At 49.3% G+C, this 111,731-nt stretch overlaps 1 protein-coding gene across 5 annotated transcripts; it reads right to left on the bottom strand.

Annotated features, from left to right (window-relative positions):
- Window positions 1-542: 542 nt before the first annotated feature.
- PLEKHG3 (pleckstrin homology and RhoGEF domain containing G3) lies at window positions 543-44,791 on the bottom strand. 5 transcript variants are annotated; one of them, XM_056133156.1, is made up of 19 exons: window positions 44,704-44,791; window positions 14,651-15,037; window positions 13,682-13,779; window positions 12,542-12,611; window positions 11,897-11,943; window positions 11,657-11,807; window positions 11,424-11,555; window positions 11,056-11,238; window positions 10,814-10,906; window positions 10,506-10,592; window positions 10,286-10,319; window positions 9,944-10,042; window positions 7,038-7,130; window positions 6,617-6,655; window positions 6,237-6,259; window positions 5,377-5,748; window positions 4,816-4,929; window positions 3,075-4,494; window positions 543-1,900 (listed from the first exon to the last, which is right to left on the bottom strand). In XM_056133156.1, exons 2-19 carry the CDS (start codon window positions 14,996-14,998, stop codon window positions 1,221-1,223), a joined length of 4,083 nt encoding a protein of 1,360 aa, XP_055989131.1. In that variant the 5' UTR covers window positions 14,999-15,037; window positions 44,704-44,791; the 3' UTR covers window positions 543-1,220. The 5 variants fall into 5 exon arrangements, with proteins under 5 accessions (XP_055989131.1, XP_055989130.1, XP_055989132.1 ...); XM_056133155.1 differs by lacking the exon at window positions 44,704-44,791 and adding an exon at window positions 43,441-43,668; XM_056133157.1 differs by lacking the exon at window positions 44,704-44,791 and adding an exon at window positions 42,417-42,437.
- Window positions 44,792-111,731: the final 66,940 nt, after the last annotated feature.

A 111,731-nucleotide genomic window follows, 5' to 3' on the forward strand; every position in this document is an offset into this window, starting at 1 on the left:
GGACACACGTGCACTCTGACCCCTGTACCATCCTCCAGCCCCTGAGACAGAAACTCTCACCGTGGGATGAAAAATGAGGATCCAGCACTGCAAGTGGCCTGAAGGCATTCTCGGGCTCTGAGTTTAGAATTTTTGCCCCTAGGATGTCTCCAGGGAGAGAAAGGAGAAGGGCACTAGATAGAGAGTAGGAACTTGGGGTTACTTGGAAAATGTTCCATTTGCTCCCTCCACCCCAGCCCCTCTTCAGTCCAACTTTGGGAGAAATGAGCTAATGGTTGCTCGTAATGACCCCCGCCTGCAACAGCACACCGGGCTGCATGGAGAGGGATCCCCAGGGATCTGCATGGAGAGGGAAGCAGCAGTCAGAGGTCACATTCCCTGACCCCGCCGCGCCCTGTGCCTTGGCTAACACTCGAGGGGCACAGACGATGACAACTGTGTGACTGGTGGCTGGATGAGTGTCAGCCCCATGTCCCACCTCCCCGGAGGAATCAGCTCTCCCCGCCAGCCGGGTCCCAGAAAGGAGGCTGCACACAGCTCTGTCCTCAGTGGTTATTGCACTGTTGGCAGATAATGAAATGTGTGTACATGAGTGACCACCACAGGGCCAGCCAGACCACCCACAGCAGTACCTGAATGGGGAAGACCTTTACACTCTTCACAGGGAGGAGAGTCCACACGGGCGCGGACACTCAGAACACGCACCACACAGACACACGCCGCAGAATGGAAAGCAATAAATTAGGGGCTTCGATCCCACCTGGAGCCTTCACAAAAGAAAGGCCCGAGAGGAAGGCCTGCCCCCACCGCTTCCTGGCACCTCCCTGGCCGGGTGTGCCCGCTCCGATGGCTGGCAGTGGCTGGCCCACGCTGGGGGCCTGAGCAGGCCGCGTTCTCTCTGGGAAGAGGTGAGCTTAAATATTTGGCTTCTCACCAGAGAGAACTATGTACAAGGACAGTGGCCACCCTGGCCTCAGAAAGGAGAGGGTCTCGTCTGAGGCTCTGGAAAGTCACTGAGAGCCCGAGGGGAACACTCGCATGAGCATCCCCGCATTCGTCTTTTCATCGTCTTTTGGGGGAGGGTGGCCTTTCTTCTTTCTTGTTTTGGCAGGCATGGCCTTTCTGGGGGCCATGGGGTGAAACTTCCATGAGTAGGGCCAGCACAGTCTGAGCATATGTGCCAGGGCTCCCCAGGCAGCTCCTCTCCTGCTGGGTCAGCGTCAGCCTATGGAGTTCAAGGCCTGGAACTTCTCCCTCAGGTTCCGCACTCTGCCCTGCTGGCTTGGGTCAGCTGCATCCCGGGGACCCTCTTCCTTCAGTCCACACCCCTGGAAATCCTGGCCCTGCCACAGCAAGGCTGTGGGCTCCTCCGACACAGGGCCTGGTGGGGGTTCCTTCTCCATGATGATCACCCTCCGGTTGTTGTCCAAGGTGACATGGGCGGTGACGTACAAGGCCTCATCTCTATCCAGCTCTTGCTGGGGTGAGTTCCCCGGCGCCCTGGGGCCTGCCCGGCCCCTCTTGGTACTGAGGCTGCAGCAGCGGCCCACTCTGGCTGACCTAGGAGGCTCCACCATGTTCTCTGGCACCGAGCGGCTCCGGTTGACAGGCGGGGCCCGGGCCCGGCTGCCCTCAGCCAGGACTGCCTCATCATGGGAGGCATACTTGGAGCGGAGCTCTCGGACGTCGGGCCAGCTGAAGGTCTCAGTGTCCAAGGGGCTGAGGGGGTTTCGGGTGGAGGCCCGGGCTCCGGGCGAAGTGGTCCTGGGGCTGGTTGCAGAGGGACTAAAGGAGAAATGCTGCGGCGATGTCTCTCCCGCAGAGCAGGACTTCAGGGGGCTGTGCTCGGGGGTCATCAGCGGCTCAGGGTGGAAAAGGGACAGCACTGGCCTTCTCTTACCTGTGGTGGGGGACAGAGAGAGAGAGAGATGCCTGAATCCTGGGCAGGAGCAGAGACAGGGGGAGAAGGAGTAGGATGGAGAACCCTCCATTGCTTCTAGGTCCCTCTGAGGCCATGCTGGCCATCGAGGGATTGGGCCTTGTCGAGCAGAAATCTCAGCACAAAGCATGGCCCCTTTATTGTATACAAGAGGCAGAAAGGGGGGGGGGGGCGGAGTGATAGCACAGTGAATAGGGCATTTACCTTTAATGTGACCAACATGAATTTGATCCCTAGCATCCCATATGGTCCACCCGTACACTGCCAGGAGTAATTCCTGAGTGCAGAGCTATGAGTAACCCCAGAGCATTGCCGGGTGTGACCCAAGAAGTAAAAAAAAAAAAAAAAAAAAAAAAAAAAGGCAGACAGGCGGTGAGCAGGTCCTGGAATTAACAGAAGGGGCATGTCTCATAAGCTGGGGGAGAAGGCAGCTGGAATAGAGAAGGGATCACTAAGACAATGATGGTTGGAGGAATAATTCGGGATGGGAAATGTGTGATGAAAACAGATACGGGACCAAACACGATAATCTCTCGCTATCTGTATCGCAAACCATAATGCCCCAAAGTAGCGAGAGAGTATGGGGGAAACTGTCTGCCATGGAGGCAGGGAGAAGAGTTGGAAAGGGGGGGGGGGTGGGTATACTGGGGACATTGGTGGTGGAGAATGTGCACTGATGGTGGGATGGGTGTTTGATCATTGTAACTCAAATATGAAAGATTTGTAACTGTATTTCATGGTGATTCAATTAAAAAAAAAAAAGAGTTCCTGCTTTTTGGAAAACTGGCCTTGATCACAGGGTCTCTCCTGGGCAGAAGAGCCAGGAAGGCAGTGAAAGGGCCTACCTGGGGCTGGAGGCTCAAGCTCTGGGGCTTGGCCAGGCCGCCGCTCACCCAGCCTCCCTTTACTTACTCGTTTGCGGCCCCGGAGAATCCCACCCTGGGTCTCACATGGGCAAGACAAGTGTTCCACCACTGAACTCCACCCCCAGCAACCATGAGAAGACACGAAGGGATCCCCTTCCCCCAGAGGCTCCTAAAAGGCTCTCCCGCCCCCAGATTGGCAGCTAGGGCCCTCCCTGCCGCCCCCCCACAATCCCCCCCCCCGCCGCCCAAATTCCCTCCTGTCCTTGTACCTTTGCCACCTGAAATCTCTCTAGCCGCCTCCTGCAGGTCCCTCTCCGAAGTCGCTGCCTTCTCCCAGGGCAGCGGTGGCCTGGCCGCCACCGACTTGCCTTTGATGCGGAGGCTGTACTGGCGGGCCAGCTGGTAGACCTTGGTCTTGACGCGCTCACTCATGGGGCCGTCCATGAGGTGGGAGAGCTGCACGATGCGGGGGTGCAGCGGCGTCACCAGCTCGCCCTGGGCGCCCCCACTCAGCTCCTTCACCAGCTCCTTGAGCTCCCGGGCCAGATGGGCAGGGCTGGGCCGCTCGGTGGGGGAGGCGCTCTCGGGAGAGGCTGTGGCCGACTCCTCGGTGATGGCCCCCAGCTCGTGCTCCTCCAGGATGAAGAGCGGCTCATGCAGGTCAAAGCCATTGGCGTGGCCAGAGCCCGGGCCCTTCCGAGGACTCCCCGCAGAGGACTCCATCCCCTCCCACAGCTTCACGATCTCGGAAGACGGGCGGAACTCAGCGTCGGTGATCGGGGCTGGCTCCCCTGCGCCGGCCTGGCTTGGTCCCGGGAACTCAAACAGAGCCCACGAGGCGGGCCGGGAGCCTGACTGTCTCTTGGGCCCCGGGGGAGCCAAGGGCTCGGGGTCGGGCCGGGGAAGGCTGTTGAACCTGGACACAGAGTTTCTCACCAGCCCTTTGGGAATGTAGGAGAGGCTCTCCCGGCGCCGGATGCTGAAGCCGGCGTCATGGTGCTCCGCGTTTTCATAGTAGGTCTTGATTCTGTCCAGCAGCAGCCGGTCACGGGTAGAGAGCATCGATTCCTTTTTCTTGAAAGATGACCTCTCAGGCTCTGCGGTAGGGCAGCTGTGGCCGGGGGCCTCCTTCCCGTTGACAGAGGAGCCGTTCTCGGTGGGGGCCCCCCCACCACTGTCCACTTCCTGTGAGCCAAGGAAGTCTGAGAGGCTGCCGCGCCGGGCTAGGCCCTTCTCGCTGCCCTCGAGGCTGAGCACGCTGCTGCTCCGGCTGGTCAGCCGTGGCGTCCCAAAGCCACTGGACTTGCCGTCCTCCAGGGCCAGGCTGTTGCGCCGGGAAATGCTGCTGACGAACCGCTCAGCAATGACACTGGCCTGGTCCAGCACTGAGGGCGGCAGGAGGCTCTCAGGCTCCTGGGTGGCCCCTAGCTCCTCCTCCTCCTCCTCCTCCTCCTCCTCCTCATCCTCCGCCTCTTCCTCTTCCTCCTCACTGCTCAGAGGCTTAAGGTCCTCGCTGCTCTCAACATCAACGATGTCACCAGGGTTGTCCATCCCCGGCAACCCCTGGGGCACGTCCAGCTGCTTCTCCAGGGCTTCTGGAGACTCTGTGTCCGAGGGTATCTCCTCCGGGCCGGGGCCTTCCGCACCAAACACCTCCTGTTCCATCCCGGACACAGGCTCGGGCTCCACCTGGTACGGCATGGACAACTCTCGTGAGACAGACTCCCACCCAGAGAGAGGGGTGGTGGTTCAGAACCCAGGCAATGAGGGTGAGCATGAACCAGGGAGGGGCTAGGAGCTCAGAGTCCCCTCCTCTGGTTCATACAGGGGTTGTCTGGCCCCTGAGTCATAAGCCTCGGCCCAGACCACCCCAAGGGAAGAGCCCCGGTCAACAAGGAACCCTCTTCCCCTGAGTCCCACAGGACAGTTGCGCCTGAATGCTCAAACTGAAGGCCTAGGGAGCAGCCCCAGGCCCCGTGCACTGCCCCCTTCCGCCCTCAGGCAGCTCACCTCAGGCAGGGAAGAGATGGACTCAGTGCTCAAGCGCTTCTCAGTGTTGGTTGGAGATTGGCCACTGGGCCTCTGGCAGCCCTTGGAGCCCTCTGACTCCCGGCGGCCCTTCCCCTGCAAGCAGCCAGGGGGACGTCATTAGTTCCCAGGCAGTAGGCAGTGGAGGCCTCCCAACCTGGGCAGTGCCTCATTCCGGAGCCCTAAGAGAACGACGGCTACCAGCCAGCCTCAAGCCGGGGCCACGCTCAGGTCCGTGTAGGAGGCAGGCAGCCTTGGACCACCCAAGCCCCTCAATCCCTCCCTGGTGCACTAGCTCCTCCCCATCCCGCTGCCCACACCCCTTCGTCATGCTCTGTGGGTAGCAGTTAGTGCCCAGCACCGGGACAGTACATGCCAGGGGCTCACCGGGGCATGACAAGTGAGTGCTGGGTTAAGAAGTGCTGATGGCTGGAGGAAAGGAACAGGACAGGGGGACTGGGGAGGAGTGGGAGGGCACTCGTGGTCAACATGCACGTGCCGGGGAACATGCAAGGAGGAGGGGAGATCAGAGAGACACCTCACCATAGCGCCCCGGGAGAAAAGTAAAGCGTTGGCCCGATAGTGCCAGCAGTGGAGGGCGGCCAGCAGGGAGCTGGCAAAGTCGGCTACCTGCTCCGCCACTGCCAGGCTCTCCTCCTCCTCCTCCTCATCCTCCTCCTCCTCCTCCGAGCCTGGGGGCTCCGGCCCAGCCCCCTTCTTGCTGTTGTCAGGCCCAACCAGGGCCTCCAAAGAGACCTGAAAGGCCTGTTCCTGCTCCTGCTCCTCCTCCTCCTCCTCCTCCTCCTCCACCTCTTCCTCCTCCTGCGCCTCAGGGGCAACCCCTGCCTCCGTCCGCGGGCCCCGAGGATGGGGGTGCTGCCCGAAGTCCAGGAGAGTGCCAGCGCTGCCGGCGTGCTGTTCGGAGCACAAGACCCCCTAGTAACGGCCACAGGGCCACCTCCCGTCCTCCTGCCAGCAGGGGCTGGGGAGGCCTCCCAGAGACCTCCCCAGGGTCACCCCAGCCCCATCTCCAGGGGCTGGTGAGAAAGGGGGCGAGGGAGAAGGTATAGGTTTGGGGGCGAGGGAGAAGGTCCAGGGCGAGGGGGAAGCGGATGGGACCTGAGCAGGGACTCGAGGCCCAGAGAGGCCCAGAGTGAGGGGCAGCGGGACAGCGCTGGGCCAGTCTCCTGTCAGCGGGTGCTGGGGCAGGAAAGGGGGCGGTTCCAAGAAGGGTTCCGGAGACAAGGGTATCTGAAACCCTTGTGACCCAGAGCCCAGTGCACAGCGAGTGCCTGAGAAGACTTTGTGACTGAATGAAAACAACAGCGGTGAAGGGGAGGGAAGGGGGGTGGGAAGCCCCCACCCCCCTTCCCTCTGTCCAGCTCCCCCACCTCTGGCCTTACCTTCATTCCTGTTGCTCTGGCTGCTGCCACCGCCACGAGGTCCCAGAACATGGGTGAGGAGAAGGGGACGGGGAGGGAGAATGATGAGCAGGAGAAAGAGCCCAGAGAGCCCTGGGACCTCATTGGCGCTCTGACGGCCAGAACCCTCACTCGGTTTCTGGGGCTTTCCAGGAAGTGACCAAGACAGAGATCAGGGTACATGTGTGTTACCCCAGGACAGAGCACGGGGCAGAGGGCTCAGACCCAGGCGCATGTGGGCTTCCTTCAAGGAAGGAATCGAGGAAGAGACCCCTCTGAAACTGTCCTTCCGCCCCTACCCAGGTGATTACCGGAGGCACCTCAGACCCCACCAGTGCCTGGCCCACCCAGCCCACACTCACCTTTCTCACTCAGCTGCCTTAGCAGGTGTCTGGTGGGTTCTGAGGAAGCAAGTGAGTAGAGTCAGCACAGGCCTGGAAACAGCTGGGACTGGCCGGGTCCCCCTCACAGCGCTACCGCCTGTCACCAGCTCAAAGTCCAGTCCTGCCTGGCTGCCCACAGCCTGAAGGCCTGAGGCAAGGCTGCCCTCAGCAGCGCCCCACCCAACCTGGGAGCCTCAGCCATGGGGGGGAGGAGCATCTCCCAGCATCAGCACCTGCGCCTCACCTCCCCCGCCCCTATTCCTAAGCCACGGCTCCAGCATCGGGCCCTGGGCACACCGCAAGCAAGGTCACACCGCACCCCCAGGATCACACAGCGCATGTGCAGTCCCCAGCACCCAGCCCCTTGTGGCATCCCCCATCTGGAAAGCAGAGGTCGCACCCGACTTTCTACGGCCTAACTTAAGGCCTGGCACCATGAAGCCTCGCTGCCCGCTGGGGAGTGTTGCCCGGCTGTGCGGGGGCTGAGCAGGCTCTGGGGACAGGATACAAAACACATTCATTAGGCTGCTGATGTCCCCACTGGGTCCCCTATCAGGGACAGGCCTGATGGGCAGGTGGGGGGAAGGGGACATGGCCCTCTCTAAGGAGTCTTGCTCGTTTCAACCTGCCCATGCCCAACCAGCGTAGGACACCCACAGCTACTGTGGAACTAGGAGATGACACTACAAAGGTCCCTTAAGCTGTTCCTGACCAGGAAATAATACAAAGTCACTTGTTTCCCCAGAGATGTTCACCCAACACACAGAAGTATGAACATGTGCATGTACACATGTACACACACAACATACAACATGCATACATTCTATACAATCTAAGAAAAAGCCTAGTCACTCTAAAGTAATATATAAAATGATATAAGATGTTCTATTCTTTCATTTCCAAAAATAATTTTTTGAAGTTCAATTAAGGGGAATAGAGAGAGAGTACAGTGAGTAGGGTGTTTGCCTTGCATGTGGGTGACCTAGTTTCGCTCTCTGGTATTGCATATGGTCCCCCAAAGCCCCAGCAGGAGTCATCCTGAGCACCTCCGGGTGTGACCCCAAAACAAAAATAAAAACAAATTATAAGTTCCATAAGTGAGGCTGGGGTGATAGCACAGCGGGTAGGACATTTGCCTTACACGCGGCCAACCCAAGTTCAATTCCTAGCATCCCATATGGTCCCCTGAGTACTGTCGGGAGTAATTCCTGAGTGTAGAGCCAGGAGTAACCCCGTGCATTGCCAGGTGTGACCCAAAAAGAAAAAAAAAGTTTCATAAGGCCAGGAAGTAGCTCAAAGGGCTGCAGGCTTTGCATGCAGGATGCCCAGGTTTCATCCACAACACCACGCGGTCCCCCGAGCATTACCAGGCATGCTCCAAGCCCCTGATTAAAAACTCACTTAGTGGGAGGTGATGGCAATAGACCTGACTTATCCCCAGAGTGAACTTCTCTGCCCACCTCAGCTCCGGGGAAGCAGAAAAACTGTGGAGGTGGGGGCCGTCAGCATGGTGGCCTAAGACAGGCCTTCCCACTTAGGATGCTGTCCTCCCACTCAGGGGTCCCTGATCTGCATTGACACACACTTCTCACACCTGATGGACTGGCTTCTAAGAGAAGAGAAGAGTTGCTACAACAGAGAAGCTTGCTGAGACAGATGAGACAGGACACTCACTGCCCTGGAGAGATGAACACCTCTGACAGAGGCTGTCTCCATGGCAACCACAATCCCCCACGCCCCAGGGGCCCTGGAGTGTCTAGCAAGTCTCACTTCTCCATGAGGCTGTTGTACCAAACATTAAAAAAGGAAAAAATTCAACTGTGGTTGGTATCCCCTGTATTAAAAAACTTGAGTCTGTGGTATGTTTAATCTCTTTCATGATGGTTCAAACAAACAAAAAGAAAGCAACACATAAAGTCCAATATTTTGAGTTTTTGCAGGCTAAACTGCCAGCCACATGTAGCTCTAAACAACTCCCCAGTGCCTTGGTGACTAATTTGGATACTGACATGAGACAGAATCTTCCTGAAGCTGTGACCACCAGTCCTTACTGGACTGACACTTCAGCTCACAATACAAAGCTCTAACCTGTCCATGGAACACAGAGGGATAGGAGGCAGACCATAGGAGAGACTGGAAATTAGGGGAGGGAAGGTGCGAGACCCCCAACATGGGGCTTTTAACACAGGGGCCCATAGAAACTTCTCTGCAACCTCAGCAAATCTGCCTCAGAGTCCAGATCCAGGATCAAACAAAACACAGCCCTGAGAGCTTCCCAGAGCCCAGATGGCTCTTCTTCTAGAAGGTCAAAGCCCAAAGAGCTATTTAGGTTTGTGGCCAATCAATGTCCAATGCACGGCTCCCACTCACTCCTGACCCTCTCCACGTTGGTTCTCACCCCATGGGTGAGCGTGGTGCAGTCTCATGGGTAACTTTGGCAGACAGTCCGCCGCCACCAATCCGTCCCTGGGCCTCACACGGAAAAAAACCCACACACTCGTCACCAAAGGAGCTAAGGAGAAAAACAAGGCTTTCTCTTTTGAAACAGATGCTTCGTTCTACCAAGTTGCTGCCCACAGTAGCAACAAGGCCAGACCTGGAAGAAAACGCAGGAGAGGAAAATGGAACTTTTCCCTGAGACCTAAAGTCAATATTTCCTGTCTGGATTTGGTGCCATGGGAAATCTAACTTGTTTTCCCCACTCCTGCTGTTCCAGAACGAGGCAGGGGCCATCAGCAGGGACCGAGATTTATTTTTGGCTGACTCACACACGACATGGCAGCGAGAGGCACCACAGGTCAAGTGAAGCAGCAACCCAGGCACCCCGGGAAAGAAAACTTGCCCACACCTGGCAGGCAAAAGCACAAGCACCCCATGGGAGATGTGTGCCAGCGCCAGGGCCCACTGGAGATTAGAGGTTTCTGAATTTATCTGTCCACTGTCCCCTCTTCAGAAAAACACCACTCGGGGCTGAAGTATAGGAGGTAGCGTGCTCGCCTTACACCCCATATGGTCCCCCAAACCCGGCTAGGAGTAATCCCTGAGCACACATCCAGGCATAAGCCCTGAGCATTGTACAAGAAAGAAAGAAAGAAAGAAAGAAAGAAAGAAAGAAAGAAAGAAAGAAAGAAAAGCACTGCCCAGCACTCCCTGGAGATCAACCTCTTTTGAGCCAACACAGAAAGCATCTCTTGATTGTACCCGACACCATTCAGATCATGAATCACTCCAGTGCTCATTGGGTGAGAGGGGGAATACCCACCCTGGGAAGAAGCCCCCTGCACCCCACCCTGGCCCTGCCCATACCCGACTGCCGGCGGCCCTGGCGTGCGTGGGAGGACACCTCGTCCTGGGAGGCCCATGCCTTCTTCAGCCGCTCCGGGCTATAGCGGTACCGGCTGGGATCTGCACCAGGAGAGACGCAGTCCAGCCTCAGAGACCATCACTTTGGCTGATCAGCCAGCCCCAACCTCCCTCCCCACTCCCTTTCTCAGCTTCCACCCTCTACAATCCGGGAGCCTGCAGCCCTGCACCCCCCACCCCCCTTATCCCCCATCCCCGCTCAGTAGAAGCAAAGTGTCTACAAAAGCATGTCCACCCGGAAGAGAAGCAGAGTGAGGGGCAAGAGCAGCGGAGGGGGACACTTACAATAGGAATCCATTTCCAGGATGGCTTCCTTGGCCTGGAAGGGAGGAAACCCACCCACTTACTCTGTGTCCAGGCTCCCTCGCCTGCCTCGAAGATGGGTTCCCCACACACACAAGGTGAGCTCAGCCTACGGCACCTACGGGGTGGACTCTGCTGCCCAGCAGAGCCGATACCAATAGGTAGGGGCCCCCATCCCCCTCCCCCACCCCAGGCCAGTCACCTTCTGCGGGATGGTGGTGTGGTGATTCTCCAAGATGAGCCTCTTGATGTGGTGAGTCCAGTTCCGCTTCTCCTCCACCGTTTTGGCCTGGGAGAATGCACAGGACAGGGAGCTCAGGGGCGCTCACCACAGGTTTGGAGCTGAGTGGGGAAGCGGGGAGGGGAGAGGGGTGGGGGGGAGGGGAGCTGGGGTGCGGGGGGGTGGGGAAACGGCACTTCCACGAGGAAAAAGGGGTCTGTGATGGGGCATCGGTGGCTTCTTTCATCTGCATCGGCAGCCGCGGTCCCCACCCTGCACAGCCCCCTCACCTGGAGGCTGTACTGCTGTTTGCTGTGCTTGTAGTGGGTGACGGTGAAGCACAGCGAGTCCCGGGTGCTCTCGATCAGCATCAGGGAGGAGCACTGGGAGGCAGAGGGAGAGAGGGGCCATTCAGGGACTCCGCGGTGGGAAGGCAGAGGCAGTCGTCAGCAGTGAAGAGTTGCACAGGCAACTCCGCAGGTGGGAAAGGAAACGGATGAGGAGGGCTGGGGGTGGGGAGGGGGCGCGTTACCGGGATGTGCCCCTTGTAGACGAAGTGGTCACCCCGTTTCTTGGTGATGAGCAGCGCCTTGTCGAAGAGAAAAAAGGTCCTCTCGTTGCGCACGCGGTGTACCCGGAACGTGCCCTCCAGGACCAGCTCCCCGTAGATGGTGAGGTCCGGCCCCTTCCAGTTGATGAGCAGTGACTGGATCTCCTGAAGACGGGATGCCCCCCGCACGCCTGGGTCAGGCTGCCCATGACACCCACAGCGGAGCCCTCCAGAGAAGCCCAGTCTGGGAGTCGCCGCCAGCCTCGGTTCCACCCAGTTGCCTCTCTCTTCCCACACTCCACCAGGCCCTGCCTGTGCCCCCCACCCGGGCCCTGAGCGCCATGGGGCACCTGCAGCCGGACCGCATGCTCGTGCCGCCGTTTCATGTCGTTGATGTACCAGGCCACACAGGTCATGGTGTCGATGGCATCCTCGACCACCTCGAAGCCATCCTCCTCTTCATCAAAGTGTTTGGCAATCTCCTGCGAGGGAGCCAGGGGGCCTTAGGCGGTCCCAGGAGTCTCTCCCCTCCCAGCACCCCCCCCCACCCCAGCCAGCTGGCTGGGAGGCCCCAGGGGTTTACCTGGAGCAGCAGGTGGTACTTGAGGATGCGCTGCACGGGCTTCAGCAGGTAGGAGCCCAGGGGCAGGGAGTGCTGCAGCAGCTCCTGGCGGTCACGGAAGAACTTGGCCTGCTGCTTGTCCCGCATGCACTCTGTCAGCGCAGCCACCGAGCTGCGAGGGACAGGCCGTCACCACTTCGGGCCCACAGTGGGCCCCTGGGCTGGGCCCCCTCCTCTGCTCCCCGCCGCCCAATTACTCACTTGGGGTAGTTGTTGCAATACTGGGTGTAGATATCAAACTCTTGGCTCTAAGGAAACAAAACTTGTCATTTCAGGGTGACTCCCATTTGGAGATAGGCATATAAAAGAGTTTTAGGTTTTCTTTTTTGGGGTTTGTTTGAGGGCCACACCTGGCTGTGCTCAGGCCTCACTTCCAGCCCTGAGCTCAGGGATCACACCTGGTGGGGCTCGAGAACACACGTGATGCTGGGGATTGATTGAACTAGGGTTGGCCACGTGCAAAGCAAGCAACCCACCCCCGTATTATCTCTCCGGCCCATACCAATGGGTTTGGGGAACAGGTCTGGCCATGCTCAGGGGCTGCTCCCAGCACTGCTCAAGGGCCTATGAGATGCTGAGGAACAAGCCCAAGCCTCCCACGTGCTCTAGTCCTCTGAGTCATCCCCGAGGCCCTAGACTAGAATCTGGCTGTACCTGGTCTCCAGAGCCCACTGTGGCCCCCTTCCCTAGGGCCTGCAGATATTTCTTGCTACCCAACTGTACAGGGCATCACTTGGCAGTTCCTGGCTCTTCCTGCTGTCCCCGAAGAGAGACCCCAGGGCTCTTGAGCTGAGGGATTCCCTCTGAAGTCCCAGGCAGGCTGGACAAGGATCCTGTTCTTCTTACCCTTTCCACGAAGCAGCTGGCCACTGCCACGGGGTCACTATTGCAGCTGTCCAGGTCTCTGAGGAGCTGGCTGAGGGTCGGGGAAGTGATGGTCATCAGGCCTGGGGTGGTGGAGACTCAGCCTCTCCAGCCACCAACATGCCACACCCTCTCCTCCCCCCAGCCCCAAACTCCTGGTGTCATGCCAGAGGGTCGGGCACCCCCTCAGAGCAAGTCCTGCCTGGGGCAGCCACCCCAGAAGGAAGGGGCAGAGACCCACGTGCTCAGCAAGCAGGAGAGGCAGAGGGGGCACACATACCCACCTCAGTGGGGGAGGCAGCTCCTCTGTGGGCAGGAGTTAAACACACAAAAGCAGGAATTAAAGGAGGAAGCACAGAAGGGCACCGGGAAGGGGCAGGCACGGGGAAAGAGGGCAGCTGAGTCTCAGTATCCTCTGGGATTAGGTGGGGTAGGATGGGGGGGACACAGGAAACCTAGGAAGAGTTCCCCCTGCTCCTCCCTGATCCCAATCCCACCATCTGACTCAGTTTTGTCTGTCCTGGTCCTTCGAGAAGTCTCCTGATCATAACTGCAGGAACAGGAAGTTCCTCTGGCTAGAGTAAGGGGTCTATGGCAACTTCTTCCTGTCCAAGCAATGCCAGCCCACCAGTATCCTTCCCAGCGGTCTGTAAGCCCAGGGGGCACACTCTGATCCCCAAGGGGCTACTGTCCCAAGGCAGTTCCTGGCTGAGCCCTGCTCCACCCCCATCTCATCTTGCCTGGTCCTTGGCTCCCCTAGTGGGTCATCTCACCAACAGGAGGCTTGGCATTCTTCAAGTTTAGCATAAAAGTGGGGAGGTGGAGAGGGGTAGAAGTGAAGAAGGAAGATGAGGAGGGCAAAAGGGTTACTCAGAGGGTGAGCATCAAGCACATGGAAGGGCCCAGCATCCACCCAGGGCACTGCCCAAGCTGGACCAGCACACACCATCTCCCGGGTGCCATGCAGGGCTTGGCATGGGCTTCAGAGTCCCTCTTCTGGGTAGCTCTTGGTACCCATGAGCAGGGATGGACAAGGTGCCAGAGCTCTGTCACTGGGTGTTAGTCCTAGCCCTCAGGACGGGCCGTGTGGGCAGTGTGTGGTGTGAGGTAGCCAGTGCCTACCTGTTCAGAGCGTAGATGCTCTCTATGTTCCCAAACAGGGCACTGACTTGTTCAGGAGTCAGGAGCCCGGGTGTATCAATGATCTTCAATAGGTAGTCCTGTAGGGGAGAGAAGTGCTCAGAGCCCGGTGAACCCCGAAACCGTCCTGCCCCCAGCACCCCCCAAGTACTCCTCCACAAAGAGCTGGGGGCATCCTCAGGCTGGATACCAAGTGCCCTGCCCAGCCAAATCCCCTCACCTGTGTGGCCTAGGTGGCTCTACCTTCAACTTTTAGATGAGGAACCCAAGACTCGGGGGCGGGGAGGGTAACGGGGGGTGGCAACAAGTGTGCCCACGACCCCACAGGAAACAACTGAGTGGGCATCCAGGGCCCATTTCTTCTCGGTGTTCAAACACCACTGAACTCGGGGCCAGAGGAGTGACAGTACAGTGGGGAGGGCATTTGCCTTGCACACGGTCAACCCAAGTTCCATCCTCGGCTTCCCATATGGTGCCCCAAGCACTGCCAGGAGTGATCCCTGAGTGCAGAACCAGGAGCGACCCCTGAGCATTGCCGAGTGTGGTCCAAAAAACAAACAAACAAAAAACCAAAAAAACTGAGCAGAGGGCCAGAGTGATAATATAGCAGGGAGGGCATTTGCCTTGCACACAGCCGACCTGGGTTCACTCTCCGGCATCCCATATGGTCCCCTGAGCACCGCCAAGAGTGATTCCTGAGTGCAGAGCCAGGAGTAACCCCTGAGCATCACTGGGTGTGACCCAAAAGAAAAAAAGAAAAAAACCAAAAAACTAAGCAGAGCCCAGACCACAGCGCAGAGTCTGCGGGAACCTGAAGATCCCACAGCCCCAGCTCCTGACCACGGTCCACAGGCCTCCCATGTCCTCTCAGGGCAGAAGCCAGGGGAGTGTCAGGGTATCTGTCCTTCTGGGCATGAGCAGGCTAACCCCAAGAGCAGGCACCGGCCTCACCTCCACGATGCTGCGAAGGTCCTGCACGTACATGCGCTCCGTCTCCACGATTTCCCGCACCACGCGGCCCAGGTAGCTGAGCTTGTGCACGGGCCCGGCCGCTGCCCGGCCATTGAAGGGGGACAGGGGCCCCCTCATGTTCAGCCAGCTGCTGGAGTTGTTGTTGCTATTGGGGGCATGCCGGCCTCGCGGGGAGCCAGCCCCGTTCTCCGTGGACGCCTCGGGGCCGCTGGGCTCCTCCATGGTGCTGCGGCTGTCGCGGGAGGAGCCAGACGATGAGGTGGTAGAGGTCAGACTCAGCGGCCGCTCCTGGCTGCCATCCTGGCAAGGGGAGGCAGAGACGGGCATCCTGGCATCGCTGCCTGGCAGGGGCACCCCAGGGAGATTCTGCGGCAGAACAGATGAAGGGTCAAGACTCCCGAATGCTCACAAGGGACAGAAAGCTAAAGGACAGCTCCCAGGCCAGGGAGAGGAAGGATGGGGGAGTCACTGTCTCATGGGAACACAGAGCGAGTTCTGGGGCTGGAGAGAGGTGACGAGTGTACAATGTGAACAAACTCACCGCTGTCAACCCACAAACATAATATGGTTAAAATGGGTCCGGGGAGATGCACAAAAGTCCATAGCACATGCCTGGCATATAAGAAGGTTCCTGGTTCTGTCCCTGGCACTGCATGCCTCTTACCTGCTGCCAAAGGCCAGAGTGTGGGCCCGGTGGCCCCTGAGAACCTCTGTGGAGATACCACACAAAACAGGCTAAAATGAGGGTGGAGAGACCGTGCAGGGGCGAGGCATTTGCCTTGCACAGAGCTGAATCTGGCTCAATCACTGGCACCCCAGATGGTTCTCTAAGCACTGCCAGGAGTAGTCCCTGAGTGCAGAGCCAAGAGTAACCCCTGAATACAGCAAAAGGTATACCCCCAAAATATTATCTAAACAATAATAATAAGTAATAATAATAATAATAGCAACAAGTCTGGGAGTGGAGGGGCTAAAGTGGTTGCCTTACGATGTCTACCCAGGCAATCCATGTGATCAACGAGCACTGCCAGGGGGTCACTCCTTAGCACAGAACCAATATTACAGCCTGAGCACTGCCAGGTGTGGCCCAAAAATCTAAAAACAAACAGCTCCGGACACCAAGGAGGCGCCTGCTGTAGGCTCTAGGATGCTGGCAGAGTTCCTTCCCCGCGCCCTCTCCCACAGTGGAAAGAACGCTTCTGCCAGCACTGCCGTCATGCCCTCTCCTGAAGGAACCCAAGCCAGTCCTGCTGGCCAGCCAGATGCTCAGCCGCCCACAGGCAGACCTGGGGCAGCGCTGTTCAGATGGCGGTTCAGATGGCGGAGGTGGCCAAGTGCAGGGCTCAAGCCAGGATGCTAACGGTCCCAGCAAGCTCCTGCTCTTCCTCTCACAAAAGCCAGGGGGAGCTCTTCTCCCCAAGACTGCAGAATCCCCAGGCACTGATTCCCCAGGACCCAGAAACCTCCTGACTGTCAGGACCAGCAGAGAAGACAGGGCCAAAGTTGAAGCCATGTGAAATTCAAACCCTACACCCCCCCCACACACACACTTGGTACAAGCCCACCCACCCCCACTCCCCCACCCGCATCCAGCGGCTGAGGACACAGGAAATTCCCCAGCGCTGAGCCAGCCCTGCTCCCGAGCTCAGCAAACAGGAAACTGCTCCCAGGTGAGGCACACACCCTGGGGTGCTCTTTCTCTCTGAGAGCAGAAGGCAGGGCACAGGAGGGCCCCGAGCTGCAGGCCTGGAGGGGAGAGGCCTTCAGGAAGGCCAGGGACACTCCTAGCCTCCCCAGAAGACAGAACTCCCAGGCATGACTTCACAGAGACACACCATCTGGCTATGACCACGGGGAAAAGCACCCTCTCACCTCCACCCCTGCTGTCCGGCCTCAGAAGCTACTAGAGCACAGGCTAGGGTCACTAGAAGGAACCAGAAGGTGCCCTGAAGTCGCTCCCAGATGAGCCAGAGCCAGCACCCCAGGCTCAGCCATTCACCAGCATTCTCCTGCAGGAGCATTTTTTTCTTCCTTTTCCCCAGACCTTTTTTTTTTTTTTTCCTTTTTGGGTCACACCCAGCGATGTTCAGGAGTTATTCCTGGTTCATGCACTCAGGAATTACTCCTGGCAGTGCTCGAGGGACCATATGGGATGCTGGGAATCGAACCCGGGTTGGCCGAGTGCAAGGCGCTGTGCTATTGCTCCAGCCCCTCTATACACCTTTCATCTGGGTAACTTCTACCCAATTCTTGGGTCTCCAAGCAGACACCACCCACACCCTAGAAAGCTGCCCTAGGACCCCTCCTTCTTTCCCAGCACCCCAGCAGCCAACTGCAGACTTGCAAGGGAGCATATGACTAGCTGGGGATGCCCTGCCCCGGGCTTCAGGACCACCTGGCACATGGTTCACCATGGTGACCCAGCCTGGGTCCTAAGACCTACTGATCAAGCAAGCTGGCCCAGCAGAACAACTCAAGGATGGCGCTGTCTCACCAGTCCCATCTCATGCTTGCCATTAATCTCTCATGCTGCAGAGGAGGGCCCAAGGGGGAAACTCCCTTCCGGCACACCCCAACCCCCAAGCATCACCAGTTGGGTTACTGCATCTGGGCAGCCTCAGAGAGAGGTGGCTCTGTGGCTTTCTCCTCCCTCTCCAATAGGGCTTTTGGGATTCAGCAACCGGCCTCCCACAGGCACAGGCTGGCAGGGCGGGAGCAAGCTACCACGCAGCGCAGGAAAGAAGACCCAGCCCACGCCCGCCTCAGCACCCCGGCCCCCAGTCTCCCCACCCCGACGTGGGGCAGCCAGCCTCGGCCCTTCGGTTGGGGAAGCATGATGGAAAAGGGCCACGGTCTCCAGGGGGCAGTCTTGCCCCTGCACACTCACACACCAGCACCGACGGGTCTCCAAAGGGGAAGCTCTGGAGGGGGATGCCGCAGCCTTCAGACCCAGGTACCAAAGTCCTGCTCTCGAATGCAACGGTCCGTCCGCACACCATGCACGCAAGTTTTCAAAGCAGTACCCACACCCGAATGCTCTTGGAACCGAAACAAAGCCCCAGAGTCAACAGCTCAAAAGTTTTAAATGCAAGACGTAGTAAGAAGCCACATATTTCCCACAGCCACTGTGGTTATTATCAGAGTAGGCTACTCCAGGTGCTGCTCTGATCAGAACCTCCAGGCCCAGAAGAACCCGAGCTGGAGCCCTGATGGAATGTTTTCCTCCTGCCTGCTGTGTGAAGGATTTCTAAGCAGGCCAGGGCCACAGGCTAGGGATTAGTCACAGCACTCAGCCTTCACCTCAGTGAAGCTGTGGGGGAGAAATTAAGGCTTAAAAGATCAAGGATTTTAAACATGATACTTTGTTTACCCTCACAAAGGCAGAACAGAGGTGAAGGGTGAGAGTTAAGACCCCTTATGCTCCAGTCGGAGAGATGGCAGCAGGCTTAAGGTGAGCATCATGTATATGGTGGACTCTGGTTTGAGCCCTAGCACCCACTGGTCCTCTGAGCATGCCCAGGTGCACTCCTAGGCCCCCCCGCCCCCAGCACCCCTGAAGCGACCTTGCACTGCAGGGCTGAGCAGCATGAGGTCCTTGGACCCTCGCACTGAACCACTAGCCCAGTTGGCTTGTGGTTGGGGATGGGGTCTTAGGCCACCTTAGCATCACTTGGGAGATCACCCAAGATATAAAAGAAATAATGAAATTACTAAAATAAATACCTTTTAAAGTCCCTAACCTCTGCCGAATGGCCTCTGTCTGACTGGAGCAACCAACACAGGCTCCAAATCACAGGGCCACAGCCCATGGAGGACAGGGCAGGTGTCCACAGAGACAGCCTGTGAGTCCGGGTGATGAGAGACGCCAGAGGACAGCGGGTACAGAAGCACAGGCTCTCCTGGGCAGGGGTCCCACTGGGAAAGAACCTGGACACCCAGGAAGAGAAAGCCCCTGTGCAAAGGAGGCCGGGCAGTGGCAGGACCACCCGGGGTCTAAAGACATGGCGACTCACTCTTGGCACCTTCTGGGCTCAGAGGGCTCATTTCATCCCCGGCACTGCAAGGTCCCCTAAGAAGTCCAGGGAGCACCCCCTGAGCTCTGCCAGCTGTGTCCTCCCCACCCCCTCCATAGAACAGATCAGAATCCAGCTCTCCCTTCTCCCCTAGAGAAACAGTGCATACTGGGGCAGAGAGAGGGACAGGGAAGGGGGCTGAGAGCAGGTGACAGGCGGCCCCTCCATCCAGCTGCCCACATCCACCCATCCTAATGCGCCCCATCTCCAGTGCCCCAGCACCCAGCATGCCTCGACACTCTGCACGTGAAGCAATCTGGTCCACCATCAGTTCGAGAGTCAATCTTCCAGGAAACCCCATTTTTCTGTACCACCCGGAGAAGCCCTCGCTGTGTGGAGGGCCCAAGAAACACCTCAGACATAGACATTTAGGAGTCCAGGGGCAGAAGAGAGACTGTTCTCTTTTACCTTCCTCTGCAAGTTGGAACATCATCCACACCTTTCATCCGGTCCCAGCCCACACCTCCCTGGGTCACTCCCTGGGACCTTCCCTCCAGCCCCACAGGGAGGGAGGCAGGCAGGCCGCAGCAGGCCCCAACGGTTCCCAGCACCCCGGCACTGCTGGCTGGGTGGCACCCCACATGTTCAGCACCGGCCTCCCTGCCTGAACCTCACCTGCCCGCAGCATAAGTGACCCCAGCTTCCTGTCCCTCCTACTTGCAACAGCCCCGCGTCCTGTCAGGCCTCATTGGTCCCCCATACTCACCCGCTCGAGCAAGAAGGGTCCCCTTGGGGGACCAGTCGGAACCATCTGGAGAACCTCTGCCTCAGCCCCCCTCCCTTCAGGTCTTCTTCCCGGCCAGTGGGCTGAGAGGACAGCAGAGGGCATGTAGACATAGAGGCACGAGTCCTGCCATGGGCCAGCACTCTGTAGACCCGCCCGAGTGGTGAGATGGCTGATGTCACCCTGTCACCTCCCACCCTTCAGCCCGCACCTGAGAAGCGGGAACCCCACACCACACCTGCCGAGCAGGGGCAGAAGGAGGGCCAGGGTGTCTCCACAGCGTCAGATCCTGCACAGAGTAGGACTCACCCGGCGCCCACACCCTCAGCTCGGGGCCAGAGTCCTGCCCTCCCTCATGACGTCAGTGAGTCACCTCTGCACTATGAATTCCTTGGAGATGGTCCACCAGCTCGCCACGCCTGCCTCTCATACGTGCAGGGCCCTGGGGGGGTTCAATCCCTGCCCCTCACCCAGCAAAACCCCCAAAACCCCAGGGAAGCCAGAGAGACTTTAACCTGTGCTGCCAGAACAATCGCTACAACCGCATCTTCAGGATCTCCTCAGAGAGGGCGGCAGAGAGGAGGCATAGAGAAAAGCAGCTACTTCTCCACATAGAGAGGAGGGACCATGGAAACCTCCAGAGAGAGAGATCCTGAGTTCAGTCAGGATCCCCTGCATCCCCTCTGTTTCCTGCCAAAACCCAGCAGAGGCCAGCTTCCTCCTTCGCCCCAGCCCCCCAGGAAGGACAAACCCCCAGACGGTCTGGCTCTTAGCCCTTTTCCTGAGCACTTTCTTCCCTCTGACCCTCGCAGCCCTCCCCAGAGACTTCAGGCCCTCTGCCACCTCAGCAGGGACCATACACGCCTCCCTGGGGGGAGACGGTTCCATGGGATCACCACGATGGCCACTGAGGCCGTATGAATTGTAGGGCCACTTCTCTGGGCCACCCAAACCCAGGCCGGTTGGTTCAAATTCACTTTCCCTCATGAACTCATTTTCCCACCAGCCAGCAACAGTAGGAGGCCACCAAGTGTGGTCAGGGCACCAAACAGGGCCACAGCTGCTGGGAAGGAAGGACTATGGGTGTCCATGGAAAGAAAGTCTGGGCTGCAGTGTGAGGATGAGAAAAACTCCCTCGAGCTGATTGGAAGGAATGGAAAGCCCCTGGCACCTTATTTTGGGGGGAGGACGGCTCACCCACACCCACTTCTTCCCACCATCCACCACCCCAATATGTGCTCATGTTGTTTCCCAAACCTGGAATGTGTCCCAGACTCTCTCTCTCTTGACAAAAATGTAGCCAAATTACCTCCTTCTGAAAGGCTTCCTCTACTAGGTTCCAACCCCTTCAGAAACTCACACTTTTGGAGGCTTAATAATGCTCCCCCCTCAAAATGTCCACATCCTGATCTATAAATAGAAGAGACCTATGAATGTCACCCGAAATGGCAAGGGAGACTGAAGACGCAATCAAATTAAAAATTTTGTGAAGATGGTTGTAGCAATTGTTCTGGCAGCACAGGTTAAAGTCTCTCTGGCTTCCCTGGGGTTTTGGGGGTTTTGCTGGGTGAGGGGCAGGGATTGAACCCCCCAGAGCCCTGCACAAAATCCTGCTTTCAGGGTCAGCCTGATGCCATATGAAAGGTCCTTATAAGGGGGATATGGCAGGAGTGAGGCAGGAGTTGTGGCTGTGGAATGGAGGGGCAGTGCAGGAGACTGACTGGTGCCGGGCTGCTGGCTTTGCAGTGAGGAGCAGGGCATAGCCTGTGATTTGGACCAACACTGACTGCAGAGGTGTAAGAACGGGTGTTATTTTAAGTCACTGAGTTTGTGGTGGTGTTACAGCAGCCACTGGACTGCAATACACACACGCTTCTTTGAACTTTAATATCCCGGGGTACCATATAAAATCACGTAGACTCATGGGGGCTCCTGTGTGCAAGAGTTTCTTCCAGAACTGACAGTGAACCCCAGGGCCTCTTATGCACACTCTCCTACATGGCCCCAAGAACGGTGTGCACTAGCTGCTCACCAACCTCCACAGGAAGGTCGTGGGCTGTGCCTGGAGCACCTCTCCCCACTCTGGCAGCCAGGCACAGAGCAAACAATGCTCAAAGTCAAGGCTGGAGCTCATTCCTCCTATACAGACCAGTGAGTTTCCATATTCATCACTGCTACAGAATTTCTAATCAGCAGAGAGGCCACCGGGAGAGGGGACTGCTCTGTTATCCCAGTATCCCCCAAATATTTGGCCCCAAGAAGGGGCCCAATTGGGAGCCCACTGGCCTGCCAGGCCACATGCTCAATAACAAGCACCCCACACACACACTAAAAAAAAAAAAAAAAAAAAAAAAACTGGAGGAGGACAGGAAAAGGAGGCCATGAACCATTTGGGGGTTTGCACGTTCTACAAATATCTCAGGAAAATTAGTCTACCAAGAGTTTCACAGAAACACATTTTCAAGGAAAAGGAGATCAATTACTGCCTAGGATAAATTGCTACTGTATAAAAGCAAAGCCTGATGCTAGGCAAGGTAATGAAACAATGTCTCTAAAAAGTTGCACCAGCCAAAGAGAGTACTAGAAACCAGTCCAAATCTCCCAGAAAACGCACACCCCTCGTTCATCTCTAGGTCCACATGGATCCCTGGAACATGGTTTCTTATCAGGAGAACATAAGGAACCCAAGCCTGCAAACAAGCTAGCAATCTTGTGGGGCCTGTTCCAGTGCAAAGCCCACAGGTTTTAGGCCTCAAAGCCAGGGTTGGTGGGAAGCAAACAGAAATGGCACCTGCAGGAACCGCAGAATTTACAGTGCATCAAATTCAAAGGCACTGGAGAAACTCAGCCGACTCCAGGAAGGCAGACAGGGGCTCCATCAGTCCCTCTGTTCTCAGCGAGGAGAGACCAACAGTTTTGTGTGAAAAGGGGTCCACAAAGCACAAAGATCAAGCACACCAAGTGTATTCACAGGGTCTGCATCTGGCAGACCTAGTTGGAATCCCAGCTCCCCACCTGATTGGTTGTCAGGTTGTCTTGGGCAAGTCACCTGACCTCAGCCACCTTCACATTCCTCATCTCACAAACCAAGCACAGCAAGAGCGAGACTAAGTCCACCGCTAAAGACTGCAGTGATAAGGGTTAAATTATTATTCAAGCATCACAGCACCTCTGCGCAAGGTATTTTTCTGACTGGCAGCTAACATTTTGACCCATATCTCAAATTAATTTCAATGAGACGTTACGCATGACTCCGCCTCCCCCACCAACCTGTTTATCCACTATCAGTGGCCTGAACGCTGATGTGGGCTATGATCATACAAGGCAAATACAAAACAATTCGGCTGGAAAGGAAAAACAATCTGATATCCATACCCAACCGAAGGTCAACCAGAAAATGAGGTATAAGTGAGTCAGAGTCTTCGCTGTAGCAAGCCGGGCACATTCCTCAGCCTTCCACAAGCAGAGACAGCGTGTACTGCTAGAGGTTGGAGGGGAAGTGAGCCATAAGGAAAAATAGGCTTGAGCAGGAAGAGAATTCAAGGCAACACAAGGGAGCAAAAGTACAAATAGGTGACCAATAAAACCAACACTGGGTTTTTTGTTTGTTTGTTTTTTAATTTTTATTAGTGAAACACCATGGGGTACAGTTGTAGACTTACAGAAAACAATGTCCAGATTCAGGGCAGACATGGGCAAACCAAGACAGAGGTGCACGGTGCTGGGGAAAGTGGCCAAATGTGCATTATCAAAAGCCCAGAGACCCTGCAGCCCTCGCTCTGCCCCTAACCAGCTGCAGAAGGAGTGAGGCAGTGCGCAATTTGCACCACACTCTCCATTTGGGAATTATCACTACTTGCACTTTCTAAATTGTGGGTGTGGGAATGCCCTGGTCTGGGTGGAGGTGTAGCTCAGCAGGAGCTGGGGAGAAACGTTTGCTCATAAGGCCTTGCGTACATGAGGCACCGCAACGAAAACAACCAGAATTCACTGACCAAGTAGTTTTAAGTATCCACTTTGGGCCAAGACATTGTGGGAGACACAAAGATGAATCACACACACAGCCCACTCCCGGACAACTGATACTTTCACAGGAGGAACAAGATGAGGGCCTGATAACAGGAGGACAGAGAGGGTGTGCTGTTCAAATCGCCTCCAGTGTGGGAATTCATTCAACACTTCTGAGCAGGGTGTGAGGCCCTGGGGATACTGGACTGAATAAGGCATTGTCCCGGTCTCGGAGGATCTGAGTTCTAGAAGGAAAAACCTGTGCAGTAAACAGATCATCCACCAAGCAGTCTTGGGTGCTGGTACTGAAGCAGGAATAAATACAGTCACAGAAAAGGGAGGGGCTTGTGCCACCTGGGGGATCAGGAGAGCTTTGAGGGAGAAGGCAGCAATTTCGCTGAGTCTTTTGTTGTTTGTGTTTTGGGGGCACAACCCAAAGTGTTCAGGGATCACTGATCCCTGGCAGGGCTCAGGGAAACGTATTGGGTGCCAGGGATTGAATCTAGAGAAACTGCCTGCAAGGCAAGTCTGCTGTACTATTACTCTGGCCCCATTCTTTAGCTGAGTCTGGAGTGAGGAGTTCACTGTGCCAGGTGGAGAGAGATCTGAGAGCATTTGGTACAAAAGCAGCAGCAGGTGAGATCCCAAAGGGCTGGACCACCTGAGCACCTGGCCACCACAGGTCAGGCTGGCAGGCACAGAAAACACTGGCAATAGCTTTGTGGGCAGCCCAGCACCAAGTGCAGCTGAGATGGGTGGAGATGGAGCACCCTGAACACGTGCCCTAGGAAAACACGCATCTTCCGTGGAGAACTGCGGTGGTTGTTCCCTGAACTAAAGGGAGGTGAAGGCGACAGAATGCTCGTGAAGCAGCTTCTAGGAGGAGCCCCCCCCTTATCCCCCTTCACCTCATCCCCTTCATGCTAGAACACTAAGGGAGCAGGTAAGACCTAGAAGGGAATCTCCCATTGGGATGACAACTGGACAGGTTCAGGGTTCAGTGGAATTTAGAATTATGGGGCAAGGCTGCCAACAAGGCAGCTCCCCCAAAACACAGCCCCCCACACCACCAATTCTAAGGGGAAAAATGCAGATCCAGGGGAGTGTGCACACTTGACCGGTGCTTCAGTGAGCAGCTGCCACCGGGCCAGATCACCCAGGACTTCCGCACCCCTCAGGCAGCACAGAAGAGACAGCTCCATGGGACCTCCACCAGCACCCTGACCTACAGTCTAGTGCCCGCCCCACACACGTTAGGGCAGCAGGTTTCCCAAGGCAAACCTTCTAGATTCACAGTCACACAGCATCAGTCCTCAGAGGCTCAGCACTCCCCCACCCTTGCCCTGGAGAAGTCCCTCCCCGATAGCGCACCCCCCACCCCTCCACCCCCCACCCCCCACCCCCAGCCTTCTCCTCTAAGGGGCCTCAATCCAGGAAGCCGGAGAAACTCATCCAACAGGTGGGAGGAGAATGTTTTCTCCTGCAGCAGGAGAGGTTCCTACACAGCCCAGGAGCCCAAAGAGGGGCTGAGAGCACACAAGGCCGAGGAACAGAACAGTACACAGAATGTCACCTTGCAAGGGAATACTCAGTTCAAATCCCTGGAGTCCCACACGCACCCAGCACCATGTGGGCAGCTCTGCTGTCTGGGATGCCCATGGCATCACAGTTACTTCCGGCCATACCACAGAGGCAGGTGTGTATAAGCCCACAAAAAGTGTTGCAGCCCCTCCAAAACCACTCCCTGCCCCGCAAACACAACTAAAAAGCTGTGTGAGCACCATGACCAGGAAGCACCTCAGACAGGCACGTGTGTGAGCACAAGACACACACCCACACACACATACACACACATGTATACACACACACCGCGTGGCAGTACAACCATAACCACACACACACATACACACACACACACTCTGCATGGCAGCACAACCATAACCCCATAACACACACACACACACACACACACACACACACACACACACACACACACCGTGCAGCAGCACGACCATAACGAGCCACGCCACTGAACAGTGCAAAACTGCATGAGCACAGCGGCCGGGCACTGGCACCAGCTCACAGGCGGCCTCCAGGGAGCACCACTGCAGGCATATGTGCCTCCCCCGGGACAGGGCAACAATGACAAAGGCAGGGAGGGGGAAGGGAGAATTAAAAAAAAAAAAAAAGAGTTCATTTGAAGAAAGAAATGTGGGCCAGAGAGACGGCTCAAAGGGCTGGAATGTATGCCTGGCATGAACAGGGCTCTGGGTTCAGTCCCGGGCACTGCGTGGCCTCCTAGGCCCTGGTGGTCCCAATAATGCTAGGGAGGGTCCCCCCAATGCTGAACGCTGTCACCAAACCCCAGATTTGGGGGCCAGAGGGTACACAGAGCATGGAGTACTCTGGTCCGGTATCAGAGTTCTGCTCCTGGAAACGCTAGCCTTGATCCAGGCCTGACGTATCAAGTGAAGCCAACAGGGAGCAAACAGGACCCCCAGCCTTCCTGCCCTGCAGCCCACAGATCCCAAATGGGGGTGGGGTGGGCACTGCCCCCGGCCCAGCTGAGGAGGACTTCCTTTCACCTGTTCCACCCACCACGACTTGATTTTCATCCAAAATAACCACCCTCTGTGGATTCTGGGAAGAAGAAACCAGGAAGAACAGATTAACTCTGCTTTCCCCAGCACGCTTGTGTATGTGGACATGTGAGAGTATGTGTATATCTGTGAGTGTGTGTGAAAGACCAAGTGTGTGTGTGAAAGACCAAGTGTGTGTGTGTGTGTGTGTGTGTGTGTGTGTGTGAGAGAGAGAGAGAGAGAGAGATTAGCGATCAGAAGACCTTCTGAGGCCTCTGGCAGAACCCCTGGAGTCACCCCCGAAGAAAACAGTCCTGAGCTCACAGCCACTCCTTCCACTAGAAGCAACCTGGACACTATGATTCCTGTGGCGCGCACAGTCCCGGACCCCGAGGGAGACACTTATGATGGATCAAGTTTCAAAAGAGTTTGGCAAAGTTTAAAAACACAAAGCTGAGACCAGAACTGGTCACCGCACCCCTCACCAACCCCTGTGCTGGCCCCACCTGGGTACCTACCGCTTTCCTCAAAAGGGCTCCCATCTGGGCAACGATAGGGCTGTGTGGGGCTGGGGTGCTGCATTTCTCCCAGAGCCCTGGCGACTGAGCAGTTAAAGGGTTTGGAGCCAGCAACAAGCTGCCACCAACAGCCTTGGGAATTAAAGCGTCCACCGCCTCCTGCAAAACCTCTCCAATAAATGTCCTATTCAGAACTGGTTCCGCGTGTGGGGCATACTTGCTGCATTTCTGTCATTCCTGATTCCTGGGGAGCTCCTGAGAGAGGAAATGCAGCTTCCCACCCCAAATCAGCAGGAGCCCTGCAGGGGAAGACCAGGTGAGGGACACAGTGCTGAGCCATCTGAAGACCTCCAGCAACTAACAGGGGACACGAACTGCAGGAAACCAACCACTGAAGACCCAGGAACAAAGCCAGACCATTCAACCGCACAACAATGCTCCATTCATGTGGGCCCCCATCCCACCCCGGCCCAGGCCTTCGAAGCCGATGAACGTTAACCCCTGGTTCCTACAACAGTGCGGGCAGACACTGGGGAGCAACAGGTAAACCTCAAGTTTTATAGGTCAAGAAATGGAGGCATGGGGCCATAGCGATAGGACAGCAGGTAGATAGCAGGTAGGTCGCTTGCCTGGTGAGTGGCCAACCAGAGTTCAATCCTCGGCACTGAAATCCAGTTGACATATGGTAGAACGGCATTATGGTCCCACCCAGCTCTGCCCAAGCACAGAGCCAGGAGAAAGCCCTGGGCACCACCAGGTATAGCCCAAAAACCAAAAAGAAAAAAGAAACACAGACACAAGTAGCCCAAACAGATGCTGAACTTCAATACTAATCAGCATTTCATGAGGGTATTCTAGGCACCGCGCTAAATGCATTCTCTAAGTACCTCACAACAACCCCTTGATTCAGGATTTACTTGGCAAGGAAGCGACAGACAGGCAGGTAGGAAAAGCCAAGATAAGCTGGAACTCAGCTTCTCCTGCTCCTGGGCATTCTCCACTGCCCCCTTACAGAGGCCCATGAGATATAGCCCAGGGTGGCTTGAACTGTGGGCACCTCAGTCCACGGTGGGAATATAGCCTTAGCACCTTTGCCCCTTTCATTGCTCAAAACAAATTCACAGAACCACTGTTGTGAACAAAACACTCCCCAGGGGAGTCACCTGAGAATTTCTGTCCTGCCCATAGATGGCTCCAGAGTCCCTTCTGTGACAGCAATGTTGAGGGGGTCAGCACATCAGCAGCCCGGCACTTCCCACAGCCAGGGACACTGAGCAGCTCTGAGTGGTCTTCTGAGTGCTGAAGGGAAGTGCCCTTCCCTCCCAGAGCTTCCTTCAGTCAGAGGCCTCCTGCTGAAGCACACCGGGTGGGTGGCGTTTTCAGGACCTGCTGACGGGAGAAAAGGTCAAAAGGTCCAGAAAAAAGATCTGGGAACGGAAAGCCCAGCTGTTCACCTCTCCTCTCTCTCCTCTGTTGCCCACTCAGAGCCAGCCTGGCTGAAAGCTGCCAAATTGGAGCTCAGTGACTTCCTGTAAAACCTGCTAGTACTTACTGAGAATATAAACTAAATGCCAATGAGGCATAGGGCAATATAAGACAAATCTTTACTGTCATGGAACTCCTGTTCTTGTAGGGAAGAAAGCCACACAAAGCTAAGGCTAGAATCACAGTACAGCATGTAGGACACTTGCCTTGCACAAAGATGACCCAGGTTTGATTCCCAAGCAACCCAAATGGTCACCCAAGCACTATCAGGAGTAATTCCTGAATGTAAGCCCAGGAGTAAATCCTGAGTATCACCAGGTATGACTCTGAAACAATAAACAACACCCCTGGGGGGGGGGGGGGGGAACTGGCCAATATATTTCTTGTTAATTGTTATAAAGAAGATAAAGCATGAAAAAATATGACTGGGGAATATGGACATTGTTGGGTATGGAAGGCTTGAAAATGTAAAGGCTTGGATATGCTAAGCAGCAGCTAGACATTAAACAGTGAAAAAAAAATTCCAAAAAAACAATCTTTTCCTCTACACACACACACACACACACACACACACACACACGATCATCATCACCAATAACTGTACTTTGAAAATATTTTGCTTTTAAGATTTTACATTAGGAAGCAGCAGGGTCCAAGAGCAGGTTCTACGTGGGGCCTCCTAGGGATGGAGAGGGACTGCCAGGGGATGAGGGACCAAAGAACAGGACACAGCAGGGGTAAAGGAGTATACAACGGGCAAGGTGTTTGCCTTACACACAACTTACCTGGGTTCAATCCCCAGCATCCCATACAGTCTCCCAAACAATCAGGAGTAATTCCTGAGTGCAGAGCCAGAAGTAACCCCTGCACATCTCCATGTGTGATCCCCAAAGGCAATAAATAAATTAAATGTTTTTTTAAAAAAAAAAAAGAACAGGACGTACATGGAGTGAAACTGAAATGGGGCCAAGTCCAGGAGGAGAGGTAGTGATTACTAGAGTCAGTGTTAGAGACGCGGGAACAAGTTGCTGTCCAAACATGGGTGTAATCTTACCTTTGCTCCCCCAAATAATAATTTTTTAGAATAAACTGATCTGCATATCATTGTATGGAGTAGGTTAAATCAAATTTTTTTAAAAAGATGCAAAGATGGATAAGGTATTTCACTGCAATCACTATAAAATCGAAGGAAGGGAGAGAAGGTGAGAGGGAGGGAGGGAGGGAGGGAGGGAGGAAGGAAGGAAGGAAGGAAGGAAGGAAGGAAGGAAGGAAGGAAAGGATGGAGAGAAAGACAATATGTGAATGAATTAGAAAACTAAAGTGAAATAGATTTAGTTCCTGCAACAGTACAAACCAATGACTAATTTAGAAAGAAACAAATCAGAAGAGACCTATAAACAAGAGATTGAACTAATAATTCAAGATTTCCAATTGAGAAACAAGTACTGGACTAGATGGTTTTCCTGTGATTTCTGCCAGACATTTAAAAAAGGACTCATATAAATTCTTTATACTTTGCCAAAGCAAAAGAGAATACTTCCCAAAGCATTCTATAACATTATCTCCATATCAAAACTTGGCATCACAAGAAAAGAAAGTTCAATCCACAATCTCTTATAGATACTAAGTTACTAATAAACTGGGGCCAGAGAGATAATATAACACCTTGCATACAGCCAACCTAGGTTTGATGCCCGGCACCACCTAAGGTCTATCAAGCCCTCCAGATGTGATCCCTGAGCATCCCCAGGGGTGGCCCAAACAACAAACCAAAATCCAACTAATTGAATCTGGCAACAAATTAAAAAATAATGATAATGAGTACACTCTCTGACCATGTGGATTTGTCCTGAAAATACAAGTTAAGGTTAACGTTCCCCTAAAAGCAATGAAAATGATTCATAAAAGTACAAAATTCCAGAAAAAAAAATTGGCAAAATCTAACATCTTTCCATGATAAAATTGCTACAAAAACTAAGAATAGAAGGAACGTTCCTAACCAGTTAAATAATAGCTTTTAAAACCCACAGGGGGCCAGAGCAATAGCACAGCACACTTGCCTTGCATGCGGACAACCTGATTTTGATACCCAGCACCATATATGGTTCTCTGACTCCCAACAGGAGTGATCCCCAAGCACGGAGCCAGGAGTAAGCCCTAAGCACCAGAGGTGTGGCCCAACAAATAAGCAAAAAAACACAGGCCCTCATACTCGATGAAGACTGCTTTCCTCCTTAGATCAAGAACAAAACAAGAGGAGGGCTGAAGCAATAGTACTGCGGGTTGGGTGTTTGTCTTACACGTGGCCGACCCTGGTTCGATTCCCAGCATCCCATGTGGTCCCCTGAGCACCGCCAGAAGTAATTTCTGAGTGCAAAGCCAGGAGTATCCCCTCTGCATCGCTGGGTGTGACCCAAAAAGCACTGCAGTGCACTGTAGCACTGTCCTCCCGTTGTTCATCGATTTGCTCAAATACATCACGGGACCCAAAAAGCGAAAAAAGAAAAAAACAAGAATACCACTTATACTCAACATTATGCTAGAGTTCTAACCAAAGCAGTAAGGCAAGATAAATAATAAGACACCCAAGCTGTAGAGGAAGAAAAACTCTCTTTACAGGTGACATGATCTTATCTGTAGAAAATCCTATAGATATCCACAAAACTGAGTTCAGCAGCAAGACAAACTAAAACATCAGGGGCCAGAGAGATAGTACAGTGAACAGGGTATTTACCTTGCATTCAATTCAGCCAATCAGGGTTCAATCTCTGGCATCCTTCATGATCCCCTGAGCACTGCCAGGAGTAATTCCTGAGTACAGACCCAGGAGTAACACCTGAGTATCGCTGGCTGTGGCCCCAAAAGAAAAACAAACATACAAAAAAACCCCAAGTATAACATCAATGCATAAAAATAACACAATTGCCTTCTTAGTATAGTAGCAGTGAACTATCCAAAAATCCATCTAAAAGTAAAAAAAAAAATAAAAAATAAATGAAAGTCAGAGATAGTTCTGCAAGGAGGGCAACAGCCTTTCAATGCAGGTAACCTAGGTTTAATCCAAGGCACCACATAAGGTTCCCTGAATCCCACCAGCAGTGCGATCCCTAAGCACAGAGCCAAGAATACACTTTGAGCACCACTGGGTGTGCCCCCACCCCAAAAAAGAAAAAAAAAATCAAAAAGCAGAGCAACACCATTTTATAATAGCAGCAAAACGCACAATACACTTCAGAATCACTGTCACTATCCTCCCGTTGTTCATCAATTTGCTCAAGCGGGTCCAGTAAGGTCTCCATCGTGAGACTTGTTGTTACTGTGTTTGGCATATTGAATACGTCACAGGTAGTTTGCCAGGCTTTGCCATGCGGGCGAGATACTCTCGGTAGCTTGCCGGGCATTTAGCAAAAAGCATGTGATACTTATGTACTGAAAAGTACAAAACACTGTTGAAAGAAATAAAAATAACTGAATTAATGGAAAAAATCCAACATTCATAGATCAGAACACTTATCAGTGCTCAATAACAATAACTGCCAAACCAATCTCATGACTCTGCCCAAAGTCCCAAGGGATTTTTTTTATTTGCAGAAATAAACAAGTTTATCCTAAAATTCATGTGGAAAAATAAGGAATCCTGCAAAGAACAAATTTGAAAGACACAATTCCCAATTTACAAATGATGACAGAGTTACAGTTACCAAGACTGGTTGGCATGTATTAATGGAACAACTCAAAAGATACTCACCATTACTAATCATTAGGGAACAGCAAATCAAAACCACAATTAATACCACTTCATACCCACCAGGAAGGTTAAAATTAAAGTGATGGTCATTAACATGTTCATGAAAATGTACAGAAACTAGAATTTTTATACTGCTAAGAATTTAAAATAATTACATCTGTGTGGAAAACAATTTGGCAGTTTCTCAGAAAGTTCCACATATCTATGTTATGTCATATGACCTGGAAATTCTAATATTAGGTATAAAACTATGAGACCATCCACACAAAAAGTTGTAATTGTCCATAAGGGTTTTACTCTTAGTTGCCAAAGTGTAGAGCCAGCTCAAATGCCCATCAGCTGAAATTGGATAAATAAAATGGAGAGTACCCACTCAATCCAATATTATTTGGCAGTAGAAAAAGTTAAGAAAGTGAAATGGACACCATGAAACCACATGAAGACTCTTGGAAGTACTCGCATATGTTCATATATTTGAAACAGAACAGGCAAATTTACAGAAATCACAAGTAGATAAATGTGGCGTGGGAATGGGGAAATGACTGCAGGGTTTCTGTTTTAAGATTAGTGAGAGGTGAGGCTGGAGCAACAGTACAGAGGGTTTGCCTCATACATAGCTGACCTGGGTTCGATTTCTCCCTGGCATCCCATGTGATCATCACTGCTCATCATCACCGCTAGGAGTAATTTCTGAGTGTCAATGTAGAGTCATGAGTAACCCCTGAGCATTGCTGGGTGTGGCCCAAATACCACAAAAAAATTAAAAAATGATCAGTGGCAAAGTTTGCCCAATTCTGTGACTCTATGAAAAACCACTTGACTATATATACACTTCATATGAGTAAATTTTAAGATGCATTAAATATCACAATGAAATTATGTCAATTGAATCTTTTAGGGGGGTGCCAAACAAAAATGATTTAAAAATGAATCAAATCATGGGCTGGAGAGATAGAACAAGGGCACTTGCTTTGGCACACAACCAACCTGGGTTCAACCCCCCTGCACTGCAAATGGTTCCCTGTGCACCCCCAGAAGTGATGCCTAAGCACAGAGCCAGGAGTAAGCCCTGAGTATTGCTGGGAGTGGCCCCAAAACACAAACAAAATCCATCAAAAGTCTTAAACACAAAATGTCAGCAGGGAAAAAAGTATAGACTATTCGATAACCAGTCCTGGAAACTTGGCTATTTCTCTGGAAAAAAATAAAATCGGCTCCATCTTATAAGGCTGAGAGGTTCTCAGCATGGCTGCACATGAAGGACCAGAACAGGGCTTGCACATGTCAGCCTAAGACTGCAGATAGAGGGGCTGGAGCGATAGCAGAGCAGGTAGGACGTTTGCCTTGCAAGCAGCCGACCCAGGTTCAATTCCCAGCATCCCATATGGTCCCCCGAGCACCACCAGGAGTAATTCCTGAGTGCAGAGTGAGGAGTAACCCCTGTGCATTGCCCGGTGTGACCCAACAAGCAAAAAAAGAAAAAAAAAAAAGACTGCAGTTAGATACCTGTAACTGCATGTGGTCCTCTGAGCCCTGTCAGGAATGGTTCCCGAACAGAGTCAGGTAGGAACAAGCCCTGATCATGCTGGGGTATGGCCCCAAACTGATCCCACCAGCCCCACCCCAAAAGACACTGTAGCACTGTAGCACTGTCCTCACCTTGTTCACCAATTTGCTCAAGCGGGCCCAGTAATGTCTTCATTGTGAGACTTGCTGTTACTGTTTTTGGCATATCGAATACGTCACAGGTAGCTTGCCAGGCTTTGCAGTGTGGGTGAGATACTCTCGGTAGCTTGCTGGGCTCTCTGAGAGGGGCAGAGGAATCGAACCCGAGTCTGCAGAGTCGGCCGCGTGCAAGGCAAATGCCCGACCAGCTGTGCTATTGCTCCAGCCCAAAAGACACAGCAACTAAAATTCTGTGGAAAAAGTCCTCAAGAATTGCCAACAGATTGCAGAGTAGGGATCAGACAACCTCGAGGTCAGAGGTGGCAGACATCACCATCATTCCTTTTTGAAATGAGTGATATGGACATATATATTACCTGGTTTTAAATTTTTGAACACAGGGGGCTGGAGCAATAGTACAGCATGCAGGGCACTTGCCTTGCACATGGCTGACCAGGGTTCAATTCCTGATACCCCATAATGTCCCCCAAGCCTCACAAGGAGTAATTCCTGAATGCAGAGTCAGAGTAACCCCTGAGCATCACCAGATGTGGCCCCAAACCCAAAAATAAATAAATAATGATAATTATAAAAATGTTAACATACAGGACAAAGACTTAGAGTAATGAACACAAATGGCCAATAAGCATGAAAAGTGCACATCCCTGCCAGTAACCAAAGTGCTATTTTTCAAAAAAGACAAATTTCCCCTTTTCTTCCCTTGTGCCATTACAATGTCTAGGGATCACAGACTTGTTTGTGATGTAGACACATATTTGTTTGCAGTGCACCCGAGGTCACATTTGTGGTGCCAGGGTTCATGATGGTAGTGCCAGGGATCAAACTAGGCATGAGGAATGGTGCCAGGAATCAAGCCATAGATCATGCCTATAAGGCAGATACTCTAGCACCAAGCCACATTTCAGGTCTATTTTAATTCTTAAATATCATTTTAGGGGCTGGAGCAATAGCACAGTGGGTAGGGCGTTTGCCTTGCAACGGCCAGCCCAGGTTCCATTCCCAGCATCCCATATGGTCCCCTGAGCACCGCCAGGGGTAATTCCTGAGCTCAGAACCAGGAGTAACCCCTGTGCATCGCCGGGTGTGACCCAAAAAGCAAATAAATAAATAAATATCATTTTATATCATCCAGATTAAAAACCACAACACAGATATTAGTAAAATAGAATCTCTCCTATTTCTGATAAGAATATCAATTGGTTACATAGCCTATATGACTTTATTTGGCTAGAATCTTGAAAAAGCCAATTTATGGCCCAGTAATTCCACTGCTGACACACACATACTGCAATTACAATAAGGAGAAATGGAACTATCTACATAACCACTAGCAAGGAACCGCAGTTCATACAAACACCACCACAGAACAGTTAAAAAGAATAAACAAGGGCTGGAGCGATAGCACAGTGGGTAGGGCATTTGTCTTGCATGCGGCCAACCCAGATTTGATTCCCAGCATCCCATATGATCCCCCGAGCACCGCCAGAAGTAATTCCTGAGTGCATAGTTCAGGAGTAACCCCTGTGAATCCCCAGGTATGACCCAAAAAAGGAAAAAAAAAAGAATAAACAAGATGTAAAGGTGGATAAATCTATAAACCAAAAGAGTTGGGTTGAAAATATCCAAGTTCAAGAAGACCACATTCAACATGACACTATGTGAAAACTGAAACAGATCTAAAAATATAAAATTATGCATAGGAATGGTAACTACTACATTCAGGAGAAAGTTATTTCTGGGCAGGGAGAAAAGAGAAAGGGATTAAATGAGAAAAAAAAATTAAAAACAAAGGAAGTTTCCACCATCTCTGGAACATTCTATCTCTGTGAGTTCAACAGAGGACCAGAAGCCATCAGCAGAAATCTCTGCCCCTCTGTGAAAAAGTTCTCACCACTTGACACATGATACACCTGGATAAAATTTTAATTTTATTCATTCTGGATTTTAAGGTAGGGGGAGGGGCATCTCCCAAGCAGTACCAAGAAAAGGTCCGGGGGTGGGGTTGGTAGGAGGTAGGTGGGGTGGGGGGAGATATTCCTGGTCATATTTGGTCAACCAAGCCAAATGGTTCCTTCATTGATCGGGGCCAGCAGTGTTGGGGGCCACCAGGGCACACCTAGCAAAGCCCAGGGGCCTCCAGGGCCATACTCAAAGGGTTGAGGGAGCATGTAGTACTGGGGTTCAGACTCAGGCCCTGGTGCATGCCAGGTCCGTACTCTTGACTGCTGAGCTCTCGCGCGCTCTCTCTCTCTCTCTCTCTCTCTCTGTCTCTCTCTCTGTCTCTCTCTCTGTCTCTCTGTCTCTCTCTGTCTCTCTGTCTCTCTGTCTCTCTGTCTCTCTCTCTCTCTCTCTCCCTGTCTCTCTCTCTGCCTAAACTTTTTACTGGAGAGAGTCCTAGCAGGGGTTACTTGAACATCCCTCAGCACCAGAGCTGCTTGTACAGTGTAGGAACTGACAATGGAACAAAGTTGCCAGGAGGCCTGGGGCAGCTCCTCCTGTTCATTCATAGGCAAAGTGCTATGTGGTCCCAGAAAGGAACTTCAAAGGAAAGTATAGAGAGAGCCTCTGCCACTGAAGCCAGAGCCCACGGTATAACTAGCTACCAACTCTGGGTGGGGGAAGGTGCTGAGCTAAGTTTGGACCCATTTCAGCTCTACTGTACACAATGACACTGGGCCCACTGCACTCTATGTGGACCAAGTTGACCATGAAGTCGGTCCTCTTGCAGAGGGCCTAGGTCTCGAACCAGGCCCAGCAGAGTCAAAGCCATGTGTGCGTTCAGGTCGCATCCTGCTGCTCATGTCGTAGCTGGATGACGCCCAACAACTGTCTCGTCCTATCAGGGACTCGGTTCCCTCCTCTGTGGCTGTGGGCAATCCTCCTTAGTTTGCCTTAGTGAGAAGATGATTCAGTATCAACGCTCTGTTCAAACTTTAGTCACGTGGATTGGGAATCTTTTTCAAATATTCTACACTTCCTGCCCCGTTTTCCTGAATAGTCCAGGAACCATAATTTAACCTTTTCTCGATGGCTCCGGTCACAATTACCAACAAAACATCAATTATCGACATGACAATCTCCTCAGGGTCGTATGCTCCACCAGTCCCCTGCATCCGTGGCCGCCACGCGCATATTGTGAGCCCATTCTCACCACGCGGGTCTCCGCTATTCTTTGTCACTCTCTTTCCACTTCCCTTCACCATTTCTTATGAGCAGCGGCTTGGAAACAGAATAAGACCACTCACACTTAAGAGTTAAGGGGGTACTAGAGAGATAGTATAGTGGGTAGGATGCTTGCTTTGCACAGGGGTAACTAGGAGTTGATCTCTCTCAAGTACCACATATAGTTCTCCCAAGCCCAACCGGAGTGATCTCTGAGCAGAGCCAGGAATAAGCCCTGAGCACTGCTCTGCAGCCACAAAGTCAAAATAATGAAATAAAATGAGTTAAAGAGGTGGCTGCAGGAATAGCTCATTGGGTTGGAGCACTTGCCCTGAAGAGAGGCAGCCCAAGTTCAAGGCCAGACATCACATGCCCCCCCCACCATCACATTACCTACCAGAGTAATCCCTGAGCACTGCCCCCAAAACCAAATACATAAATTATACAAATAAATGAACATAAAGAGAGTCCAGAGTGCAAAAAGCTGAAAAGCATGCTTTGCATGCAAGAGATCCAGATTTGATTCCCCAGTTTGAGGAAATACACACATACACAGACACACACACACACAGACACACGCACACATGCACACACATGCACACACATGCACACACATGCACAGGCACGCATGCACACGCACACATACACATACACACACACACACACAAACACGGTGGTCCCTAAGCAAGAGGCCCCCCAAAATGAAATGAAATAAAATGCAAGTTAAACAGGGTCTGAAGGGACTGGAGTAAAGAAAATGTAGGAAATTGACCCCAGCAGATCTATTTCTTGGCTGTGAACAGATAAGCATGGCTGCAGAGTTCTGACAGGGAGAGGAAAAGCGTTGCGATGTATTATGGGACACATCAGAGGAGAAACTATGACCAAGACAATACGCTCACCTTACTGTGTACTTGGGGGCCTGAACTAGGCCTTTCCACTTTCCCAGACAGAAGGAACACTCACTGCCCCTCAGGCAGAGCAGCTGAGCACAGGCTTGCCTGTAAGAATCTTACCTTCTGAGAGCAGGAATAGGACATTGGTGAAGAGCAAATTTCTTCAGTGCCTAAGGTTTCATCACGCCACAGGGTTTGACTTATGCAATAAACTTCACCCGAATCCTGCTCTGGCCGCGACAGAGCTGCCGTAGTTGCTGTGTACAGCAGAGAGGAGGCTGAAGACAAGCTAGTTCCCTTTTCAACACTGGCTTTATTGCTCAAGGAGAGGGAGGGGAGAGAGAAACAGGGAAGAAAGAGAAGGGGCGAAAGGGGAGACTCCTCTTAGAATTCTGTCATCTGTTCTCAGACTTCAACTTTCTGCTTCCTTCCTTCAACTTTCAGTCAGACTCCAAAAATAAACAAAGTGACTTCCAGGCCCCTCAAATTGTGCTTCGTTCCCCCCTCCGCCACCAAGCTACAAACACACCACACATACATACACACACACACACACACACACACACACACACACACACACACCACCCACTGACTAGATCCTCGCACCACTGGGCCTGTGTGTAGTCCTTTCCTTGAGCTAAAATCTGGTTCCCTACCCAAAAGCCAAAAGGAAGGGCATTGGTTCTACCCAGTTCAATCCTCAGCATCCCTTATAGTCCCCCAGTGCAGCCAAGACCGAGTCCTGAGTACAGAGCCAGGAGTGTGGCCCAAAAACCAGAAGAAAAAGAAAAAAAAGAAAAGAAAAGAAAAGAAAAGAAAAAGGACCCAGAAAAGTCTGACTGGCTCTGGCTCTCCCTCTCCCTTGCCGACCCTTCCAGATGGCAACAGCCACCCCAGGCTGGGCTTGACCCCCAACTTCTGCTCCTCCCCCAGGTCTCAGGGAGCAAAAACTAGAAAACCTCTAAAAGTCCAGATAACTTTCAGGATAGGACCCCCACATTCATCCCGCCACTGATGTCACTTTATACTGTTCCCAGAGCTCTGCGGAGAACCAAGGCGAGTGAGCCCCATTTCTGCCTTCAGAGAGCTCTGAACCCCAGAGCAGAGAACAGGGAACAGGCATCCTTTTTCTCTGAAGGCAGCCTTTCTTTCTCCAGGCCTCCTCCAGGTCAGGACCAGAGGCCGGCAGACCCTGCCAATTATTTTGCCCCCCTCTGACTTAAGGTCAGCCCCCATCCACCTAATGCCTGAACTCTTCAGGACCTTTTGTGCAAATTCCTTGGAGGGCAAGATTATTTATCGCCTTACTGGGTCTTCAGGTCTAGAAAGTTCCTTCACCACAGAGATAGCCTGGCTGTCCAGTGTACTTATTGGGGCCCTAGCAGGAGGGGCGGGGGGCGGGGGGGCGGAGGCTGAGGGGATGGCAAGTCAGGCTGATGACCACTTCCCTGGGCCTCACCCTTCACAGCCAGTCCTGCTTCCGGAGTCAGGGCAGGACCACCCCCACCCCCGCCCCTTACCCCCCTCCCCTCCACCCCGGAAACCTCGCACCAACCACAGCGCACCACAACCCTGCCAGAAGCTCTTCAGATGAGCCCCTCCCTAAGGTCCAAGGCTCCAGCAGAGAGCGGAAGAGACTCCTCAATCAGCTGGTGGAAGCAGAGCAGAGTTGAGCCTCGGGGTGTGGTCAGACACAAAGCTCTGATAGCCCTGTCCCTTCCAGTCTGGGACTCCAAATTCTGGTCTTGGGGGGAATGGGGGAGGCGCCTTTATGGAACTTATTCGAGCTGTCTCTCAGACTCTCCATCAGAATTTTTCTGCCACCTCACAGTTCTTCCTTAGAGAAGCTTTCCAGAGCCTCTGCCTGGCCTTGGCTAGACCTCAGTTTCCCCACCCACCGATGAGCATGACTTACGCATTTGACATTGTGGGCAGGGACAGAAAGTTAACCCAAGAGAGGCGGAGTAAGAGTTCAGGGTCGAAGTTGTGATTCATCAGGGCCGGTTGGAAGCAGAAGGATCCACAGCCAGGGAAGACCAAGGCTTCCCTTGGTGAGGCTACCCTCTCACCAGGGAGGGCAACACACACCTGGAGTCCCTCATCATTCTGGAGTGGGACAAGGGTTTATCCCAGGCTGTTCTCAGGAGGCTTAGGGGCCACTCCTGGTGAGAATCAACCTGTTCCTGCTCAACATGGCAGCACCGGGAAAGGCACCAGGGAGACCCCGCAGTGCCAAGAGGACTGTGCAGTGCCAGGAATCAAACCCAGGGCGTTGCAGGAACTTCACCCTTTAAGCCATTTCTCCAGCTCCTCATCCTGCATCTTTAACTATTAGGAATGGAAAAAAGACTAGAAAAGTACTGCTAACTAGAAGGTTTGCACTCACTCAGTACTGCTAACTAGAAGGTTTGCACTCACTCGGGTTCTTTTCACCTCTCTCAAATTCCCCAGTCTTGTGTAATAATTGAGAAAGAAAGCTTGTTATTAGTGTCCTTGGCAATGGAGAGAGACATGGCATTAAATGGCCTTGGCCACCCTGCAGAATCCAGTAGGAGAAAAGAGATAGTCGTTTATTGAACCCATCGATAGACTGTGTTCGGATTTGACAGAGGTTATCTCAGTTGATTCTCACGATACCAGAGGTGGTAAAAAGGATGACTAACTCCATTTTATAGGTGAGAAAAACTAGCTCAAAGGAGCACAGCCCCACAGGGCTAACAAGCGTTTAAGCTCAGATGGGAGCCCTGAGCATCCACCAGGAGCATCCAACACCAAATCTTGCTTCTCACTGCTGCAGTGTGCTGCTGGAACTGAATTCTGAGAAAGAGAAATCAGAGGAAGGCAAGTACTCCCTCCTGTAGGCCTTACCTCAAACAGCCTTTCTTTGGGGAAGTTTCCCAGGCCCCCCATCTAAAACATCTCACTCCTCTCACCTGCACGTCTGCCTTTCATAACATCCACTTCTAGCACTAGCGTGCTTTCTACACAAGTATCTGTCTTGTTTACCATCTGCTCCCCAACCAGCTAGTCCCACGAATTCAATGGGTGCATATTTTGTTCATTGCTTGTATCTTCTGCAGTTCCCTTTTCTACAAGGTCAGATAAGCATTGAATGAATACTTTTAAATAGAACAAGCAATGGATAGAGATAGAAAGGAAAAGTAGGCTCCAACAACTCAGGGAAGAAAGGAGAAATAAAGAGAAGACCGAGTATGGCCAATGGCAAATTGGGAGCCCCAAGATAAGCCTGACAAGAGGAAATGAGGGTCCACCAGGTGCCCCGTGTAGATCCCAGTGGTGACCTCCTGCTGGCAGTAGTGAGTTCCAGCTGCCAGAACCCCAGACAGAGGGTTTCTGCTGGGGAAGGCGGGTTCCAGGGCTGGAACAAAGGCCTATGGGACACACAGTTGACCAGTGAGGCAGGACAGAGTAAGGGGCTTGGGAAGGGAGCAGAAGACCTAAGACGGCACCCGGTGTAGCTGCAAAGGCAGCACCCTCAATGCAATGTTCTCAACCTCCAGCACAAGAGATAATCACTAGATGGCTGCAAGGTCAGAGCCCAGTGTGGGCTTGTGGCAACAGCTCTTTCTCCCTGGGTCTCTGGTTTTCTCTGTCTCTATCTCTGTTTCTGTCTGTCTCTGTCTGTCTCTGTCTCTGTCTCTGTCTCTCTCTCTCTCTCTCTCTCACACACACACACAAACACACACACAAAGGCGCACACCAGAGCCTTTACAAGTTTCTGGGTAGGGAGTGCAGATGAAGGAGCAAACCAATACATCTGGAACATAATCCCTTGTCGTGCAGCCCAGGTCATCCCTCAGGCCACGGCCTTTGGCCTCCTCCAGTGTAAACACGAGGGCCCTGTGAGAACTGTGGACTTGGTAAGGCAAATGTTTACTCTGCCACTGAGATATTACAGGCCAGGGATGCAGCAGAAAAAAGCTTCCACCACTGGCTCCTGGGTCTTGGTGGCACCCATAGGCCACATCCAGTAATTACACAGTTCTGGAGGCCCCCTCTAAGCTACAGTGAACTCTTTATTTTGTATCATTCACGAGATGGAACATCCCACAAATATTTCTCTGTCTGATCTGTATAAGCCTCTATGTAGATCACCCACTTTACTCAAGTGGAAACTGAGTCCATAAAGATAGGAGGCTTACCCAGATGGTGACGGGCAAAGTACAGTTAGACAACATATGGAAACCTGAGTTACTGTCCTTATTGGCCAAGAGAAACCAAGTCTCAAGTCTCCTCTCAGCTCTGGACTCTGCTGATGTGAGTAATATGTAACGGGCTCAGAGGAGCCTTCTAACCCCAGACCACCACCAATTTACTTATTGATTTTGATTTGGGGGTATCACACCCAATGGTGCTCAGTATTCAAGGATCTCTCTTGGCAGTACTCTTGACTACATTGCTGGGCCTCCTGTCTGCAAAGCACGTGCTTGGCACATCTCCCTACCTGACCAGCTGTCAATCTCTGATCTACTTCAGTAGAGCCAGGATGCAATCATAAGCAAAAAGCCATGTTGGACTTGGAGACCAGTGCTCTTCAGGCTCTCCCAGCAAAGCCACTCTAATAATAAAGACAGCAGAAGGCCCCCACGTCCTTTCCCCAGCTTTGAAACTAACCACTCAACCAAGTGAGCTATTTGGTCTTGGTATGTACCCCAACCTGCCTCTCTGCCTCACCCCCCAGGGAAAGGAGGGAAGGAGAGGTGGCAGGCAGGAGAATTCCCCGCCAATGCAGGGGATGAAGAGCCCAGGGGTATCACAGGGAAAGATCAAAGCACAAAGAGAAAGGGTCCACCTTTCCTTCAGGTTCTCACTCTCTCAATTTTCTGCTGGTTGGGGCGCAGTCACCTGAAAGGATTCAGGCTCCCAGCCCAGCAGCTGCAAAGGCACTTTTCCTGAAGGCGAGGCAGGCAGGGAGGCTGGTCTTCCACCGGGAGCCCTCTCGGGGCTGTCATTACTGCTCCCTGCTTATTATTTCTTGGGCAATGTCGGTGTGATTGGGCTGCATGCAGAGGCATGGCTAGGGAGACTCTGGGAAGCCCCATTCCAGGACTCCCTGTAGGGTGATGCTGTCTGGGTCGCTTCCTGGGGGCGCCGTGGGGCAGGCGACAGGCCCGTCATCTGCCAACAGCTTCGCCAGAGACTTCAAGAAATAAACTCTTCCAGCGGCCACGAACACCCCCACTCCATCCCACCCCACCCCACCCGCAAGCCACACCTCTCCCGGCTCGCTCCATTACATTTCTCACTCCGTTCTTCCTTTTGTTTTCAAACGCGACACCAAGGAGTTAAACGTCGTCACCTTACAAACGTTTCGGGACGCTCCAGCGTGCAAGGTTCTGGCTTTCCCGGCCAACCGGGACGGATGAAAAAATGGGACCCGACCGATTTCGGGCGAGGTCGGTGGGGGACACCGCTTTCCCGACCGCGCATTTCGAGCGCCCACCCGCATCCCCACAATACAACCCCCGCGAGCCCAGAGTCCCAGGGCTGGGTCCCGGTCCAGGGTGGCACCCAGCCGGGACAGGCTGCCGGCTCCTTGGAGGGGGTCCTGGGACCAGGGTCTCGGTGAGGTCGCGGCTCGGCAACGTGCACCCCGCCGGGGCCAGAGCGCAGCTCCGGGTTTCAAACTGCGCCTTTCGCAGCCACCCGGCGCCTTCGCGCCTTTTGTTCTCTCCCCGGCGGGGGCCAAAGGACAGCAAACGGCTCCTGGCACAGCCCTCCCGCGCTCGGGCAGCACCGCCCGGGGGGGCCCCCCCAAGGCTCACCCCGGGACGGGGCGGCGCCCCGAGAGGGCTGGGAGAGGGGTCGGCACCGGCACGGCGCGGGTGGCCCTGCCCGGTGGAGAGGGCAACGCCGAGAGGGCACTCACCGAGCCGTCGCCGCCAACGCGGGTCCCGCACTCGCGGCGCTCGGCTGCCCAGGTGCCCGCCGCGACGACGCGGGCGCGCGTTTGAAAGTCGCTCTCGGGCAGGAGCCGAGCCTGCGGGCTGCTCCCGCCCACTCCGGCCGCTCGGGCGGCAGGGGACGCGGCGCCGGGCCAAGGAGGGCCCCCGGGGACCCCAGCCAGCGCGCGCGGCTTCCCAGCGCTCGGCAGGAAGTCGGGGCCGAGCCCGAGCGGCCGCGGGAGGGAGGGCGGCGGGCGGGGCGGGCCAGGAATTTTTCCAGTGGGTGGAGACTTGGGCCCGCCGCTGGAATCCAGCTACGGGCGCTCGGCAGTTTCCAGGGGGAGGAGGGGGATAGAGGGGCGGCCGTGGCGCCACGGGTGCGCGGCTAATGATTAACGCCCGCGAGGAGCCTCCCTGCAGCTCCGGAGTTGCAAGACAGCAAGGCCCACGTGGTGGTAGTGTTGGGTGCGGGGAGGTGGTCACACCGGTGTCACAGACCTGCCATCCCCGCCCCCTCCGCGGCAAGACAGCAAGGCCCACGTGGTCGTGGTCTGGGGGTGGGGGTGGGGGGAATGATTTGTTTACACCGATGTCACAGACCTACCACCCCCGCCCGCTCCGCAGCCCCGCCACCCACCTGGGTACGGCGGAGGCGGGGGGGGGGGGGGGGGGGCGCAGTTCAAAGCATCCTCGTGGTACGGACAGCCAAGGGAAGTCCGCTTGGGAGCTAGCTTTGGAAGGCCCAGGTCTACCCGAGCAGGTCACCTTGGCTTTTCTGAGTCAGAGAGGCATGTCTTGAATTCTGCACCGAAGCTCGGTCCCGCGACCCTCTACGGGGCGCGCGGGGGCGCGGCGGGGGAGGGGGGGGGTCCTAGGAGGGACTTTGGGACGGACCTCAAATTTCCGCGAAGCTGACCCGAAAAGTCAAGCAAGCCGCTGTTTGAGGAAGCTCCACTAGAGAGACTCTTGCGGGGACACGATGCAATATCCTGTGTCCTGAAAAGGGGACTGACTGCATTTCTCTAAAGTGAAGAAGTCAGAAGGCCTGTCTGCTGCTTCGAACGCAGTCGCGGGCACAGGGAACTAACTGCACGCGCCCGACAGTGGCCGGAGGGAGGGCCATAAGCAGCAGATTATTTTTAAAACACGGGATGATTCGCCGGGCAAAGAACCTAAAAAGACTCGAGCCCTGCGCCCGGCAGGGGAGAAGCCCACGAGGGACCCTGAGAAAGGGGGCTAAACGTTACCAGCAGTCTTGGAAGGAGGAGGATGGAGCGCCGATAGCACCGAGCATGTGTGATATTCCGGGTGAGGACGGTGTGTACAGTAAACGTCTTACTGAGCGCACTTCCAAATCAAAACAAAAGCTGCTCCGGGCAAATACAGGTTCCAGGTGATTTGTAGGGAGGGGGGGTGGAGCTGGCGGGAGGAAGTGGCTTTCAGGTGACTTTGAAACTGGATCCCCGGGAGGGTGGGGTAAAGAAAGCGGGGTTCCTCGCTCCCCAACGGCGCAGGAAGCGGGACCCACATTCCTCGCCGAGGGAGGGTCTGCCGCCGCCTGGTCCAGCCCCCTTGCACCCTCCGACTGAAAGGTGAAAGTCGAGATTGCGGAAGGGGACTCGAAGGTAAACAGCCTCTGTGATTCTTCCAATGCAGCCTGCCGGGCTGCAGGGGAAGGCGCACCGACTCGGTCCCTCCCCGCGGCCTCGCGGACCGTCATGCTCAGCCTCGGCCTTGCTTCCTCCCTGCTTTCCTCCCCTATCCACGGAATCTGCTCCTGCATCACTTTCAGTCGCTTCCGGTCACTTGTCCGCCATCACCCGCCTAAATTTCTGCTTCCCAAGAAGGTCCCTGACTTAAGGCATTAATGACTCCTCTACCTGCGCAGAAGAGCGTTAATAGCCCATGGTGAGGAGAACTCAGTGGGTGAGTTACATTTTGTCAAGTCTGTAGGCCAGTTAGGATCCTGACCACCGATTTACAGGAAGGGTGGAGATTTAGGAAACACCCAGCCGCTTGGCCAAAATCAGGGAACAAGCCAGAGCCGAACCTGAGGGGTTACTGCCTGCACCATTATTCCAAGCCCTTCCTAGGATCTCTTACAGTCTCAGAATCAAATGAGACAAGACCCCACAGCTCATACGCAGGACCCCTGGGATTCCTAACAACACAAGGCCACTCAACTTCATCCATTGGACTTTCCAGATACTCATTCTGTTCAGTCTAGCACTTGGTTACAATGTCCCACATTGTTTTCCATGGTTTTGTGGTGCACAGTTTATTTCCTTAAGAGATTGGGATCTTTCCTTACGGCAGAAATCACATAGTGAAGGCAACTGCTGGATTCAGGTGAAACAATCCACCCTGTTGGAGAGAGCCCCAGGTTTCACCTCTGAGAGTAAAACCTATGTTTTATTCTCGATGTGTGGGCTAAGACTCGGCCAGAGCCCCTGCACGGCGTGCACGAGCCTCTCTCGCTCCTACCTCTGCAGATTCTTGCTTCGTGGCCTCGCCCTCCCAGCTATTAAATCATTTATTATTATAATAATAGCTTGTGCCCCAGTCATGCCTTTCATCCACGATCTCAAAGTGCACTAACAAATACAGATTGATTCACCTTCGCATTCCCCCCCACAGAGCTGGGGAGATGGAAATATTCTTGTTTTATGAGTGAGAAAACCAAAACAACAGAGAGAGTTTGAAATGATTCATGGGGAAGCCAGCGGCAGGGTTTCTTCTCTGCTCCCCGCCCCCCTTCCTCACTCCAGGCTGCCAACACTTGCATCAAAATTTCAAACCCCAAAGACAAAGGCCATTGAGTTTTCACAATAAAGGACATTTCCAAACTGTCATTTCAGCTGCTCTATTGTGGTAGGCCTCGGGAGTTGGGAATGTAAGCACTGGGAAGGTCCCCCGGGACTCTCTGAGCTTCCAGCTCAGAGGCAGGCCAGGGCTGACTGATTTGGGGGATGAAATCCCTAGCTTAGATAAGAAGCCCCTTCAAAAGTACACTGAAAAAAAAAGAAAAGAAAAAAAGCCCTGCTATGCATTCTAATCTCAAAGTTTCCAGAATTTCAAGTTGCATCTTTTTTTTTCTTTTTGGGTCACACCTGGCGATGCTCAGGGGTTACTCCTGGCTTTGCACTAAGGAATCACTCCTGTCGGTACTCTGGGGACCATATGGGATGCTGGGAATCGAACCTGGGCTGGCCGTGTGCAAGGCAAACGCCCTACCCGCTGTGCTACTGCTCCAGCCCCTCAAGTTGCATCTAACCATATTTATCAAAATGTGAGCCACCAGCAAGAAAAGAAAAAAGAGATGAATTGAGCATCTTATGTTCCGCTCATGGAAAGTTAAAACCTTTATTCTTTAAAAAACTGCAAGAAAGTGAAAAGCACACTGTAAGAAAACAAAAGGGACTGCAGCTATATAGTTCAATGGGTAGGGCACTTGTCTTGCACATAGTCCACCCCGTTTGATCCCCAGCACCCCAGGAATTTCTAGAGCCCTGCCAGGAGTGATATCCCTGAATACAGAACCTGGAATCAGCCCTGAGAACCATGGGGTGTGGTTAAAAAAATGAAAGGGGCCGGAAGGAAGGAAGGAAGGAAGGAAGGAAGGAAGGAAGGAAGGAGGAAGGAAGGAAAAGACTAGACGCACTGAGCTAGGCGTTTGCCTTGCATATAGCCAGCTCCATATATGGTCCTCTGAGCACTGTCAGGAGTGATCCCTGACCTGAAAGCCAAGAGTAAATCTTGAGCACAGAGCCAGGCGTAGCCTCTGACTATTGTTGGGTGTGGCCCAAATTCCTGCTCCCCTAACCCCCATTTCCCAAAAAAAAGAATGTGAAAAGCTTAGATGGTACTTGATCTAGATTATAGAAAGAGTACCTATACCACAATAATAAAAGCAGAATTGGGACAGGAGAGATAATACAGTTTGAAAGTGCACTTTCTTTGCACACGACCAACCCAGGTTCAATCCCTAATACCCCATTTGGTCCCTGAGCCCCTCCAAGACTGATCCCTGAGTGTAGAGCCTGATTTAGCCCTGAGGACAGCTGGATATGGGCCAAAACTTACAGTAGTAATAATAATAAAAGCAAATTAAAGGCAAATAACCCAATTTTAAAATGGGCAAAAAAAGACAGAGATAGTACAAGATTAAGGCTCTTGCCTTGCCTGTGACCAACCCTGGTTCAAATCCCCAGTACTGCACATAGTCCCCTGAGCACTGCCAGGAGTGATCCCTGAGCTCAGAACCAGGAGTAAGTCCAGAGTACTGCCAGATGTGTCCCCCCACAAATAAATCAATAGTAAAATAAAATGGGCAAAGGATCTAAATACACTTTGCCCAAAGAAGTCACATGAAAATATTCTGAACAACATTAGCCATGATGGAAATACATATCAACAAACCATTGAAATGTCAGTTCTTATCTGCTGAGATGCCTAAAATTTAAATTTCAAGTGTTGACTATATGGAGAATTTAGGACCCTCATACACTGCTGAAGAAGGCTGGCAGCTGATCAAAAGGTGAAACCTAGAGTTACCCTATGATTAACAATTCTACTCCTCAAAGGAGTAGAATTTTGTTCCAAAAGGAAAAAATATCTGTTCCCATAAAAATATATTCACAGTGTTCACAGCAGCATTCGTTATAAGAACCAAAAGATAGAAAGAATGCAAATGTTCATCAGCAATGAAGGGGAAAAATAAAAATATATAAATATATCAGAGAAATAGCTAAGTGATTTACAAGGCATGCCTTGCAGGCATATTGTCATGAATTCAAATCCCTGATGGCCCAAATAAGCCTTGGCAGTGATGCTGTGATCCCCAGTACTGCAAGCATGTTCTGACTGTAACAATGTCAGATGTCTGTGTATAAAGAGGTGTCATCCCCACTACACACACACACACACACACACACACACACATACACACACACGTGCACTGCAACTTAGAGATGTGTGAGCACAAGAGCAGGAAGCTCGACTCCTGGCAAGCATGCATGTTAAATGAGTTATGTGTGGGGCTGGAGCAATAGTATAGCGGGTAGGGCATTTGCCTTGCACATGGCCCACCTGAGTTTGATTCCCGGCATCCATATGGTCCCCTGAGTACTGCCAGGAGTAATTCCTGAGTGCAAAGCCAGGAGTAACCCCTAGGCATCACCCAGTGTGACCCCCCCCAAAAAAAAGAGTTATATGTGTTTCATATAATTTGAAATATATCTCAATAGAATTAGGTCTTGGGGTGTTGTTTTTAGTTGTTGATTTGTTTTTATTTGTTCATTTGGGGCCCACACCTGGCAGTGATCAGGGATTACTCCTGGTTTTGCATTCAGGAATCACTCCTGGTGGTACTTGGAGGTCCATATGGAAAGCCAGGGATTGAACCCGGGTTGGCTGCATAAAAAGCAAATGCCCTAGCCACTGTACTATTGTTCCAGTCTGATTTATCTTTTTTTTTGGGAGTGACAACTGACAGTGCTTGGTGACTCCTCCTGGCAGTGCTCAGGGACCTTGCCATGCCAAGAATCAAACCCGGGGTTCCCAAATGCAAACTCTGTGAGCCTGATCCTTCTTATTTGTTTGTTTAACTATTTGCCACTACCAAGTGACTGTCTATACGCTGAATCTAGTAGGGCCCTTCACTCTGCCTTTCCTCAGAGCACAATGAATAAAGGTCAGTGACTTGCAAGATCTCATAAGACTGTCTCTCAAGGCCCAGGGGCCCCCAGTCTCTTGAACTGAGCAAAATGCGAGGCTTGTAACTAAACATAGAGGACAGCAACCTAGGAGTGGTGGTGAGGGGCTTCTTCCCAAAGTTCTTCTTTCTTTTTTTAGACCCTTACAAGGCTGTTCATGATTGGATTTCATTCACACCGTATTTTAACACCCATCCCTTTACCAGTGTACTTTTCCCAGCACCAGTGTCCCCAGGTTCCCTCCCATCAACCCCCCCCCGCCTCTATAGCAGGCACTTTTCTCTCTCTCTCTCTCTCTCTCTCTCTCTCTCTCTCTCTCTCTCTCTCTCTCTCTCTCTCTCTCTCTCCTATTGGGCATTGTGGTTTGCAATACTGATACTGAAAGGCTATCAAGAATATCCTTTATGTACTTCTAACCCTCAGACCTTGTCCATAGCAGTCTCTTCTCTCTTTCTCTATCTTACCTACCCTCAGCCCCCCACACACTTGTGGTTAGTTCCAACCATTGACAGTCCTCCTAATCCCTGTTTTCCCTGGCCATGGATATTATCTTTTCTCTCCTGTTCCTGTTCCTTTCCCTAGTTGTTGTTACTTGCTCCAGGAGTGGCATACTGGTTGTAGCACCAGGGTTTGCACCCAAAGAAGTACAAATGGTACTCAAAAATGTGAAATGGTTACAGGGATCAAATTAACAGCCTCATGCTTGCAGGGCAGGTGCTCAACTATTGAGTCACATCCCTGGGCCCCTTTTCCTGGAGGTTCTTTTTGTCAGTAGCTTCTTTCCCCAAGCCTGAGTTCCTTAACAACAGAAAAATAAGATCAGAAAGGGGAACAAGAGTGGGGTGGGGCAGGGAACAGGAGACGGTCCCATCTCCCCCTCTTCTTTCTTGCTACATTTAGGCTCCTCACTGCTGCCTTGGGGTGTGATGGAAGGAAATAAACTGTTGGCTGGAGTTTGTGTCTACAACGGAAACATTTGCCAATCACTTGTAGTTTTTCAAGAACCTGGAAACCACGTGTGAACTATTTCTGAAGATCACTTATGTTGCCTTCCTTATCAGTAGATAAAGAGGCCGTAAGTCTTCACATTCATAACACACTATACTGGGGAGGCTGGCTACTAGATCAGCCTTTGAGATCCAGAGGTTGATTCGGATACAAATAGGTCATCTTTCTCTACTTCCGGTCTTTGGGGTCAGAAGTTTTGTTTACTTGATTTGGGGGCCATATCCAGTGGTACTCATAGGCTGTTCTTCAGTTGGTGCTGGAGTTACTCTCAGCAATGCTCGGGAGATCATGGCAAGCCAGGGACCCAAGCTTGATCTCCCACATGCAAAGGATGTGCTCCAGCCCATCCAAAGCCATCTCTCCAGCACTGAGTCAGAAGCTTTTGCGTTTGCATCATCACAACCTGTAGATGGACAGAGCATAGACATGAGCCATCCAGCATTCCCCAGCCTGATGCCAAAATGAAAGAGTTCCTGGAGTAGTTTAGAAATGATTGGCTAGAATGGTGTTTTGAGTTTTCTGTTTACTTTACACATCAAAGTTGTTAATATGCCAAAAAACTTTTTTGCTTCTACTTGAGGTTTTTAGACCTAGGTGGAGAGAGAAAGTCAGGAGATAGTACAATGATTAGGTACATACCTAGCATGCAACATATCTGGATTTGATCCCTTATACCCTAAGCACCACTTGGGAGCACCTCCAGAAAAAATAAAATCATAAGAATAATTACCTGGGAAGTTTTTGACTCAGGATGGAAGCAATCCCCAGGAATCTACATATTTAAGCAGTAGGGAAATTAGATGCAAAAGATATCCATGTATCACACTTCAGAAAACACTGGTCTGAATTTTGCCTTCTTGTTTTTCCTCTTATCCCTTTCACTTCTCAAAATCAAAACCCTGTGATCCCTCTCAGTGCTCTCAAGATAAAACAGCCTGGCATTAAGACCTCATGATGTTGGACTATTATATTTAATCATATGGAAGAGTTCCACCTTGATTTGTGTGAAATGCTTGATCTTCAACACCTTGGTGAGTAGCAGGGCGGGGTGTACCTACCAAGCACTATATTGTAATCCTCAGAAAACAAATTAATGAGTGCTTAATTAAGAGGTAATTGCGCAGTTACTTGCAGAGGGAGGCAGTTCTTCCCAACTGTAATTTTGGTTGTTGATGTTTTCCTCCTAGACAGGGACCTCTGGGTTCCCACCCTGGCTTTTTTTTTTTTAATCACACATAGAGAAGACAGAGCAGCTCTGCCAAAGAACCCATGGGGCCCAGAGTTGGATGCCCTTTGATTTCTGAAACAGATCCCACAACAAACAAATTATAGCCAGATTAGGGCAATCAGGACCTAGTTCATCCACTTTGCTAAGTTTCTAGCATCTCCAGGAAGTAGGGCTGGGGGTCCTGAGGACAGAAACTTGGTTTCTCCACCTGAGCAATGAGGAGACACAGTCTCATCATTTTTTTTTCTTTTTGGGTCACACCCGATGATGCACAGGGGTTACTCCTGGTTCTTCACTCAGGAACTACTCCTGGTGGTGCTTGGGGGACAATATGGGATCCTGGAAATCAAACCCAGGTCGGTCATGTGCAAACGTCCTAACTGCTGTGCTATCGCTCCAGCTCCTCATCATATTCTTGAATGACAACAAACTCTCAAATTCTTTTATGTATAGTGCTTTGTGGGGGACATCCTCATTCATTCTTTCCCATGCTCCCACTACACGACCATCTTCGTGGCCTAAAATTCCCAGGTTTCATCCAACTCTGGAAATTCTGGAACCTCAAATTGGCTCTTCTAGCTACGACAAACTCTCTGTTCCTTCACTGAGAAACCTACCCGGTGAGGAAAGTCTGGCCTTCTAACTTCTGTTCCTACTATTCCAACCTGTATCTCAGGCCAGTGGCTGTCCTCTTCATAACAGGCGACTAAGGGATAGCACATAACCAGGAGCAGAGTCCTGTACCCCAATATCTTCTCATTCCATCCTCCCAGCACTCGTTGGGGGCAGGTCATCCTTCACTACCATTTCACTGCAGATAATATCGAGGCTCAGAGAGGTCAAGTCACACATCTCAGTTCATGAGGCTCTTACCAGCCTACTCAGGTCAGATCCCCAGGCTCCTCTGTTTATTTATAATTGATTGTGCTTTTAAGGGCCAACTTTAGCCAGTGTACCCACCCTCTCCCCTGAGCTCCCACAGAGTCACTAAACCTGAGGAGCAGAGGAAGTGAGAGCAATTCCAGCAAGTTAACCCCAAGGGGAAAAAATGCCCTCATCCCATTCTGCCCGACCAAATCTGCCTCACAACTCACCAGAAAGCTTGCCAGTCTCACAAGAGTCTAGCACACAAGTTCTGGAGCTAAAAGTGAGTGACAAGAGAGCAGGAAGAATGTGTTCAGGGTCATAAAGCTGATGTGAAGGGGGAAATAGCCAAAGTTTCCAAATACTTGTGATGTCTCAAGCCAGTCAGCTATAAAAAAGGTGAGACAGAGCCTTGGCCTGCCAACCACAGACTTTAAAACCCTAATCACAGCTCTGCTTGTTTCTGAGGCACAGTCCCGCTGTTGGAACCCAGGGAACATCCTGTCCTAATCCCCACTCTCACTCCAGAGAAAGTGGGAGCAAAGCTGAGGTTGACCAAGTACCACTGAATTGAATGGAGGAGCGGCCTCCTGTGGCCCCAGACTCCTGTAGAACTGCCTCCAACCCTTCCTCAGCCTCAGTCCCCTTCAGGTTTGCTGTTCCACATGGAAGATCTTGCTGTTCCTAGGACTATCTCCCCACCCTCTCACCCTCCCCCGTTCACTTATCACCCTCTGGCCCTCTTGAAAGGCACCTTCTTCATGAAAGGACAGAGGGTTTTGTGTCCCTCTGGAACTCAGTGGGACAGTCAGCAAACCCAAATACCACCTCTGCTTCTTACACAAGCTGCTCCACTATCTGTGCTGCTGTTTTTCTCATCTGAGAACTGGGCAAACAATACTGGCTCAAGAATAAGTGAGCGAATTTTTGTAAGCTATTACACACAGTTTATAGTAAACAGAGAATGCGTGTTATTTTTACTTTTGCTTTTAAGGGTTTGTTCCCAAGCCCTGCCTTAATAGCCTAATATCCTAATACCACATCAAGTAAAAGAATCTTAAAACTTATAAGGAGATCCTATAAGTCTCTCTCTCTCTCTCTCTCTCTCTCTCTCTCTCTCTCTCTCTCTCTCTCTCATACACACACACATACAGGAAGAGATGGTGTGAGTAAAGGACTTAATACATGCCTAATATTTAGTTCATGCTTAATAAAGTGCTAGGGCTCCCAAAGGTTAATTCTATGTGTCAACATGACTAGATCACAGGAGGCCTACTTGTCCCTATTCGATGACGTTATTTTGGGGGTGTGTCTGTGATAGTGTTTCCAGAAGAGATTAGTCTCTGAGTTGGTGGGCTGAGTAAAGAGGCTTTCCCTCTCCAAATGGGTAGGCTTCACTCAGTTCGTTGAGAGTCTGCAGAGATTAAAAAGATGGAGGAAGGTTGAATTCACTTTGACTACTTTACGAAAATATCAGTCTTCTCCTGTTGTCAGGGTTCCTAGTTTTCAAACTTCAGACGTGACTGCAACATATATCCATGGTTCTCTGACTCTCAGGCCTTCGAATTACACCACCAACATTCCTGGGTCTCCAGATTACAGACAGCACAGCATGTGGCTTCTCAGCCTCCATAACTGCATGGGCCAGCACCTTATAATACAGCTCTAATGTGAGTGTATAAACTAGACAAAAAGAAAGGAAAGAAAGAATTACTTCTCTTTCTCTGTAGAGTCCTAAAACAGAAGTTTTATTTTTCTTCTTTTTTTCTTGTGTATGGTTGATTGTCTACGTAGGTATTTCTTAGGTCAATATTTATTAAGTATCCATTATCATCCAAATACCAAATAGTCTCTTCTCTCATTCTTTTTGTGGAGCCACACTGGCTGTGCTTAGGACTTACTTCTGGCAGTGCTCCAGGGATCAAATCAGGGTCATTTGCTTACACAAGTGCCTTAACCCCTGTACAATCCCTCCAACCCATAGTCACTACTTGACTGTCATGTTGCTGAGAGATATACACTTAGTATAAAACATACCCTTGCCCGAGAAGAATGTGTATCACCAAATCAAAATACAAGCACCAGAAAATACTGAGATACCTGTCAAAGGCCTAACTGGGAGTAAATTTTGTTCTCAGATATGATTATTATCACATCTGAAGGATGGAAAGAGCTCCTCTCCCTTCTTTCAAATGACCAAGAGTGCATCTCTCCAATAATGTTGCCTTTCAAAAAATATAGCTAGGTACTATTTCAAGATCTGTCATCACTCCAAAGGTCCTTCATTTTATTTAATAATGTCAGTGTTGCCAAATCTTAGGCTTTAAAGGTTGGAGCAGGATGTTCAGAAAATAGCCAAATGCCACTTGGGTCCGAGTCAAGGGGAGAAGGTCAGCTGCCACCTCCCACTGTACTCAGCCCTTCTAGAAGTGAGCACAGAGCAGTCAGTTTCTCAAAGTCCACTCTGAAGGCATTTCCATGGAGAAGCTGATTCATCTCATGCTTTGTGTTCTCACCCCCACACTTTCCTGGACCCTTCCCATTCCTACACCTTCTCCCATTGGATATCTACAGTGCCTCATCACCTCACACCAGCCTTCCATGGAATCAAAAATCCTTTTAGTTTGTTTGTTTTTGGGCCACATAAGGTGATGCTCGGGGTTTACTACCAACTCTGTACTCAAGAATAATTCCTGGTGGTACTCAGGGACCAAATGGGATACTGGAGATCACATGCAAGGCAAGTTCCCTCCCCATTGTATCACTGCTCTGACTTCCCAAAAATTCTTTTGGGGAAGGTCTCAAGCCACCAGGCAAAGATGAACATTCTCATTTCCTCACCTTCTTTTTGGATGGTCCTCCATCCTCAGTCCCTAATGGGAACAAGAGATCTTGATGAGAAACCAAAGAGATTTGTAGGTGTGAAACAACTCCCACCCCCACCATTTTCCCAGGCATATCAATGAACACTTCAGTGAGCACGTGTTTCCCACAAGAAAAGTGGCACACCAACTGAACTCTCATTACTCTCTCTTCACCCCATTTTCTGCCCACATCATTCCCAGGGTGCTATTATGTTGCTGACACCATGCTGGATCCTTATCTTGTCAAGCACAGGAAAGCATTCGACCCCATCTCCAACTTTAACCCAGGGGAAGAGCTTGACAAACTATAAATATAGAACAGCAAAACCTTTCATGAACTATTCCTGACTATTTACACAGACAAGGGAAAAGACAGTTCACAATTTCTTGGTAACTCTAAGAGTTTCTAGAATTGGAGGGTAGGGAACTCACTGTTGGTTGGAGTGACCAGGGAAGGATTCTTGAGTAATAGGGAGGATTGGAGGAGCATAAGGGAGAAAGTTTGAGAAGGCCAAACCCATGTTCAAAGGTGGTCTGTGCTGGGAATGTCGACAGGTTCAGCCTACTTGGAAGAGAATATGGATATTCTCAATAAACTAGAAATTGCATTTCCATAGGACCCAGGAATTCTACTCATGAGAATATACCCCAAGGGTCCAAAAGTACAATGCAGAAAAGACATCTGCACTCCTATGTTCATTGGAGCCTTTTTCACAATAGCCAAAATCTGGAAACAACCCAAGTGCCCAAGAACAAATGATTGGATAAAGAAGCTATGATACATATATACAATAGAATACTACTTGGCTGTGAGAAAAGATAGAATCATGCAACTTGATGATACATGGATGGACCTGAAGAATGTCATGCCAAGTGAAATGAGTCAGAGGGACAGACAGAATGAAAATGATGACACTCATATGATATATGAATGCAGGATATAAAGACATATAGTAGGGGAATAACTATGCCCAAAGGCAATAGAAAGAAAGGCAGGAGAGCTGGTCCTTAGTAGGAAGCTTGCCACTAGAGGGTGGGGGAGATAGGTCAGGGAAGGGACCACTATGACAATGACAGATGGCAGTGGTCACTCTGGATGAAGACTTGGTGCTGAAAGGCAGTAAAGTGACGTGTATGATACCTAATCAGTAACAGTATTGTAAACCACAATGCCTAAAAGGAAAAAAGAGAAAAAAGTGCTTACCACAGAGGCAGACTGAAGGGAGATCGTGGGAATGAGGAGGGAAACTGGGGACGTTGGTGGAGGGAAGGAGACACTGGTGAAAGGATTGGTGTTAGAACAGTGAACACCTGAAACCCAATCATGAATAATCTTGTACCTTTTTATTCATGATGATTCAATTAAAAAATAATTTTGAAAAAAAGTGGTCTGTGGATGACAAAGGTGTACGTGGGACCCGTCTCTGGCTCATTTGTTAATTTAGCCTGTCCATTCCTTGAAGGTCTCTTACAAGTATCTGCACTTGCAACAGACCTGCAAGGAATCATCAAGAAGGGACTCCCTTCCAAATATCTGAACCTAATGGGGCTGAAGCAATAGCACAGCGGGTAGCAGACCCAGGCTCGATTCCCAGCATCCCATATGATCCCCTGAGCACCACCACAAGTAATTCCTGTGTGTAGAGTCAGAAGTAACCCCTGTGCATCGCCTGGTGTGACCCTCCCAAAAAAAAGATGCCCAAATATCCAGACCTAAGAATTCTGTGTTGGGGTTCTTTGGGTTGCAAGTGACAGTGACAACACAATGTAATAGGCAGAAAGTGCTTTGTCTCTTGTCCTGGAAAGACCAGGCACAAAGATGCACTCAACTGCAAGAATATTATGCCACAGCTGCTTCTTTGGACCTCAAGGCACCACAGGGCTCTGTTTTCTCCGATGCGAGGATTTCTTTTACAGGAGCACTCTATTGTGAAGCAAGGAAAACAGCAACTGTAAACAAACTTGAGTTTACCAACCTCACTGGGAAGAGGAGTTTCCTTTTATGCCAGGCAAGCACCTTAACCTCTGTGCTATGTTTAGGCCCTGGAAAAGTTATTATTATTATTATTATTACACACATTATTATTTTGGTTTTGAGGTCATGCATACCTGTACTTAAGACTTATTCTTGGCTCTGCTCAGGAGTCCTGGCTGGGCTTGGGGGACCATATCGGGTACTGGGGATTGGACTCAAGTAGGCCATGTTCAAGGCAAGCACCTTAACAATTATACTATTACTTCACTGGAAAGTTTATTTCTTATAAAAATTCATGGCCAGAACTATAGTATAGCTGGTAGGCATTTGCATATGGCCAACTGAATTCTATCCCCAGCACTCCATATGGTTCCTGGATCCCACCAAGAATAATCCCTGAGCACAGAACCAGGAGGAAGCCCTGAGAACCACCTAGTATGGCTTAAAACAAAACAACAACAAGAAAGCTCTAATTCTGAAGGCTAAAGAGATAATACAGGAAAGTAACGTACTTGCCTTGCATGTAGCCAAGCTGGGTTTTATCTCTAAGACTGCAGATGGTTCCTCAAGCACAACCACTAGTGATCCCTGAACACAGAGCCAAGAGTACGCCCTGAGTGCTGCCAGTGTGGCCCCAAAACCAAAACAAAGCAAGAATTCTAATTTGGGGGGCCAGAGAGACAGTATAGAGGTTAAAACATTTGCCTTGCATGTGATCAAGTCCAGTTCAATCCCTGACAATGTGTTTAGTTCCCCAAGCACCTATAGGAGTGATTCCTGAGCACAGAGCCACCAGTAAGCCCAATATACCTCTGGATATGGCCCCAAAACAAACAAAAAAAAAACAAAATTAGTGGATTAGAGCAATACTACAGCAGGTAGGGCATTTACCTTCCACGTGGCCAGCTCGGGGTTAGATCCCCCCAGTATCCCATCTGGTCCCCTGAGCACTGCCAGGAGTAATTCCTGAGCACAGGGCCAAGAGTAAGCCCCTCATCACCAGATGTGACCCAAAAAGAAAAAAGAAAAGAAAATTCTAATTCTTGGTAATGCTTCCCATTTTCATTTTTCTATGTAGTTGAGAGTGGTAAAAGTTTCTTATGAGCCGCAAGGCCTCCTTTGACTTTTGCTCAATATAATCCATATGCAAAAGGAATGTGTCTTGGGAAAGTATATCCCGAACATCTGGGGGAAGTCTACCCTCTAACACAATACGGAGTGGAGGAGCTGGAGCTCTAGTTCAGCATGTAAGATACCTGATTTGCACACAGCTGACCCAGGTTTGATATCCGGCACACCATATTGCCCCCCAAACACTACCAGAAGTGACCCTAAAGCACAGTAGCCTGAACTAAACCCCCAAGTCCCACTGAGTGTGGCCCCAAAACAGAAGCAAATGAAAAACACTAGTGAGTGGAGATGAAGACATTTTTAAGTCAACCTTTCTTCTCTGCGTTTTGAGTTCTCTGTGGGCTGTACTCTCAGAGCCATCAGGCAGAGGGAGATGCAGTGCCAACCACTTTATTTTAGAATCCAAGAGAGGAAGTGAAAAGCAGTGCTACCCCCATGGAACATTCTATGATGACAGACATGTTCTATGTCTGCAATGTCCACTATGGTAGCCACTGGCCACATATGGCAACTAGGCACTTGCAAAGTCTAGAGGAACTAGAGCAACTAGAGGAAGGGAATTTTTTAAAAATTTAATAGAATATAGAAAAGCTTAATGGCCCCTGGGTAAAATACAACAATCTTTATACACTCTCTTCTCTTTTTTAAAAAAATGTTTGGCTTTTTGGGTTACACGTGGCGATGCACAGAGGTTACTCCTGGCTTTGCACTCAGGCGTTACTTCTGGCAGTGTTCGGGGAACCATATGGGATGCTGGGAATCAAACCCGGGTTGCCGCATGCAAGGCAAATTCCCTATCTGCTGTACTATAGCTCCAGCCCCACACCCTCTCCTCTAAGGAAAGTTTTTTTGGAGCATTTTCAGCGGTTTATTCATAACAAACCATACAAAATAAATTTTTTCTGTTCTGCTTGGGGCAGGGACTGGGGTTCGGGATGGAAACATCCAAATATGGTGGTGGGAAGGTATAGCGGTAGTTGGATTGGTGTTTGAATACTAAATGTAACCAAACATTGTGAACTACTTTAGCACTGTAGCACTGTCCTCCCATTGTTCATCGATTTGCTTGAGCGGGCACCAGTAACATCTCACAACAAATTGTGAGACTTGTTGTTACTGTTTTTGGCATATTGAATACATTATGGGTAGCTGGCCAGACTTTGCCGGGCAGACAATACTCTCGGTAGCTTGCAGGGCTCTCCTGGATGGGCAGAGAAATCGAACCCGGGTCGGCCATGTGCAAGGTAAATCTCCTACCCGCTATCGCTCCAGCCAAGTGAACTACTTTATAAAGATAAAATAAATTTTTTTTAAAAATTAATAGAAGTCCAATTGAATACTCACATGTGGCTAGTGGCTCTGTTAAAAGACACTGAGCCAAAGAGAACGTACTTCCTCCAGCCAGCTCCAGAGCTTGGAAGGGAAAAGGGTAGGATAAATTGGAACGAAACTTCCCCATCCACATTCTTTGCCAGGAAAGGCAGATGGTGAGAAGGGGAAATGCGGAAGGCCCCTGGGGTCCTCCTCCTTCCTCAATACATAGCAGCTGCCGGAACCCTGGCAACTGGGGCTCATCCTCTCCCTCTGAGAACCACCACCATCGACAGAGAGCTCCCGAAAGGTCCTCTGAGGCTACCAGGTGGCCCCAGAGCCACAGTCCAGTGAGGAAGGAAGTAACTTCCACACTTCCCAGTAACTCCAAAGAGAATACCATCCCCCTATAAATTTGGAGCCCCCATATCCCACACTCTTCCCCACACGGACAGAGGATTCTCTCACTTACGTGTCCCCGATCGGTCAAGTCCCTGCGGAATTTCACTTCCACATGTGTTGACCCACTGCCTCCCCAATGATCAGAGGAAAAGCTGAACTTAAATAATTTCCTGTCCAAGAACAATCTGTCACCTCACACAGTGGGAACCCATCCAAGTCTGCAGAAGCAGTCCAGCTCCGCCCACGGCCTCCAGCCTCTGCTTTCTCAAGCTGACCGGTTTAGGAAAGGGGTCCTGAGAAGGAAGAGCGGGACCAGCACTGCAGTGGAACACACAGGCAGAGGCCCAAGAGCAGAAAGAAAGAGAAGGCTAGTGGGAAAGTGAGACCCTTCATCAACTGGAGGTTTGTCTTCAGTGACCTTCAAAGAAATGAAAGTTTGTCTTCAGTGAACTCAGATTAAACTGGCTCAGCGGCTCAGGAGGCAGTGTGGGGCTCTGCATGGAATCATGTTGGAGCCCAAACACTGAGTAATTGCTGCTAGGTTTGATAGGGCTGTTAGTTTAATCTATCACTTCAGTCTTCTGTGACTCCCACCAAAGAAGAGGATCTATCTGGCTTCTCACAGAAACCCATCTTTCTCTTCAAGAGTCTGGTTTTTGTCATGACAATTGTCAGCAATTCTATCAGTTGTTTGTTTTTTTTTTATATTTTTTGCAGCGGGGGGGGGGTGGGGGGTTTATTTGGTTGTTGCTTTTTAGTCCACATCTGGTGCTCAGGGGCTATTTCCAAGACGTTGCTTGGAGGTTGCTCCTTGAGATGCTCAGGAGACCATGAGACCATGGGTGCTGAGAATAGGACTGAGGATCAACCCAGGCCTCCCACCGCATAGCCTACACTCTGGCCTTTGGGCTAATTCCCCTGACCAGAATGTTTTTGTAACTTTCCCCCTCCCCCTGACACACACACACACACACACACACACACACACACACACACACACACTTAAACACTGTGGTTTACAAAGTTGTTTATGATGATTTGTTATAGGCATTCAACATTCCAACACCAATCCCACCGACCACTATCAATCTCCCTCTACCATTATCTCAAATTTTCCCATTCATCTTCAAATCTGCCCCTGTCTTAGACTCATGATAATTTATTGTATATTGCTTGTTACTAATAAGTTGCTAACAACATGATAAAAAATATTTTCTAGACGAATATTAGTTAAAATTGTGGTATTTACCATGGAGACATTAAGTCTTTGTCTGAGGGATTACTAAAATGTTACAAGTTAATCCTTATGTATTAATGTTTTTATTAGTCAAGACTGGTTGGCTTCTATGTTAAATCCCATCCAACCTGGTATGCTACTACTGGATTGTCAGTGTTGTAGAGTTTGGAGATGGCACTCCAGGAAATCCAGAATTTTTAACTAGGTGGTATAGTGGAGTTAAATTTTTAACGCGGCGGAAGCTTTTAGGTGTGGGCATGACTGCCAGGAATTCTAAAACTACAGGGATGTGGGGGGAGGTAGCCCATCCCGACTCTGAGAAGGACTGGAGTTTTTGGTCACAGGAACCTGTGTACCTAAGGATTTTGGCAGGTTAAGTTCTCTATGAGGATCAGTCCTGAGGCAATGGAATCCAGCTAGAAGCATGAAGGTGACTTTGGAGTGTGAGAGCGAGGGGCTGCTGGGGCTTTGTTTGGGCGGGCACTAGACTGCCCTCTTCTGAGAGTGCCTTGGATGTCTCAGCCCAGAACGGGTGTTCAAGAAATTTTTGTGGCCAGTTGAGCTCTTTCTAGATTTACTTATGAGTCTCTGAATTATGGCAGCAGAGGTGGTTCGTGGGCTGTTTTTGTAACTTTAAACCATGTATTTGAAGCTGGGGATGTGGCTCAGGGGTAGAGAACACGCCCCATACTTGCATATTTCTGGGTTCCTTTGGTTCTACCAAAACAAACACACATTCAGTATCTCTCTTTTACAGTCAATTGGTTCTAAAAATTGGACACCAACTCATTGGGGACATCACCAGCTCTGTCTATGTGACTCCCTCCTTGTGGCAGCTAATGGAAAATGGCCTTTCTGGGTCTGTCATGACATGCATAAACTTTCTGGAGGTGTGTTTTGGGCTCTCTACATTGAGGAGGCTTCCTGATTACTCTCCAGACCTCAGTGGAACAACCATAGCACCAGGGCCGAGGTTACAGAACTGAAATCAACTGTTACCTAGAAGGTCTCCTGTGAGCCACCCCAATAAAATATAGAGGCCCACCTTGGTGGCCTCTATTATTAGCCACTCACTCCTTTGCGTGAAGCAGAGCCCTCCACGTGGTGTCAACTCACATGCAAATATTTCCTCCCGGAAGAGCCACCCCATTAAGTGGCCAACACCTAAGTACAGGCTGCTTTTATCAGATTTCTGCCTTCCTGCCTGTAGGAAAGGGTGAGCTGCCTCTGATAAGTTGTCACAGCCCCGTACCAACCCTGCAGCAGTAGTGCCCACTGGGGCTGCTGCCCTCTCAGGGAGGGAAGAGGGCAACAGCCAACTTGCCTGGTGAAGCTGGGGTCAGGCAGCAGGAGAGGAACCTGAGGTGTGGCTCCAGCTGGGACTGACTGGCAGCATCCAGGCACCACGCCCAACCCTTGGGCCCTCACCTGCCCAAAGTGGGTCAGGAAAAGAAGGTGACAAAGAAAACGAGGGAAGAAGCCTGAGACTCCGGGATGGCTCCAGAAAAAATCAGAAGAGGATTTAGAAAAGAAGAGTGGGGGGTATCCTCGCCTGCCTCGAAGCTCTGGGGGTGGCCTCAGCTGAAGACTGTTCCTTCCACACCCTGCTTTTCTGTCATAGCTCACATCATTTGTAAATTATTTGCTTTGGTCTGTCTCCACCATATGACTGAAGGTTCCATAAGGGCAGGGGCCTGCCCTGTCTTGTCTGGACCAAACCCTCATTCCCAGCACAGTGTATGGCAGGCAGTGCTGTCCCAGGAATCCTGCTGACTAAAGGGAGCAACAGGCAAATGCAGGAGCACCATGCGCTTTGGTTTGCAAATGCCCTTCTGAGCAGAGCTGTAATTTATTCTTCACTGTCTTTCCATATCCAGGCAGCATTAGCTCATTCCCTATGGACTCAATCCAACTGAAATGTTAAGACTCAAAAGGAAAGGGTTGCAACCAAGGGGATAGCTGCTCAACATATTGGTTCACATGCATAGTAGGCACGAGGGAAGGGAAGGGAAGGGAAGGGAAGGGAAGGGAAGGGAAGGGAAGGGAAGGGAAGGGAAGGGAAGGGAAGGGAAGGGAAGGGAAGGGAATGGCATTACATCCAACCATTAAACAATGAGGACAGGGGCAGAGGTGTGAGTCAGTGATAAAGTATGTGCCTGACATGTGTGAGGTCCTAGGTTCAATCCCTGCCACTGAAAAGAGAAATTTGGGGATACCCCTCTTGTGTGTGTGTGTGTGTGTGTGTGTGTGTGTGTGTGTGTGTGTGTGTGTGCATTGCTCATATATACAAGGCCTCTACCTCTGAGTTATTTCTCTGGCCCTTACAATAACTTTTATATGTGGTATACTGTTGAGAGAGAAGCCAGGCACAGACGATTGGGTATAATACACACCATTTGCAGAGAAAAGGAAGAAAATAATCTGTGCATATATAGTTATTCACATATGTGAACATCTCTCTGGAAAGAAACAGAAACATCTGGTAATGCTGAGTGTGGGAAGGACGATACGTGGTTTGGAAACTGGGGAGGCGAGAGACTTCTCTGTATCCCCTTTCCTCCATTTTCAATTTATTTTGTGGGAGGCTGGGCCACATCCAGAAGTGGTCAGGGATTACTCCTGGTTCTGTGCTCAGGGATCATTCCTGGCAATACTCCAGGGACCATATGTGGTCAGCAATGCACAGGGCAAAGGACTTAACTCTTGTACTATCTCTCTGGCCCCTTTTCTCAATTTCAAATCATGTGACTGTTAACTATTTTAAAATGTGAATATCATTACATTTTGAAATAGATAATAAAGAGTGTCTTTTTATGTCAGGCTAATTTTCATGTTCATTTTCTAGTTTTGGCAGAACTCCATGAAATGGGTCCCAGCTCCCTATTTTCCAAGTAAGAACATGGAGGAGGGCTGGGACCTTGCCTTACCCAGCAGGTAGGGCTCTTGCCTTGCATGTGGCCAACCCAGGTTTGATTCACAGCAACACATACAGACCCCCAAACCGCTCCCCCACCAGGAGTGATCCCTGGGCACAGAGGCTTACCAGGAGTAAGCCCTAAGTATCACCGAGGGTGACCCCAAAACAAAACAAAGCAAAAATGGAAAAATGAGGCATGTACCTTAGCCATAAAAGGCTGGAGTTGGACTTGACTCAAAAGACAGACTTTCTGTTCCTGATGGTTCTACCTGAGAGCCAAACTTGTTTTTTGTTTGCTTGTTCACCACAGCCAACAATGTTCAGTGCTTAATCCTGCCTTTGCACTCAGGGATCAATGTTGGCAATGCTCAGGGAACCATGAGGTGCCAGGGAATGAACCTGAGCCTCTTATAGGCAAAAACGTGCCCTAGCCTGAGAAGGTCTCTCGGGCCCTTGAGGGCTGAACTTTCTGCTGTTTCCACTCTCCCAACAAGAACTATGAGGGTCCTATCCCCAGCGGCCCACCGAGAAGCAGCCACAAAGGAGACAACTCTGGAAAGCTGTGGACAGTGAGTGAATAGTGAAGACAGCCTTCAGCAGGGAGGTCCGGGGAGCCTATGGGGGAGCGCGCGCGCACACACACACAGAGAGAGAGAGAAAGAGAGAGAGAGAGAGAGAGAGAGAGAGAGCAGAGAGAGAGAAAGCACACAATGTAAAGAAGAGGCTGACACTGGAGTGACACTTCTCTGAGTACTAACAGGAGCCAACAGCCCCCCAGAAGTAGAGGAACATCCTGGAGCGGTTTGGCCCACTCAGCCCGTGGCAGGAGCCAACTATCAGCACCCCATCTCAGACTCCTCACCTCTAACCCCGTGAGACAATCCTTGTCTGCAGTTCTAGGCCACCTAGTTCTGGTCCTTTGTTATGGCCATCCTGGGACACGGGCTCATGTGCTGTGACTCCAAGGCCCACAAGGCAAACTGGAACCCGGCACAGCTGAGCTTGACATCCAGCTGCACCTCTCACTAGCTTTAGCCAGTTGAGATGAGTCTTGCCAGCCCTCTGCACCCCCATTTCTCAGCACGAGACTGCTGGATCTCGGGGCTGCTGAGAGCATTTGGGCTTCGGTCTGGTGCTGGCAAAAGCAAAGCTGTGACTGTTTTGACTATTAAGCTCATGCTGGCTTGCAGGGACTCTGTCAAAACTCCTGACAAAAAAATTATCCCCCAACTGCTTCATTCAGTTCAGTTGTGAAGAGCCAGAAAAAGTTCACAGGCGAGAAAGTCGCCTTTTCAGAGGGTCTGGGGCCCTCCTGAAAGTAACTTTCATCAGAAATGGGGGCACAGGAGGTGGGGGTGGGCGGTAAGTAAGGAAAAGGAAGAGAGGGACAAGTCTGCTATGCAAAACAAGGCAGCAGTCTGTAAAGCAAAGGACACCCCTCCTGGCCCAGCCTCTGGCCAGCCTGCTGGTATGAGAACACACTGTGAGGGGGTGCCGGGCCCCACATCACCCAACAGAGCCCAGGTCACCCGACTGTAATAAAGCTCCTCTCTGCCCTGTGAAGACAGAGGGCTTTGTGTGCTTGGCTGGAGACCCGCCCACAGAGAGGAGGATTGTCCCAGGCCTGGAGCTGCCCGCAGGCAAGCATGTCACAGGCGACCCAGGCGAAAGACACCACTCTCCAGGGATGGCCTGCCTGTGAGATTCCAAATCTCAAGACCCAGATAATCCAGGGAAGAGAAAGGAATTGGCAGTTCTGGGACAAATGGAAACTTTGGGGTCCTTCAGAAATGAGGGAAATTTTGCAGGCTTCTGGAAAAAAAACCTACATAGGATCATAGACCTACATAGACCTCACAAAGCCTACAGCCAGGACTAGAGAACATTGGTGGTAAGCAGGGAGTGCTGGATGCCAGTTCCAACAGGGCGCTTCATTGGCATTGGGATAGTGACAGCTGAGGCAGAGTTCAGAGTTTCTCTTCTCCCAGTCTAGACAGGGGGCTTGTAAAAGATCCAGGGAATTGATATCTGGTCTCAGGGAGGAACTAGAGAATGATTACCGCCAGGAATGGAGATCCCCTGCCTGTTCCCTCCTGTCTCCCTCGACTCAGCAGTCACGCCCATAAGCCGCCTCTGGCTGGTGCCAGATAATCTCGTCATAGGCCACCATCCAGATCGCATGTCCTTCTCTCCTGGAAGGGAGCATAACATGATGCTTGCCATAACAATGCCACCAGACCCTGTGCCAGGCTGTTTCTCTCAGGGAGCCTCAGACGAGGACTGCCCCAAGGGATCTAGCCCCGTTAGCCAAAAACTTCCAGAACTCAACCGCCACCATGCTCAAGGCTGCTCTCCCCACGCTTGGGCCAAGCCTCACCCACGAGTGAACCTATTCCTGGACCGCACGGCCATATTGGAGGCTTTGCGACACTACATAGGACATACCCTACTCATACTTCAAGAGTATATCCACAACACATTTGACGGCGTTCACAGTAGTAGGCAAACAATCTAGAGGGATTGGTTTTTTGGGTTTTTTTTACAGATAGATGTACAAAAACACACAAGTCTCAACCTTTAACAACATGTTAGTGATATCTTATAGAAAGTCTTAATGGCCCCTATCGAAATAGAAAAATCTTCACACTCTTTCCTCTAAGGGTACTTTTTTTGTAGCATTTTCAGTGGTTTTTCATAACAAACAATACAAAATACATTATTTCAGTTCTGCTTTGGGACAGGGATTGGGGTTCGGGATGGAAGCATTCAAAATATGATGGTGGGAAGGTATAGTGGTGGTGGGGTTGGTGTTTGAATATTAAGTGTAATCAAATATTGTGAACTACCTTATTTTAAAAAAAGGGCTGGAGCAATAGCACAGCAGGTAGGGCGTTTTCCTTGCATGCGGCCAGCCCGGGCGACCCAGGTTCGATTCCTCCGTCCCTCTTGGAGAGCTCAGCAAGCTACCAAGAATATCCCGCCCACACGGCAGAGCCTGGCAAACTACCCATGGTGTATTCGATATGCCAAACACAGTAACAACAAATCTCACAATGGAGACGTTACTGGGCCAGCTCAAGTAAATCAGTGAACAACGGGAGGATGGTGCTATAGTGCAGTCTACCTTATAAAAAAAAATTTAAAAAAGAATGTAGGAACAGGCACAAAAAAGAGAGACAGAGAATTATCACCTCCAATAGACAGATTAATCCTGAGTGTTGCATAGCAGATCAGAAATGCAGATGTTGGGCCTGAGTCCTAGCACAGTAGAACTCTTGCTTTGCACGCCAACCCAGGTTTGATCCCTGGCACCCCATATGGTCCCTAGAGCCCTTCCAGGAGTTCTCCCTGAACTAAGAGTCAGGAGTAAACCCTGAGCACTGCTGGGTATGGCTCAAAAAGGAAAAATTTAAAAAAGAAGTACACAAAGGCTTAGCACAGCTTCTGGTTCCTTGTGGTTGCTAAGAAAACAACCTGATCTGGACCCCTGATTTCTGGCAGAGAAACCCTTGTCTGGCTTCCTTAGAGGGGCCTCTTCTTTTTAAAGGCATCGTTCTGCCAGTTCCAAAGCAGTTCCATGAACGTACTAGAAGCTCTCTGTTCCTCAGGCCTGCTGGCCTGTAGGCGCCTCTGTGTTGTGGCGGTGGCAGAGGGGTGCCCGCAGCTAGGAGCGGACAGGCCTCCTTCCTCCTTCCTGGCCCTCCTCTCACCTCCCCGTCATCTGCCTGAGCAGCCACCTGGCTTTGCTCTCTAGAGATTATCTTTCCTGCCACTCAGGTCCAAGTGCCTGAAAGAGCCAACACCTTCACCTCAGGTTCAGTCACCAAAGAAGCTTCTAAAAGCTTGTCCTGGCCAGGCTTGCCCTTCTTTGCCTCCCAGCTGTGGACCCTGCAGAAATCAGGAGGGGCTGTGCCTGCTGGGCCCGGGGCCAACTCTGACTGAGGCCGGCTGAGGGCCTCTCCCCGCCCTCCCCCACAGACACACAGGCCTTTATAGTCCGATTATGCCATGGAAACTATGCACACGGCCTGCCCCGTTCACATGGCCTCGGCAGAAAAAATAACAGAGCCTTCTCTCTTTGCCAAGACCCACAGTCCTAGCGGGGCCTGAACGACCAAAGCAGGCCTCTTCTGTGAAACAGGTCCCTACAAAACTCTCAGGCTTCGTTTGGGGTTGCCCTCAAGTCACTGCCCCCTTTCCCAGCCCCCAGGCATCTGCCTCTCTCTCAGATCTGGAGAGCGAGTTTGGCAGGCCAGGAATATGCTGCCTTATATGGTAGTTTCCCTCTGGGGGGGAAAAAGAACTCATTTCCTTGACTGACATCTTCCGGAGACCCAGGACCTGCTCTGCCCCCACTCCAGCTTACCCCTTCCACATGGACATGTCCCTTCAGAGCTCCCAGTCTTCCTGTCCAATACAGGAGCGACTGGCCACATGTGGCCACTGAAATGTTACTTAATTTAGAATTTTTTTTTTTTGCTTGGTTGGTTTTTGTTTTGTTTGAGGACCAACTTCAGTAGGGCTCGGGGCTTACTCCCGGCTCTGAGCTCAGGGATCAATCCTGGCAGGGCTTGGGGGACTATATGGGGTGCTGAGGATCGAACTCCAGGTCGACTGCATGCTGGGAAAACTGCATTTAGAAATCATAAATGAGATTTCAGTGCCAGGTCCAGAGATGTGGTACCACAAAGACCAACTAAATAAAGGCCAGTTCCTCAGCTGCTCAGGTGATATTTCTCTTTCTTTGTTTGTTTTGTTTTATTTGGGGGCCACCCACGTGGGCAATGCTCAGTTCCTCCTGGCTCTGCTCTCAAGAATCACTCCTGGAGGTACCCAGGGCACCAATCGGGATGCTGGGATTCGAACCTGGATCAGCTGCACCTTACCCACTGAACTATCTCTCTGACCCCACTCAGGTGATATTTCACATGCAGTAAGGGCTCGTTACTCCATGGCTACCCATCGCTACTCGAAACTGGTGATTACCACAGAGAACTAGGTAATATAGAATATAGAGCGTTTCCAAGATCACAGCAAAAAAGTTCTGGTGTACAGCTCTGTGCTCCAGAATTCCCTTGTCAAAGTTGCCTGCCCTGTCCCCTTGGGGTCTATGTTTTCCTGGGGCCTGACCTCACAAGGGCAGGACCCCTCCCTCACCAGTAAGTACCCTTCAGACCCTGAAGAGTGACTGAAACGGGGGCTGGAGAGATAGCACAGCAGATAGGGTGTTTGCCTTGCACGTTGCCGACCCAGGTTCGATTCCCAGCATCCCATATGGTTCCCTGAGCACCGCCAGGAGTAACTCCTGAGTGCAGAGCCAGGAGTAACCCCTGTTCATTGCCAGGTGTGACCCAAAAAGCAAAAAAAAAATAAAAAAGAGTGACTGAAAGGGAAGTGGAACTTGTGAGCTACGGAGCCCACCAGCCTGTTCATGAGGACATGCAGAACGACTTCTGGGGAAGGAAGATGTGGTTTGCATGTGTATGTGTGTTTGTGTGTGTGTTTGTGTGTGTGTTTGTGTGTGTGTGTGTGTGTGTTTTGTGTGGTGGGGGAGGAGGTGCTGCGTGGGCCAGACCAGCTCTCATGGCACATCTGTGGAGAAGAGCTGAAAGACCATAATCTCTTCAATCCTCATCTTCCAGCACTGTGTGAAGGAATTCTTCCAGGGTAGGAAGATAAAGCGTGTTTATTTAACTGTTAAACTTCTAAGATCTTTGTTGTTTGGGAGCCACACCTAGTGGTGCTCTGGGGATCATTCAGTTCCCGGGATAAAACCCAGTCCTCCTGCATGCAGAGCCATCTCTCCAGTCCCTCACGCGTGTCTGTTTTTTAAACAGTTTTGTTGAGATGCAATTGATATACCATAGTGCTTCCCCAGTAAAGGGTGCAACCAGAGGGCTTTGCATATTCACCGTTGTGAGCAACCTTTATCATAATCATTTCTAGCACATTTTCATCACCTCAAAAAAGCAGTTTTGCATCCTTCAGCTATCACCCCTCTCTCTGTTTGACGTTTCATATGTAGGCACACAGCAGGCGGTCATCGCGGGCATGCAAACATGAGGACAACAGTCCCTGGACTCTGTGGTCAGAGAATAAGGCTCTGAGCTGGTAAGATGCTTGCAAAACACTAGGAGTCTAAATATTTGCTGCCGTTGTTTGTTGTTACAGTTGTTTCTCTGTGGACATGAGAGAAACACAGTGACCTTGGGGAGCGCAGAGAGCAGTGTGTGCATCTTTTGAGAAGCTGGGAATGAGGCAGGGTGCCGGGGACAGGATAAATCTTCAAGCCAACATCACACAGGAAAGGGATCAGGCATGCGGAAGGGCATGGTAGGGAAGCTGGTGAGTTCTCGCAGAGACTCGGATGCGTAGGCTGACCACTGTCCCTGCTGCCATCCATGGTGTCTTCTCTCTCTGGACCTGACACCTTGCACTGCCACAGGGCAGCGGGTTTCTCTGAGACCCAGAAGAAGCAGAACCTGCAGACCTTGGCTGACTTTGCAACATCTCAGCCACAGCAGAATTCAGAATTCAGGCTTTTCCTTTTGATACTGAGCCTAGACTCTGCCCTGTGGCCTTCTTCCTTCATTCCAGGCCAGGGCTCTGGGGCTTCTCTCAGACCTGGCAGAGTGTCTGATGGAGAAGGTGACAGGGGTGTGCAGGCAGAATTGAGAGTCAAGCAAATGAGCGAGACTAATAAACCCGGGACACAACAGGTCCAAACAGGCCTCTGGGAGGTTTTGGGAGTCAGGCCAGGCCCCACGACACAGCATCTGCTTCAGTCCAGGTAGACAAAGGCCCGAACTCGGGGGCAGGGGTGGGTGGAAGATAGGCAGTGTCAGAGCTGCAGGCTGGACTTGTGCTGGTCATTCCTGAAGGTGCAAAGCATGGGCTGGGAGTAGGAACACAGATCCCTCCCTGGGCTGGTGCAGGAAAGGGGACCTGCCATATACAAAGGTTCTGGTGTGCAAGAAGAAATGTTTCTCCATGGCTGGCTCAGTGGAGAAGCGGGAGGGAGCGCTGTATTCTCAGCTTGGTCAGATCTGACATGCGACAAACGAACTGAGGGGTGTGGGGAATCCTGGCAACCACCAGATGGAAGCCCAAGCGGATTGTCTCTGGGAAGGCACAAGAGAGAGAGACGCCTGTTAAGTGCCTGGCATGGCATTCACTGTCTTTAAGGGCTTGAGCTTCAGGGGTGCTTACTCCGTGTCAGGCTCTCTCCACACACTGCCAATGCTGTCACCACAGGCAGGTGGGGATGCCAGCAAGTCCCGTCTCTGAGGATATCTGGGTGCAAAGGTTAGGAAGCAGAATTTCAATCCCAGGTGCCTGGGTCAAGCTACCTGCAGTCCTTCCTTTCTTCCTCAGCAACAAGAGCAACACCTTGGTTATTAATTTGCATCTGTTCCCCTGGCACCCACTGCCCTCACTGCTATTTGTTGTTATTGCAAGGAACAGCATACTGACTAAGTGCTCACACCTCAGCTTTGGTGGTGGTGCTCTGGTCACTCAGGTCCTAGTGCTCCCAGAAGGGTATGGAGGTGCTCAGACAGTGCTCCCTGGGGGTCCCACTTGCATGTCTCATTAGCTGATGTGCCCTCACACCCAGCCATGCCTGGGAGATGGCATGTTCTTGTGGGGGCCAGAGAGCAGCGCCACTTGCATCACATGGGTGGCACCAGGCTCTAACTCAGGGCCTCATGTTGGCCAGGCTGGCACCATTGGCCACTGACCCTTCCCAGGCCCTCAGACCTGATTTTATTGGTGTAAACATGGATGCTCGCATGCTAGGGGAAAAGGCAGCTCAGATAGAGAAGGGAGCACCAAATAAAGGGTGTTGGGAGGATCCTCCCAGGAGGGGAGATGCATGCTGAAAGTAGACTGTAGACCGAACATGATTGCCACTCAATGCCTCTGTTGAAAACCACAACACCCACAAGGAGAGAGAGAACAAAAGGGAATGCCCTGCCACAGAGGCAGGGTGGGATGGGTGGGATGGGGGGAGGAGGGATACTGGGGTCATTGGTGGTGGAAAATGGGCACTAATGGAGGGATGGTTACTCAATTATTATATAACTGAAACCCAAGCACAAAAATTTGTAAGTCTACAACTGTACCTCATGGTGTTTCACTAATTAAAAAAAAAAAAAAGGGTGCTCAGAGCAGCTCTGTGACTTGTCCTGTGTCAGCGGTCTGAAGCCTGGCTTGTTGGTGACCACAGAGCCTGGCCTTTCCATGTCCCCACACTGAGTCTCCAGGCAGAAACACGGGGAGGGCTTGGCATGCAGAGTTACCACGTTCTCAGTCACTGTTACAGAAATAAGGTAGTAAAATCCTGTGCTCTGGGGTAGCTGTTCAGGATGAGTCCCCAACAGAACCACAGTGGCCGCATGAGGTTTCTGTGTAAATTCTATCCCAGGGAAACTGTCACTAACCTGGCTATTGTCCCCCTAGGGCCTGTGTGTCACTCAGGTGCACAGAGAAGAGTAATAAGGTGTAAACAAAATTCCTTGGTGGGGCAACCCCTTTTTTCTGCTTGAGGAGAGAGAAGTCGCTGCATGCCCTGCAGTTAGGTATTATCGCTGCTGTCCACTCATTGACCCCTGTCCGCAGCTTGGGCCTGAGTCATGCACAGGAGAAAGTGCTCTGTGCTCGGAGTACAGGGCAGTTCTACTTAGATCAACCCCGTGGCTAAACTTCCTTGAGACCCACCTGGGAAACACAAGCACTGAACCCAGTGGACTTCAAAATCTTCCCCCATTCGGGTCAGGGATGGGACTCAGTGGTGGAACAGGTGTAAAGCCCCGAGTTCTATCACCAGTACTGCACTGTAGCATTGTCCTCCCGTTGTTCATTGATTTTCTCGAGCAGGTACCAGTAATGTCTCCGTTGTGAGACTTGTTACTGTGTTTGGAATATCAAATACGTCACAGTAGCTTGCCAGGCTTTGCCATGGGGGCAGAATACTCTTGGTAGCTTGCCAGGCTCTCCGAGAGGGGCAGAAGAATAGAACCCAAGTCGGCTGCATGCAAGGCAAATAGTGATAGTCACTATGCTATCACTCCGGCCCACCAGTACTACAAAAAAAAAAAAATTAATTTAATTACAATGACCAGGAGTGGGACTGGAGAGATAGTATAATGGGTAAGGTATTTATCTTGCCTGCAGCCAACCTGGGTTCAATCCCTGGCATCCCATATCGACCCCTGATTTTACCAGGAATAATCCATGAGTTCAGAGTCGGGAGTCATTGGGGAGAAACAGTTTTCCCCCAACTAAGAGTAAGCCCTGTGCATGCGTGGGTGTCATGGAAATACAAAAATAATAATAACAACAATAATTTTAAAAAATGAAATGACCAGATACAGCTAAAAAGGCTGGAGGACATATTTGCCTGTGGAAACCCAGGGTTCCATTCCTGGCACTGAATAGTTCCCTGAGCATCACTGTGTGTGACACCCCCAGCCCCAGGGAGAAAAACAGAATTACTGTTGATGCTCCAGGGTCCATGCTCATCCCCACGCATTCCACTGATTCCCGACCAGCTCTGCGCTACTTCCTGGGGAAATTGAGATTCCTACCCCTCTCGGAGAGCCCGGCAAGCTACCGAGAGTATTCAATATGCCAGACACAGTAACAACAAAGTCTCCAATGGAGATGTTACTGGGCCCGCTCGAGCAAATCGATGATCAACGGGAGGGCCTTTACCTTTACCTTTTACCTTACCATCCATCACAGGCCCCGAGGAGCTCACAGCTGACGTCGCAGGGCTGCAGAGATAACTCAACTGGCTGAGAACATGCTTGCATGCAAAAGACCCAGGTTGATCCCCAGTGCCCCGTGATCTCCTGAGCACTGTCAGAGGAGCAAACCCTGCACACAGAAGGAGAGCAGCCTTTGAGCACTACCAGATGTAACCCTACAACAAACAAAAGAATTCTAGATGGCAAGTGTCAGAAGGCAAGCAAATTTGTTCCATGGTTAATCGAAGCACAGTGTTCTTATTTGGTGGGACCCTGAGGGCTTCCAGGAGAAGGAAATCTTTGAAGGAAATTCTACATGAGAGGGGACCCAGGGATGCTTGGTGGCAAAAGGACTTGCCTTCCATGTGTGAGATCTCGAGTTCCATCCCTGAAACTGCTTCGTCTTACACCTCAAGATGCTCTGCTGTCTGGTATCTCTGCCAATGCAACAAAGTATGTAACCCCTGGAACACCAAGCTAAACAAATGGAGGCAGGAGTGTGTAAGCACCACAACCAGTGTATGAGCTTCTGGGCATTCGCAGCAACAGCAGCAAAGGAGAAAAGCAAGTGGGATTTTTTAAATGTTGTGTAAGAAGAGCAAGAGAGAGATTCCAACTGGAGGGAAGATTCTGCCTAAAGGTACAGGAGAGGGGCCCAGTGAGACAGCACAACCAGACCCCGTCATTAGAGTGGCTGGAGATAATGTCCACATGAGGAAGGTCAGGGGCCACTAGCAGAGAAACAAGGTACAGCCTGTTATGTTAGGGAAGGATCCGGAGGCTGAAACACGGAGAGCAGGCGGGCAAGTCTGAGTGCAGAAGCTGGAAAAGAAAACCATTCCAGCCACCCAGGTGAGTAATGTGAGGCCTGAAGGACAATATTGGGAGGAACACCGAGGGAGGAGAGAGAGAGAGAGAGGACAGACAGTACTATCTATCCTATCTGAGGAGGGTGGTAATGACCGCCTGGGTTTAAGACCCAGGGTCCACAAGGGGTCTGGTTTTCTGACTTGGGCTTCCTGGTCGACTAGAAACACAGGAGGGTCAAGCTTGAGGTAAAAGAATGAGGAGTCTTTTGATGATGATGAAGAGGGCATTGCTTATCCAAGTGGAGAAGAATTCAAGCATTTTTAGGAAAACAAGGATTGTTTCAAAGGACGGGCCCCTAATGTGCCCATAAAATCAACCCCTCAAATGAGCTGGGGTGAGTTCAGGGTGGTAAGGGGGCACGCGGAGACAATCAGCCACCTTGGAAACGTCCTCAGCCAACATTTCTGGATACTTTAAGGTTGATCCTCAATAAGTTGGTTCTATGCAAGCAGAGCACAACTACTGGCCCTAGGGAAGGAGAAAGCCTGTGAAAAGAAACTCCTCTGCGCAGGGAAAAAGGAGGACAGGAAGAAAGGAATGGAAAGTGGAGGTACAGGCCTTTCTGGAACTTGGAGGGAGAAAGAGGAGATGGGAGGCCAAGAGCCAGAGCTCTCCTGCCCCTGTGGGATTTAGGAGGAGGTGTGGGGTGCAGTGAAAAGCTCCAGGCCCATCCGGGTGACAGTGGGCTTGTGCCTGCCACCCCAAGTGTGACTATATTATACCCAGTCTAGTTGTCTCTCTGGAGTTTTTGTGTTCTTTCAAATTTGTTTTTTTCTTTGATATGATGTACCTAGGGCCACTCCTGGCAGTGCTCAGGGGACGGACCATATGTGTTGCCAGGATTCAACCCAGTGTCATGGTTTGCATGCCAGGAAAACCCCCTAACCTTTGGACTGACTCTCTCTCTCTCTCTCTCTCTCTCTCTGTCTCTCTGTCTCTCTCTCGCTCGCTTGCTCTCTCTCTTTCTCTCTCTTATCTCTCTCCCTCTCTCCATCCCTCCCTTCCTTTTCTCTTTTTAAGCTGATTTATTTCTACATGGACTGATCATCGACTCACAACACAGAGCCAACAAGCACCGTGTCTTCCTACCTCGGTGCTTCTCCACCCAGCACCATGCCTAGTGCCATGTTCCACTGAGAAACAGGCCCCGCTGCCCCTCACCATGGAGCCACGGAAAGTCCTTCTCTCATTGCTTTAATCAGAAGGGCTGTCTCAGACTCCTGCACACCCACAGTGCCTTTCCCCAGCCCTGGCCCTCCCTGCCCTGTTCGGGGCTCCCCAGGTATTCAGGCTCTGGTCTCCCCAAAACCACCCTCGCCCTGGTGCTGCCAGCTGCCTTTCCCCAGCATTTCCCCCGTCCTCTCTTCTCAGTCCTCGGTCACCTGGTACTCTGGATCGGCCTCGCTCTTGATCTTACTTGCCACATTCACCATTCTGCTGCCCCCGAGTCTCCCTGCATCACTGAGTCTGTGGGTTTGGGGTGTGTGGACAGTTGGGGTTCTTCTTCCTCTGTGAGGAAGAAGCCAGAAACCTCAGTAACAGGATTTCCTTCTCGCCTCTGCGACAGCAGCAGATCTCGAGTCTCCATCCAGCACGGGACGGTGTCTTAACATGCCCCGCTGAGGGTTGCCTGTATGAGGTGAAGAAACAAGGAGAAAGGTGAGCCAAGAAGGAAGCTGAGCGACTTAGGGCAGGGCTGCGTGGAGCTGAGGGGGGAGGCAATGACTACCTCAGCTGAACTGCATACCCCTTATCATCCAGCCCTGAACCTTGGCACAGAACCCAATGCCCTGAGGGTCTCCAGCAAGCAGAGGCCAAAGCAGATGGGAAGGAGAATGAATGACAGCCTGGTGGGGCTCTTCCTACATGGCTACTCATCCCCCAGGACACTGTTCCCTTGACTTGACTCAGGGGACAACCGGAGGGAGCCTAGTCAAGCCTCTCGATGCTGCTGATATCAAAGACTTTATTGCTGCTTCAAAGTTCAGGGTTCGTGTGTCTTGAGAGGAAGGCAGTGCTGGTGTTCATTCAACTCTCTTCACATCCAACTGATTCAGAGTTCAGACTCAGAGTTCGCATGCTGGTTCTAGTCCCGAGCACCTTCCTTGCCTACCCAGGGGGCTCTGAGCAAGTTACCTAATTGCTCCATGCCTCAGTTTCTTCATCTGTAAAATGAGTATGCTCAAGGGAATCTACTGACTGGAAGTTGTGAAGACAAAATGAGACAAGCTCTATGGACTAGGATCGGTAATATCTGAAACACTGCTAACTACTCCGATTGTCATAAAGCCAGATAGAAACTAAGACCTGTGTTAACGGAATCCCCCATGTCTCTGGTAAGGAAAACTAATGAATGATACCCTCAAGAAAAGCTAACCTGATCTTCCAAGGTTGGCAATAAAGGAGGAATTCTCTGAGGTAGGTAAGTGCTACAGTTCCTTTTACCTTTGGCAACAGCGAGGTTAGGGAGAAAGTTGCAGAGGAATGGAGAAGGTTAATTTTCGTTTTGATTTATTTGGGGGCCACACCCAATAGTACTCAGGGACTACTCCAGCTTTGTGCTGAGTTGTTCCCAGTAGTGCTGGAGACTGTATAATTCCAGGGATCAAACCTGGACCTCCCACAGGCTAAGCATGTATTCAGCTCATTGAGCGTCTCTCTGGCCCAGAGGAAGCTGGATCATAGGGAACAAGATAAAGCCAAGAGATGCAGCCTCCTTTCCCATGCAGTCTCCTGACAGCTGTGCCAACCTCTGAGGAAGCGAATTTGATTTTATTAAGGAAGGCAACACGTTTCCTTCCTCCTGATGTCGCCTCTGTGTTGTTCATATTGTTGGTTTCCAGGATGCGAATGTCATCCTAGGACAGAGCCTGGAAAAGGATGGGCTGAATGCCTCTTTAGCGAGTGAGACAACTGTGGAAGAAAGTGCAACCTACAAATTAAAATAGGCCCATGTTCTCAGAGAAAAGCATAATATTTTAAGTGGTAATAATGACAAGCATTTTTTTTTCTTTTTTCTTTTTTATTAGTGAAACGACATGAGGTACAGTTGTAGATTTACAAATTTTTGTGCTTGGATCTCGGTCATACCCCGATCAAATACCCATCCCTCCACCAGTGCCCACTTTCCACCACCAGGATAATATCCCTCCCCCCCCATCCTCCCATCCCCCCATCCCCCCCTGCCACTGTGGCAGGGCATTCCCCCCTGTTCTCTCTCTCCTCCTGGGCGCTGTGATCAGCCAAAGAGGCATTGAGTGGCGAACATGTTCAGCCCAGTCTACTTTCAACCTGCATCTCCCCTCCTGGGAGGATCCTCCAAACACCCTCCACTTGGTGTTCCCCTTTCTATCTGAATTGTCCTTTCCCCTAGAATACCCAGCTGGCCTCTAAGTTATGGAGTAATTCTCCTGGTGTTGCTCTCAGCTATTCTTGGGTATTAATCTCATATTTTATTATTTTATATCCCCCAGATGAATGCTATCTTTCTATGTCTATCCCTCTCTTTCTGACTCATTTCGCTTAGCATGATACTTTCCATATTGTACCACTTGTATGTAAAGTTCATGACTTCATTTTTTCTAAGAGCCACATAGTACTCCATTGTGTAGATGTACCAAAGTTTCTTTAACCAGTCATCTGTTCTTGGGCACTCAGGTCTCTTCCAGTTTCTGGCTACTGTAAAGAGTGCTGCAATGAACAAACAAGTGCAGATGTCACTTCGGCTACACGTTTTTGCCTCTCTGGGATATATTCCCAGGAGTGGTATCGCTGGGTCAAATGGGAGCTCAATTTCTAATTTTTTGAGGAACGTCCATACTGTTTTCCAGAAGGGCTGAACCAGTGGACATTCCCACCAACAGTGAAGGAGTGTCCCTTTCTCGCCACATCCGCGCCAGCAACGGTTGCTTTTGTTCTTTTGAATGTGGGCCAGTCTCTGAGGTGTGAGATGGTATCTCATTGTGGTTTTGATCTGCATCTCCCTGATGATTAATGATGTAGAGCATTTTCTCATGTGGACAAGCATTTTTTCTTAGCAACTTTTTTCTCCTTTTTGGGTCACACCCGGAGATGCACAGGGGTTACTCCTGGCTCTGCACTCAGGAATTACCCCTGGAGGTGCTCAGGAAACCATCTGGGATGCTGGGAATTGAACCTGGGTCGGCAGCGTGCAAGACAAACGCCCTACCTGCTGTGCTATTGCTCCAGCCCCTTTTTTAGCAATTTTGATCTTCATAGTCAGGTACACAACAGTCCATACATACCAGCCAATACCAACTGAAATACTTCTCATTTTACAGGATAAGAAACTGAGTGTTGATTAATTTAAATAGTTTGCCTAAGGTTTAGGGTGGAAAAATCTGGTTGACTCTGTACTTGAATTTGAATCTTTCATTTTTTTTTATCTTTCCCCCCCTTAGATTTATTGAGATATGATTGACAAAGAGTGTTGTAGAAACATAAGGTATATAGTACATTGTGAAATGATTCACAGACTAAGATTAATTAACACATCCATCACCAGACATAGTTACTGTGTGAGTGTGTGGAGAACAGTTAATGTTTATTCTCAGCAAATTTTGAGAATCTAGAAGAGTAGTAGTGATGATCATTATTCAGAATGGACATTTGTTCCTTGTATTTGGGTCTGTCTGAATTCAGAACCTGAATTCTGACCAGAGTTCTGATTCTCAGAGTACTCTTAGATCAAATTTCAATCTGGTAAGAAAAACAAGTGTAAAATCCGTTTCTTTTCCAGTCATCTTTGGGTATTTATTTTCTCATTAAAATTCTATGGACTTCTAAAGACTCAGCCCCAACAAATGGCTCTTTTCTGCCCCCTCGAGGACATGGCCTGCAGCACTGAGAATAAAGGCAGGAAGGTAATGGTTAAAAGTGTGCTTCAAATCTGGGCAGGTCTGGGCCTGTAAGAAAAAAAAAAAACCTAAGAAAACACTTTTGTTTCATGAAAAATTGGTGCTAATGGGCTGGGAATTTTATGGACCAGGAGTGAAAAGAGGACATTAAGGGCAGAGTCTACAGTCAGTCTGAAATTCTTATTTTTAACACATGCCCCCAGATGATTCTTAGGCTTATAGACAAGTGTGGGAAATGCAGAGGCCTGTGATTCACTCACCACTTGAAGGTTCAAGAATGCCTCCCCTAAGCAACCCACTGCTAATTCAGCTTGTGCTGCACTCCACAGGAGTCAAGTATGGGGCTGGGGAGAGAGTTCAATGAGTTGAACACAAGCTTTGCATATAGGAAGTCTGGGTTCACAGTCCCCTGAGCACCATCAGGAGCAAACCCCAAACCTGGAGTAGCCCCCAAGCATCCCCAGGTGTGGCCCCTAAACTACTACCAAAAAAGGAAAAATGGTTCCTTCTTGTTTTCAGATTGGAGCTCTCCAGGATTCTATATTTTGGGAAGAGAAGAGATAACCAGGCAAAGGATTAACTCCATTTCTCCTCTGCAGAGAACCATCTGCATGGACAAATCTTTCAAAGGCCCCTGTCAGTCAAACAGACAAGGACCTAGAGCACCAGCAGCATATCTGCCAGCTACCCTGCATCAAGGCTATTTAAATAGCCTTGAATATAATCTCAGGGCTAGGATGAAAGAGACGTTACTGGGGCCTGCTCGAGGCAATCGACGAATAACAGGATGATGAAATGAAATGAATGAAAAAACCCTGCATCATCCTGCCAGGGTCTAAAGTGCAGACACTGCACATTTCTCTGGATTCATGGCAGCTCTAAACCATGGCCCCAGAGAGCACCAACTGTTTTCTTGCTCTCTTCTACAAGCGTTTAGGGCTTACAATAAAGTAAATGGATTTTTTTCCCTTTGCTTTGTTGTTTGTTTGGGGAGGAGTTTGGGTCAACCCCAGTGGTGCTCAGGGGCTTTTCCTGGCTCTGGGCTCAGGGGTCACTATACTGATGCTGGGGATTAAACCAAGGCCAGCCACAGGCAAGGCAAGTGCCTTATCACCTGTGTTATCTCTCAGCTGTTTTTTCCCTTTGGGTGGGGGGTGGGGGTCTAAGCATTCCCTAAGGAGTGCTTAGGGAATCCAGGGTTTATTCTAAGCAATACTTGGCCTGCTGATGATGGGGGCCACCAGGATCACTGCCATGTTGCTCAAGGGACCATGTGGGCTGGGAATCCAACCAAGGCTTACACGTGCCAGGCAAGTGCTCCAGCTCTCTGTGGCTCTCTCCAGCCCAACTACCTTGACATCCTAATTTGCAAGTTTGCCACCTGTTCTTCTTCCCATACCATTAAGATGACAGACTTGGTTTTGGGTGTTTCTTTCTCTGTCTGACACATCTCAGGAATCCGTTTCAAGAGAAAGGATGGAAACCTCCCTCTTCAATTCCTCTCTTGCAGTTAATAAAAATGTCAGGGATGGACTTTATCCAGCAACAGTGCCAGCAGCCAACACACAATCACAGATAAATCGCAGCCACGCCCTTTTCTCACACAGAGTGCCAACATCTCAACTTCGCAAGCCAGCATTTCTCACGATCCCTAGCCAGCAGGAAAATCTAGAAAGGTTTTGAGTTGATCCAGAGCCTCCTGAGTTTGCCTCTTTGTCAGGATGAATTGTTTACTTGATAAATGTCTGTGCTTAAGGCAGCAATTTTAAAAATTAAGGTATGATTCATGTAACGTAAAATTCATCACTTTAAACTTTATTCAAATGTTTGGTGGACTTTTTATGGTATAAAACTATCACCACTCTCTACTTCCAAAATATTTCCTTCTGACAAAAAGAAACTCCAAAAGCAGTATTTCCCCTATCAATCACTAATATACTATCTGTATATTTGCCTATTTTGAACCATTTAAATGCATGCAACTGTACAAAAAGTGGCCATTTATGTCTTTTACTGTGTTTTTAAGGTTCATCCATATAGCATGCATTACCTATGCTTTGTTTTCTAAGGTAAAAAATATTGTGGGTATATGTATACTTATATATATGTATATAAAATGTGGAATGTAATAATATATTCCATAATATATTCAACCAGGCATTTTGGCATCTGTAACTCATGCTGCTATAAACATTCACTTACAAGTTTTTGCATGGACATATGTTTCCAATTCTCTTGGGTATATACCTCTGAGTAGAGTTGCTGGGTCACATGTTTACTTTAAGTTTAATGTTTTGAGGAACTACCAGACTATTTTCCCACTCAGTACATATTAACCAAGCAGCATGGTAGCCTGGCCAGCTGCCATGGGGAAAAACGCAGGTTGACACTAAACAGATGATTTAAGACATAGATGTGCATATGCCTGTATTTGTGTGTGTGTGTGCTCGTGTGCCTCTGTGTGTGTGTTTGTTTGTGTGTTGCCTATATATACATATATTTTGGATTCACACCTGGTGGTATGCAGGGTTTACTCGTGGCTCTGTGTTCAGGGTCTCTTCCAGCTGTGCTCAGAGAACCAGAGATATGTGCCGCTGAAGACAGAACCAAGAGTCGGCAGCACACAAGGCACGTGTATTGTCTCACCAGCTTGGATTTTTAATTTCTCCCTTTTTAGCACACTTCTGCAAACATCAAGGAGAAATTCTGACTACTCTAAGATGCATGGACACATAATCTAAGACTGTATTAGAACAAGAATGCAGGAGAAGCAAAAAGCCTGCAGACATTTTGGAAACTCCAAATACAGGGCTTATGATATAAAAACAACAACAACAAAACTACAAACACACTAAAAAAAAAAAAAAGAAAAACAAACAAAAAGCTAATCCTCTTTGTCCCAGTGAACAAAAATGAAAAAAGATTTTCTAACTGGGTAGGTTTCTGAAAATTCCTACCATTTAGGGGATAAAGTTTGTGCAGGTATGCTGGTGATGTGTGTGTGAGTAATCAAGTTTGTAGGAGTCACCAGATATGGAAATATGAGTAAGGAACGGATCATAAAGTCGGAGAAAGATAATGGTGGAGATTCCCTTCAAAGAGTCTGAAGAAACCAGACACTAATTTCCTCCTCCGCACCTCTGTAGGGTCAGAGGACCAGCTCCCTCCTTCACCTATCTCCCGTCTTCCTGACGCAGACCTGCGCAGCCACCCCAGAGCTGTTCCCAGCACTCACTCTATCCAAGTCAAGGCCCCGTTGTTTGCAAGCAGCAGTTCTGAGAATGACAGAGCTTCACTTGGCGGTGGGAGGGTGGGTCGGGCCCCAGGAGGGGAGAGGCATGGCAGGACTTGGCGCTATACTCGATAGAATGACAAGCAAGACAAATGCCCTTCCTGCTGTACTATCTCTCTGAGGACCTTTTCTTGTTATTGTTGCCGTGATTGAAGGGGAGGGCCATACGCTTGATGGTGGTGATGACCCGTGTGCTGGGGGTGGAGGTGCTGAACTCTTGGTTGTAGCACTCACATATGCTCACTGGGGCTGACACACTTGCTCTCCTGTCTTTAGGTGCAGTGTTCACACACACACACACACACACACACACACACACACACACACCCCTCAGTTCTGACTCCAGAGATGATATGCTCTTGTTATCCTGGGTGTCCCAAACAGCTGAGCCACTGGGATGGTTCTTGGTGGATATGGGAAACATCAGGAATCAAACTCACAGCTTCAGGGATCAAACTCAGGCGTGTAAATACTTGCTTTTCACCGCTGAGCAATCCCCAGACCTCTCCCAAATCCTTTATCTCAATGATTCCATACTTCAATAAGTAAGGTGGACAGGTTTCTAAAGAGGGTGAAGATAAAAATCACATTGAATGTTCCACTACACATCAGTGAAAACTGAATCCATCCTACCCAATCTAGAGGTACACCTGTTCTCAGATTTCCCCAATAGGTGCTGTAGGTGATGAGGCAAAGGAGGGCCCAGACAATATTCACCAGCTCATTTTGAGAGACACCAGTTCCCATCATAGTGGCCACCCTGTGCACAGGAGTCTTGCCTCCCCTTTCATCTCTAATCCAAAGTTAACCCCCACATAAGGGAAGCTGAGGACCAGTTCTGAGAAGAAAGCTTGGACAAGACTGGCTGAAAGAGAGAGATTTAGTTGGGCCTCTTGGGATGTATATGCAGTCACAACCCCTGGAGGCCTAGAGGCAATTCAGCCAGACCCCAGGCTGTTAAGGAAGAAAGTACTAACCCTCTCCCCACCTCTTCATCGCATCCCCACTGGGGGTCATAGGAGGCAAGGTCTTAAGTCCTGAAGCTTTTATTTATTGGTTTTGGAGCCACACCCAACACTTACTCCTGACCCAGCAGTGCTCAGAGATTACTCCCAGAAGGCTAAGGGGACCATTGTGCTGAGAACTTGTGTTGAGAATTGAACCCACGTTGGCTGCATGCAAGGCAAGCACCCAAGGCAAGCGATAATACCCCACTGTGCTTTCGCTCCAGCCCCAGTGCTAAGGCTTTTGGACAGACTCCAACACTCTAACTTGGGTCTGGAGCTCAGGCCAAAGGAAATCATTTGGGGCAGTGGTTGGTCCCAAAGACAACAATGCCCATGGTGATAGTGACATGTTCTCAAGCAAACTGTCCAGTGGGCCCCCAGGAGGGTCCAAGCTGGAATGTAGTGTTCCATACAACACAAGTGCTCATTCCTGGACCATGTGCCAGCTGCCAAACTGGGGCTTATGAGGGCCTTGCTACATGCCAGGCACCAGGCTAAGCTCTCTGAAAACATGACCTCATCTAAGTCTCTAAAGTAGGTCTAGCATAGTCCCAAGTTACCAATGAGGAAAAGGATTTCAAAAACCTGTGTTCTTAACTTGTGATTACCCTGCACTCAAAGGCAAGGCTTTTCCCACTTAATATTTGAGAGTGGGGTCCAAAGACATAGTACAGGCTTTCCTGTGTCCAATCAATCCAAGTTTGGTTTCCTGACCACTGCAAGGTATATTTGAGCATGTATTTTGCAAGTACCAGGACATGAGCCTATATGACCACGATACAACTATGACTAAGGAAGTAGCAATGATTTAGTAAAGCTATGCAGAGAGATACAGGCCCCCACTCCTTCTCACAGGTTGTCTCATATAGAGCCAGCATTTATTTTGGTTTATCTTATTTGCTGGGGTTTCTCTAGCTTTGCTGTGCAGTGCTTAGGTGCTCAAATTTGGCCTGACACATGCAAAAGTGTGCTCCAGCCCTCTGAACCCTTCCCCCAGCCTCAGCAATTTTGTTTACATCCAGTTATGCTCAGGGCTTACTTCTGGCTCTGTGCTCAGTGATCACTCCTGGCAGGGGCCTGGGAACTATTTGTGATGCTGGAGATTGAATCCAGGTTGGCCACATGAAGGCATGAGCCTTAAGCCCTGGACTATCTCTCCCACCTCCCAGTACCTGAGTTTTTTGTTTTGTTTTGTTTTGTTTTAATAGGGGCCTCATTGGTGGTACTCAGGGCTGGGACTGTCCCAGTAGTACTCTGCCTTGCGTAGGTGGGAGGGGGGTGGGGCTCTGGCCTGCGGTAGGTGCAGGACAAGAAAGTAAATGTTGCTCCAGCCCACAAGGCTGGGAACCAGCAAGTCCCTACCTAGTGGTGTTGAGGGGCCATGCCGTGCTAGGAAGTGAATTTGGAGCCTTGCACCGTGCACTCCACTGATCTGAGCAATCTCCCTGGCACTGTGCCCAGCATCCACCCCAGGATCATTGGCTCGTCATGTCTCTCTAGCTTCTTTCAACCTAGAACTGTTACTTAGGCTTTCTCATCTCTTATAACTTTGACATTTTCGGAGTGCCAGTCCCTTGAGGGCATGCGGTTTGTGTGATGCTTCTCCATGATTCTAGCAATTTCAGCAGAAATACCACAAACAATGCTGAGCTCTTCTCAGTGAACCATCTGAGGAGGTGCTGGACAAGTATCTGTCCCAGTCCCCATAAACACAGAGGGGCTTTAACCAAGGATTGACAAGAAAGACTGCAAGATCCTGGAATCCTGCCCAGCCCAACAGACACTCTAAGACCCTTTGATCAGTGGTCAGCCTGGCAGAGGAACAATGATGAAGCTGGAAGGACGCTACGATAGAGCAGGCTATGTTGGCCGCAGCCTCTGAGAAGAAAACTAGGGTGGTTGGAAAGAATTCTTCAACCAGTCATTTGGAGAAGAGGCTAACCCTCCTGCCACCCTCCTCTCCAGGAAATTCTCAGATTGCCAGAGAGCAAAGAGCTGGATACCACATAAGGGAACACTGAAGTTGATCTAGGAAAGGAAGTGAAGCATGAAGCAAGAAGGAAAAAAAGAAAGAAAGAAAGAAAGAAAGAAAGAAAGAAAAAGAAAAAAAAGAAAACTCTGTGAGGAAGAACAAGAGAATAATGGGAGAGCACACCATCATTCAACAGCATCAAGGATTTGCTTTGTGCACCTTCACAGGTTTGAAAAATAAACTTATGTTGATGTACTTCTTTTTGTTTGCTTATTTGGGGGGTCTTGCTGTGCTCAGGGCTTACCCTTGGTTCTGTACTAAGGAATCACTCTTGACAGGGACTGGGGGACCATATGTGGTTTCAGGGATTGAACCCAGGTTAGTCATGTGCAAGGCCAGCTCCCTACCCACTCTACTCCCTCTCTGGCCGCAAATGTACTTTTAGTCACTAGACTTGGAAACAAAAAACCTGTAAATCCCAAATCATTGTGTACAGCAGTCCTGCTGAGAGTCACTTTTTTCCTCTGCAAAATAAGGGGGGAAAGTACCTCACCACATTGTCCTGAGGATTAAATAAGTCAGATACTTTGGCGACAGCTGCATGTCTCCTATGTGGTGCCCTGTTCCCTGACCCAAGGCTGATATTCAGAAGGGACAGCCCTGCGAGCACGCATAATGCTGTTAACCTCTAGCACGTTTAAGGGGTTCTCTCCACTCAAGGCTATAGTCACTGTAGCCCACTGATGGCACTTGGGGATACTGAGTCACAGAGGTTCTGGAAGCAGTGGTAGAGCCAAGGAGAGAAGAGAGGGTGCCTCCTGATCCCATGTCATCAGTGAAAGAACTGTGCCATTGGAAAACTTGCCCGGGTAAAGCAGAAAAACCTGGCAGGAGGACCTGTCCCCATGTTCTCTGGGAGGAGACGGGATGAAATTTCATGCAGCCACAGGCACTGAGCGAGAAGCAGACTGCACCCTGCAGGGCTTCTTCAGGAGTCAGTGGTGCTGTTAAGAAAAACCTGCTCCCTGTGCCGTCTGACTCCCTTCTGTCCCTATGACTTTCCCTAACTCTAAAATTCGCACCCCCAACAACTTCCCAAACCCACCCAACAGCCAATGCTGCACTCCCACTCCACAGATAGTCCTTCTGAGTTCTATTTGGTTTCCATAAACAAACAGCAACCTTCCTTTTATTTTTTCTCCTCTCTTATGTCGTGTGTGTGTGTGTGTGTGTGTGTGTGTGTGTGTGTGTGTGTATTCTTTTAGAGTATACCCAGCTATCCTTAGGACTTCCTCCTGGTTTTCATCACTCCACTCCTGGGGGTTGAGATTCAGGGGACAGTATGAGGTGCTGGAGATTGAACTGAGTTGACTGCATATGAGGCAAGAGCCTTACCCACTGGAATATCTCTCCGGAAAACCAGAAAAGTGCATTTGTATATAAGGACTAAAAACAAACAGGTTTAAAATTTTTGTTTTACAGTGATAAGAAATACATGTTTATGATTTTATACATGTACAATTCAGAGGCATTAAGTATGCCTCAATGTTGTGTGACTATCATCACTCAATACCCCAATTTTTATTTATTTATTTTTATTAAAACACATAATTTACAAAGTTATTCATGCTTTCAGCTCCTTTGTCAAAAATTAGCTGACTGTAGAAACATGGGTCAGGAGGATTGGTCCACAGTTAGAAGCTGCCTCCGGTGCTGAGGAGAAGGCAGTTGAGATTGAGAAGGAACAACTATGACTATGATAGTTGGAAATGATCACTCTGGATAAGAATTGTGTGCAGAAAATGGTAAAGGAGCAAACATGATAACCTCTCTCAGTATCTGTATTGCAAACCATAATGCCCAAAAGGAGAGAGAGAGACAGAGAGAGAGAGAGAGAGAGAGAGAGAGAAAGAGAGAGAGTATGCCTGCCATAGAGGTAGGCTGAGGGTGGAGTGAGGGAGGGAAACTGGGGACATTGGTGGTGGGAAATGGACAGGTGTCAAAACACTGTATGACCGAAACCCAATCATGAACAGCTTTGTAAAATTGTGTAGCTCACGGTGATTCAATTTAAAAATAATAAATAAATAAAAATTAGCTGACCAGACACATGGGGGTAATATCTCAAACTTTTCGTCATCTCCAACAAAAATTCTGTACCTATCAAGCCTTCATTCCCCTTTTCCCCACTCTCTCCAACCTGTCCCCAGCCCCTGGTAATCTCTGCTCTTTCTGTTTTCAGGAATTGTCCTTGGAACTTCATGTAAACAGAGAAACATTGAAGCCAAAGAGTACAGGGGATAGTCATCTTGTGTGCAGCCAACTCCTTTTTGATCTCTAGCACCACAAGTGGTTCCCGAGCACTGTCAAGAGTCACCCCTGAGTACAGAGTGAGGAATAAACCCTGAGCACTGCTGGGTATGGCCCCCAAACCAAAATAATAATGATGATGATGATTATGATGATGATGATAATAATGACACACATCTGTCCTTCTGGGTTTGGCTTATTTTACTTATTTTTAAATGGTTTTAAGATGTGCCTGTGTTTTAACATATCAAAATTTCATTTTTTTATGGATGACTACAATTCTATTGTATGTATCCATATAATTCAATTATATGGATACATGGTATTTTATTTTTTCATCTGTCTGTTGATGGGCATTTGGATTATTTCTTACTGCCTTTTGCCTATTACGTATAATACTACTAAGAATATGTTTGTCTAAACTTCTGTTCAAGCCTCTGCTTTTCTTTCTTTTGGTTATATACCCAGAGGTGGGATTGCTGCGTCAGTGGTTCTGTGTCTTTGTTTGGTTGGTTTTATTTTAGGGCCCCTTCTGGAAGTGCCAGATATTACTACTGGTTCTCAGTTAGGGTCACTGCTGGCGGTGCTGGGATACCATATGTAGTGCCAGAGATTAAACCAGATTTGGGAGCATGTGAGGCAAGTGCCTTACCCACTGTACTATCTCTCCAGTCCCATTTTGTACACACTCTTTTCAAATTTATTCAATGGGCACACAACTTCAAGATGCTGAAAGCAGAAAGTGGAAAGTTGGGGTACAAGTATGACAGGGATGAAATGCCACAAATTCCATTGCTGAAGCATTCCCTGAGGCTCTTTGTTTGGGGGCCTCACTCAGAGATGTACAGGGTCAAGGGTCTAATCCTGGCTTTATGCACAGGAGTGACCCCCGGCTCAGGGGAATATATGTGGTGTTGGGGATTTGAACCAGGCATGCTGTCACCACAGTCACACACAAGATAAGTGCCTCATTCCCGTATCCTATCTCTCTGACCGCTCTGGTCCCTATTTTATAGATTTTTCTATTTGATGTCTTCCCCAATAAAAGTGTGTTGCCTGGTTTATGTGGAGGTTTTTAAACTTTTTGTTTAAACACGAATTTCCAGATGAGATTGAACATGACAGTGACATCCCAGAGCTTTGTGATGACCAGAGCTCTCCCAGCTTCTGATGAAGCCCACTTCAGTCCAGATGGGAAGCCCAGCTTGTGATGGAGCCTACGTCAGACAGATGGGAAGCCTCCCTCTCCAGCTGGATTCTGTTTTGATGCTAATGTGAGCACAGCTGCTTGGCTTTTTTTGTCTTCCTTGATTTTTTCCCCCTCCTGCTGATCATGTTTTTCTTAAGTCTTATTTTTAGAGCACTTTTAGACTGATAGCAAAACTAAGAAGAAGGCATAGAGATTTCCATGATGCTTCTTCACCCTTCACCTTCCTACGTAGCCACCCTTATTATCACCATATTTGTACAATCAATGAACTGATATTAATACAACATGGCCACCCAAAGTCCAGAGTTTTCTTTAGGTATGCCCCCCCCCCCCACGAAAAGAGAAAATAATAATTACAAGTACCCATAACTATAATCTCATAAAAAGAATTTTCATGAGTTCCAAAACTATCTGTGTAATCATTTATTTTTCAAACATATTTCTTGTCTCTCTCTAAACCAGCCTCCTTCTGAGGCATTTCAACTTCCCCTCTTCTCTCCATGAGTCACCTTAAAGCACACTGGTGGTTTCCCAGACTTCCCCAGTGTTTTTCTAGATGTGTCTGGTACATGTTTACAGCCTGTCCCTGGCCATGGTCTAACAGATCTCTTCAACAACTTTAATTCAACCACACAAACGCTGTAGATGTGGTAGGGAGGGTGGCGCCAGCTCTGGAACATCAACACACTGGTCTGAATCCCAGCCCTCGCTTTGTGATCTAGCAAGTTCTTTCTTTCTTTCTTTCTTTCTTTCTTTCTTTCTTTCTTTCTTTCTTTCTTTCTTTCTTTCTTTCTTTTTCCTCTCTTTCTTCCTCCTCTCCTTCCTCCTCTTCCTCTCCTCTTCCTCCTCCTCCTCCTCTTTCTCCTTTTCCTCCTCCTCCTCCTCCTCCTACTCCTCCTCCTACTCTTCCCCTCCTCCTCTTCCTCCTTTAAGTAGAAAGGTTTATTGGAAAGTATAAGAGAAGGGAAAACTCCCAGCCAGGGAGGAACTTAGTATAGAACTAAATTTAAGTTTCTAACTTTTTATGCCTTATTTCTTTCAGCTGCAACTGTGGTGGTCATATTATAACCTGGGGGTGAGAACATACTATATTAGATTACTATAAGAATTCAGGTAATTGAACAAGCTGCCAAAGCATCGTAGGTAGATTAATCTATCTGAAAACACTGTGACCTTCTCAGAATGGGGGCAGGTAGACACCTCATCTTTCCAAATAGTAGCCACCGCACCTTACCTCCTTCAACATATAAACAAACCAACTCCATAGCTCAGTGGTGCATGAAGCCACATATGCAGTCACATGACACTTCCAAATGTTACAGTACTAATTGTCCAGTAGTAGCAAAGTGAATTTGATGAGAAAGTTGTGTAGAAGCTCATCCATGAGTGAGCTCAATGAGTGAAAACAGTAACACAGAACACTCAACCAGCACCAACCGGTTCAGTAAATCCTCAGACAATGACTTTATTACTACCATTGTAGCACTGTAGCACCATTGCACTGTCCACTGTAAGATATAAAATTATCACAAAATGACTTTTACTGATCTTTTTTCTGAAAATTCCATTTGCCATTTTTTGTAACAAGTATATGAAGTTAGTTTGTTTGTGCCAGCTTGAGACAGGCTTGGGGTTGGGAGAGAAACTGAGGATATTGTAGAGGGGAAGGTCATACTGGTGGGTGGGATTGGTATGCCAGAAACAACTGTATCTGGTGGGTGGGACTCTGAATGCCAGAAACAACTGTATCATGAGCAACTTTGTAAATCATGATGTTTTAAATTTTAGTTCACTGTATCACTGTATCAGTGTCATCCCATTGTTTGCTCCAGCGGGTGCCAGTAACATCTCTATTCCACCCAACCCTGAGATTTTAGCAGCCTTTTCTTACTCATCTTTTCCCAACGATTGGAAGCTCTTTCAGGGTCAGAGAAATGAGACCTGTTGTCGTTACTATTTTTGGCATATTGGATACACCACGGGGAGCTTGCCAGGTTCTGCCTGTGCAGGTCGGATACTCTCGGTAGCTTGCTGGGCTCTCCAAGAGGCATATATTTATATATTTCTCTCTATGATTTGTTGCCTACTGTTTGAAACTCATCAAATATGGTGTGGTAACTATGGAAAATGGGTAGGAAGTGTCATATAAAGTGTTGCATGGCCACAAAGGGGCCTGGAGTGTGGCGGCGGTTGTGTAGTGGAGGTTGGCTGCCAGGGCTGGGTCCCTTGGGGCAGAGAGGGCTCTCACCCACCCTTCTCTGGGGCACCTGAGTGAAAACAGCCTGGCACAGAGTACATGATCTATGATAATATATTTGGAAAATCTAAAAGAATCTAGGAAAAAATATCTTAAGTTAATTTTTTAATTCAATAAATAAATAAAATTTATGTATACATAACAGCCTGAGTGAAGTATGTGGCATATGCTGTTAAGTGTTTGTTAGATTGTTGACAAAAATCTCTACCTATCCAAGCAAAATACTTCAAGACTCTGGGGACATAATAATGAAGAAAGCACAATACCTGATTTTTAAGAGGTTTATTCAGGGATGGGGATGGGCTCAAAGGCCTGGAGCACATATTTTGTTTGTTGGAGGTCTTGGTTCAATTCCCAGCACTGCATGGTCGCCCAAGTACTACCAGGAACAAACAAAATGGTCAGTTATTCAGAAAACACATACATAAAAAAGAAAGTAGCAACTGTCCTTATCTTGAGCATTTCTAAGCAGCAAAATCCTATGTGCCTTATGAAAACTTGCTGCTATAATATCATTACTAAGCATTTTCATTTAGAATTTGTAAAATGCCATCATTCATCACTTTACCAGTATTTAGTGAGCACCTACAGTGTTCTATCACTGCCATAAGCACTTAGGATAGAAATGTGATAGAAACACAATGTTCATCTATCATTCTCCCTGCCCTTCTCTCTCTTCTTCCTTCATTCTCCACACCCTGCTCAAGAGCATCTGAAACTTTCCTGCTTCCTGGGGCTTCAAGGTTAAGAGGAGAGTTGAGCATTAAGAGATCTACAGAACTGAAGCAAAGAGGGACGGTGGGAGAGAGGTGATGATGATCTGAGCAATTTTGAAAGGAGTGAGATTTGGGTGATCAGTTGCAGTAATGAGTGGGACTTTGATTGAAGAGATTAGTGAGGAGGAAATGCAGAGCATTTGTGGGGCACTCTATAAGGCTGTTCCTTCTTCTCCGCCTCTTCTTGAGACTTCAGTGAGGACTCCAACTGCTTTTCACTGGTTTGGACATCAGACAAAATTTTCTCCAAAATCTGGTTCCAGGTGGAGCCTGGCTGGAGCAGCTAGAGTCTAAGAAACCTTGCCCCCTGGTATGTCCGGGCCAATAGGCTATTGCAGAAAGGAGAGGGGGTGCAGTGGAGACCTTCTCCTGAAAGACATTGTATCTTTCACCTGATCTTATTGCAGTGACACTGGCTTTCAACTTTTCCACACCAAAGGGTGAAAAGAGAAGAAATCCTTCATGTTCTGCCAAGGCAGAAATGAAAAGGACAATACATTTGTCATAGTACTGTGTCTATTCACTTGTTTTTTTGGTCTTGGTATTTGGGCCATTCCTGGCCATGCCTAAGGTTTACTCCTGGTTCTGTACTCAGAAACCACTCCTGAAAGTGCTCTGGGGACCATATGGGGTACTGCAGATTAACCCAGGTTGGCTGCATACAAGGCAAGTACCCTACCCACTGTTCTATCTCTCGTTTTTTTTTTTTTTTAAATATTATTAAATAAAGAGCACACAGGAGTATCAGTGTTGAATCGCAGGAACTTGCCTGTAGACCCACAGAGTATTTCTGTGGCCCAGCAGTGTCACTGGGCAGAGGTTGAAATCCCCGCTCAGCTCTGCTGGATCCCTGACTCGCATCAGTCAGCTGCCTGCGGAGGGAGCAGGCAAGAATCCAGCCCCTCTCCCTGTCTCCACCAGCAGCTTCTCCGGATCCCTGCTGCAGGCAGCCATGTGATGAGTTCCTTAGGTGAGACTCTCCCACCTCAAAGCCTCGTGAGAGATTCCGCAAGCATCCCTCAGGCCAGATGCTTCCAAGTTCCTGACCTGTGTGATATCAGAAGTGGTTTCTACTCTTGTTTAAGTCACAAAGTTTTGAAGTCATTTGTCCCTCAATAGAAAAGGAAAACAGGGATCATGAGGAACTCAAGCCCAGTTTTATGGAGGCCACTGTGGGTAGCTCAAATTTCCTTGGCAGTCATAGTCCACCCAAGCAGGAGCCAGTGAGGATAATATTTAGATGTCACTGCCCTGTTGCTTATGCTGAAGTAAACCCTGACCCCTGTGAGCTTGGATGAATGGAGGGTAAGGAGCTTCCCGTGGGCAGAAGGCAGGGGGTGAGGCGTGGGTGTGTGGGGGAGGGGGTTCTCACATGGATCGACAACTCCCAAGCTGCCTTTTCTGTCTCTCCCTGGCTACTGCTGGTGGCTTTGGGGACCTGCTCTATGGACAGCCAGGCTCCACCATCACCACCAAGACAAGCCCTGGACAGACCCGAGTCTCCCTTACTTCCCATGTATCCCCCACGCAGCACCCCGCAGAAGTGCTTCTGCTGCTCTGAAGTGAAGTGGCAGGATAATGCCTCCCCTGCTCGTCAACAGGATGGCCAAGTCCTGGGTGTATAGAAACTGTGCCCACTCTTCAGCCACTCTCCTGTTTTAGGTGTCTTGACTTGATGGAACAGGATTGAGTTACCATGCATTGTCACGTGATGCCTAAATTCATGTGTCCCTTCCTTGGGAGCTGGCTTAAAGGTAAGAATGTCATGACTACTGCACCTTCTCCTCTTCCTTCCAAGGACCAGAGGGATATTGGTGCCATGGGGAAGGCAATTACCTTGCCTACAACCAACCCTGATTCAATGGCATCCAGTGTGGTTCCCTGAATACTGTAGGAGTGATTCCTGAGCACAGAGCCAGGAGTAAGCACATAGCCAGGAGTAAGCACAGCTAGGTGTGACCTCAACAAACAAAGCAAAAAAAAAAAAAAATTTCTTCAAAGTTCCTGAGCTTCTATCTCTGGATTCTGAAGTGAACTTGCTGTGGGTTCCTCCTTTCTGAAACTCACTTCCTCACAGTTCTTTCAGAAAACCCACACAGGGCCGAGGAGAGAGCTCAGCGGGCTGGAGCACATGCCTCATTGGCTCGAGGACCTGAGTTCAATCCTTGCCCCATACCAACCCCCAGCACCACAGGGTATAGTCCTGGAGGCCTCCCGAGCACCACTAGGATCTCCCCATAAGATAAAGAAATAAATGAATAAGTAATGCCTAACTCTGAGTTAGTGTGGGTTAGGACTCTACGGTGTCTTTGGTGGAAAAAGAACAAATTATCCTCCTAAGAGTGTCAGATGGAGATCCTCGAAAGAAATTTCCTGCTTGGGTTTCTTTCTCTCACATTTGCCTTCTTTGATTCAAATTCCTCTTCGCAGGCAGCTGTCATTTCCATGGTCCCTAGTGTGGAGTCCCTGAACCCCCTCTCTGAAAGCTTTCCTCCATCCCAGAGTGGGATGTTTCTGGTATCTGACCATCTATTCATGAAGACCATTCTGCTGAGACCTGCCTCGTGACTCTTTGTGGTGGGGGAGGGAGGACAGCTAACCACACTACAGGAGCACCCCTTCAGTTCTGTCTCCTCCCCAACCAGAGATGTCACCTCTGCTCACTGCTTGAACACACGCCACCACCCCAAAATGGATGAATCCCTCCAGAATGAGCCTGAGCTCTCCCTCGCACTACACAGTCCAGGGGGTGTCCCCACAGCAGCCGTGGGATCACGGAAAAGTTCAGTTCATGGTCTTCTCCAGCTCAGGACAGCCCAGCACCAAGGGTCCCGCCACTCTCATGCCCTCCCCACGCCCTCTCCTTTAGCCTTTTCTCTTCCCAACTAAGGCCTCTCCCTTCTTGTCTGCTTCCCTGGGATAGGCCCAACTTTTTGGCAACTAGGTAGAGATGTTTTGTACTTGGAGGGTTTTTTGTTTTGTTTTGTTTTGTTTTAATATTCTGGGGTCATTTCCAGCTGTGCTCAGGGCCCTCAAGGGTCACACCCATATTGGAAGCAGGGGGCATGCAAAATCAGGAATCAGGCTCAGGCTTCCCCTGCAGTTTTTGTGCTCAATCATTTGAGTGATACACCCCCCCAAAACAGAGTGATACCCTATTTTTAATGTTTATAAATGGTGCATCACTCTAGGCAGCTTTCTGATTCTTGCTTTTATCTTATGTTCTTCATCCCTTGAGCAACAGACGCTCCAAGATAATTAAGGAAAATTTGAGCCATCATGGGTCTGGCTCACATTCTGGGACTCTTCCATGTAGCCCTGAGACATTCTACTACCACCTTGAGGAACAGGACCTGGTCTAGTTCCCCTCTTCCCCATACCTTTCCCATGTAAATGAGAAGTCCCCTGACTTGAAAATGCCCCCATGGCAAAAATGGTGGGAAAAAATGGTGGTTGTAAGGTGGGACCAGCCACATTTCAGTGGGGGATACTCTAGGACAAATGAGCTGCTTTCTTCAATGAATAAATGTCATTAAAAGAAGGGAGGGAGGGAGAGAAAGGGAGAGAGGGAGAGAGAGAGAGAGAGAGAGAGAGAGAGAGAGAGAGAGAGAGAGAGAGAGAGATGACTTGTTTTTAAGTTAGTTTACTTGGGTGCAGTTTGAGGCACACCACTCAGTGCCCAGGAGCTACCTCTGGCTCTGCTCGGGGGTCATTCCTGGTGGTCCTGGCAGACTACGTAGTGCTGCGGATCTGAGATTGACCACATTCAAGGCAAGTGCCTTAACTTTTGTACTACCTTCCTGGACTGTGATTTAAATATTCTTGTGATATGTGTTAAGTCATTTGCCATAAACATTAAACTTATATAGAGTGGCACATCAATCATATTTCAATAAAATGGGAAAAATTATATAAAGCGACAAACACAGTAACAGTAAGTCTCACAATGGAGACATTACTGGGCCTGCTCGAGCAAATCGATGAACAACGGGAGGACAGTGCTACAGTGCTACAGACTTACAAGATATGGTAAACAAACTTATGAACATTACTTAGATCATGATGTGACATCACTGTAAAAAAGATACTTAAGATAATAGAGACCCTTTTTGGGGGCGGGAGCACACTAAGCTCTCCACTCAGGGGTCATTCCTAGCTATGCTCAGGGAACCATATAGGGTTTTGGGGATTGAATCCAGATCCAGATCCATTGAACATGCCAGTAGAGCACCTTATCTGATGTATTATCTCTCTGGCTCCAGCAGGAGACTTTAAAACAGAAACAAGGATATTCGGTAAATGAAAAAGCTATTAATTATGCTGTTATGATAATTTTATGGATATGACTTTAATAGAACTCTTATCCGTTAAAGATTCACAGTGAAGATTTACAGGTGAAATAAAATGATGTTTATGTAGTGTTTATTTTATCTTACTCTATAGTTAGCAAACATTTTCTGTAGAAGTGCAGCCAGCCAATAGGTTAGGCTTCCTGGGTCATGAGGTCACTGTCACCAGAGTTCAGCTTTGCTAGTGCAAGGGGAAAACAGCACAAGATAAATGTGATGTTCCAATGAAACTTTATTTACAAAAACCAAAAATAGCTTGCACTCTCGGCCCCTGGGGTCATAATTTACCACTCCCACCTCTAATGCCAAAGGAATAGGAGGTAGAAATGATCCAGTAAGGGTTGACTGTTGTTTAAGTTGAAGACGGTCACGGTCCTCCCGTTGCTCATCGATTTGCCCGAGCGGGCCCAGTAACGTCTCCATTGGAGACTTTGTTGTTACTGTGTCTGGCATATCGAATACGTCACGGGGAGCTTGCCAGGCTCTGCCGTGCGGGCGAGATACTCTCGGTAGCTTGCCGGGCTCTCCGAGAGGGGCGGAGGAATTGAACTCTGGTCGGCCATGTTGACCGCTTGTAAGGCAAAGACCCTACCGCTGGGCTCCAGCCCAAGTTGAAGATATGATGATTTAATATACTATTCCCTATTTTTATGTTTGCTTGAATATTTTCATAGCACTGTAGCACTGCAGCACTGTCCTCCCGTTGTTCATCAATTTTCTCGAGCTGGCACCAATAACGTCTCCAGTGTGAGACTGTTTTTGGTATATGGAATACACCACGGGTAGCTTGCCAGGCTCTGCCATGTGGACGGGATACTCCTGGTAGCTTGCTGGGCTCTCCGAGAGGGACGGAGGAATCAAATTCGGATTGACCGCGTGCAAGGCAAATGCCCTATCCACTGTGCTATCGCTCCAGACCAAATATTTTCATAATAAAAATATTTTAGTAGTCCCACAAAAAAATATTGTAATATTCCCTCGATGAAATAATTTTAAGCTCACCAAAAGGCTCTTACTGCCAGGAAAGAGGTTTATGGACTTTTGACCTCTTTCTTTTACCCCTTACTTTCCTATTTTCACCTCTTTCACAAATGTTTCAGACACACTGTGATGATTTTTCTTTCTCTCTCTCTCTCTCTCTCTCTCTCTCTCTCTCTCTCTCTCTCTCTCTCTCTTTTTTAAGAAAAATGAGCTTTTTAGACAGTTCATCCAGCTGAGGAATGTGGCGGAATTCTGCAGCAGAGCCTTATGGTGGGCTCTCAGACTTTTTCCCAGGAGCCTCAGGCTCATTTCCGCTCCAAGCTTTATGCCCTGGTAAACACATTTTTCCTAAAATGGAGATTCCAGACCTCGGGGCGAAGCACACCATCCTGAGGGAAGCAGCGTTGTTTTCTTATTTCTCAGCAGGAAATAGGAATGTCCCAGGGAGGATTAGAAAATGAACCAGACCATTCTGGTGGAGGGCTGGGAACACAGACTGGAATCTGGTCAGAACATCTGGGAGTTCAAAAGAGAAATGCTCAGCTATTCGGTGAGCTCCATAAATTCTCTGAGAAGTAGATAATCATGAAACGGAGAGAAGACCAGGGAGGCTGCTGTCAGAGGAAAGGAATTACATACATCTCACTAGATATTGCCTTTCATGTAGAGGCCGAGACATGTCATGTCAAATTATGGGTTGCAGATCTATTAAGGAAAGAATGGCCAATGACCCTTCATCCTCCAGGTCCTTCAGCAGAGGAAAGAACCATCTGCAAAGGCTGACTCTAACCTACCTTCCACCTGCAAGAGAGGAACATGCTCCCTCTGTCTGTCCTTAGCATCAGTGCCTCCTGGGTACTGCATGGAACAGCATCACTTCCCACACACTCCCCACAAGTTGGTTCCAACTCTTCATGGCTAAGAAAGCCTGTCGCATGAGCTTCTCCAGCACAGTCTGGCAGTGCCACCTGCTACCACCTAATTCTATAGTGCTCTAAGCCCCAGGAGGCTATAGAATGCTGACAACCAGAACGTTAACTCCAGATTCTCAGTGACTTTCACAGGTCACATCACAGAATGGGTGTTCCTGGTCAAATAAGCATACCCATGATCTTCCCCACTCACCTCCCCCGTTCCCAAGCCCTATTTGTGACTCCACCCTCTTCTAGGTCATTGGAGTTCTAGCCATTTATTTAGTTGGCAGATGAGGAAAGCAATGGGGGAAGGTTCCCATAGTTCTTATTTTCCTTCCTTCCTGTACCTCTGTTGTGGCTGCTGCAAAGACTAGGGCCTGACACGATTTAGGGAGGATATTCACACATACTTGGTTGCAATGCATCAGAAATCACACTCTCATGGTTGTGACACGGAGGATTCCAGAGGGCAGTGCCATCAAACCTGCACTCAGCAAGTGAGACAGTGCCAGGGGTCCAACTTACGGCCTCATCCTGCAAGGCAGGAACTCAACCAATTGAGCTAGCCTAGCCCCACACCAGATTTCTTTCGTACATGTTTATGAGAATTATCCATAAATAAAAATTTATCCACAAATCTCATAAATGGGGTCAGTTATTCTCTTTTGTTGCTGTACACTACTCCATTGCATCACTATGCCAGGGATTACCCTCTGGAATGCCACAATATATGCATTCTGCTGTGGATGGATGAGCATTTAAATAATTTTCATTTGGAGGCTATTATCTCAAAGCTACTAGGAGCAGACGGTCTTTTGATGAACATATGAACATAGTTTGTCATTCATTTCTTTCTTATTTTGGTGCCTGGGAACCAAAGACCCAGATGTTTGTACATGTGAAGCATGTGCTCTACTACTGAGCCACATCCCCAGCCTGTACGCATTTCCATCGGGTGTGTACCTCGGGGTAGGATTGCTGGATCAGGTGGCATGCACATGTTGAACTTCAGTAGATGTTGCCAAATTATTTCTCAAAGTGGCTGTGCAAATTGACATACTCCTCAGCATTGCATGGTATTTCCATAGAATTTCTCTTTCTCACTAGTCTGGTGGGAGCGTGAAAGTCTTGCGTTAGGGTTTTAAGTTGCTTTTTTCTAGTGAAAAATATGCAGCATCTTTCCCTCTCTTCCTTTCCCTTTTGTTGTTGCAATGTCTGTGTGTGCACTGGGGACACGGGGAAGCGGGAGAGGTGTCCTGGGTTCTATCTGCAGCCTTGAAATAAAAGAAAAAGTGGAGAAAATTAACAGCATTACGATATTCTCTCAATACATGAAAATAATATATGATTCCTTTTTTTTTTCCTTCCTTTCATTCTCTAATAATTTAGAGTTTTCTGTATAGAGACTTTACATTCTTATTTTGCTACTCTTCATCCTGGGTGATGATTTTTGTTGTCATTGTTACTGGTAATGAAGCTGCTATTTTATTACTACAGTTGGTAATATAAGAATACAATTGAGGGGGCCATAGCGATAGTACAGTGGGTAGGTGGTGCTTGCCTTGCACATCGCTGACCTGGGTTTGATCCCCAGCAACTCAGATGGTCCCCCAGGCCTGCCAGGAGGATCCATGAGCCTAGAGCCATGAGAAAACCCTGAGAAATGCCGGATGTGACCCAAAACACTAAAAGGTAAAGGTAAAGGCCCTCCCGTTGATCGTCGATTTGCTCGAGCGGGCCCAGTAACGTCTCCATTGGAGACTTTGTTGTTACTGTGTCTGGCATATCAAATACTCTCGGTAGCTTGCTGAGCTCTCCTACCCAAAACACTAAATAATAATAATAATAATAATAATAAATTGATATTTTAATTGATGGTATATAGTATGAGAGTGGTATTGACCCATTTCTTAACCATTTTGATCTTTCTCTCTCTTAATTCATAGGCCAGGTCTCTGAGGCATATGTTAATGCAGGAAGAACAGTGGAATCAAAGAGATGTGCCCGGAGCCGGAGGTTTTTCGTCCTCCTAGCTATTTCTTCGACGTTCTTGAAGGCGTTCCAAGCTGCTCTCTTCCTCCTGCGCAGCTCGGGTGCCAGGTCATTTGTCATGTTGACTTCTCGACCTAGGTACACATAGCTGTTGCATTCGGAGATGGTCGTTCTGTTGAGAGTGAATGGGGCATCAGGAACAAGGCTGTTTCTCATAAACATTGTCTTCGTAAGATTCAGCTGTAGTCCTACCTTTCCACACTCACGGTCAAAGTCGGCCAGCATTTGTGCCGCTTGGCTGATGTTTGGTGTTATTAAAACAATGTCATCAGCAAAGTGGAGGTGGTGTAGTTGCCGACCATCTATCTTCACTCCCATTCCTTCCCATTCCAGTCGTCACATGATGTTCTCCAGGGTGGCACTGAAGAGTTTCGGTGAAATGGTATCACCCTGCCGCACCCCTCTCTTGACATCACCAATCACTTCTTTGTAGAATGGTGAGATCGTGGTAGTGAATCCGCAATACAGCTCACGGAGGATCCTGATGTATTGGGCTTGAATGCCCTGATTGGCTAGGGCTTCAATGACCGCTTCGGTCTCAACAGAATCAAAGGCCTTCTTTAAATCAATGAACGTTAAACAGAGCAGCATCTTGAACTCCCGAGAAACCTCAATGAGCTTGGTTATCGTGTGGATATGGTCGATGGTGCTGAACCCTTTGCGGAACCCAGCTTGCTCGCATGGTTGTCCTTCATCTAGTGTTCTGCCAATCCTATTTAGGATGACTCGAGTGAACAACTTGTAGATGACAGACAATAGGCAGATCGGGTGATAGTTGCCAATGTCATGGATGTCTCCCTTCTTGAACAGTAGTACGGTCCTGCTGGTTTTCCATTGGGACGGAACCTTGCATTCAGACAGGTAGCGAGTGAAGAGCCGAGCCAGTGTATTGATGAGTACTGACGGCAGGTTCTTCAGGTGTTCAGGTCTGACCTTGTCTGGGCCGGGTGCTGTTCGTTTCTTTACCGACGAAATGGCGTGTCGGATTTTGGAAGGGAGAACGTTGGGAACGACATATCCATCCTGTGGAATTTTGTATGTCGGCAAGTGGACATGGCTATCGAAGAGATTTGAGTAGAAGTTATGGATAATCTTCTCCATTGCCGTTCTGGAGGATGTGATGGATCCATCAGGACGTTGGAGGGCAGTCATCTTGGTCTTGTAGTTGGTGAAGGACAGGCGGGCGTTACGAATACTTTTCCCGGCTTCTGCCGCATCTACCAGTACTTTTGCTCTTCTCTCTTTGAGATCTTCCTTGATCGCATCTCTGCACTACTTTGCGAGCTCGGAAGTTAGCTTGCGGTTGCCTGAGGCATGCGCCAAACCACGCTGGTGAATTAGCTCAAGAGTTTTTGAAGATAGGCGATTTTTTGTGGCTATCTCTCTCTTGGCATTCCTTGCACATTCATGGAGGTGCTGAACCAGTCGATCGTATTCCTCGTCAGTGTTGTCAACAATGGCATCTTCCCATATTGCCGCAATAGTGCTAAAGAGTTCCCAGTTGGTGGTCGTTCTGGGAGTTCTCTTTTTGAACTTTGCAGTCCTTTCTCCCCGCTCTGTGAAGTAGAATTTTGCACGAAGGAGACGGTGGTCTGATCCCGTTCGAAATTTTGGGACAACAGCGACATCGCTCAGGCAAAACCGTCGATTGAATATGATGTGGTCTATTTCGTTGTGGAATCGTCCACCGGGAGACTCCCATGTCCATCGTTTAGATTCTGCTTTCTGGAACTGTGAGTTACCATGGATGGTCTTGGTCGACATGATGAACTCAGACAGTCTCTCACCCTGTTCGTTCCATTCTAGGCCATGGATCCTGATGTGAAGTTCTTCAGCTGATCTTCTTGGTCCTATCTTGGCATTAAAATCACCCACAATGATCTTGTAGAAGGTGTGGTCTTCTTTATAGAACTTCTTTACAGAACTTCTCTAGCTCCATGTAGGGCCCTACGCAAACAGGATGAGAACGCTATTCAGGTCTCCCAAAGAAGAATAGAAAGAGCTATGCTTGGAATATCACGTTTCACTCAAATGAGAGAAAGAATCCGGAGTTCTGACATCCATCGACGATCAAGAATCAGGGACGCTGTCTCATTTGCCAAGGTGTCAAAAGTCAGATGGGCTGGTCACGTAATGAGATTTAAAGACGACCGCTGGACTAGACCTGTTACCGACTGGATTCCACGGGATGTCAAAAGACCGCGTGGCCGCCCACCTACCAGATGGTCAGACTTCTTCGTCAAGATCATGAACGATCGGTTTGAGGCTCTTCATGTTCCCAGAGCGAACAGATGCCATTGGGCTAGCACACGACAGGGACAAATGGAGACGTTACTGGCGCCCGCTCGAGCAAATCGACAACTAACGGGAAGTTAAGTGATTAAGTGAGTAATTCATAGGCCAGAAGTGAGTCATAAAAGCACTCACCCGAAAGCAAGAAAGGCAGGAAATTATCAGTGCTCCGGAAGAAAAATAAAAGAGGGCCAGAGAAAAAGCTTTGCTCTAATCAGATGTGCACTGATTTTGTTTGCTTGTTGTTCTTAGGTTTGGGGACCATAGCTGGTCATGCCCAGAGACAACTCCCAGCTCAGCACTTGAGTGTTTACTGCCAGCGGTCCTCACTCAGAGGATCCTGTGATGCCAGAGATTGCACCCAGGTCTCCCATACGCAAAGAATGAGTTCTGCTGCTTGAGCTATCTCTCAGGCTCCTCTTTCAGACAAAATAGCATTTTATTGATTCAGACAGTGCGGGGATGCTTTAATATACTGTCTCCTGGAAGTGATAGCTAACACACAGCACATTCCTATGCATGTTTTGTGACTTGTGTTTCTATGTCTGAAGAAGAAATGAATGAGATGGAGGAGGTGGAGCATTGCTCATTCCCATGGACCAGGACAATGTTGGGTAATATCTATCAAGATATTTCTAGAACAGAAATAAATCATAAAATTAAAAAAACTTCTCTCACAAAAGCATTGGGTTTTTAATGAGTTACCAAGCTGCCATTTTTCTACATTTTGTAGAATTTTGGAGCCAAATTAATAATCACAAAACTGCTACTTATAGATAATTTACTGCCTATCTGTATTTTTTAAAAATAAAGGAACAACTGCATGGGGGTATCATCCCCATAGATATTATCTAACTGAGGGTCCTTCCATAGGCCACAGCTGGTAAGGGTTGAGGCATGAGGCTAAATTTTTTAAAGATTAAAATTTGTCCATAATAAAAATCTATCCACAAATCTCATAAATGGGGTCTTAAAAGAATCAGTCATTCTCTTTTGTTGCTGTACACTACTCCATTGCATCACTATGCCACAATATATGCATTCTACTGTGGATGGATGAGCATTTAAATCATTTTCATTTGGAGGCTATTATTGGCAAAGCTACTAGGAGCAGATGGTCTTTTGATGCACATATGAACATATGTCTGTCATTCATTTCTTTCCTATGAAAATAGTTATAATCATAAGATCCCATGCTAACTGGGTGTTTTTCTTCTGTGAACATAATGTAATCATAGGGTGAATTAGATCATTTCAGGGAGAGGGGGCAGTATTGGAATTCTCACTTAGTATCATTCGTTTAGAGCTTAAAACCAAGGCCTGACCTATAATATATATTCTGACCAGTTGAATAATTCTTTCTTAGGGCCACTGGAAAGGCAGACATCGATTGTGAATCCTGTGTGTCCCTGCTCTGGTGGCTGAGATGCTGAGGACACAAAGCACTGGGAAACTTCTGAGCCGGGATTGACAGGTGAGGCCCTCTTTCATTTTCATAAAGACCAGCAGGTGTCAGTATTTCTCACACCAGCTGTGCCTACCAACGTTTGCACAGTGGAGTCCTGAGGACAAATTTGTGAGGCAGAGACTATACAGCTGACTGTGCTATGTTTTACCATTTTTTTTTTTTGGTCTTCTTCTGTATTTTACATTGATACATTGAGACTTGTAGCGCAGCTCTTCTGGGAACATCTTGCCACAGACTCGGACTACAGAGCTCAGGCCAGACTAATCTTTCCTAACCCTAGCAGGGTCCGAATCTAGTTATACTTTTTGGATCATGACAGCATTTGTCCATGACCAAGCTCTTAACTTATAGTTAAGCATTAGGCACTTTGGCCAGGCCCATCTTGATGCCAGGGTAACACATAGCTTACCACTTACCCTGGTTCCATCCAGTCGACTCCTCAAGGGGACCCTGCTTTTGGGGGCGCTAGGAAGTAAGGGCAGCTGAGGCTTAAGTTGAGAGAACAGATGATACCCAGGAGGAAAATATCACTGAGAGTCAATAAACTCCCACATTACAAAAGCATAGCATTTTGTCTTCTTGTGTCCATACAAAAAGGTCATTGATTGAATAAACTATGCAAAGAACTTAAGGAGAAAAGAAAAACAATATTTACAAGTTAACAGAGCACAAAGAATGAAGTTACAAATAAACACAGAGGAATGGGAGCACTGTGATGGGAGCCACCCAATAAACCTAAACTACCTGAGGCTAACAAAAGAATGTTATCCTACACTGCAGGCCAGCTTTGCTCAGACCAGGGGCACCTGCAGGGTCCCTAAGGGCGGCAGCAGGTTTGCTGTGGGAAAGCACCTTCAATAGTCAGTCGGCAGCAGGTTCAACCACCAGCAAATGTGAGCCTAGCTCTACCCTTGTCCTCACAGTGCTCTGCTCAGTATTTCTGCTCTCGGTCACACTGCCTGACTTCTGACTGCTTAACCGTCAAGTTTTCAAGAGGCTTCTAGTAACTGGGAGCAATGGACCATTTTGATCTAAGCACTACAGAGAGGAGAGGGACTGTCCGGGCAGTTGGTCAGCAGCAGAGCACAGATCAACTTGGTAAGAAGCCCTTTGATCATTTTCTTCATGGCAATTCAAAACATTTTGATAATGTCAATGCTGTATTTATTTTAAAATCAACAAAGGGGCTGGAGAGATAGTATACCAGGTAAGTCGTTTGCCTCGAATGCAATAGGTCCGGGTTTGATCCATATGGTCTCCCAAACCCAGCTGCGAGGAAGACCCAAGCACTTCTAGGTATGACCCCCAAATAAACAAGTCACTGTTGCTGTCCTCACGTTGTTCATCGATTTGCTCGAGCGGGCTCAGTAACATTGTGAGACTTGTTGTTAACTGTGTTTTGGCATATGGATACGTGATGGGTAGCTTGCCAGGCATTGCCGTGCGGGCGAGATACTCTTGGTAGCTTGCCAGGCTCTCCTAGAGGGGTGGAGGAATTGAAGGCGGCTAAGGAATCGAACTCGGGTCAGCCAACCTGGCCGTATGCAAGGCAAATGCCCTACCCGCTGTGCTATCGCTCCAGCCCAAATAAACAAGTATCAAAATCAATAAAAAAAAGCTAAACCCTATTAGAAATATTTTGGTTTTGTTTTTGTTTTACTGCTCTGCACTGAACTCTCATCCCATTATTCATCAATTTGCTCAAGCGGGCCCAATAACGTCTCCATTGTGAGACTTGTTGTTATTGTGTTTGTCACAGGGAGCTTGGCAGGCTTTGCCATGCGGGCAAGATACCCTCGGTAGCTTTCCGGGCTCTCTGAGAGGGGCAGAGGAATTGAATCCTGCTCGACGGGCAGGCCGCGTGCAAGGCAAATGCCCTACTGCTGTGCTTAGGAACCTTAAAGAATGTGTCAATTTTGGTTGATATCAGGCACAGAGGGGAGGCCAGGAAACTTGGGGTGAAAGTTTTTCATAATCTAACCTGTTGTCAGCTTTTATATGTACACTGTGTGTGCTTTGTGGGTTAACAGACACTTTGTACACATCACCTTGTGTAGTATTGGGTCATTTCTTTTTAATAGGAAACTCAAGGCATCACCAAGTTAACTGCCGAGGTCAACAGATTTGTAAGTACAAGCCTGGATTCAAGAGTTTCCGATCCTTCCTTCCACATTGCAGTCATGAAAATCAGCATCACAAACAGTGGGGAAGAAACTAGAAGCCTCAAAAGCCCCCCTCATGTGGGTCACAGATATCTACTAAAACATCAGGACAGTATTATTTTTATTTTTATTTATTTCGCTGGAGCGATAGCACAGCGGGTAGGGCGTTTGCCTTGCACGCAGCCAACATGGCCGACCCGAGTTCGATTCCTCCGCCCCTCTCAGAGAGCCCAGCAAGCTACCGAGAGTATTCGATATGCCAGACACAGTAACAACAAAGTCTCCAATGGAGACGTTACTGGGCCCACTCAAGCAAATCGATGATCAAAGGGAGGGTCTAAAAAAAATTTTTTTTTTGTTTTTGTTTTGGGGCTACACCCAGCAGTACTCAGGGCTTACTCCTGGCTCTGTGCTCAGACCACTCTTGGTGGTCTCAGGGAAGCGTATGGGATTCTGGTAATTAAACCTGCATCTGCTGTATACAAGGCGAGTGCCCTCCCTACTGTATAACCTCTCTGACCCAGAAAATTCAGTTCTTTAGGTCAAGTCTCAGGTTCTAATGTCTTTGGCCTTTTGTTACTACCTTCTTAAGTTTCCTTATATTCCTGCACATGAGAGATCATTTTATATCTGTCTCTCCTGGATGACTTTGCTCAGCATGATCCCTTCCAGTTCCACCCACGGGCAAATCATATGATCTCATCTTTTGTTTTTATTATTTTGTTTTTTTGAGCCACACCTGGCAGTGCTCTAGGGGTTACTCCTGGTTCTGCAGGAATCACTCCTGGCAGTGCTTGAGGGATCATATGGGATGGATGGACGGATGCCAGGTTTTGAACCCGAGTCAGCCACATGCAAGGCAAATGCCCTACCTAGTGTACTATCACTCTTTTCTTACACTGTGTGTATACCATGGGCATATACAAATTCTTTATCCACTTATCTGTCCTTGGGCACCTGTAAGATATCATTCCTGTTCCCCAGCTTCCCATGCGCCAATGCCCCCATACAAGACATTCCATACATGGAAGGATTTCTATCTTAACATACAGAGTTGTTATTGAAGTGGCACCATCTCAATAGTTCATGAAAGTGCTCTGGTTTTGTTTTGTTTTTGTTTTTTGGTTTTTTTTTTTGCTTTTTTCTTTTTGGGTCACACCCGGTGATGCACAGGGGCCATTCCTGGCTCTGTACTCAGGAATTACTTCTGGCAGTGCTTAGGGGACCATATGGGATGCTGGGATATGAACCCGGGTGGGCCTCATGCAAGGCAAAAGCCCTACCCCCTACCGCTGTGCTATTGCTCCAGCCCCTGGTTTTGGTTTTTGAACCACACCCTGTGGTGCTGGGGCAAAGGGTGCGGGATGAGCTACAACTCCCCACATCCCTTGGGGTCAGGCCCAGGTTTGCACTCATCCTGTTGACTGTCTCTCCGGCCCAGTGTTAGGGCTTCAGGGGTACAAACAATCTCAAGACCCTCCAACACCATCCTAGTATCTTCTAGTTCACCTTTTCCTCTCCCACTCCCTGCCCACCCCTATCCCCACGTTGGTAACCTCAGTTCTCTTGTCAAAGGGGACTTTTTTTTTTTTAACAAAGAAATCAGGGAAGTTTTCTTATTGATGTCAACAAATTAGGCTCCATGTTTAGATTCACCAGTGGGACAAGGGTAGAGCCCAGGCCTGGGGCTTCTCCTCAGGGCTTCTGGAGGGAAGATTTGAATCTCCTCCCACTTGCCTGTGTTTATTTCCTTCAACTCTTCCAAGGGCAAATCCAGCACTCCTCCTGACTGGCCCTAAAGCCAATGCCTCTGGGCCAGGGCACTTGGTGTTTGTAGTCGGTGGATGGAATATTGCCAAGCCCTCCTGCATCTCCTCCTCAGTCAGGCTGTTCATTCCCTCACTAAAAGACCTGTCTTACCTGCTGTGGAGAGGCACCCAAGGCCCAGGCCCGTTTGGTCTTGTCCACTGGCTGCTCCTCATAGAGTTTAACAAAGCTCTGGTAGTGACTACTGGCCGCCATTTTGAGCCCTCAACATTGATTTTTATAACTCTTTTTCTTTTTCTTTTTTTTTTTACACTTGAGAGGACTCCACCCAGTTCTTTGCATGGGGGTTCGCTTCTGTGGGGTCCATGTGTTGCTGGGGGTTAAACCCAGGCCTTCTACATATAAAGAATGTGCCAGAGCTTTGAACTATCTCCTGGTCCGGTTTTTTATATTTCTCAACATACAGTCAGAACTGTTCTTGGGGACTGTCATACACGTGGTTTACTGTTAAAAGGGGGATTTGGTCAGCCTGTAGGGCACAGCGTCATCAGAGCAAGGTCCTGATTCTGATCCTATGTTCCAGCACTCAGAATTGAGTGCTTCTTGCTCCACAGCCTACACCCTTTTCCACAGCCTCCAAACCTACATTCTCCAGGTTCCCTAACTGTCCTGCAGCACCAGAGAGGAGAGAAAACAACAATATTAACTCTTGAGTTTTTTATTTTGGTTTGTTTTGGAGTCACACCTGATGGTTTGATTTGGTTTTGGGTTTAATTCTGGTCCAGTGTTCAGAATTATTCCTGGCAGTTCTCAGGGAACCATATGGGCAGCCAGGAATTGAACACCACGTTGACTACGTGCAAGGCAAGCGCTCTACTCACTGTACCATTGCTCCTGCTGCAACTCAATCCCTGCATCTTTGTGATTTTGTTTTTGAGCCACACCCAGCAGTGCTCAGGGTTTACTCCCGGCTCTATGCTCAGGGATCACTTCTGGCAGGGATTGAGGTGGTGCTGGAGATCTAACTGGGTCAGACAGACATTTGTTCTATATCACAATATCACACCCCTCTTTCCTGATGATGTCGGTGGAGCCCATGGGTGGCTCACAAGAGTCAAGAGGAGAAAGACAGCCACTTTCTCCCGATCTGCTTCTGCCACCCGGGACCCAGGATTACTGGGTTCTTGTCTTGCTCGCAGAAGAGAATTTCAGTAGGCAAGCAGTGAAGTAAACAGATTTTATTTAGAAGGTTTTTGAAGGGAAGGAGAAAGGGAAAGTAGGAGAGAGTGGAGAGTAAGAGAGACAGAGTAACACACACAAGAGAGAACGTGGGCTCCTCCAACAGCAAAGAGAGACCCTACACATGCCCCAGCATTAGATAGGAAAGCATAAAAGTACACATCTCACGAGGGGAGATGCGGGTGACACATGTGTTCAGGCACCGCATGTGCTTGGTCACATGGGCACGGGCTCGGGCAGCATATACATGCCCTTCCTTTGTTCATGGTGCCTTTTATCGGCTCTTCTCAAGTTGTCTTGATCCAGAAGTCTTCTCTGGAGTCTTCTGGGGCTGGATCACATTTTAATCAGATTAAGGGAGAGGTCCGAGGGTTTGAGGAACTTCATGGGGAGGGGTCCAACTTCCTCAGGGTCTGCTGAAGGTCTTATCAGGTCTGTTTTCTGTATCCATAGGGTGGATCAGTCTTAGGATTTTCCTCCTGGAAGTTCTGTTGACCTAAGTTTCATTGCCGAGGGCCTTTCCCTGTCTACCTGCCTACATCACTCAGATTGTGGCCTTATTTGGGAATAGGGCGGCTGCAGATTTCGTTAAAAAGTCATGAGGGTGAGGACCTTGTTATTAGGATGTGTTCAAAGGGAAGTTTTATTGACACAGGGAGAAGGCCCTTGGAGGAACACAAGGAAAGAGTGATCCCTGAATGCAGAGCCAGGAGTAGCTCCTGAGCACCACCGGGTATGGCCCCAAAACAAAACAAAAAACAGACTAGCAAAAAATTGCTTATCAGACTAGAGTGATATTACAGCAAGTAGGGCACTAGCCTTGCACACGGCCAACTCTGGTTCAATTCAAGGTATCCCTTATGGTTCCCCAAACACTGGCCAGAGTGATTCCTGAGGGCAGAGCCAGAACCAACTCCTGAGCATATCTTAGGGCGTGGCTCCCCAAACACCAAAAATCCTTAAATAAAATAAACTGTATATTTCCAAACAGCAATAAAAACTCATTACTTTCTACTTATCTTACTGTCTTGTTACTGCTCTCCAGGCTTTGAGAGAGATAGATTCCTTGTGTATAAGCGACATCCTTTACAATGGAGTGCTACTGTGCCTCTCTTTACTAAGCCCATATTCAGTAAAGTCACACTGATAGGGGGTTTTGTTTGTTTGTTTGTTTGGGTATTTTGGGGGGGAGGGGGGAGTATGTGGTGGAGGTGGGGAACAATTTGTCTACATCCAGGAGTACTCAGGGGCTATCTCTGGGTCTGTGCTCAGGAGTGACCCCTAGTGGTTTGAGATATGTGGTGCTGGGAATTTGAGCCAGCGTCTACAGACAGTGGCCAGCTCCTTAACCCTTGTACTATCTCTCTAGAGGGCCCACCTTGATGGTTTACAATGGACTATGGTGGAGTATTTACATGGCAGAAACTGGCAGCTGCTGTATATATCGGTGACCCCCGCCCTCAATTCAAGGAGACCCAGTTGTCAGGATTTGCTAGTTCATCACTGCACGCTGACAGGGTCTGATGACATACGCTGCCCACTCTGTTCTGATAAAAGTGTCCATGGAAAAAGATTGGAACAACTGCCATAAGGTGCACCCAGAATTTATTGCATGAAGGAGCAATGAAAATAACTTTTTCCACCGTTCCACGAGGGAGGGAGATACCCAGTAAAGGTCACTCCCATGGGGCCATCCATGTCTTTTCAGACTTAGGGTAGTGACAGACCTCAGTGTCTCTTTGCTACTGTTGAGTCAGTATGCTGGCTGTGGAAGCTCTGAGTGGGCGTCTACCACTCCTATTGCTGTAAGAATCCTGAGCTAGCTCCAAGAATCCTCTTCCACACTGAAAGAGAGCAGGAGATCAAATGCCCCAGACATCCAGGACTCCTCTCTGTGAGTAGCCCTCATCTAGCCAACACGGTCATTTAACTAACCAGAACAGTGGAAACTTAGAAGAAATAAATACTCTGCATGGCAACAAGATGGAAAAGAGCAGATGACCCTACTTCAATAAGAGGTGAAAAACAAGACAGATTGCCAAAAGCTGAAAGATAGACTTACGTATATCTTGTGACAATA

Source organism: Sorex fumeus, unplaced genomic scaffold, assembly GCF_029834395.1.
Source record: "Sorex fumeus unplaced genomic scaffold, SorFum_2.1 ptg000098l, whole genome shotgun sequence".
Taxonomy (NCBI): Eukaryota; Metazoa; Chordata; class Mammalia; order Eulipotyphla; family Soricidae; genus Sorex; species Sorex fumeus.

Excerpts from the sequence above, each read along its gene's own strand:
- PLEKHG3 (XM_056133156.1), bottom strand. The coding sequence starts at position 14,998 with ATGCCCGTCTCTGCCTCCCCTTGCCAGGATGGCAGCCAGGAGCGGCCG. Across the intron at positions 11,808-11,896 it reads TATTGCAACAACTACCCCAA|CTCGGTGGCTGCGCTGACAG; the intron begins GTGAGTAATTGG and ends TGTCCCTCGCAG. Across the intron at positions 10,593-10,813 it reads AACAGCAGTACAGCCTCCAG|GCCAAAACGGTGGAGGAGAA; the intron begins GTGAGGGGGCTG and ends GCATTCTCCCAG.